The 121,711-nt window shown below is 43.3% G+C and overlaps 10 protein-coding genes across 18 annotated transcripts; 7 read left to right on the top strand and 3 right to left on the bottom strand.

The window, feature by feature from the left end:
- The first annotated feature begins 27,918 nt into the window (after window positions 1–27,918).
- On the top strand, window positions 27,919–32,232 carry sp7 (Sp7 transcription factor). 2 transcript variants are annotated; one of them, XM_062405344.1, is made up of 2 exons: window positions 27,919–27,939; window positions 29,493–32,232. In XM_062405344.1, exons 1-2 carry the CDS (start codon window positions 27,919–27,921, stop codon window positions 30,840–30,842), a joined length of 1,371 nt encoding a protein of 456 aa, XP_062261328.1. In that variant the 3' UTR covers window positions 30,843–32,232. The 2 variants fall into 2 exon arrangements, with proteins under 2 accessions (XP_062261328.1, XP_062261320.1); XM_062405336.1 differs by having other exon boundaries at window positions 27,919–27,954.
- A 6,851-nt stretch (window positions 32,233–39,083) lies between these two features.
- Window positions 39,084–44,275, top strand: tarbp2 (TAR (HIV) RNA binding protein 2). 2 transcript variants are annotated; one of them, XM_062405379.1, is made up of 7 exons: window positions 39,084–39,302; window positions 40,222–40,536; window positions 40,623–40,692; window positions 40,867–40,984; window positions 41,278–41,423; window positions 42,121–42,316; window positions 42,977–44,275. In XM_062405379.1, the coding sequence occupies exons 1-7, from the start codon at window positions 39,250–39,252 to the stop codon at window positions 43,132–43,134; spliced, it is 1,056 nt and encodes a 351-aa protein (XP_062261363.1). In that variant the 5' UTR covers window positions 39,084–39,249; the 3' UTR covers window positions 43,135–44,275. The 2 variants fall into 2 exon arrangements, with proteins under 2 accessions (XP_062261363.1, XP_062261367.1); XM_062405383.1 differs by having other exon boundaries at window positions 39,086–39,302; window positions 41,296–41,423.
- LOC133969015 (protein ITPRID2-like) lies at window positions 43,994–51,006 on the bottom strand. Its single transcript, XM_062405323.1, has 10 exons — window positions 50,969–51,006; window positions 50,047–50,075; window positions 49,744–49,797; window positions 49,123–49,162; window positions 48,753–48,803; window positions 48,465–48,554; window positions 47,629–47,837; window positions 46,404–47,503; window positions 45,687–45,774; window positions 43,994–45,271 (listed from the first exon to the last, which is right to left on the bottom strand). Exons 3-10 carry the CDS (start codon window positions 49,790–49,792, stop codon window positions 45,180–45,182), a joined length of 1,719 nt encoding a protein of 572 aa, XP_062261307.1. The 5' UTR covers window positions 49,793–49,797; window positions 50,047–50,075; window positions 50,969–51,006; the 3' UTR covers window positions 43,994–45,179.
- Window positions 51,007–55,580: 4,574 nt separating this feature from the next.
- sp1 (sp1 transcription factor) lies at window positions 55,581–63,438 on the top strand. 3 transcript variants are annotated; one of them, XM_062405304.1, is made up of 6 exons: window positions 55,581–55,660; window positions 56,275–56,348; window positions 57,544–58,948; window positions 59,994–60,135; window positions 60,308–60,498; window positions 61,773–63,438. In XM_062405304.1, the coding sequence occupies exons 1-6, from the start codon at window positions 55,654–55,656 to the stop codon at window positions 62,078–62,080; spliced, it is 2,127 nt and encodes a 708-aa protein (XP_062261288.1). In that variant the 5' UTR covers window positions 55,581–55,653; the 3' UTR covers window positions 62,081–63,438. The 3 variants fall into 3 exon arrangements, with proteins under 3 accessions (XP_062261288.1, XP_062261281.1, XP_062261295.1); XM_062405297.1 differs by having other exon boundaries at window positions 60,305–60,498; XM_062405311.1 differs by lacking the exon at window positions 55,581–55,660 and adding an exon at window positions 55,686–55,704 and having other exon boundaries at window positions 60,305–60,498.
- A 282-nt stretch (window positions 63,439–63,720) lies between these two features.
- Window positions 63,721–67,918, bottom strand: LOC133969038 (cell division cycle-associated protein 7-like). 2 transcript variants are annotated; one of them, XM_062405368.1, is made up of 9 exons: window positions 67,779–67,918; window positions 67,619–67,699; window positions 66,707–67,072; window positions 66,210–66,305; window positions 65,975–66,127; window positions 65,562–65,705; window positions 65,241–65,390; window positions 64,164–64,300; window positions 63,721–63,898 (listed from the first exon to the last, which is right to left on the bottom strand). In XM_062405368.1, the coding sequence occupies exons 1-9, from the start codon at window positions 67,779–67,781 to the stop codon at window positions 63,853–63,855; spliced, it is 1,176 nt and encodes a 391-aa protein (XP_062261352.1). In that variant the 5' UTR covers window positions 67,782–67,918; the 3' UTR covers window positions 63,721–63,852. The 2 variants fall into 2 exon arrangements, with proteins under 2 accessions (XP_062261352.1, XP_062261341.1); XM_062405357.1 differs by lacking the exon at window positions 67,779–67,918 and having other exon boundaries at window positions 67,619–67,763.
- Window positions 67,919–68,794: 876 nt separating this feature from the next.
- LOC133968979 (anti-Muellerian hormone type-2 receptor-like) lies at window positions 68,795–74,004 on the top strand. Its single transcript, XM_062405263.1, has 11 exons — window positions 68,795–69,145; window positions 69,484–69,690; window positions 69,924–70,082; window positions 70,374–70,472; window positions 70,987–71,087; window positions 71,172–71,393; window positions 71,989–72,103; window positions 72,387–72,541; window positions 72,645–72,801; window positions 73,180–73,316; window positions 73,422–74,004. Exons 1-11 carry the CDS (start codon window positions 69,109–69,111, stop codon window positions 73,545–73,547), a joined length of 1,515 nt encoding a protein of 504 aa, XP_062261247.1. The 5' UTR covers window positions 68,795–69,108; the 3' UTR covers window positions 73,548–74,004.
- A 420-nt stretch (window positions 74,005–74,424) lies between these two features.
- LOC133968983 (proline-rich protein 13-like) lies at window positions 74,425–77,060 on the top strand. 2 transcript variants are annotated; one of them, XM_062405287.1, is made up of 4 exons: window positions 74,425–74,497; window positions 75,150–75,198; window positions 75,310–75,777; window positions 76,080–77,060. In XM_062405287.1, exons 3-4 carry the CDS (start codon window positions 75,454–75,456, stop codon window positions 76,110–76,112), a joined length of 357 nt encoding a protein of 118 aa, XP_062261271.1. In that variant the 5' UTR covers window positions 74,425–74,497; window positions 75,150–75,198; window positions 75,310–75,453; the 3' UTR covers window positions 76,113–77,060. The 2 variants fall into 2 exon arrangements, with proteins under 2 accessions (XP_062261271.1, XP_062261261.1); XM_062405277.1 differs by having other exon boundaries at window positions 75,310–75,917.
- Window positions 77,061–77,630: 570 nt separating this feature from the next.
- Window positions 77,631–81,106, top strand: LOC133968973 (proline-rich protein 13-like). Its single transcript, XM_062405252.1, has 4 exons — window positions 77,631–77,738; window positions 78,812–78,874; window positions 78,994–79,517; window positions 80,284–81,106. Exons 2-4 carry the CDS (start codon window positions 78,859–78,861, stop codon window positions 80,326–80,328), a joined length of 585 nt encoding a protein of 194 aa, XP_062261236.1. The 5' UTR covers window positions 77,631–77,738; window positions 78,812–78,858; the 3' UTR covers window positions 80,329–81,106.
- Window positions 81,107–81,508: 402 nt separating this feature from the next.
- On the top strand, window positions 81,509–91,829 carry LOC133968952 (poly(rC)-binding protein 2). Of its 3 annotated transcripts, XM_062405235.1 has the most exons (14): window positions 81,509–81,690; window positions 82,726–82,862; window positions 82,940–83,066; window positions 83,696–83,719; window positions 83,827–83,859; window positions 84,003–84,119; window positions 84,202–84,333; window positions 84,507–84,635; window positions 85,216–85,290; window positions 85,899–85,940; window positions 87,025–87,124; window positions 88,210–88,262; window positions 88,433–88,602; window positions 90,634–91,829. In XM_062405235.1, the coding sequence occupies exons 3-14, from the start codon at window positions 82,998–83,000 to the stop codon at window positions 90,668–90,670; spliced, it is 981 nt and encodes a 326-aa protein (XP_062261219.1). In that variant the 5' UTR covers window positions 81,509–81,690; window positions 82,726–82,862; window positions 82,940–82,997; the 3' UTR covers window positions 90,671–91,829. The 3 variants fall into 3 exon arrangements, with proteins under 3 accessions (XP_062261219.1, XP_062261225.1, XP_062261210.1); XM_062405241.1 differs by lacking the exon at window positions 82,726–82,862 and having other exon boundaries at window positions 81,510–81,690; window positions 87,052–87,124; XM_062405226.1 differs by lacking the exon at window positions 82,726–82,862 and having other exon boundaries at window positions 81,510–81,690.
- Window positions 91,830–94,045: 2,216 nt separating this feature from the next.
- Window positions 94,046–110,595, bottom strand: LOC133968944 (mitogen-activated protein kinase kinase kinase 12-like). Its single transcript, XM_062405213.1, has 14 exons — window positions 110,313–110,595; window positions 107,726–108,262; window positions 104,939–105,122; window positions 104,605–104,796; window positions 103,719–103,877; window positions 101,825–101,983; window positions 101,136–101,244; window positions 98,411–98,520; window positions 98,173–98,289; window positions 97,687–97,824; window positions 96,345–97,056; window positions 95,973–96,040; window positions 95,326–95,620; window positions 94,046–94,367 (listed from the first exon to the last, which is right to left on the bottom strand). The coding sequence occupies exons 2-14, from the start codon at window positions 108,219–108,221 to the stop codon at window positions 94,281–94,283; spliced, it is 2,826 nt and encodes a 941-aa protein (XP_062261197.1). The 5' UTR covers window positions 108,222–108,262; window positions 110,313–110,595; the 3' UTR covers window positions 94,046–94,280.
- Window positions 110,596–121,711: the final 11,116 nt, after the last annotated feature.

Raw genomic sequence — 121,711 nt, 5'->3', positions numbered from 1 at the left:
CCCCCAGCAACCCTCCAAGGATAATCGGTATAGATAATAATGGATGAATGGAGTTTCATGATGTGAATCTAGTTTGATCTATATAGAACCAGAAGGGCACCCAGACAGTGCATATGAATGTAAGGCCCAGCAGTCTCCTTACATTCCATGAAGCGGCACCAACGTTCACACACTCATAGAGCTCCTTTGCATAAAACATTCAATATTAATTTTAATATAATTCACTCAAAAATGAAGAGCGCTAAAAGGGGAAGAGTATATCTCATCATCTCATCGTCATCCGCTTATCCGGGGTCGGGTCGCGGGGGGAGCAGCTCAAGCAGGGGGCCCCAGACTTCCCTTTCCCGGGCCACATTGACCAGCTCTGACGGGGGGATCCCGAGGCGTTCCCAGGCCAGTGTTGAGATATAATCTCTCCACCTAGTCCTGGGTCTTCCCCGAGGTCTCCTCCCCACTGGACGTGCCTGAAACACCTCCCAAGGGAGGCGCCCAGTGGGCATCCTTACCAGATGCCCGAACCACCTCAGCTGACTCCTTTCTAAGTAAAGGAGCAGCGGCTCTAATCCGAGTCCCTCACGGATGACTGAGCTTCTCACCCTATCCCTAAGGGAGACGCCAGCCACCCTTCTGAGAAAACTCATCTCGGCCGCTTGTACCCGCGATCTCGTCCTTTCGGTCATCACCCAGCCCTCATGACCATAGGTGAGGATAGGAACGAAGATCGACCGGTAGATCGAGAGCTTTGCCTTGCGGCTCAGCTCTCTTTTCGTTACAACGGTGCGGTAAAGCGAACGCAATACCGCCCCCGCTGCTCCGATTCTCCGGCCAATCTCACGCTCCATAGTACCCTCACTCGCGAACAAGACCCCGAGGTACTTGAACTCCTTCACTTGGGCTAAGGACTCATTTCCTACCCGGAGTAAGCAATCCATCGGTTTCCTGCTAAGAGTCATGGCCTCAGATTTAGCGGTGCTGATCCTCATCCCAGCCGCTTCACACTCGGCCGCCAGCCGATCCAGTGAGTGCTGAAGGTCACAAGCCGATGATCCAATGAGGACCACATCATCCGCAAAAAGCAGTGACGAGATCCTCAGACCACCGAACTGCAACCCCTCCCCACCACGACTACGCCTCGATATCCTGTCCATGTATATCACAAACAGGATTGGTGACAAGGCGCAGCCCTGGCGGAGACCAGCACCCACTGAGAACGAAACTGACTGGCTGCCGAGGACCCGAACACAGCTCTCGCTTTGGGAGTAGAGAGATTGGATGGCCCTGAGGAGAGACCCCCTTACCCCATACTCCCGCAGCACCTCCCACAGTTTCTCCCGGGGGACCCGGTCATACGCCTTCTCCAGATCCACAAAACACAAGTGGACCGGATGGGCATACTCCCAGGCCCCCTCCAGGATCCTTGCGAGAGTGAAGAGCTGGTCCGTAGTTCCACGTCCGGGGCGAAAACCGCATTGTTCCTCTTCAATCTGAGGTTCGACGATCGGCCGAACCCTCCTTTCCAGCACCTTGGAGTAGACTTTACCAGGGAGGCTGAGGAGTGTGATACCCCGATAATTGGTACACACTCTCTGGTCCCCCTTTTTGAACAGGGGAACCACCACCCCGGTTTGCCACTCCTTTGGCACTGTACCCGACTCCCACGCGATGTTGAATAGGCGTGTCAACCATGACAGCCCCTCAACACCCAGAGCCTTTAGCATTTCTGGCTGGATCTCATCAATCCCTGGGGCTTTGCCACTGCGGAGATGTTTGACTACCTCAGTGACCTCCACCAGGGAAATTGACGACGAAACACCATCAACCTCGAGCTCTGCCTCCAACATAGAGGGCGTGTTATTCGGATTCAGGAGTTCCTCAAAGTGTTCCTTCCAACGTCCGACGACCTCCTCAGTTGAGGTCAACAGAGTCCCATCCTTACTGTACACAGCTTGGATGGTTCCCCGCTTCCCCCTCCTGAGGTGCCGGATAGTCTTCCAGAAACACTTTGGTGCCGACCGAAAGTCCTTCTCCATGACCTCTCCGAACTTCTCCCACACCCGCTGCTTAGCCTCCGACACGGCAGCAGCTGCAGCCCTTCGGGCCTGTCGGTACCCTGCAACCGAGTCAGGAGTCCTCCAGGATATCATATCCCGGAAGGCCTCCTTCTTCAATCGGACGGCTTCCCTGACCACCGGTGTCCACCACGGTGTCCGAGGGTTACCGCCCCTTGAGGAACCTAAGACCCTGAGGCCACAGCTAGCCGCCGCAGCTTCAGCAATGGAGGCTTTGAACACTGCCCACTCCGGCTCAATGTCCCCAACCTCCACAGGAATGCCAGAAAAACTCCGCCGGAGGTGTGAGTTGAAGATACCTAGGACGGGGGCCTCCTCCAGACGTTCCCAGTTCACCCGCACTACTCGTTTGGGCTTACCAGGTCTATCCGGAAATTTCCCCCATTCCCTGATCCAACTCACAACCAGATGGTGGTCGGTTGACAGTTCCGCCCCTCTCTTTACCCGAGTGTCCAAAACATGCGGCCGCAGATCAGATGACACGATCACAAAATCGATCATTGATCTTCGGCCTAGGGTACTCTGGTACCAGGTACACTTATGAGCACCCTTATGTTCGAACATGGTGTTTGTTATGGATAATCCATGACTAGCACAGAAGTCCAATAACAAACGACCGCTCGGGTTCAGATCAGGGAGGCCGTTCCTCCCCACCACGCCTCTCCAGGTATCTCCATCGTTGCCCACGTGGGCGTTGAAGTCACCCAGCAGAACTACGGAGTCCCCTACTGGAGCCCCATACAGGACTCCATTCAGGGTCTCCAAGAAAGCCGAGTACTCTGAGCTGCTGTTTGGTGCATACGCACAAACAACAGTCAGAGTTTTCCCCCCTACAACCCTTAGGCGCAGGGAGGCGACCCTCTCGTCTACCGGGGTAAACTCCAACACCGCGGCGCTCAGCCGGGGATTTATGAGTATCCCCACACCCGCCCGGCGCCTCACGCCCTTGGCAACTCCGGAGAAGAATAGAGTCCAACCCTTATCCAGGAGTACGGTACCAGAGCCGAGACTGTGCGTGGAGGTAAGCCCCACCAGATCTAACTGGTAGCGCTCCACCTCCCTCACAAGCTCCGGCTCCTTTCCCCACAGCGAGGTGACGTTCCACGTCCCCAGAGCCAGCTTCTGCCGCCCGGGTCTGGTCCGTCGAGACCCCTGACCTTCGCTGCCACCCATGTGGCTGCGCACCCGACCCCAACGGGTCTTCCCACAGGTGGTGGGCCCATGAGATGAAGAGAGGGGGGGTGCCACGTAGTTTCTTCGGGCTGTGCCCGACCGGGCTCCGTGGCAAACCCGGCCACCAGGCGCTCGCCATCGAGCCCTCCGTCTGGGCCTAGCTCCAGACGGGGGCCCCGGGCTTCCTCCGGGCCGGGTCACATCTCCTCTTCCGTCGATATTCATTGAGGCTTTTTTGAACCATTCTTAGTCTGGCCCCTCACCTGAGACCACTCTGCCATGAGAGACCCTACCAGGAGCACAAGGCTCCAGACAACACAGCCCTCAGGTTCACAGGGACACGCAAACCTCTCCACCACGATAAGGTGACGGTTCCAGGAGAGGTGGGAAGAGTATAGTGCTTCATAAATATTCAAGCGAAGTATTGCCTGGTGACAGGGAAGTTGTTTTTATTACTTCATACTGTGGATCAATATTACAGTGGCATCACTTTATCAACAGGCATCAGGAGAAGAAAAGGATTCATTCCTTTTTTAGATTTTTTATAGAGTCTGAAGTTTAGATCCTATTTTAAAGTAAATATTTAGATAATCTGTAGCAGTTTCAATTTGTTATACTTTCTTTTTATCACAACAGGAGCCCCAGCTGTTAAACTTCTTCTCATTGGAGATATTTCAGAGGGGAATCACTCACTCATCGTTCTCACTTTACCTAGTCCTATCTTTAACCCGGTCTTATCTATATATCTATATCTATACTGTTCTATCTCACTGTAATGTGATACTTCCATGTCACACAGTATATACCGTCATTTCTAAGAGTCGCCATGGGAAATGCATTTCCATTTTTTTGACACATTAGATTTGCCTGTGCACGCACGGTGGGAGTGCTTGTACGTGCACTGACCCACACATCTGACACAACAGGTCTTTTTTCCAGATTTTGACACGTCACAACAAGACAATCTAAGGTGGAAGCGATAGGATGACTGTGCCATTGTTGGTTCTCTGTCACACTGTTGTGCCTCAGTAGAATACTAATACTGATACCAATACTTATACTACTACAGATATTGATAATAATGGTACTTTTCCAACTATGACAATCAAACTATCTGCTTTGGAAAAAAGTATATTGATGGGTTACTTTGGTGCATGTGACCCATAGAGATTACTTTGGTGCATGTGACTCATGACTGAGCATGCTGCAAGCTGCAGCATGCTCAGTCACTTATCACATCAAGTCTTTTTAAACCTGATGTCCTTTGAATGTCGAAATAATTTTTTATTTAATTCATATTGTTGTATTATAATTAATTTTACTATTATCATCATCATTTACTAGCATTTGCTCACAGTTAGGTGTCATGCACGATTCAGTGCATTGAGGTAGGGGCTGTTCTGTTCAACCACCAGGTGGCGACATTCAATTGCCATAGTGAACGCTCCACGCTTTTACATCATGTTCACGGACCCTAAATGTGCCCCCACAAAGAAAGCTTCAAAATAATGAAGATAAAAAGAGAATTCAACCAATACATTATAAATGATTCATGTATTTCTTTTCTGGTGGTGATATCTTTTGATCACAGTTAATGAAATGTGTTTGTCCTGCATGTGACTATATTGATAGTTAACTTTAAAACCTGAATCCTTCATACATGAGCTTTTTAGCAATAATTTCCATGAGCCGACAGTGATGTAAAACAGTGATAAAACCAAGCTGACATTTCTGTGGCCTGTAGCAGCAGCGCTGCTCCACTCCCGCCTTCTCTGTCTCGATTTTATTTGCATTTCTCTCAGAGGAAGAGCAATAAATGACTCTAATCACTTATTTAACTATTTTTCCACCCTTGCAGTGGAGTCAGGAGAAATATTAGAGCATAGATAGTAAATGGAGCAACATTACAGCCGACGAGGGCAGGATATGGTTCTATATGTGGTTCGGAGTGTATGTTCATCTATAGTGGACGCAGCCATTCAGATACTTCGCCCTCTGGAGAGATGTATGTCATCGGAGCACACCTCATTAGTGGTGCCAGTTTGTCTTTAGTTTCCTTTCCTTTCCAGTGGTCCTCAGCCTGTTTTAGTTTCCTTTCCTCTCCAGTTGTCCTACAATCCTGTCTTAAGTTTCCCTTCCTTTCCTCTCCAGTGGTCCTACAGCCTGTCTTTAGTTTCCTTCCCTTTTTCTTTTCAGTGGCCCTCAGCTTGTCTGTAGTTTCCTTTCCTTTTTCTTTTCAGTGGCCCTCAGCTTGTCTGTAGTTTCCTTTCCTTTCCAGTGGCCCTCAGCCTGCCTATAGTTTCCTCTCCTTTCCTTTCCAGTGATATTCATCTTGTCTGTAGTTCTCTTTCCTTTCCAGTGGCCCTCAGCCTGCCTATAGTTTCCTCTCCTTTCCTTTCCAGTGATATTCATCTTGTCTGTAGTTCTCTTTCCTTTCCAGTGGTCCTAGCCTTTGTATAGTTTCCTTTCCTTTCCAGGGGCCCTCCAGCCTGTCTCCTTTCCTTTCCTTGCCTTTTACTCCAGCCTGTTTCCTTTCCTTTCATTTACAATGGTATTGCAGCCAGTTCCTATTGTTCGGTTCCATTTCCTTTCCTTTCCTTTCCTTTCCTTTCCTTTCCTTTCCTTTCCTTTCCTTTCCTTTCCTTTCCTTTCCAGTGGACCAGTGGCTGTCCAGCCTGTTTCCTTTCCTCCTCTCCTCGCTTTAGGCTACATGGAAACATGGATGACTTCACAGTGTGGCTTGACAGTCAGAGAGGGGAAGTCATTTAGGTATTCTGGGTTAACAAGGCGGCAGGCAGGATATGCAGACATCAGCAGGAGCCTCCACCAGCGCTGAGGGATGGCACACATGCAGAGTAAACTTCCTCACTCGTACGGCTTCCAATGTATTGCAGTTATTAACTGAGTTGGACAGTTGGTGAACGACGTAGCCTGATCCACATCCAGGGAAAAACACTTCTGCAAAGCTGCATTGATCTGTCTGTGTATTACTCGTGACAGGCGATCTGAAAATCTTAAAATCTTTAGGTTTGTATTCTCTAATTGTTAATGGCTTGTTAACTATGCCAAAGAGGTCATGTGTTCACCCGTGTATGTTTATTAATTTGTTAGATTATGCAAGAACAACTAGTTTCATGGAGGAACGGAGCCATGGAAGAACCCTTTTAGGTTTGGGCAGTACTTTCTTTATATGTTTTAGGGCAGCACGGTGGTGTAGGTGTCAGCCATGTCGTCTGCCTGTTGGCCCCAGGACACTGCAACCCACACTGAGGTGATGACCAGGCCTTTACAGTGGCTGCCCCTAATCTCTGTAACAGTTCACCTCTTGATAACACAACCGCTCAGACCAAAAGTTTAAATCACTGCTAAAGACCCACTATGCGGATTTTCGATCAGAACTAGACAATCATGTGTCGTGCTGACCCGGTGGCGTGCGCAGAATGTAATTCCTCTCCACGATGAAGCGTCTCTTTTCCCCTCTTCTTTCATTTCCCTATCCGTCTTTCTTCTCACCTTCTTCTTTGTGCGCTCACTCCCACTCTGTCTCTTTCAAGGCCACTACAGACTAAACTGTGACCTATACTGGAGATGGTCTCTAATTACTTTGTACTACAGTTACTACAGCCAGGCAAACAGTGCAGTCCTCACCATGCCTGTCAGAGAGGATCCTCTCACTCTGGGTGGCATCGCTTCATATTGTACATACAAGCCTAGTCTGACAACTTGGGTTCACTCATTTGGTCCATGTTGCTCTAAGAGTATTTTCATTGGCACACACACACTACATTTCTCTCTCTCTGTGTTTGTTTCTTTCTCCACGTCACCATCCTTCCACCATTTCTCATGTTAACCTCAGTCTAAATACTTCCTCGGTTTATGTCTATCACATATAGATACAGTGCATCAAGAAGCATGGCCTGGTACTGACCATACATGTCATCCTTCCACATGTACGCATGTGTATATATATATATATATATATATATATATGGGCTCCATTTGTTCTGCGTTCCTGTCAGCAGTTTTATCACCGTGCCGTCTCAGTCTGGCCGCTGCGGGGGGGACACGCTCAGCCAGCAGCGGTGTAAGGACCACTGCTAGACAAAACAAAGAGAAGGAGGAGGGGGCATGTACACGTACAGCTAACTTACTGCTGACAGGATATTAATAACTTTCTCTCAGAGGGCCTCTGGTTTTGTAGGTTTCCTCTCTTTATTACAGACTGCAATAACAATGTTTAGCTTAGCATTGGACCGCATCGTTTGATTTCTTTTGGTCACTGTCTTGGGCTTGAAATGTGTTAACTTGATCAGTCGGTTTTTCTCTTGGAACAAAGGAGTTTTTTCAGTTTTACCAATGACCCTTAAAAGAGATGTTTAAAAAAAGCATCAACAACTTTCATGTACGTATTGTCGGGTAAACCAAGATGTTTAATCGGCCCTTGATGAACTATATTTTTACAGCTTTATTTTCAGCTGCATGATGGACAATCATCAAACTTTCCACAAAAGTTAAAACTCTTTGTATGAGAGCCACTCATAGCTATTCTTCAAACAGACTACAAGAAAGTATCGACCAGAAACAATGTGTGCTGAATGTATGGATGGAAAACTGTGAGTGTGTGTGTGTGTGTGTGTGTGTGTGTGTGTGTGTGTGTGTGTGTGTGTGTCATTAAATCTTAAGGCAGGTTTTTTCAGGTTAGGTTTAGGTAAAGGTTAAGTTTAGGTGATGGTTAAATTAAGGGTAGGGATAATAAGGTTAGTTTACAGTTGAAATAAAGGTTGGATTTAAGTTAGATTAAAGTTAAGGTGAGATTTAGGTTAAAGTTGAATTAAGGTTTAAGTTAGTGTCAGGGTTAGGGAACGATGATTAACAGTTAAGTTAGACAAGGTATTCAATGATTGTCAATGTAATGTCCTCTGAAGTATGGAGGATACTGTGTGTGTGTGTGTGTGTGTGTGTGTTTGTGTGTGTGTGTGTGTGTGTGTGTGTCTAAATTGTCAGAAGTGGTCTCCCATGGTGTAATTGGCATGAACTGGAGGATGATCTTAGCCAGCCGCCACGCCGCAGGCAGGCGGGCAGATCGACAAATATTAAGTCTAATGGGCAATTTGGTGGAGAGGAGGGAGACAGGCACACGCAAGACGAGAGGAGAGGAGAGATGCAAGGGTAGACGGAGGCCAGAAGCGGCGAAGGTCTACAAGGGGGAATTGGAAACACATGCAGTGGTCTGACTGCTGGTCTTCCCCCCTCCGCCCTCATCCAGACGACCGCACACAACAAAGACGGGAGATGGGCCAGAGATGGTGTGAGGCTGAGTGCGAAGGTGATGATACACGGGTACTGACTGGCAGTGTTTTATGGGAGAAAGATGGCGACCAGCAAACGCTAAACAAATGCAGATGACACAAAATGCCACAAGTAGCATTTCAAAGTTGGAATGACTGTGGGTATAAACATGGAGAGTGCAAGCGTGTCATGTATACAGCAGAACAAATGCATATGGCAACAGAGGGGAATTGTTAGTAGTTGTATATTGGAGTGTGGGGTTGTGTAACTGCTTTAACAAGTTTGAAAAATATTAAGTAAATAATCCATAACCCCCAGATTGCCTATTTCTCATTGGTGCCACTTCATCTGCTGCTAATTAACTCGATGATTTGGCCAAATTACAAAAAAGGAGCTGTGTGCTGTCATTGGTCAAATAAGCTCCCCCTGCTGATGTTGGTGCCACATCAAGATGATTCCCTGAAGAAACATTCACCAGATTGGACAGTGAGTCCTTTCTGCCCCAAACCAAAGTGGCGAGTCAGAGGCCTTTCTCTGCAGCAACAATGGAACCGCAGCTGAGACTGAAAATGACACAACACATTTTCATTTGGTTGGATGCGGCTCATCGTTCCAGGCATCGTTATGGTGAACAGGCCTCGGAAAGTTTCGGTGGCCACCAGTTAGGTAGTCACCAGGTCGTATCCTGAGGTTTTCGGAATTATTTTAATCTTGATACAGGGAATTTGACACATGAATAGAGAAAGGATCAAGTTTTAACAAAATGGATTAAAGCAGGACAAACGCAGATCATCAAAACCATAAACTGCAACTCATATACAACACAAGCACATATGGTCCATATTCAAATGTGGACTCTTCGGAAAAACAAAACCACTATTCTCTTGTTTCTTTTAAAAGAAAAAGATTGACGGACAAATGGACGTATATTTCTGGCCACAACAGCCCCAGTTTGTTCCTGATTCCCCCCCAATCTCCCCCCGGCCGTCCCCCATTGTGTTTTAATGAGAGTTTGGTTTTATATTGTGCAAAGCTTCAAGTCACATTTCTGCTGTGGCAGTGTGAGCCTGCATGTGTCCCCAAAGGTTTGGTATAGTTTGTGTCCGATGCATCAAAATATTGTTTGTCTGATTGAAAGTAAGTTTTAGTGAGTTCACTTCATGTTTTGTGTGTGTTTTATAATTTATATTGTAAGTATAGCTTTACATTGAACGCAGTACAACTTTCAATGGCTTAATCATAAATTAAAATATAAAAATCATAAAATGCACGTAAAAATAACATATTATCATCATGCTGTTACAGTGAGTGTCAACAAAACGTATTGGTGATTGAACCTGCATTTATCTACTGAAATGTAATATTTTGTACCATAGTTTCTTTTCTCTGGCAGCATTTTGCAAATATAAGATCTCCTGCAACAAATGTGAGACTCATTTTCCATCTTTTCCATCTTTCTTTCCAGTGAAAAATGCTTTCCTTTTTTTAAATTACCTTATGATTTAATAAGTCTTGTGTATCAACCCTTCATTTATCAGTTTTTATTCACTCACTTGTTTCTCTCACGTCTCCAGCAGCTGCGATTGAAATAGTATCCAACAAGACGGCTTGTACCATCTTTTCACTGGTTTCCTGTGATGTTTAGAAGCAGTTGTTTGAATTTCAATGACCAAAACCAAGTTACCATCTGGAAAAGAAACAAACGTGGTTCCTTTGTACCACTGACTTCTCGAATTCATGCAAATTATTGTGCTGTTTTTTCTTGCTTCAGAAAAAGTATCACAGATCCCAGTGCGGAAACGATAAATTATTCATATGTGCTTAAACGAAATGATGTCAGTCTGTGTGTGTGTGTGTGTGTTTACAAAGACATGTGCATGAATTTCTAGCTCACAAGTTGCCCACCTGTGTATAGTTGTGTGTGTGCGCACAGTTTGTGCACTTGCACAAGTGGGGCTGGAGTGTGCCTGAGTGTGTGCAGTGATTAAAGTCAGGGTCTGCAGCGAGAGAGAGAGTGCGAGAGTGTATGTATCATCAGTGCGGTGATGGTGGTGGTGGTTAGAGGAGGAGGAGGAGGAGGGGGTCAGACACAGAGAGACAGACGCCAGCCTTGGTTTGGAGCTGAGCCTGAGGAGGGACTTTGGCTGAGAGAGAGAGCGGAGCGACTGGGGGAAGAGGGGAGAGACGAATGAGGAGAGAATCCGGGGATATAGAAATGCTGAAATCTAGATAAATTATGGAGGACAGCAGGAAGCTGCGTTGGCAACGAATGAGCTGAAAGAGCGGAAAGAGGCAGCGGCGAGAAAGGACGAGAGATGTGTTATATGAGAGCACTGAAGTGTGGAGAGGCTGGGGGAAGGAGGAAGGAAGGAGGAGAAAAAGGAAAAAGAGAAGGAAGGGGGGGAAGGTTGTATCGTATGAGCTTTGCCGCTGGAGGTATGCCGGGGCTGGGGAGGGGGCTGAGGAAGAAGAGAGGGAGGAGGAAGGGGGGAGAGGAGGCTCATTAACCAGTGCGAGATTGGAGCCTCAGTGGCTTGCTCGCATTCAACCACACTCGGCCTTTGATGAGGGCTGGATCCTCAAGCTCAATCAGTCCCACATGAGTCCAACTGCGAGGGAGAGGCAGACAGAGAGGCCAGAGAGACGGAGAGAGGGAGACAGAAGGGGTGGCAGGGATGGAGAGAGTAGCTCGAGGGAGGGATGGAGGACAGGAAGAGAGACAGGAAACGGAAGATGTATAGAGCAGGAGGAGGGACAGCCCAGAGGAAAACGTCAGGATACAGCTAAACAGTCTGAGAGCCACAGAGAGCTACAGAAACCAACTAGTGTCTGGAGTGACATTGTTCTTATAGAACAAAAATGTTTGAGCGGATCCATGATTCATTGTGAGGGAGGATTCAGGAACGGAAAACACACCGGGATGTTTGTGACTCTGCATATATTTGCATCTTCCTGAACTGCATCCCTGACTACTTGGTGTCTTCAATAGTATTTCTCCGTCTGTGAGTTCAACTCAGTTCAAGTTTAGCTCTTTTGTTCGAATTAATTTGTGGATGAAAAACTTTCCTTGAGTCTGGTATCTGCAATTTAATGTCAAGAATCTGACATTTTTAATTGGTGAAAGCATTTTATGCCCCCCCCCCCCCCCCCCCCCTCTAGACAGACGGCCGGAGACATTTTGCTTTTGTGTGTCTGTCTGTCCCATTCTTGTGAACACAACGTCGCATCGAGGAAATGTTGTTCTATTGAACTCACACATAAACAGATTGGCTGGTCAAAGGCCATGCTCATTGCGACATATGACATATGAACATATTTCAAATAGGTCCTAGTCACAGTGACCTCATATGGTGACAAAAGGGAATGTAGATTGAAACTGCACTCGTTGGCAGAGGCATACAACTACAGGGTGGGGATTGTAGTTTACTTTTGTTTGCATGTGTGTATTAAGTTCTCTTTGCCACGGTATACATGAGAGATGCAGCCTACTTTGTGTGTGTCTGAGTGTGTGTGTTGGAGCATGCACATGTGAGTGCTTGCCTGATCATGTGACTGGCGTGTGCCACTGACTGCTGCTGTGGACGAATGTGGCAGTATTTAGTGGTTCTCCTGAAGCTCAGGTCTCCACATCAGCACCAGAGGGACACACAATCATTACCCCATAACTGTGTCTCTACCAGGGGCAGCATTCAGCTTAGAGCCCCATCTGCCTGCTCTCCTTTTCCTTTCTAAACTACAGCCGTCTGCAGGAACCAATTAATGGCAGCAGCCATGAGGGCGGCAATTAGTAAGTGTTAAACTGAATCAAAACATGTCCCTCTCTCATGTCTGGAATGTAAAAGATTTTCTGTGCAAAATAAAGAACTTTTGAATCATGTCCAACTTAAAGATATAATATGCAACTTCTAAAAACAATTAGATTTATATTGTATATTTAGTTGACTTGTGTTCTTACATTATCCAGCATCTTAGCAACAATGTTTAAATCCACTGTTGTGATCCCACGCTGCTTCGCGACATCATCAAAGGTCTTTAGTTATTGTTTTGACCCCGAACAGCTCAAGTTCCAAACAGCAGGTTTAACTTTGTCTGTGTTTGCATTTGTATTTTATTTATTATATCCTGACTTGTTAGTGTTTCTGTTTATTGTCTCAGCTGCATCATAAATCAGGACAGTATAATAAAAGATAAAAACAAAGCATGTCCCTTTCACTGCTGCACTCTTATCTGTCAGTGTATTTAAATATGGACTCACATGAACTCTTAAAATAAGGCTATTGAGATGACTCAATAAGTTCATCTAGCAACATTTTAGATAACAAAGAAATTAAATCAACAAGTAACGAGCTCGTCCCAAGTGAAAAAAGAGAAGTGACGTTAAAACATCTGCTAAATACCCCGTCGTGCTTCTGTTCAGGCAGAGAGGAGAGTGCAGCAGCGGAGGAGAAGCGGCATCGATGGTATAAAACTGGATGATGTTATCTGGATGATAACCTACAGGCTGGTGTGTAACTCCATACTCTCCAGTTGAATCCCCTCTACCACTTGGCAGACGTATAGAACTGAGGTCGCTTTATTGGTTTCCCTAATTGGTGCCAGTTTCCATTTTCATTTCCAGAAATTACAGTGGCGTAGCGTTCTGTTCATTCTGCCCACATCCATACGCTCTGTGTGTGTCTGTGTGTGTCTTTGTGTGTGTGTGTGTGTGTGTGTGTGTGTGTGTGTGCCGAGCGAGAGACACTGAGGGTGAAGGAGGGGGAGGGCGAGAGAGAGAGACGCTGCTGCGCTGCACGTGTAAACGTATGCTGTAACTCTGTGATGACTGTTTGTGCTTTGTTCTGTTTATGTGTGTATAATGAGTCATCAGTGATTGGCCGAGTTGATGTGGTCAGCGATGGAGGCAGGGGGAACACTTTACAGTAAGCGCATCGATGGAAAAGAGCCTCTCTGGGAGGGAGGGAGGTGGGAGGGGGGGAGGGGGGCGGGGGGTCCGGGCAGAGCAAGGGGAGCACATCATTCCTCCAATTGTAGGAGTAAATTACACAAAAATACACAAAGCTCACCACAGCTGAGCACAAAAGCCATCGTGACGGAGGGAGCAGAGCGAGAAAATAAAAGAACCCCGTCTACTTCAGAGTTGGGTAAACACACGTGCAGGGGGCTGGAGGCAAAGTAAACAGGGCAAAGAAATGTTTGGCCCGGGCCGAGGGCATCGCTGGAGACGGCGAGGGGGTTGAGGCGGAGGGAAGGTGAAGCTGCGTCCTCCGATGGACAGACCGTATCTGCTACAGGAGGGAAAGGCGAACCCGAGTCCCAATGTGATCTGGTCCAGAGGAAACGTGTAATTGCCGCTCACTGTTCAAACATTAGTTCATCATATGATTAGGAACAGACTAGCCTTGAAAGATAAATCAGATGTTTCCAGGTTTCTCTCTCTAACAAAAAAAAGCAAACACACACACACACACACACACACACACACACACACAAACACACAAGCAGGGCGGGGCTGAGTGAGGGAGGGTGAATTGCCGCCCTACACCCGTTTTGACCCATTATTCAGCGGCTCTTCCCCGTAAATGTGATAATTATATGCTTGCCCATTCACAGAACAGCACAAATATACAAACCATGCTGCTCCTGTTTATTCTCCCCGTAATTCCTCCTTTATTTCCCCCAACACTTAGTAAGTCCATTATAAACCGATATTGTTACATCATTAAGTCGTTTCCACCGTGCACTGTTATATATATCAAGACTATGGAGCTCTTAGCTAATGTGAAGTACAACAGATATATATACTGGCTTATGTACATGTGTGCATCTGGGCTTGCATACTAACAAGGGTTTGTGTTCAAGTATGCATAGCACGCTCGTGTGTGTGTGTGTGGGTGCATGTGCGTGCATCCACGTGTGTCTCAATTTTTGTGTGTGCGCTGGCAGGCCGAAGCGCCATTGTGAGGCGGCGACCACAGCGCCTCCTTCCCCCCCGACCTGCCACAACAAAGGGCAATTAAACACCGCTGCCTTGCCAGCTGAGGAGCCAACCGCCGGCCACACTTCCACAAACAGGCAGATCTGTTTAAAACCAAAGGGGAGAAGCAATAAAAGCCGACCTACCGAGAGCAGCCCCCCCCCCCCATCCCCTTCCGCTGATTCAAACCAGAAGGTGACTGGCTGGCTTCACCCTATCACTCACTATCACAGTTCAGGCCATATTACCGTCACATGTGCCGTTTTACACATACAACCTAACCCGTGCAGGGATGTCTTACACATGGTTAGTGCACATCAGCTGTATGGTCACGGTTAATAGGGCACCTTTAACCGTGACCATACACCTCCTCCATTATGCTCACCAAACGTGAAGCACATTCCAGGTTGTGTTACTCCTGTGACTACAGTTGCTGTGTCGTACCTGTTGTGGAAACGAAAGCAGCTGAGAGCTGTCGTGCTCGGCCCACAGATCTGCGTCACTGTGTGTTCACACCAAACGCAAAGTCAGTGCAAAGACTCAAATAGACACAACCACACGTCACTCGCATCCGGGGATGCTCACAGCATGATTTAAATCACACACCATTTGCATTATGCAATGGAATTATTTCAGGATCTTGAAGAAAAACATCGGGCACATTTAGGGAACTGATATCTGTAATGTGTGTCACTTGGTGAGTTGAATTTTAGGGGACCCTTGGGTGTTGGCAGAATTTCAATGTTGTTTAAAATGTACACATATAGGTTTATTACTACATTACATTTTTTTTATGATTTTCTAAATACAACCCTGTTGATAGTTGAATGACAGTGAACTAAAACACTGAATTAAGTGGAAAAAGTCATGACAAACAAATGCAGTAGTTTTTACTAAAATTCTGCCATCACCAAATGACTGTATATAATATATATGTGATGGAAAAAAAGGACAATGATAATAGATCCCTTTTAAAAAACAACACAATATGAAATGTTACAACTCTCAAAATGTTTTGAAGCCATGAGGCTGTTCAGCTCTTCCAACACTTGTCCGTGTGTCACAGAGCTTCAAGATGTGAAGTCTGAGTGCAGACGATCTGTGTTCACTGCTGTATGTTTCTCTCAATGACAGGCTACACTTCCACAGGATACATACATGGAATCGCTCTGTGTTTGTTTGACCTGCCAGGGATCCTTTTCAAGGATTAAAGCCTTCTCCTCACCACATTAAAACAGTAGAAATGGCAGCACATGACATACCAGCTCATTTCATTGTCTTGGCGCCAGTCTCTGCCAGGCACCTACTACTGTCTGTTATGGTTCTACTGCATTGGAAGAACTTGTAATCAGATTCGTTGGTCTTGTTTAAAGTGATACCGCTGTTAAAAGACATAGTCCTACAGTAGATTCAATATTACTACAAGTATTGAAGGAAAAATACAACAAATAACACAATAAAGGTCCTCAATGTTAGTCTCATCAGAGTTATCATTATTTATTGACTTATTATTGCCACATTCATTTCAAGCAGATTTTTACCGTTGTCTACAGTCAAGCAACTATATGCTGATTTTACTTATAGCAACACATTATATCATATAAACCCATCAAAAAATATGTGCAAATCTTTCGTTTCCAAATTAACTGATCATTATTTCTGCCAGATTAATGTAGCGTGACACTATTTCCCTCTAAATGTAATGGAGTAGTAGTAAGTGTATTGAAGTATAAGATGAAAATACTAGTACCATGTATATTAATTGTGCGTAATACAGAATGAGTAAAAGTGCCTTTTATAAGTTTGTGACAAGTTACATTGAATTTTATGTTTTCTCCTTTTCAATATTCATTTTTATCAATCATTCATTTACTTTTATTTTATTTGGAATATTTCATTCAATATGTGTTCCTTTATTTATTTTCAATAAAAAGTTAAATAGATCGATGACATGTAACTTGTAGCATGAAAAAAACACATTATAAAACAAATCATATAACAACATATCTAATTGTTTTGTCAAAATGTTCCTTAGTGGAGCAACAAGGCCGCGATGGCCAATCCTGTCCTTTTTCACACATATTTCTGTGTTGTCCTCTGTGACCCCAGCAGAGGGCAGGAGCGCAGGAACCTGGCGTGAAGCGGCTGTGCAGCCTGTCCTGGTCCTAGCCGGGCCCAGCCCACTCTAGCCCGGCTCGGCCTGGGTTCAGCGTGGGCCGCATCGCGGTGTCTCTGGTCAGGCAGCCTGGAGCCCTTGGGCGCTGGCAAGGGGTGCGGGCGTCCGGGAGGGGCCCCCTCAAAAGCCATCTACGAGGGGCCACACCCACACGGCCATTACGGTGGAGGCTGTTCTGGGCTTCTCCCGAGGCCGCCCGCCTGCCATTTTTAGAGCAGCAACAGAGTAGACCACATGCTGTGGCTTCAGGCAAGTGGGGGGAAGGAAGGTTTCTTCTTTATTTCCGTCAAAGTGCCATGAGCTTTGAGAGAATTCCTACATTTGCACTCCAGTAGCCTCAGTCAGTTTGGACAAATTGTTTATCTCATGGATGGAAAAGAAAAGGAAATCCCATCTTACGTTTTTCATCAAACTTTTCAGCAACGTGGAACTTTTCATTCAAATCAAATTACGCTCCACATCCCGATACCTTGCTCCGTCTGTTTAACTTGTGCGGTTTGGTGTTTCTCCCGTCAATAAAAGAATAGATTAACTGAAAGTAATAAACTTAGTTCCAAGATCTTGTGAAATATGTGAAGCCTGGTTGATTTAGACCTGCGCAGGCTCAGTGTTTTTCAGGAGTGTGTGTGGGTAAAGCGTTGGGTGGTCTAAAGGAGAGAAGACTCGAGCTTCCTCTTGCACACACATGGTGCGGCTTGGCCTTTTTGTTTTGATTTTAGGGGTTTTACGTTATAAGTAATAAAGTCCCCTTTAGGTATGACCTGCTTATTTTACCTACCTATAATGTCCTTCTATTTTTGTATTATACGCCCTACCCTGTCCGCTCACCATTTCTCTCAGTGCTTGCAGCCTTTTTCCAGCTTAGGCCTCCCGCAAATCCAAAATCTGGACTTTTCGCTACATTTCCAGCTCTAGTTTTGACCATTTCAAATCCTGCTTTAATGAACAACTCCTGTCTTTCTAGCCTTGCTTCTCCTCGTCCCGACCCCCCCTCTCCCGTCTTGATCTGAATCACCAGGAAGCCCCCACATCAGCCTCCTCTCCAGAAGAGGAAAGACAAGTCAAAAACACTCCACTTCTGTTCCACACAATCACTCAATAGACAGGGACACATGATACTCTTGGTCACCCGTCTAGAACACGGACGCGAGCGCACTCGTTTGACCCACTTGAAGACATTATCCCTCTCCTGCCGTGCGATATGTCTTTCATAAATAAACGATAGTTCCAGTCCTCAAAACCACATCGTTACAGCACTAAGGCATCAAATGTACGGCTTTGAACGATCTTCTGCTGGGAGGAAAAGAGATGGAGGCTTTGACTTGAGAGTGGTGGACCACAGAGCTGAAGCAGATCAGGGTTAAAGTTACATTATAGGGTCCTTTCAGTGTGTTAGTTTGAATTTTATAAGATTCATCGAGTCGAAAGTATAATATTGTAAAAGTTGTGTCTGACTTCTGTTTCAATGTAAAAGAATAAGTATGAAAAACCCAGGAAAAAAGTATTTCTAACAGGAAACACTTTAAAAACTGGGATGGACTTAGGGACATGCAGAGTAGAATACTGGTTATTTTAGTACAATAAGAACATCCATGAGGAGAGTTCATTAGATCAAGAGGAACATAAGTTATTTCCAGGGCGAGGGTACGAGAGAGGACTGCTGGTGGTACACACACACACAAACACACACACACACACAGACCCACACACACGACACATGGAACAGATCACACAATGCATGGAGTTGGATGTGCCGTACGAAATAAAGTAACCCAAAAAAAGAAAACCTCAACTTACTCCCTTTAAAAAACCCTCCCCTCTTTTTTGGCCGGGCTCCGCCAGGGAGTAATGAGCTCCCACCCAAACCTCAGCACCAGCTGCTGTCAGAGTCTGGGGGCACTGACTAAATATGTACAAACCGGCAGGGGGAGAGGGGAGGGTGTCGGTCGGCCCTCGGGGGGTACAGTACAGCTCAGCAGGCGCTGACATGACACGGTTAAAATAAATCACTAGGAGTTCAAATACAAGAGAAAAAAAAGTTAAATTGATCAGAGGAATCACAGCAAGAAAATAACTTGATAACTGCATCCAAATACACACACATGTCACAGCTAATTCCTAACCCGAGACTATATCATAAAACTAAATATCACCCTAACTAATTAAAACCGGATTGTGACCTGAACCTTAAAACCAATTCTTAATCCTTCAAAAGACACCGGGTCCTAGGATTAAGTCTTACGTATCCGTAGCATGGATAAGTTTGTATAAAAAGTCATCAGAAGGCTAAATTGTTTATAGCTGTTATTATCATTCAAATGATAAACATATTCAATCTTTTCTCGAGGATATTCATGGTGTTACACATTTTCATACACAAGAAAAGTCGCACAAGTTGCATGCATCTTTTTCACATGTTTCATATTCACACACTGTGTCCTTAAAGGAGACTTGTGTAATTTTGTGATGTCTCTCACCTACATCTCCAGCACGGCCCGCTTGGACCGACCAACCTTTCAGGATTTGGTTTCTCTTGGTGTTCACCTGAAATCTGATTTATGTTCATTTGAGCTTTATTAAGAACTCGAATTGATGCTTGATTCCTCTAACAATTTTTTTTGGGCGATCAATTCCTTTCAAAACTCCACCCAGCCGGATGCTGACAGAAAGGTGGACTGGTCCGTCTGCTTCTAATCCACTCGCCATATTCCATTCTTCGCCATTTCCCAGCTGCCTGCACTCCTACTTCCTGATGGTCTCATGTTCTGTGGCCACACACGTTTCCCTGGCAGGCCGAGATGCACACTGGCACTGTACCGGTCTACCCTGAGGTCCGTAGTAGTAGCTGAGGAGAGTGAGCTGGAGGTAGTGGCCTGTAATACAGAGACTCACACTTAAGACGCCATGACCCAGAAGTTTGCACCAGAAACATGACCAGGCTGTGATGTTTGTTCCAGAGACCACCATGAGAGAGAGAGGAGAAATAAAACTACATTACAATTAGGTATATTTTCTTATGGATTATAGGCCTGGTTTCAGAAATTATGACAATTATCTTAATGTCCAACGTGAGAAAACACAGCCTTCTCACTTATTTGAATGGAGAGAGGAAGTCAATGCAGAGGTCTCCACCCACCGAAGCAACACGGGGTCGTCTGGCAAAATAGTCGAACCATTTTCAACTTTGGAGACAACGCAACATGATATCATCCGGCAAGGTGCTGCACTGGCAAGTCGCATACAGGCAAGTTGGCTTGTAGCATGGGCCAAAGGTATTTCTGATGTTTACATTGCAATCGTCAAAGCAGTGTTTTGGCATCGGAGAAGGCTTCAGATTCTCAGATCTTTTCCTCTAACGGGACTTCCTGGATGGAATTGAATGCCTCACCAGTGCCTAGAGCAACACACCCCCAGCCCCGCTGCCCCCCTGCACTGCTCTAACACAGGGCTGTTTTCGGTCAAAACGTCCGCTCAGATGTTTGTTTGATGATCTGACAAGTTCCTCACTGTGACCTTTAAGTCCTTCAAGGCAAATCCAAGTCCTCCAAATCAGATTACGAGTCCCAGTGTCTTTCAGGTCTCAACACTGACCATGGTTATATCACACAACATTTAATGAGTTTTTTTTTCAAAGCTTTGTTGATTATGACTTTAACTTGAAAACAGTTAAACAAAGGTCAACAATTCCATATTTAACTGAAACTCAATGCAAAATCTGCTCGATGCTTTCTTTTAACTTTTTATTTTTGTTGGTTTTGACCAGGTCAAAGCCAGGCTGAATGTTTTTGGTTTCAAGCCTCAAGTCTAATTAACATTTTATGGGGCCTGAAGACTTCATTGTGACCCAGGTTTGACTCGAGTTAAACGGTCAAGTACACGGCACTGCCGTAAAATAAACTCAAACGCAACACACAGGATGATATTTTTACCTTTCTGACAAGGGGGTTGTGTTTTCACCCCTCTCCATTATCGTTAGTTGTTTTGTTTTTAAGGAAGATTACACAAGAACGTCTGGTCGCATTTCCACGAAACTTGGTGGAGGGATGTGGTGGCGACCAAGACAAAACACATTTCATTTTGGTACAGATCTGGATTAGGGCGTTGATTCAAGGATATTTGTTTTACTTGCTATAACATTGTGCATTTTCCAACATTTCCTTCATTAGCCAAGCGAATAATTCATGGATCTTGATTTAAAAAAAATCAGGCACATTTGGGGAACTAATATCTATAAGTCTGTGTGATTTGATGCAGCTTAATTGAATTTAAGAGGAACACAAAGCCTTGGCAGAGGTAATGCATTCCTCTGAGTGCTATTCAATCTAAATTTGAATTTCCAGATCAAATCAGTTTGATAAAAGGCGTAATGTGGATGAGGCTAACCATCCAGATATATTTTTTTTATGTAATTTAATTTGAATGCATGACATTATTGTTGCAACAGAGGGTTTCTTGAGCTATTAAGACCCATCCAGCCCCGCCACACTGCATGTAGTGTCGCTTTAACCTGCAGTGTCCAGTCAGAGGCACAGTAATCCTCTAAGTCCCTCTCATTTCACAAAGTATGTATAAAGAAATATTGAAAGAGACTGTCATTGCTGCCATTGCGCCATCCTGAGCAATTGCATGCATGACGCCTGTTGGGGTCATTAGGTGGCCACAGGGCTCCTCGACAGACGGCGAGATTACAGGCCAGATGTCAGCTTGTATACAGCGAGAAGGCGGTGGACTGGGATTTGTTTGGGAGTAGATGGACTTCTGTGTTCCTCGAGCTGATACTTGAACGTAATACCCTGTATGCCAAACAGCACATTCAGCGTCGTACACAACATTTTGTGCTTCCAGCTCGGGATAATCACTCATTCTACAAACAGTCAGAAGGTTTTTCATCGAGGAAAACAATTAATGTCTCCCCAGCGCCATGTGGGATTATTTCTGACGTGTGGTCACCAAGATATCACAGCGAGACGGAGAGCGAATGAGACTTTGATGGTGGGGGGGGGGGGGGACGACGTTGCACTGAAATAATCATTCAGAAGCAATCTTCGCAATTCTAACCATTGGGAAACATCTCGCCCATTTTGTACTCGTGTTTGGACAAAAAGACGGCAGGTGAAAAGGAAAAATCATCACATAGGGAAAGGATTACTTTCTCCTGATTACCACCATGTCTGATGACTGGACACGTTCTGTCCGCTGGTTGAAATGCAGCCTGTTGGCGGTTGGATTACTCAGAACCACCAGCATGCTCCAAATAGAGGCCGACCACATGAGCCGGGCAGGTCATTTAATCTAAAGCGTGCTGTCTCTTCTGGGTTTTTTTTTTCATGGCCCGGCTCGAGTGACGGCCCAAGTGACGAATATCTGACGCTACAATCAGCAGCATCCACAGCCTTTGTAATGTACATGCTATTCACTGGTACATTGTTTACCCTATTCCTCTCTCGCAGTCTCTCTGTCTATATGTTCCCCTCTTTCTCTCTTCCCCTCTTTTCTCGCTCTCTCATTTTCCGTTGACAAGCTCTCTGAATCTTTGACCACACAGCCTGGAAAAATAGCACCGAGTCATGCTGCAAGGCAAGTCTATCCCTGACCCTGATTCCCTCTCACCGCATTTCCATCAGCAGCAAAGTAAAACACATCTAATCATTTCAATTTTCCCCCTCCGTCGCAGTATTATTAACATTGTTAATTTTCTGAGGGCTGCAGCCCAGAGGGGAATGTCAAGGGAAATGCATTATGGCGAGATATTCCATTGATCCGCCATTATATACACTTATTCGGTCACCGTAATGGCCTAATGTGACCAAGAGGCCAATTTAAAACAAATGTAGAAAACAGAAGGCCATTCAGCCCCGAAAAGAAAGAAGCACTTAAAACCAAGTGTGTGATGTCAATGTATAGACATGGTCTAACATCCAAATGGTCCCAGGGCTTTGTTTCATGCTTGTTTGTGCCGCTGCCGTGCTTTCGGGTTAACACCAAGAGGAACTATCTGGCAAAACCATCACTGCTATATCACGAGAGCTGCCTGCTGGAGAAACTTGCTTGTACATAATGAAGCTAACGGATGTGCTCAATGCATGCAGGGCTTGAAAGGTTTTTCATTTTTAAAAAGGTTCAAAGAAATTACCTAGCAAATAAGTAGTAGGTTAATTTGACTGTACTATTTTGAAAGTAAAATTAAATTTACTAAGATGCTAAATGGAAATGAAGACATCATCAGTAGAGAGGAAAATCTGAAAATACAGAAACTCCAGCTCCCATCGGACATGCACTGAAGTCCGAACATTTTCCAGAAATTCTTGGGAGGGGCTGTATATGAGAACGCAAATGTCCAAGTCAGTTGCTCCAGACATTTTCCGGGAAACTTTTCCTTCCAGTCGCCATGTTAAATGTCCGGAAAATGTCATTCACATAGAAGTTGCTGAGGGAGATGTCCACTTGGAAAGACGAGGAGATTCGACCTTTTGGCAATAAAGGCAGACGCCAGTGTCAATGTACTGTTAAATAAAATGCATGATTTCCGCAGAGGAATTTATACATTATGTCCTGCCGCCTGCATGCTCTTCTTAGGCGCCCCACCTCGCATTAATGTTCTAGACATTTTCCTGTTTCTGTGAACGCAGTCTGACCCAGTCAAAATCCTGCTGCGTTCCTCATATGTGAACTCGGAATGTCCGAATTATCCCAAACATGTTTCTGAGTGCAAAGAATATAAACTAAACATTTTGTATGAGTAAAAGTTTAAATCCCTCTGTCAATTATCTATCACCACTTCGCAGGGTAGCCAGAGCCACTCCCAGCAGACACTGGGAAAGAGGCGTGGTACCCCCTGGGTCACCAGGGCTGACATACAGAGACAAACAACCATTCACGCTTATATTCACATGGACAATTTAAAAGCTCCAATTTACCTAACCCTAGTGTGGGAGGAAGCCGGAGTACCCGGAGAAAACCCACACAGACATGGGAAGAACATGCAAGCTCCACACAGGCTGGTGACAGTGGTAACCACTATACACCAGTAAATATATACTGTTAACCAGGCAGGTGGATTTTATTTCAAATGCATTTTGTTACAGATCAACTGTTATCTGGACATCTGATCTGATTCAATAAACATGTCCAAGAAACATTTAAAAAAAGTATTTAGATTCAATATCACTAGTTATTTAACCTTCCTATGCCTTTCCGTTTTATGTCTCACCACCTGTCCACTTCTGTAAACACAACGTGAAGCATCGTGCAGCCTGAAGGAGAAGATTCAGAAGCAAACAAAGCGCACACTCACTCACTGCCATCACCTCAAGGCGGTTTCTCCTTCTCTGGAGCAGAGCAACCAGAGGAGGATTCGCCAAAGAGACACGGCTCCACAACAACGTTTAGCACGGAAAAGTTGACCACTGGTGAAGGAGACAGTCTGTTGCAGACAGACTTATTGCTTCCTGTTTTTTACCAAAGTGAAATAATGTCAGGTTGAGTAACACACCCTAATTAAAAACTACAGGAATTAAGGTATCACAATACACTGAATTAAAGTTGTGTCTCTTTTTGATGGTTGGGAGAACTGGGAGAGGCTGGTGTATGATACAGTGTGTCTGGTAACTATAGTAGACTGCAGGCACAGTAATGAAATGAAATGGGATCATCCTGAACCAGCTTCACTGTTACTTTGTCTAATGGAATGACAATAAGGATAACTGTTTGATTCCTTGAGTAAAGAATGTTTACTAATCAAGAAGGTATCTTCATAATATTTGCTTTGCTAACACTCATTTTGAAACGGATAAATTAAAACGTTTAAAAAGGTGGTTTCAGGCGAATGGTGGAGAAAGTGACAAGATCAATCTCAGGCCTGAGTTGTATTGAAAAGGGGCCGTTGAAAATTTTAGAAAATGTTGTCACATCGTCACGTAGCATTGTTTTGCTCAATTTAATTATTTTTTTCCTTTGTCAGCAGGATAATGTAAAACCTACCGAACAGATTGCGTACAAAGAGGCGGATCGAGAATTAGTTTTCTCTTTCTATAACGTTGCAGTTTTTTTACATTATCATAAATTTCCCAGAAGTCCACGCTGGGATCTTGATGAAAGACAATCACACATATTTAGTAGATTGGTATCAATGAATTTGTGTAATTTGTTTCAGCTTGATTGGATTTAAGGAGACTACTTGGTCTTCTCTGACGTATGCACACTATTGAGTTCCGAAGTCTAAATAAAAATCAAGACGGGTTCAATGTTATAAATTCAGATCACTCATGAACACACACACACACACACATACACACACACTGGTCAAGTCAAAACCAGAGTACTGGTATATTTTCTTAATTTAGATCCAAGCGGGGAGAGACAACCTTTGGAAAGCTGATGTCTTGGGGTCTTTATCCAGAAAGTATCTGCCTGCTCAGCCAGAAAAGTTCCAATCATTCATGTTTGCCATTAATTGCCTTTAGTTGAAGTAGTATCACACCAGGTCTATTTGATTTACATATAGTTTTCAAAGCAGCAATCACTATGCCACTTGTTGCATTTAAAGGGGCCAAACCTACAAGAACCTGTAACTACTAATAGATGTGATAGCAGTCATATGGACAACTCTCCGTACCAAACGTATAATCAGCCCTGGGTAGCATAATCGTGCCCACCCAACGCCGAGAGGTTCATCAGGCTCGCCGTGCCTACTGTACGTACCCAAAAGTCTAAACCACACAGGGCAGAAAATAGTAAATAGAGCAGAGAAAGCTTTTTGAAGAGGCTGTTAAGAGCTTAACGCATTCCCTAATTATAGATCTCACTTGCTCCCTTTTGAAGAGAACTGTAAATGGGCACACGCCAAAGTTTCAGATCAGTACAAGTCTTATAAAAATGAGGAGAAACAGCCCCTTGCGGACCACTTTTCAGAAATATAAGAGCATTTTTTTTTAACCTCCCCTCTCATTTCACCTAAATGTAAAAAAATAAAGCATTAACGAACGCTAAGAAGAAAAAGGAACACTTCACTTACAGACGCACTTCAGTGACTGAACATGTGTCAAATGAGAGGGGAAGGAAATCCCTCAGAAAGTGTGATAAGGCTGCCACGTACAACACACGTATCTGTGAGGATTTGACGCGATATAACAGGCCCACAGGAGACGTTATTGATTATATTGCTTATAGATTTCACATCTATACGCAGCAGGTGTTGTCAGCGTCGGCCTCCTGTGGCACCATGCCCTCAGTTCCAGTTGAGGTCCACAGGTTTGTGTGACTGCGAGCGCAGGAGTGTGCGACCATGTAAACTGTCGCATGTCGCAAGCCTTTGTTCTCCTGCTCTCACACCCCTCCTGGAATAAGAAAAATAAAGCAATGAAGGTCAGTTGGAGAACAGACTGCCAAATATAGCTGCTGTGTTCATGTGAGGGCCAGACTCTCCAGAACGACAAGCCCAGCTCTGACCATGCCCTGTAATTGAGGAGAAAATAAGGACAGAAATTATATGTTTATTTTTGACAACAATTTTAATCTTCTGTGCTCTCCTTCAGAAAACGAGACGCCCACAAAAAGGCTGAGAATCTGTGTCGCCTGAGAATGAAAGTTGAGCTTTGTTTTTTTTTGTTTAACCGAAAAATTAAATCAATGAAATGCAGCAAAAGAAAACAGATTCATAAGAATCTCAAGTTTTCGCTTGACATGAATCTTCAGCGTTGATACATCAAAGATAAAGAAGAGCATGGAAATAACATTACGACAAACTAATGACATTAAAAGCTTATTTTACTTGTTAAATTTATGTTAAACTATACAAACAACCTCATAAGATTATCTTTTTAAATAAATATAAGGATAGCGATGCTTTTTCTATTGTACACGCTGTTGTATATGATTCAATGAATAGTTTCATAACCTTTGTATGTAATGTATCTGGACATTTACTTACTCATTTCTACTATGATGAGCATGAATAATTGTGTCATGTAAATTTGTGCTATAAAAAAATTGTCATTCAAAAAGAGTTTGGTCTCAGCATTGGTGGGTTTGTTAGTGTGCAACTCTGAATTAAAAGGTTTCTGAATACAAGTAAAAGATGATTCATTATCTAGATTCTTAAAGTTTCAAGTGAATTCATTGAAAATGGTGATGTATGTCAATATTATATTCAATATTTTTAAAACAATGTGTACAAGGTTTAACAGGCAGAGGGGTGAATGGCCTTAGTTTACGTACATGTAAGTTATGAGCATATTTAAATAAGTAAAATAAGAACAAATACATTGCTTTTGATTTAAAAAAAAAAAAGCATTATTCCAGAACCAAACATTATTCATGATCACAGAAAGATATTTGGAGGATTCTGAAATAACACGTTGCCACCGTCTCTGACAGTACCTCGCACTCTCAAACTTTCAGCCTTCACATGTTCCTCTTTTTTCTCTTGTTTTACTCATCGTGTCTTCCTCGAGGAAACCATCCTGCGAGTCGGGCTTTTCCTCCCTCGTCAGTACGCGGTGCTTGAATTTCATTTTATTTGACGCGATAATCTCTTCTTTATTTTATTTAACGACTCGCTCCTTTCCCTGTGCGCTTGTCTGCGCAGCTCGGGCTCTTTAACCATCACAATTAACGTCGAGAAAAGGGCCCGTAAAAGCGCGTTTGAGAATATTAGAAACAGAGAGAGGCTTGAAACCCAGAATAATAAAATCTCGGATGGAAACCACAGACTTTTTTTTTAAATATATTTATGTGGCTTCGGGTTCTTTTGTTATTTTTCCTCTCACACAGAGAACATGGAGCTTTAGTCCAACTTTTTTTTTTGTATTTACACTTCTGCAGTGACGTCGCATGAATAAAACGCATCTATGGAGATGTTTTGAAGTGTTAATTCTCCGGCTCCACTGGATTAATCCCAGTGGAAATGATCCCAGTCTAATTGAAATAATATCCACATGGTGATTGATGAGTAACCCACTCGTGCGTTTATCTTTAAAAAAAAAATCTGGAATCGGGGAGGTGGGATGTCCCCCCTCTCAGAGTTCTCCACCAATCCCCGCGCGTCTTGCTCCAGCTCTGGTTTTTTATTGCTTCTCTGCAGAGTCTTCAAAGAGGCTGCAATTAGGGGGCGGGCTCCCTGCGCCTCAAAACACTTCCCCGCGTTACTGCCTGACTTCTTCCGAACTGTCCCGGGACCCTGAGCTGCGCTTCTCCCTGCTCCCCTCCCTCAGCTTCCTATAGGATTTAGTTTCTCAGGGATGGCCGCATCTATTCTGGAGGTAGGGAATGTTATTGTAAGTAGATTTTTCACTTCTTCTTCTTCTTCTTCTTCATACAAGTACAACTTTTTGTGATGTGATTATTGTGGAGGTTTCAGGTCGAACTTATTGTGAAGTCATGCATATTGTGCGTTTGTTTGAGGAAAGTTAACCCTGGAGTTTAATTTGAATGTTATCGGCATCTGACAGGCACAACCTGACTGATATACACTTGTTCTGTAGAGGATGATGAAAATGATATGAAGAAATATCTGAGTTGTGGTGTTTAGTGATTGAAAGCAACTCACATTTCAGGTTGTGTTGCTGACATCTGCCCAGCACCATGAAAGTCACATGTTACTCTCTGATCATTATTGTCTATATGCCTTTTTATTCCCATTTCCTCTGTGCACATCCTCTCACTCGTAGCTTAATGAGGTGTTATCTCACGTGGCCACATGAAGCTTTACAGTTTCCAGCAGTGAGTGAAACCGTGACCAAGGCAGAGACGGTTTAATTAGAAACAAAGTTCAAAAGATCAACAGGATTCAAAGAGCTCATGTCAGGGCTTGTTGGTAAAGAGACAATAAAGTCAAAGTTATGTGCTAGAAATAAGAAAGAGCCTTAGTGCGCTCAAGCAGTTAAAGCACATTTAGTTTTAAAATATAGATACTTTTATAGATTATAATAAGTACTACAGTGATACTGCAGCAGATAGACGATGACCGCAAAGTCAGAATAAACTATTGCATATTATTGCATTATTATTGCATATTGTAGAAGCAACCACACAGTGATGTTGCATAGAATAACAATACAAGCAATATTTTAGTGATTTTGCTTTAGTTGTATCCATATGTACAGCTAGTAGTAACAGTAGAAACGTGCCTCTCACATCGTTGCCACGCGGAGAGAAGTAGAAGAATCACATGAAATTGTTTTTCTAAGAAAAGTGAAGTTTCCTCAGTGTTTGATTTCTGCTCCGCTTTTCTTTTCTGTTCACTTTAAAAGTTTTTTTTTATTCCAAAACAGCTAATGAATATGGATGTTTACAGGAAACACCATGGCATACATGTACAATCAACTTGATTATGATAGATGATGGTTACATTTAAATCTGTAACGCTATACAACAGGACCAGAGTGAGACCAGTGGGACACTTTGGACCATGAGCTTGTCTAATCAATGTCACAATGAGCGATAGGGGGACAAAAACATGTTTGACAAGTTACAGTTAATAGTGCAGGGCTTAGATACACGCATACACGGTTTTATAAAGCCTAAAAGCAAACATGCATGCGAAATTGAGAATAGCTTGTAGACAGCGGTTTAAGTGAAACAAAAGAGCGAGGGAATTCCGCCTTCGCTGAGCAGAGCAGCATAACAAGCATAAACATTCACTGCTTTAAATTGCCCTGACCACTTTGAAAACAGAGGGAGAGCAGAGAGAGCCAGCGGTGGCAGTCAGACATACGTTTTTTATTAGAGTTGACACTGACAGAAGCAGCGGCAGCGAGCAGCCATTTCCTGCAGACAGACAGTCTCATTTTCTCCCCTGTCTCCTCCTCCCCAGGAAGACGCACGCTATGGCTCCAGTCCTCTGGCTATGTTAACTGCTACCTGTAACAAGTTCGGCAGCACCAGCCCCATCAGGGATTCAGCTACACCCAGCAAGAGCGGCAGCGCAACTCCAGTAAAGAAGCACTACATGATGACCTCTGACCTTCAGACAGTGAAGAATGGCCGGACCGCAGACGGCAGTGGCCTGGCGGACTCCTACACTGGCTCCTTCACCACAGCTGGAGGAGGGGGAGGAGGTGGTGGGCTGCTTACACCCACTGGAAGCCCCCCTCCTTCAGCCGGAGGCTACACTACAGAGTATAACCCTTTCTCCCACTCCTTCCAGACCTCTGTCTCCCAGGATCCGTCTCTTTTAGTGTCCAAGACCCACGCTACGGCCGATTGCCTCACCAGTGTCTACACCTCACTGGATATGTCACACCCCTATGGCTCTTGGTATAAGGCCGGTATCCACCCTGGCATCACTGCTAACCCATCTAATGCCACATCCTCCTGGTGGGATGTCCATCCGAACTCCAACTGGCTGTCAGCAACGCAGCCCCAGGCGGACGGAGGCCTCCAGGCCTCCCTGCAGCCTGTAGCACCACAAGCATCCCTGAGCCCCCAGATATCCAGTTACGGCACCGACTTTACGCAACTCAACTCGGCACCTTACCCTTCTGTGGGCCTGGGATCCTCCTCTCACCTCCTACAGCCTTCCCAGCACATGCTGCCCCAGGACATGTACAAGCCCAAGCCTGTGCAGAGCTCAGGGCTGATGGAGAGTCCCATGGGCCTAAAGCCTGCCAGGGGATCAGGGGGCTACAGTGGCGGGGCACCCACTAGGTCCTCATGTGACTGCCCCAACTGCCAGGAGCTGGAAAGGCTGGGAGCCTCTGCTGCGTCCCTGAGGAAGAAGCCGGTCCACAGCTGCCACATCCCGGGCTGTGGGAAGGTGTACGGCAAGGCCTCTCACCTCAAAGCCCACTTGCGCTGGCACACCGGCGAGCGTCCCTTTGTTTGCAACTGGCTGTTCTGCGGGAAGCGTTTCACCCGCTCGGACGAACTGGAGAGGCACGTGCGCACCCACACTCGGGAGAAGAAGTTCACCTGTCTACTGTGCAACAAGCGTTTCACACGCAGCGACCACCTCTCCAAGCACCAGAAGACCCACGCAGATTCTGCCATGCAGGGGAAAGCTGTAGCTGGGGAGGGAGAGGCAGATCCTCGGGGTGAGGAGACTGCAGAGCTCAACACCAGCGCTGTGCCCAACAATCCTGGTGCTGACCAAATCTCCAACGGAGAAGAGAAGACTGGCACAGCGAACGGAGTGGAGAACAGCAGCGGACTGTTGGAGATCTGACTTCAGTGAATCGTCTGTTCAGTGCTTCTTTTGAGACATGGTGGACTTGTTTTTTTAATGGTGACAAAAAACACCATTTAAATAAATGAGTATTTTGTTTTATGACATGAAAGGACATCAGATTAAAAAAAGACTTGATATGATAAATGACTGAGCATGTTGCAGGTAGCAATGGCTTAATTTACTGTGGACCACACACACACACACACACACACACACACACACACGATTAACAAGCACACAACATGAGCAAAGCCTGCAAACAGAGACCAGTGCACAAATATATGCAGGCACACACAAATATGACCAACTAAACCAGGCTGTACGTGAACACAAATATATCATGCGTGTTGCATGAGCACATGCACATGCACAGCGATAACTATTAACAAATGTGCAAGCATATATAATGCATACATATAAGCGCACACACAAACCTGTGTCTGCACACACATGAACACATACAAGTAAACATGCTCGTGCACAGACTTTCTGCCTTTCAAATGAGACAAACCACTGGGGAAATTGAATCTGCATAAGCTGAAGGAAAAGAGCTCTGAAGCCGCAAAAGGAAAGTCCTTTTACAACAAGACTTATGGGCGGGATGATGGAGTTGATGGAGCGTTGCATGCCTAGAGAAAGAAATCCGATTTACAGCTGTACTTTGATACTTATTCATTATTACTGAAACAATCAGAGGACAGTCCTACATACTGCTTCCTGTTGCTAAAGACGTTTGGTCTCGCAATTTACTTTTTGTTTGCTGTTTGCTTCTTACTATGTCTAATTTAATTTCATATTTACATAAATAATCTAATTTATGTCTTAAATTATACACATGGAAGATTATCTTGCGCCCTGTATGAAACAGAATGCCTGTAACACATGCAAGATGGTTGAAGCTGGCCAAAAAAGAAATTAAAATGCATTAAATTAATACTTTTTCTCTTATTTATTAGTTATAATGTGGAGTTTAGTGTTTTTAAAGATTTATTTATAGATCTTGAAGTTAGATGTGTGTGTAAACTATTTCTCTATAATCTTTCAATTGTGAAGTCTTCCACACCTGACAATGTAATAATAATAAGGGCTTCCCCTTGTTTGTACATACTATATATTTACAACAATATATGGATAATGTTAGGTGTGTTATTTTTCTACTTTTTTTTATGTATTTTCTACATTTTGTGTAACTTCCATGATGAGAACGATGCCTGTGTTGCTTCACTTAAAAGACACGTAAACCTAAGAGCTTGATTTGTCGATTTGGAACTACAGGTGTTTGCAGGTCTGTTGTGATATTTGTGTTTAAGAGACTGTAAATAGTGATAAGCATGAACCCTGGTGAAGGTGCACATGTCGTTATGAGTTGTGGTGTGGAATCATGACTGTTTTGGTGCTTTCTAAAAGTAAAGAAATTTCAAACGCATTTCTCCGCTAGTGTTATTCTTTTGACTCGAGGACGTCTTGACTTTGAGAAGAAAATAAAAAGGTGTTCCTCCCTGAGCACGAACACTCTCCTCCACCCTTCCCCTCTCCTTCTCACTCACTGTCCCTCTTTTCATATCTTACCATATTTCCATCTCGCCGTGGCCAAGCGAATACTTTCATTATCTTTTGCAGCACAAACAAAGCCATCCACTGAGGTGAGGTCTTGGCTCCACACAATGACCCCCTTTCAGAGAGCCACTGTAGTTACACTCAAAGACAATTGCTCCACTCTCCAGCTCGAGAGGGGTAATTACTCAGAGCGATGCTCCGGCGGAGTGGGGACAGGGGAGGGGCGGGGATAAGGGGACAGGGGAGCTGCACTTGTATTGTTTGTTGAAGAAGGTGGTCAAACAAAGGACCCCAATTAAGACAGGAAGTGGGAGCAAAGACGCAGAGAAGACACTGGACCAATTACATTTCTCGGTGTGTCAAAAACACTCCAATTTGGGATCCTGCTATCGCACCGTGCACATGGTGTTGTTTTCTTGAGTGTGAGCGACAGTTAAAGCCACTTGCTCTCTGTCCAGTTATCTGCCGGGGTCCTTCGGGCCACATTGCAGACTAATAAAAATATTTGAGGCGGGTGGACTCGCCCTCTGTATCAAAGGAGCGATAGCCTCAGGAAAGAGTAAACGAAGCCTGCAACAGATGTGTTCTGCTCTGTACTGGTGTCAAACAAAGAGTTATGGAAGGGGATCGTGTTTATGACCCGCTACTGGTAACAGGTGACATTTTAAAAGAATGATAACCACATGAAACTAGTTTAGAGACAGGAGGAAACACTTCCCCACTCTGGTATAAAAAAACTGATTTGCATAAGTCATGAGAAACAAATGGGGTAAGCAAATAGAATACAAACATTTGTGACATAAAAGTTGAGGATCTTCGTGAAGACCTGTATCGGGAGAACCCCCCATGATACTGCCGACTCTCCTGTTGTAACATTTACACTTCCCCGGCTGCATGGTTCCAATTTAGGGCTTCTAATGAGCTGTAGTTGAGGTCAATTTATATAAAACGTCCCGGGGCCGACTCTGTCATCAGGGGCCGACATGTTTATGGTGGTCTGAAGTGGGCGCACGGTCGAATCCACAGCATAAAAGGCAAACAGGGAGAACAAGGGTATGGGCAGGGTGTGTCCGACCAGTGAGTGAGGGTGGGGGGGGGGTTAAGAAGACGGTCAGTGGGTTTTAAAACCTCCGCTGCTACTGTTTTTTTTTTAAACTCACTCCCTGGGCAGTGGTGGCGGCGGCAGCGTACTGTAGCCTTAACTTTATTTTTACTTCTTTTATTTAGAAAGCCAGGAAACATTAAGTGTTACTTCAAATAAGGTCATAAAAAGAAAAGTATACATGCAGTGACACATGAGGACGGCCAATCGGTTCCATATGGTTTGCCCACTCATGCCCCTGCACTCCATTCAACAAAATCAAATCACTGCAGGCTTTAATAGGACTACAAAGGCTGTTCCAGGGGATCAGACACACCTGTTTAAGCCATCACGCAGACCATTTCCGACCGAGCTCACACAAAGACGGAACTGCTAAACATTCACTCAAGCAGTGCTTAGTGTTAAGTCCTTGATGAGTTAGACAAACTTACACTTAGTGAATTACTCCAGAGGCTCTCGGCTTTCTGAGACTCCGATTCCAGCTCCTTAAAATGAGACAACAGCTCCTCATGATCTGCTGAACAAAATGCTAATGACTCCTTTTCTCTCCATTATCTGGTCCTAAGTGAGTGGTCACGAAGAACAATGGCCTGTGCTTTGGCATAGCCACAGGCACGGGTTCCTGCTACCACCTACCTGTGTGCGCAGGGCAGCGGGAGGAAGGGGGCTGCGGGGGGGGGGGGGGGGGGGCATGAGGCAGGACAAAAGCACAGGTGTCTGCAGGTGTGGCTGGGTCTCTGTGACGGAGCGGGGGTAGAATGGGGGGGAAAGAATGTCAGCACGCCCAGAGGCTCAGCGGTCAGGCCATGAGTAAAAACAAGATAAGGCTGTTATGGCGAGGGGGGAAAGGAATAGTGACCTGAGTGAACCACAACATGACCCGGAGAGGAGAAGAGGTCAGGCTACTATAAAACAGAGGAAACATACCAGAGGTAAAAAGGTCAGGCTATCTCGGAGATGCCGTGCTTATCACTTACATATCAGGAGAGGAAGTAGCGCCATGTTACAAATAAGTAAAAAAAAAGAAAGATTTGTGCATTCCCTCATTGATGCAGCCAATTCAGTTGCCATTGTGGTAACATGCGTCTGAGTCCAGCTGATGCAACAACGCTGCATCTTGCTGCACTACGTCCCGTCTGCTCCGTGCATCATTGTCACGCTGGTGACGGAGGCGAGACCACCCTCACGTTTCACTTCACAACACAAACAGCAGCCCGCGCTGTGTGCGCCTTGCATCATCAAACCAGGAGTGCCTTTCACATTTCCTGCTCTAATCGCACAAATGTCGCAGCCTCTCCGAGCCTAAGAGCCGCCTTTAAAGTTTAAAAGGGAGTCCTCCCTTGCTGCCCAATGCACCAAATGTACCACTAACTGAGGCCATTTTGTTTATAGGAAGTGTGGGAGAGTTGTGGGTGAGTCTGTGCCCCTTTAAAAAGATAATATCCTCCCCATTTAATGGCCTCCGGATGACAAATTGCTTCCAGGGGAAGATTTAGTTAACAAAATTGCAAGTGTGACACATCCACTCTACTTAAGAGTTTGACATCCATAATTCAATTGTGCTCAGCAGTGGGTGCAGTAGATTGCCTGAGTAAAGTAGCACTAGATAACTGATCTTGATGCAGCATTAATACAGATGTGTAATTATGACTAATGATTAATTTTACTGACAGATTTCAAATTCAGGATCATTTAGGGAGATCTACTGTAAGAGCTCATATATTAGAGGAGGAACGGTTTACTTGGTTTTGACCTCAGCGGAAAGTTTTTTTCATTGACAAGAGGAAAAGCCCCATATCTCTTGGAGCTGGTTGGAAAAACACTTAGAAAAAGTGATGGCTCATTATAACCTAATACTTTTACAAATATCTAGAACACCCATAAACTGTTCTTTCCTTTTTCAAAACGCTCACGATCTTGATGGTATTCTGACTGACATACAGCCCAAACCATTCGTGTTTGCTTTTTTTTAGCCACTAAATACTTCCTTGGAACATTTAAAATGTGGGGATTTAAGCAGAGACAGTGCAGAGGAGGATGGGTGGATGTGTAAAAAACACAAAACCCTAAGGAGAGAAAGGTAGAGACACCATCAGACAGACCTGCCATCAAAAGTATAGCGGTAAGTGAGAAAGGACACCACAGCCAAACAGCAAATGGATCTGGATTCGGATCAACTGAGAGAGAGAGAGAGAGAGAGAGAGAGAGAGAGAGAGAGAGAGAGAGAGAGAGATGTGGATTGGAAGCGGGAGCAGGAGCCAGGGTTGGCAGGGATCTGGTGGAGGAGTGTGGTGGTTCAGAAGTCCTCCAGCGCGAGGCGCCAGTGTGTCCGGCGGGGGCCCTGACCATGAGCTGCCTCACCCCCCCAGAGCCACGGCCACAAACCCCCTCTCCCCCCTTCACCACCAGCACCGCCACCCATCCAACCCGAAACCCACTGGCAGGCAGCGCTTCACTGGAGCTGCTGCTGCTGCTGCTGCATGTTTATTTAATATTCTGAAGAAATTGAAATATCTTTGTGGGTTAACTCACATACATACACGATTACACATCACACACACACACACACACACACACACACACAAACACACACAGTAAATGCATGCACGCATACATTCACATACACACACACACTCCCACCACAATATATAAATAAATAAAGTAGAGTAATAATGTTCTCTTGATCTGTGGCCAAGAATAGAGTCGTGGAGAAAAATCTTTTTTCGAATGGTGTTTGGAGACGCGCAGAGGGAGGAGCGTGCATGTCTGACACTGCACGTCGCACGAGCACGTCTCCCGCTGACTCCCACCGAGGAGAGAGAGAGCGTTAACAAAGTGGTTGACAAACAAGACACAGTTCCCATGGGACGAGAGGACACAAGTTGTGAGAAGCAAACAAAGAAACATGTTTAAATTTGTAAATCAAATAATGTAATTCATCACATGTGGATGTAAATGTTTAAATTTCACATTATACAATATTGGGCGACTCTTGATTGTGTAGCCCTGTGAATGACAAGATGTAAATGAGGTGTTTGTGAAGTGTTACATGTAGAAGTGCACAGTGCCAGAGCGCTCTCTGCGTGCGTGTGGGTGCGTGCGTGCGTGTGCGTGTGCGTGTTCGCGTTTGAGAGCACGGCACATCCATATGAAACTCTCTGATCATTACAGAGCAATTCCCTCAGACAGAAATCCCTTAAACAGCCTCGGTTTTTTGGGCTTCACGCTACCCCCCCCCCCCCTTCTGTCTCCTCTCTCCTCAACAGCCACCAACCACTGCTGCTGCCAAAAATAACACAGGAGCGCCACTCGAGCCCGCGCCTCGCCGCAGCGCCGCTCGGCCGCAAGAGAGGGATCAAAACACACACAAAAAAGGAAACCCATCATATCGTGGAAGGAGGGGAAAAAGAGCATTCATACAGCGCCATGCCTGAAGATATCCACTGATGATTTTGGCAAGCGGGGAACCACACATACTAATGCGCCATGGGCCAAAACGGGGGAAAGCGGAAAAGTGTGTTTGTGGATTGTGTGCATACATTTCGGATGAAGTATATCCTCGCAGCTACACAATTTCCCTCCCGATCCCCCACTCACTCAGTGATTTGAACCGCTTGCTCAATACAAAAACACGAACACAATCAGGTTATAGGTCAATAAATGAGGGCCAAACGAAGCCCCCCCCCCCAGGCAAACAAGGCCAATCACCGCTGAGGGTGTACTAACGATGAGTAGGAGTGGTGTCCTCTGATGTCAGATAAATCCCGGTGCTCTGGTTGTAGGTTTTGGGAGTTCAAACGCGAGACAACTTCTACTCATTGTCATGGCCGATTCGCTTTTGTGTTGCGTTTGGCCAAACCGTGCTCCTCTCCGCTGACAGACGGAGGCCAGCGAGTGAAGCCATTAGAACCCAGGCTCTGTTTCAACCGCGGCCAGGAAGGGGTTTATGAGCAAACCATCACGGAATTAATCGTCCAGCCGCAGCAATAAATGAAATGATGGAAAGGTGGAAAATGTAGTGAAATGTTTTATGGAAGTGCTGCTACGTTAGTTTGGGCAGAAGGTTCTGAAATTTGAGGGTCAGACCGATTAAAAGCGTCGGCTGGATTGCTCTGAGTATACTCAGCAGGGAAAAGGATTCTAACTGAACTGAGAGACACAAATTAGAATCAGTTGTTATTGTTTGATCATTGATTTTATGGCCATTCCTTTAGGCTGGCCTGATTTATAGTATAAGGCAATCTTCCTTGCCTTCTTAACACAAAAACAGGGCCTTCTTCAACTATCATGTTCATATCCGACCCACTTAGACCCTAGAACCATTCAAATCAAAGATAAATTGCTCAAAACCCAATTGTTGTCAACGGCTTTCAACTCAAGCTGAGTTTGAGACCTTGATTGAATCTGTTTCTGTGCAATTCTCAATTATTTATGATGTTAAACTTTGTATTGCTCATGAATTTTCTATGTATTCCGCGGTTTCTTCTAAACATCTTTTTATTTTAAGCCTGAAAGCACTTCGGGCATCAGGGATAGTTCTAAACCTGCTATGTAAATAATCTTTGACCTGACTTGACTGGATATGATTTATCAAAATGTTATCTGAAGAAATAGTTTTTACTATAATTTTTTTGCCATTGTTCTTATGCTGCTCTGAACCATTTTGACATGTAAAAGCATGTTGCTTGGACCAGGGACTTTCTATTTCATTGTTTTGTACTTTAAAATATATTGACGATTAAAATTTAGCAGCAAAAAGATCCCAGGTAAAGCACATTTTAAGTTAGTCCTAAATGGGTCCTATAAGTAAACTGTGATATTTATTAGAGAGAAGTATCTGTGTAAGTTGAGCCACTGCAGCATACCTGGATGAATGGTCTGTGTACTATAGAGGAGACAGGTGCCAGAATCCCAGGAGCTCAAAGCATCAAGCCACAGAGACGTTCATCATTTAGACTCATTAGTGACTGACTGTCGCCCTCTTCTGGCTCTTTGTATTCATAACGGATGATTACAGAGGAGCAACCACCCACATCAGGAACAATTAACCTTATGATTATCGATAAATTCCTTCCTAAACTTTAAACATTAACCTCTAACCAAAAATACAAAAATAGAACTATTTCAGATAATTGAATGTCTACTGATGCATCTTGAAACGATTTAATTCTTTGCTTTGGGTTTTTAAGCTATATTAGAATGAAGGTGTAAACAGAGACAGTTTGTCTGTTTGAGTATTCAACATGGGCGAGGAAAGGAGGCGGACCGCTTTTTGCGGCGCTTATAGCTCTTGTGCTCCAGGGGTTAGAGGCTGATGGTGTGACGTTAATGTACTTTTAATGTATTTTACATTGCATGTGTCAGTCGTGATAAATCAGTCTCTTGTGCCGCCCTCTCAGGCAACCGCCTGTGTCGCCTGTACCAGGAGCCGCCCCTGTCCCCAGGAATATTCACCTGGTGTCTACTGAGAAGAAACGATCGCACTTCATATACCGCTCCTCCTCCTCGGTGCCTCCCGGTGTACAAATCGAAGTCATCCACAGCTCTTTATGACCAATGAGAGCTGGACTTCCGGCCGGAGGCGTGCTACGTCACATTGTTGTGTCGGAGCGGAGGGCGCCTCTTCTGCTCTTCACATGTCTCCTGCCCGTGGAACCGCCGTCTGCTGAGAAGCGGGGTGTCCGTCCTGCTTTGGGGGGATTCGTGGATCCGAAACCGACCGGCACCGTCTGCGGGAAATAGGGAATGAACGACGAGACAGCACCGGACAGCTGGAAGAATAACTCCGGGTGCTCCAGGTGAAGCTGCACGCATGCTAAGCTAACCTAGCACTGAGCATCACATGCTTTTCATCTACTGGTTTTCTGTACTGGTTCCACTATTAAACTAATATTACTGTCGTTTGTTACTGTTTGTTGATTCATGGACCTGTTGATTACGATGTGATTACTAAATTAGTGAATCCAGATGTGTCCCAAAAGTGCTATTAGACATCTATAGCTTATATATAACGTTTTGATAACCATTAAAAACGTCCTCAGTCCTCACTCTTAGAAATCAACTGCCCTGATGATAGGTTCTCAGTCTGCACGGGTTCGACTCTACAGATGTTCGTGCACACCACACATACCGGGGCATCCTGCGTTACCAGTTGTTTAATAGAGAAACGAGTCTAAGAGGCTAACTCTGGCACATCTTTATGAACCATTTTGCTCATATTAATGTATGAACACTGTCCCTAAAACAAATACAAGTTAAAGTTATCCTTGTAGGATTGTTTCTTCACATTTATTTACTTTTGTAAATATATCTGTTTTTTAATTTCACATCCGCTGTTGAAAGTTCTGTTTCCACAATACAAAGTAGATGTGCAATTGTAGCATTTATCTATTCTCTGGAGTTAAGTGTATGTCTGAAACCGGCTGGATTGGAGAATGGTTCAACTCCATAGTAAGGTTTTCTGGATTTGTGTGACCAAATTGATAATATATAAATGGGGTATAATAGGAAATGTGTGCGTGAAATTCTGACTTACACTGCAAAGCAATTTGATTGGTTAATAAGGCTGGTAAAGTTCAATATAAATATCCATTCCATGAATAGAGAGACACTTGTGTAATTTAGGCGAGTGTAGTGAGTGCGCACAATTTATCCTTATTGAAATATGTAAGAAGGACAATCCTTTCATCTGACTCTGTGTCTGACTCCTCCATTCAGTATTGAGCAAATGCTGGCTGTGAATCCCGGAAAGACGCCGATCAGTCTGCTGCAGGAGTATGGAACGCGGATAGGCAAGACCCCAGTGTATGACCTGCTGAAGGCCGAGGGACAGGCCCACCAGCCCAACTTCACGTTCCGTGTCTCAGTTGGAGAGATCAGCTGCACCGGCCAAGGGCCCAGCAAGAAGGCAGCCAAGCACAAAGCAGCCGAGGCTGCTCTGAAGATGCTACAAGAGGAACTCGAGGGTCCCACTGTTGTCGGTGTTGGAGTAGAAGGTATTATTGCGGTTCAAGTGTCTACTGATGGAGACAGGTCAGTTTAGTCCGTTTCCCCTTGAATTGAGGTCTGTGTGGCTTGATCACTGATCGTTGAGTTGTTTTATCTCATCTTCTGTGCAGCTGCAAGACAGAGATGAAGACCTCAAGCAGTTCTCAGCAGTCCGAATGTAACCCCGTGGGGGCTCTGCAGGTGAGTCATCTAAGAAAACGACTGTGCTCAGAGTTGAATTATGTCCTTTGTTTTTCTCAAATAACATTTTATCACAATTTCCCAGTTTGTGTCACGATAGTTGTTAGTTTCATGCCTTTTTGGTTTGTTTCTTTATTTTGTGATTCAACACTTGTCCGTGTTCTTCTCTGTCAGGAGCTGGTGGTGCAGAAAGGATGGCGTTTGCCAGAATACACGGTCACTCAAGAGTCTGGTCCTGCACATCGAAAAGAGTTCACCATGACCTGCAGAGTCGAGAGATTTGTGGAAATCGGTAAAATGCAGAATGTTTCATCCAGTGAACATGTGTGTACGTTTGTGTGCGATGTGTTTATCCTCATGCACATCAAGGAATTTGGCCATGTTTTGAGAAGTGTCTGACCTTCACTGACTCTTCACGCATGAATAGCAGGATCAATGATTTCTCTCTGTCACCATTTACAGTTGCCTATGATAGACAGAAATATCAATGTCCCATTTAAAAGATTTACTAGCTTACTCTGCAAATGATGGTTGCTGAATAACAATCAACAAGTCAGACCAGATGTGGTCATACCTAACCCACAGTCTCCGGTTCATCTCCAGGAAGTGGAACGTCCAAGAAACTAGCCAAGAGAAACGCAGCAGCTAAGATGTTATCGCGTATCCACGATGTTCCGGTGGACCTGAGGACCCCCCACGAGCCAGATGTGGAGGATGATACGTTCACCGTGGTGAGAAACAAACCTTCTCTGTACATATGTGCACCAGTAGCGGTAAATTATTCGGCCTGATGCACAGCGCTGCAGGAGATATTATATAATAAGATAATCCTGTATCAGTCCCACAATGGGGACATTTGCAATATTACAGCAGAAAGAGTCAAAACAATAATAAGTAACATGTAGTCCTTGCGTGTAAGGAAAACAAAAAAAGAATATAAACAGTGCCAGAAAAAGTAAAGTGTGTGAGAATGGGTGTGTGACCGGAGATGAAGAGACGTTTTCTACTATCATTTGCACACACGTTTAACTTTGCACACCCAGTTCATCCTGACTTGACCACTGGTAGCCGCCGCATCCTGCTCCATGTGTTTGAACTGATAAGAAGGCCCATCCCGACTCTGCATTAACTCATGATACAGCTTCTCTATAAATATTGTAATTATTCTGATCGGGTCAGTTTGTTGTAATAAGCTCATTCAAACCCACAAGTCGCATTTTCGGTCAGTTCTTATGTCGGTTATCGACACCACGAGACGGGCAAATAATCTATTATCTTTACATAGTGGCTAAACAGGTCTGTTACATTCAGTTGTCTTTCAGAAATGCACCTGACAGCCAATTACCCCTTTTCTTACTCCTAAGTCCTGCTGGCTGATAATAAGAGTTAATTAACTGCTGTGAATTTCCCTCTCTCCTACCCACACAGCACATGGGGAACAAAGTTGACTCGGGTAAAAGTAAAAGCTTCAGCTGCACATGGGACTCTCTGCGTAACTCAGCTGGAGAGCAGATCCTCCAGCTCCGCAGCCATCCTCTGGGAATGCCCTCCGACTCGGACTTCTGCTCCCTCCTGAGTGACCTGTCCGTCGAACAGAGCTTTGACGTCAGCTACTTGGATCTGGGTGAGTTCCCAAACTGCAGCGTTGACATTAACTACAGTTCCATTCACCTCTGCTGACAGTTCGACTAACTTAAAGTTGAGTTAAAGAGGAGTTAGACTTTGAACGGACAATAACTGATGATACTCTACAGCTACATGCATGAAGAGATGCATTTCAGTTCATGTGAATATGAATTGAACCTTCTTATCTGGTTTTTAACACCTACGCAAACTAAGTTGAAGAGCATCATGGGTTCATTTTGGTGAGAGCATTCCACGAATTATATGTAAAAAAAAAAACCATGTGGTTACTTTAACTCACATCAGATATGATGCAGCTGCATGTCACAGTTCCGTGCAGCTGAAACCCTTTCATCTGACGTCAGCACTTCACAGATGCACAGGACTGTTAAGTTGTGTCACCACATGGGACTAATACACTGCAGTTTTTATTTTGTTAAAATGTTTGTGCATGAAAAACCGGTTTACTCTTTTACACTCTCAAAACATCGATTCATCAGAAATGTCATTCCACGGATCCAATTAAAATATTAAAATAACGGATTCATTCGATAATAACTAGTTTATGTAGACGCGTCGCCATCTGTCCTCTACAGAAGCAGTGATGCAAGAAAATATCCGACTCAATGTTTTCCAACTTCCTCGTTCTCTCTTGTTTCAGAGGGGCCCAGTCTGAGCGGCGTGTGCCAGTGTCTCGTGGAGCTGTCCACGCAACCAGCCACAGTGTGCCACGGCTCCGCCCCGAGCAAAGACGCCGCTCGTGCCATCGCAGCCCACAATGCACTGCACTACCTCAAAATCATGGCTGGAGGGAAATGATGTCCAGTCGTGTTCCCACTCGCAGACTCGAACTCGCAAAACTGCACATTGCCAGGATGAATTTCCACTCTGGCCGACAGAGGGAACCTTCGTGATGAGTTCAAAAACCGTGAATTACCTCAAATTTGGAGAAACAAAACTTTTCATGTCCCCCAAGTTTAAGCCCTGGAGCCCGATTTGGCCACTTTGATTTCTAAACGTCGCAAGTGAACATTAAGTTGCCCAAAAATTCATGAACACTCCTCTTCTTGCAAATTATTTAAAAATGTCCCTTTCAGTCACTTTCATATTTGCTTTTCAGTACATACAGAGCTCATTTCTTTTGTACCTCAAATCAAAAATTTACAAAAAGTCTGTATCTGGAATTTTAAATGGTGCTTTTGTCAAAAACTGGAGACGAATTCTGGTGCAACGCAAAAAGAAATTGGACAATGGAATCACCGATATCATGGATGGACTCGAAAAGAATGAACAGCCATGCTACTGAAACATGGAGGAAGAGACTCTGCTGAACAAATATCAGAGGAGAATGGTTTTAAAGAAACTGACCTTTTTACACTTGAGCTTGTGTGAATCTTTTTTTTTTTTTGTTGTCTTGTATGTTAATTTGATCCCCTGAAGCTCAAACAGTTTGTCGCTGTGATGCCTGAAGGTTCAGCCTGAAGGATCTGAGTTTCTTCTGACAAACTTCCCCTGCCGTTTTTAAAACTCAGATGAAATTAACTCTTTGATTTCTGTCCAGCACATATTGGGTTTGTTTGAAATGTAACCCTCTCTAATAATGTTACACTCTGATATTTACTGTCGTGTCAATCAATCAAATTTAGTAGAATTCTAAGGAGACATCAGAGAGCTTGAGTGATACCATTTTTTTTTATTGATTTCCCATGTTTAGAGTCCCCTGGAAGATGTACACTATCAGAGCGTTTTAGGAATGCTCACAGTGATCATGAGAACTCTACAAAAGAAAACAGTGAGCATAATTTAGAATCTCCTTATTGGTTCAGTTCACACACAAATTGTCACATTTGGGAGTAAATCAAGACAACACAAAATGTGATTGTAGCAAATATTTCCCAGTTTCTCTATTCACTATGCAGTCAGACCAATAAATAATAAATTAACTTCTGTGTGAATCAAAGAGCTGAAAAAATAACTGGGAGTTGTTGTTGTTATCAGTAGAACATTAGACAAAACGATTTGATTTTTGTTTGTTTTTTGAGTCATCCCTCAAAAAAATAATGTCTTTGTGCCGTTTCAAAGATATGAACTAACGATTGTTTTCCTCTTTATAATTCACACCCCTGTGATTTACGTTTCTCTGTTCTCCGTCAATGTGACTGATTCCTGTGACATTATTTGAAAGAGCCGTTGACACCTGCGTCTGGGTGTGAACTCTCATCACCGCCTCAGTTACTGCAGTAGCTAATCTGTCAATACAATTCATTGCACTCTGCTGAAATAAGTATTGGAAAAGAGTTGGAAACAGTTTGCACTAGTTGAGAAGATAAAGTCCTTTGCACAGATGCAGGCTGAACATGTCCGAGTGCAGCGGGTTTGACGCAACACTGACCTCATTTTGTCTGAAACGGCAGATCTGCATTTTGTTATTCTGAGATAAGGAAGTTATCTCCTGGTTTTAGTGAATTTTATGTGCTGACATTATTCAATTTGAGACAGTTCTTTGTCATAGTTAAATTGTTGCCCAGTTTAAAATAAATAAAGTGTGAGCTCCATGTGAAATTGACTTGTTGTCGTGGTGTAATGTGTTGTTCATGCTGTAATTCCAGATTGACTCGTTACTGTTCAAATGCGATGATCCCCCGCAGTCTTTCATTGTCTTTATGTTTATTCATTTACAGTAATTGTATTGAGGATGAGCGCCGGGAAAAACCTTTTGATAAACTTGACTTCTTCTGTGTAGATCCTCTGAAAAGTTTCAAAGGGGACCAAGTCATTTTGAACGCACAAATCCCGAGTCGCACAAACTCAAATCCTCAGTGCAAATGTGTGAAGATAGACCGATGGAGTGCCGTGTCCTTGTGTCATCTGGCGTGTCTGTCCGACGAGGGGCTGACTTCTTCGTCTGCGTAGCCGCTGCTGTCTGACTGCACGCTGTCGCCCCGGACCACTTCACCTGGACCAGGACACAAACACGGTCAGACAACCACTCCCTGCACCGTCCACCACCGCACAGACGGAGCTGCACTCCCGCCCGAATGGAGGCACGTTCAATCTCAAACACATTTTTCAACATATATCTGTCTGAAATATTCAACTCTTAAATGTTTTCAAGTTTACCAGGAAGTTTCATGCAGAAATGAGTTTGTCCATTTCTACTAACATCCACGTGCTTTGACAAAGTGCTGCACAGTGGCTGCTGAGCCACAAACCGACCACATGCGTTACTTCCCTTCGAAACAGGGTCAGTATTTATTGCGCAGCAGTTTGTTGGATGATGAGTCATGTTCCTGTATATCCTGACCACATTGTACCAAGGCAACATGTAAAGAATGTTCCTCAAACACAAATAAAACATGAATATACTGTACCTTTGTGCTGGCCCTGCGTGCACACTGGTGAGTTTGTGGCCCTTGTAGTATTTGACTGTCCAAACTCTTCCTCCCCTGCGCTGTGCACCTATTGACACGAAGCATACATTGTTCACTGTTAGTCTGATTTGACTATTGAGTAGCTAGATAACAATGTGAAGCACGTCTAAATGGAGCCGAACAATGTGAACATTCAGATCCGGGGGCAGATCCTTAACATTTTTAACGTTGGACGTTTTACAACATGTACACATCTTTTCTGGGGAATCATTTATGGATATTTATTTTTTTTAAATCAGGCAAATATAGGGAACTGATAAGTGTGGAGCTGGTTTGGATTCAGGGCGACTGTTGGGCCTTGGGGGAGGTATGTGCTCAGCTCGTTCTTTTTCTGGGAACTAGTGGAAGATAAACGGTCTCTCTATCTGATGAAGGGTGTTAGTTTTGTTTTCTGGTTTTTGCAAATCGCGCTTTGCCTGCTTCACGGATGACCAATCGCAATCATTCGGAGAACTTAACAAAGGTAAATAAAATAAAAAAGGGATTTAATCAAATATATTGTGGAGAAATAAAATGACTGTGTCGGGGCAATATGAGGCAACCCGTGTAATAATAAGGTAATAGTGCCTGAACATGTCAGAGTGTCAACATGTTGATGGGGATTGTGAGCCCGGTGTGAGACTTGCCCTCAGACATGTGAGTGTCACAGCACCGTACCTCCTCCAGCTCAAACGAGTTCACCGGTTTCACGTTGGTCTTGGAGAATTTCCTCAGGCCCTGATGAGTCGGAGGATTCAGGTACCGGGTCTTCCCGCCTTCTAACGACCCCGCACGCGTCCGGACAGGCAGGACATTTGAAGCACGACAGGAATGTGGCGCACTGGAGGAGGACGAGGGACCACCCCCCTCCAAGCCGGTCACAGTGATGCAGTAATCTGTATGGCTGCCGGCGGGGGCCAGGACAGGAAGTGAGCTGGATGCACCCACCGGCCCGACCCCTCCAGAAGACGTAACGTCCCCTGTGGAGGATGAGTCCTCACCAGGAGCAGATACAGGGGCTTGTATGTCAGGTGCATGTGGTTTATCAGTGCCTTGTGTCCCAGTGTGTGTTTTGGGACAGGGTGTGTGTTGGCAGCAGAAGGGTGCGTGGTGTACGCTCTCCACTATCTGCGGGCAGATTAGATCACGTGTAGCCATGGCCGCCTGCTCTGCCTGAGGTGAGAGACCCAGACGATCGAGTTCTCCTGATAATGTGGAAAGAGGTGTTTCTATATTCAGAGTCTTTCTGTCATCGTCTGCTGGTCGGACGACGTTGTCATCAGCATCGAAATGATCTGTTTGTTTATTGCTTGTCTCCTTATGATGGATTTTTTTCCCGACAATGTCTGTGTCCATGTGTCCACTCCTACAGGATGTATCCTCATCTATGAGCCCGACATCCACAGATGAACAACTCCTGCTACATTCCCCCAAATCCAGTTTCTTGGTCACCTCCGTCTTGACTTTAACCAGGACCATATCCACCACGTCAGGGAGGCTGGACCTTTTCCTGGGTGACGGCTGCGGAGAGGTGGAGACCGAGCCCCGAGGGGAGCCCGTGTAGAGGCACATCTTGGAGACGGTGTCCTTCAGCCTCTCCACCGGAGAGCGCGGCTCACTGCGAACGCTGCTCCGGAAGCGGTCGATCTTCTCCATGGGAGACGAGAGGCATAACTCTGGTGGGACCAGTTTCTGGACCGGGGTGCGGGACACGTGGGAGTAGAGGGAGTAAAAGACGTTGGCCATCGCTGTGAGCGTTTGGACTTGTCTGAAGCGACCTGGGGAGAGAATACAATACAGATCTCATTTGCTATATCCCGGGAATTATGTCGTTATTAATACATACCAATAAGTTCACAAAGGTGACCGATGGCAGAGTGATTGTATCAATCCACAGTCTTACTAGCAAGAGAGAGGCTGGGGTCCTCCTCTCGTATCCGCCGCAGCTGTGCGTCCAGGAAGAGGCGGAAGCTGATGCCCTGAGCCTGAGACGGGAAGGTGAAGAAACGAGGAGGGATGCGCACCGTGGCCTGTGGCTCATCGTTGCCAAAACCCAACTCGTACAGCGTCTCCTCGGCATCTTCCGAATACATATCCAGGACCTCAGATACACTGGTGTAGGTATGAAGGAGAGAAAGGGGGAGTAAGTGTTTTGTTCAAGCATGAAGAGCATTAATAAAACAAAGCTGCAAAGTGCTTTACAGTGGCCCTCAGTCGAGCACATACCTCCACCAATGCAGTGAACAGTTTCCTGAAATTCAATCAAGCTGTGCCAAATTTCACACACTCATAGATATCAGTTCCCTAAATGTGCCTAGTTGTTTTCATCAAGATCGATTAATTGTTCCCTGGTAAATGGTGAAAATTAAAAAAAATATTTTGTATTGTGAGGTTAAATAGTGTGAAAAGACGTTCTTGGATTTGCCCCAAAATGTAATGAGTTCCTCCCTGGCACATACAACATCCTTCCACCAAGTTTCACGGAAATCTGTTCAGTTGTTTGTGTGTAATCTTGCGTAAAATCCAACCAAGCATTTAACAAGTGGACATAACGTGAATGAAAGCACGGGAATAAGATCAAAATGCTGTGTATCCTGTTATCCAGGTAAAAGCCCAAAATGTTAAAGAGGAAAAGTGATTTATAAATTGGGAGAATCGTCTCGAAGGTCGTTCAACAGCCTGGTTATCAGCCTGCTGACCTGCAGGATGAAGAGGCCTTCGAAGGTGTAGCTGTCTCACCTTGACGTGGTTTTACAGGTGTAGGAGGAGGAGGGACAGCTGGAGGTCATACTGTGCCCCAGGTGAAACGAAGGAGGGCATAGTCCCGCTCTGCTGTGGGAAAGAAATGTGAAAAGTCACATCACACAAATGTTTAAACATTTAGGAATTACAGCCCAAAATCTATAGCCACGGCAGGTGAAAGACCTCACTGTAGTTGTTTTAATTCATTTCCAATGTAACAAATAGAAAAAAAAGCCTTTACAAAGAGGTGGATATCAGTACAGCTTAAGGATCTTGGTGACAGACCTGCTGGTGAGTCGGCCTCGTCGAAGTATCGAGGACGGATGCTGTGCGGGACTTCTCGGTCATAGTGAGAAAAAGAGGAGAGATAACAACAGTTCATTTCTATGAAAATGGAGCGTATTTCACACGAGCATCAACTGACAAATGAGGGTCATGTCCTTCACACTTCTTTTCACTTCACTAGAAACACCCTCAGTGGGCAGGGGTGTAAACTCAGTGAAGAGACTCTTTATACGCTGAAGCATTAGAAATATCCACACTTCCTTTATCACATATAAAGAACTTTGTTCAAAACTACAGAATGGCCTCCTGGTAACATGGATTATTATTAACTTATATTCACTAATTCAGTGTCATTACAGATGCTACTCACCCAGCTTCACATGGAGTGATTCCTCCGTTTAACACAGAGGCTGAAACCAAGAGTAAAAGAGGAGAATGTTGAAATGCATCTGTGTGCACGGTTAAATGGCAAATCCCTTAAATCTGTGCCTGACTGTTTGTGATGGGTGGGCTAATCTAATATTAACTAAAGTAAAGATATCTTTAAGTTAAATAAAGCATTTAACGCTTCTTTACCTCGCTGTTACACACAAATATATTCACCTTAACCTGACAACAAGTACAGAGCGGTTCCCTACTATGGCTTTAAGCGTGTAGTGTGTCCCTACATGTTATATTAAAAAAACTGAAATTAGAGGATTAGAATCACTTTTGAGGCATCTATAAATAAAACTTTCAACCAAAACTTTTCCTTCCTCTGAGAAGTACGGGAACACTGTGCAGCACCTGACAGGGTTCTTTGTGTGCGTCAACTATTACGAGCACAACAAACAAAAGCTTGAGTAGAGAATAGAATCCATTCATGACGATCACCTAATTTCCCTCTATGAACATTTCCTGCTTGGTTAGTTCCCTTTCAGAGAGTCTGTGTGTGTGTGTGTGTGTGTGTGTGTGTGTCTGTGTGTGAGTGTGTGTGTCGGTGTGCACTTACCATCAGCACCAAGACTCAGGTCATCATCAAAGTTGTTGGCTTTGACCATAGACTCTAAAGAGAGGACAAGGAAGCCATTGATTTCTAGTAACTAGGTAAACACGTCACATAACTTGCTTTTACTCAGAGTTGTAGAATGAGCTTGTGAAAGATGGAGCGCCGTTATCGCATTAATAGACTGTTATAGTTTAAACTACTCAACTGATTCAATTTCCTGATTAAAAATAACTGATATTATCATTTTAAGTACAACACCAAACCGGAAAATGTAAGTGTGAATGCTTTATTTCAGGTCCCACTCACCAAGGCTCAGCTGGCGGGGGTTGTTTGACCTGTACACCCACACAAACACACACACACACACACACACACACACACACACACAAGCACACATTAGTGATACCGGCCTATACAGTCCAATGCTTCAGAGAATCCCTCAGATCTACTTTCTCCGAGCGGCTGAAGTCTGTCCACTTCCTCTTGCAGCAATGTTCACCACCAAGCAGAACTATGGTCAACACCTTCCAACCGAGCTGCTCATTTTCCTGCTGGTTATCGGAAGCTGTGACCAGCCCACGCCTGGTTCCACTGCACTAAAGTCAAGATATCTTTAGGCCATTTAGTCGCTGAACACACCGTGTGTTTGGTTTCCCTCACTGATTAGCTTCCTTTTCAAAGATGTATATGACACACATAACCTCCTTCCTTCTGTCACTTTCACAACATGAAAAAATAACTGTTACTTCCTTGTGTCATATAATTGTTTTACTCTTAAAAACCACTACAATTGCTCGAAAAGGTCAAAGGGCGCAGGATGTATGATTCTAACGGGGAAACAGCCTCAGGCCTGAATGACTGAAATGTTTGAGATGTTTGCACCTGAGCCCTGACAGAAACAACCTGCCTGTGAGACCGCTCTGCAAGTTCGGGTCAATCAGCTCGGAAAGTTTTATTGAGAGATACAAGAAGCGTATATATTTTTTCCAGTGGAATCGTTTAAAAACGCGTCATCACATCAACAACAAACGCCGCGGCTTCAGAGCATGTGACCTCAGAGAGTTTCCAGTCTCCGCTTGCTGTTGTTTGTTTCACCAGTTTCCAGCGACTGTCACTTTCACCTTCAGAGGCTGCGAGAGGCTGACGTCAAACCAAATATAACTTAACGTTCATTTGACACAAATGAAAAAAAAAACACAGCACAGCAGAGCAGAGCAAAGTGACTCACCCACAACCCTGCAGCCAGTCCTCGATCTTTCCTGTGAAGCATCCTGTGGAAATCAGACACGTATCTTAGCTTCATGACTAATCCTCATTCATACAGAGCTGCAGGTGCTTCTCGTCTGTTTAACCACTTCTAGAGGTTATGACAACTTATAGGACTTAAAAGTGGGACATCGGAATATGTTCAGATAATCCTGTGAAAATGTATTTTAGAATATCTGCAATAGGAGAAATTAGATTGTTGATACACTGGTTAAAAAATTTGCCTAATTAAACATTTCAAACGTAAACTGTCCAATTTGTTATTGGATCCCTGACTTTTTTTTGATTGATCTATTATTTATTTAAGCCTCGGAAAACACATTGAGGAATAAGACCCTCATTTACAATGGTGCAGAGGGAACAACGAAGAGTTAATACATTGAAAGAAAAAAAAAGAAAAAAACAATGGAATAAATACGCATATATATATATACACAGTAATACAAGGGAAAAGGTCAAAGGTCATAAACAATCATTTTTGACGATTCAATAAAATACTATGGTCAAGTCAGCTAACAGCTACAATCACTGCAGGAGAAGTCAGTTGTACATGAGATAAGATTCGAAGAATACTTGCCATCAGAGAAGACGTCGTCATCTGTGATGGAGGCCGAGGGGAGGCTGCCCAGCCGCCTCTCGGGGTCGGGCTCCTCCAGGGTGGAGCGCCGCCGGCTGCTGTTGATCCAGGCTCGCCGCCTCACTGTGGAGGACGGGCTGTCCATCGCCTCAGTCTACAGACAGCAGGGGGACATGGAGGGACTGAAGCTACAGGGACACGAGGGCCCGGCCTGAGAATATAAACACAGACAATAGTTCATATCACTGACGTATGCTTGGAAAAGACAATATGATTGTTACACTGAAATCCCCTGTAGTATTTTGTGTTTTGTTTCTTATGACATTGAAGTTGATAACTAGTGAACTGTGTTTCCTGATCAACTTTAATATTTGACATGTGAATGTCAGTGTGTTGCATGGACCAGACATTTCACAACATGACTTTACAACTCATAAACAGACATGTTACAACGGGAGGCCTTCACCAACAGAGTTCTATTGAATCCCCAGAATTTTGTGTATCAAACTGACTAAACTGTTTATAGAGGTGAATGACTAACAGAGTACACAGCAGTGTAACATTAAACAAGATATATACAGGAGTGGCTGGACGAGGTGAATTGAGAAGACACACTTCAGGCACACAGCGTGACCGACACGTTCATTTGAATGCAATTCTTGCCGAGGATAAATATAACATGATTTTAAATATCATTTTAATATCTCAGTGAAGGTCCTGAGCACTGCACTACACAAGTGCAACTGTAGTATGGCACAATGGCTATTTCTGAATTTAAAATATGTCATATAAATGATCTAGTGAAGATATGATTGTCAAGAAGATAGAAATAAACAATTCCTGGGTTCAAAGGATGTTGTGCCGTTTTCGTTAGATTATTAAGACTTCCATTAATCTAATCCAAATGAGGAATAAAAACATGTTGGATTAACAGATGAAGGTTTCAGGTGAGTAAAGTCGTGTTCGGATGTTCTCCTCTGAAAAATCGAAATAACAGTCGAAAGAAGAAAAGCAGCTTTACCTTCACTGGCGCGGGTTTCACTTGTGTGCTGGTGCCGCTGGTTTCCTGTTGCAGCAGGTTGGAGTTGGCTTGTGTGCAACTTTGCTGCAGCTTTGGGCAAAAACTCTGAAACTCCCTCCAGCTGCATCCAGTCAGCGGCTGATGCACGACGAGGAGTTCACGCCACAACTTGCTCTGAAGCCAGGCGCCTCCTCACGAGCGATGGAGTCCTCGCAGTTCAGAGGATCCTCATCGCGCCCAACGTCACCGCGAGCAGCAGCGGACTGAAGTGAAGGAAGTGGCTCCTCGTGTCATCTGAACCGTTTCTGTGCGTGGGTCGAGGCTGCGACACATCCTGCACGCGCTCAAACACCCCACGGCTAATGTCAGCAGATCAGAATAACAATAACAACAACAATCACATCAACATCAACATTAACAATAATAATACAAATGATCATTTCTATACCAAAACTGTATTCACCTGCAGTATTTTAAGTGAGTGGAATTAAGCGTAAACAATTATCACATGCCTCGTACTGCTGTCTATCCATAAGGGACAAGATGAGTAGTATAAATAAATACAGAAATAAAAAAGTTATAGAAATAAATGTCAAATGTCTTGTGATGAGAGAGGCTTTATCGCTATTTCTACTTTTATTTATTGATTCATACTTGACAGTTATTGTCTATCTGATGCCGGGCTCGTGAACGCTTTCCATAACATAATCCAGTTGTAACTTGTGAAAACACAAAGTGTGCGGGTCTTCAAATGGAGGACAAATCAGCAGAGTTTGGGGAAACACAAATGTCCTTTTCTATAAACAACCTCATGTCCCCCCTGTTTTTATACAAGCTGTCAAAAAATATCTCAAATGTTCACAACTGAAAAATTACTATATTTATACACTCTCTTTGCGAGTATACAGGCACTGAGATTCCAGATGTTCCACTTGTGTCCTCAATTTTGTGTTTCCTGTGTGTGTGTTTGTGTGTGTGTGTGTGTGTATGTGTGTTTGTTGTTGCCAACGGCTCAGTCTTTTTGTTATTGTGTTGATGTCATCATGATTTATGATATCCCTTATTGTTTGTTAAATATATGAATTAGGATTAAAAAGAAAAGAAAACCGCAGGGCAATAGCTGTCCTGAGGAGGTTTCAATCTAATTATGAGCAATTATACTTTGGATTACATTAATATTACATAGCCTGCAGTGACATTATCAATGCAGAACATTGTAACACTGTTACTCAATACTTAGAACGCCAAGTATTACAAATGACAAAATACCCATTTGCTTTAAGGATCATGACTAACTACATATATCACAATCTTCTGATACTAGTCCTTTGAATCTGATAAGCACAATAAAAAGAAACATTAAGTTTATAAATAAATGTGTGGTACAACATATACTACACTGAGATCTATGCCCTGTGTACAGCATCAACCTGTGTAATGGCTCTGACTGTGGAGGGGTGAGATATAAGAGGTGGAGCACACGCCGATTTGAGATTCCTTTTATCACACTGGTGACACACAAACACACACACACACACACACACACAGTTGGGTGGATGCAGGCCTGGGGGAGGATGGATGGACTCCACCCTCCCTCCTGTTTACATGGACACATGTGCTGCTCCACTGACAGCCCCCTCGCCCGTCCCGATAATCACAAGCCCTCCCACATCAGAGACATGTTCTCCTCCCCGCGCGGCCGCAGCCAGTGTGTGAGTGTGATGGGGTCCCTGCTCCTCCACCCGGGCTCCCTCCTCCCGCCTCCTCGCTGTTTCCCAACCCACAGGACGCCACCAGGGAGTGGCCACTGGCCACGGAGGCAAGACTTGAACTCCCCGCACGCCTTCCTCCTTGCTCAGCCCCGCGAGCCGAGCAGGGATCGAGCCCGCGGATCGTGTCACCACCGGAGGATGAGACAGCACCACAGATGGATCGAGAGCGAAGATCCCTGTGATAGTGGAGACATGGACACATGGCGTCTTAAAGGCGGAAAACAGATAACCCAACGTCAATCATACTCAGAACGACAACCTAGCCTGATCAGTCCCGCCCCGCTCTCCGCCTTTGGCCCAATCACATTGGCTGGTAGATAGTCGTCGGCAGAAACAGCCTTTTCTATTGGAGGAGAGCAGCAATCCTTCACAAGTAGCTCCCAGAGGGATGCGTTCGTTTTAGTGACAGGGACAGTGCGGTGTCACAGGCATCAGGCGCCAAAAGTTGTTTATGACGAGTTAAAATATAACACACTGTGCCATCTTTTAACAGCCTTGTAAAATTGAATGTGATAATGATTAAAGCTTATTCAAGTGATCCGCTTGTTGGTTACTGTGACTTGCACTGGAGTTTGATTTCACCTTTGAACAAATAAGCTCAAGTGTAATAGTCAACATGAGAAAAAAACAATCCACTACTTTGACTATTGAATACTTTTACTTCTAAGGATTGTTTTTGACTGTTGGACAAAACAGGACGTTTGAGGAAATAATTATAATCAGTTAATTCTAATAATTTAAATTCCAAATATGATTAATTTACAATCTACTATGATTAGATTGTTTATCAAATTTCAGAATAAAACGAATAATTACATGAGTTTAGAGTATGGTATTCGGCCAGTTCCTTGTATTAACGTCAAATTGAGATCTATGAGAATTGTTAAAAATGTTAAATAAACAAATTAATTTAGACTTTTCCTAATTAGTGTGAATGTAAAGCAAGCTCTTTAATATTTAACTTATGACCTAATTCAGTGCATCCTTACATAATTACAATATAACATTTAATCCGCTGGTGAGGAATATAAGATGCTGTGGAAACTTAGTGGATGATTGATTTTTCATTTGTAAATCTTATACTATCAACGTTTTCAGTGTCATTTGAATGAAATATCCAGGTTCGTGCGGTGCGGAGTTGGCGGGCCGCGCGGGTGCATAAATCGCACGCCCCGTGTTTGTCTCCTTCATAGCGGGCGGTCAGTCAAGTTAGTGTGAAGTTGCGAAAAGTTGTCAACCCGAGAAAAGCGCAGAGAAACTCCTCCCGTCTTCAAATTATGAGCAGTAAGTGAACTTTTCAAAGTCGGCGGCGCGTCGCGAACCCAACGGTAACTTCACGCTTCGAGGACAAATCCGAGTTCAGCGCGTTAACTTTCTCCCACTGTCGTAATTGCGACGTTTTCACGTTTTCTAGCTAGCGTCCGAAGCAGTTTGAAAGTACCAGCTACTTATCTGCTAATTGTCGGTACTTAGCCAACTACATGTAGTGAAGCAGGCTAACGTCAACCTAACTTCTGCTGGGCGGTGACACGGCCAGTTTACACCGCAGTTTAACTTCGTCTAATTCCCCCCAGCTCGCCGAGTAGATGCATTTAATGGCGCAGGTGAAACTCTTTAGCTAGTGCTTAGCACTTTTCTCCAGTGCTACTTGTTGTGGTGACTTCACGCTAGCTTAGCTAACAGGCTAGCTGGCCCTTCCGAGCACTTGTGGCATGGATTTCCTTGCGGGATTTCTGCGCGTTAACTACACGGAAGTTCGGTTAATTCACCGAGGCCGATGCTGGTGCTGTGTGTGCGGGGGGGTTTCCCCTCCTGGATGCAACATTAACTCGGTGTCACGGTCTGTTAGTTCAGATCCACTTCGCTGAGGACTGATCTCACAAACTCTTCTTCCGCAGATCAGCAGCAGGGTGAAATGGCCGCTGTGGGGAGCGGTGGAGGCTTCAGTCAAAAGCGAAACACAAACTCTCAAGTAGGTCCACTCCTCTCGTCTGTTGTGTGTCTTGTTTCATTTATTTTTTGTATTGCCAAATCAGATGATCCGTCTTGTGATCCTCCCCGGTCATACTCCCTCTCAACCCGCTACCTATCGCTGCTCGATGGGCTCTAAGTCATCTGGGATCGGGTTGTTGATTTTTCTCGCCGGAGCACATGTCACCGGGGTGGGGAATGGGCAGGTAAATTTCGCCCACACGGGGTGTTCCCGTCAAACCCCGGCACGGAGTGTGCGGCTCGCTCGGCCCATTTGGCTGGCTTTGGAGGGGGTGGCTAGCGGACTGTGTCAGTTTATAGGGCAAGAATAAAGTGTGGGAGGGAGATGGGTGGGTTTGGGGGGAGGGGAAGCCGAGCCCGCCGCTGCTCCGGGGAAAGATGCGGTCCCTCCCTCCCGCACTCTCCTACCCTGCCGCCCCCTGGGCTCCACACTCAAGCCCCGCTAACTGTGGATGAATGGCCTGATGGAAATAGTGGCTTTATTTGTTATTGATAACATCATTACTAATAGGAAGCCAGGAGCTTTGCATTATAACACACTCTCAACATGTCACATGACTTGCATTTTACAAATTAATGGAGTGTGTCATTATCTAATTTATTCAGAACCATCAGCTCAAAGCTGATTAAATTCCCAAAACCCTTTTATGTCTTCTCCTGGTTTCATTAGGCACTTTTTCATTCATGTCTACGTTACTGTAACTGTCCTTGCTTTTTAATTTTTTTCATAAATTGTCTTATCTCTCCTTATTTAGCCCAGTTATATTTTATTTTAGTAGTTTATGTCTCTTATGTTTCATAGATGGTAGTTAACACGTCTAAATTAGTATCTTTTATATTCTTTAGAATACAGATTTGAACCACTTTGGTAAGTGTAAACCAGAATATGAATATTTGACAGCCATTTATACATATGGTTCCTACTACAGCATTAGGACTTTGTCCAGAGTTGAAGTAGGAAGTACACAGGAGTCAGGGCCTGGGTCAGACACATTCACAACAACAGGGAAAATACACGGATCATTCAGGTGAGGGTTGATGTCTGGATCAGAGAACATGGCATATAAATCCCTGCTGCTGAAGACACATGGTTTATTAACAGGTATCTGACCTCATCGCCTCCAGTAAAGTGTTTTTTTTTTTTATATTGTCTTTTCCTTTCATTTATTGTCTAGGACTCACAGCAGCCGTCTCCGCTGGCCTTGTTGGCAGCCACATGCAGTCGAATTGACACCCCAGGAGAGAACGATTCGCCCAACGACCACCAACAACAACAAAACCAGCAGCAACAGCTGGACCTCAACCAGGGTGTTTTCACCTCCAGTGCCAACGGCTGGCAGGTTGTCCCTCTCAGTGTGCAAACATCCTCAGGCACCAACACGGTCACCGACACTCAAGTAGTGATGACAGATTGCAAGAGCAGACAGGTGCTGTCACAATCAGTGGCTGCTGTATGCACTCAGGGACAGCAGCAGCAGCAGCCACAGCAATATGTACTTGCTCAGGCTCCATCAATGCAGGGTCAGCAGTTGCTCACCACCTTATCTGGTGTGATGCCCAACATCCAGTACCAAGTGATTCCCCAGTTTCAGACTGCAGATGGCCAGGCCCTGCAGTTTGCACATGCTCAGCAGGACTCTGGAGTATCTGCAGGTGGACATGGGCAACAGTTTCAGATAGTGTCCTCTCCAAATGGCCAGCAGATCATAACCACATCCAACAGAGTTGGAGCAGGAGGAAACATCATAACAATGCCCGGTCTCCTACAGGGAGCCATCCCCATACAAAATATTAGCTTAGGTAATGGCGTGTTACAAAACCAGCCCCAGTTTCTGGCAAATATGCCTGTGTCACTGAATGGAAACATCACTTTGTTGCCTGTCAGTACTGGAGCAAGTGCAGGGGGGGATGCTAATGGTGGAGGGGATACAGGGGGAGGCCAGCTTGTACAACAGCAGTCACAACAGCCCGTGTCTACCAACAGTGGTGTAAGTTACATGACAAGTGCGACTACTGTCAACGCACAGACCTCGTCTTATGGAATGACTCAAACGCACAACAGCAATGGAGTCGTGACGGGGACGTACCAGCATAACACAGCATCTCTGGGTGTGCCGATACAACCGGACAACAGAGATGGGCAGCAGCCACAGCAGATCCTTCTCCAGCCTCAGCATGTTCTCCAAGGTGGAACTCAACTCCAGACCATCCAGGCTGGTGCTCTCACAACAGCAGGCGGTCAGGTATTTGCTGCTCCGACGCTCAGCCAGGAAGGGCTTCAAAATCTTCAAATTATGCCAAACACAGGCCCCATCCTCCTGCGCACCGTGGGCCCAAACGGCCAGGTGAGCTGGCAGACCATTCAGATCCAGAGTCCAGCCGGAGCACAGATCACACTGGCCCCAATGCAGTCTCTCCCTCAGCTCGGTCACACTCAGGGATCTGGTGGAGCTGGAGGGGTGTCCGTCAACACAGTGCAGATCCCAGGCATCCAGACCATAAATCTAAACACACTCGGAGGCTCTGGGCTGCAGATGCACCAGCTGCAGGGTGTTCCCATCACCATCGCCAGCTCAGCAGGTCAGTGAACCAGGAATAATCCATATTTGGTGTAAAAATTATAAATGATGTTAAACATTTAAAAAATCTTTGCGTAATTTTTTGGGATGGAAATAACAGAGGCTTAGATCTTCTTGTTTCATTTTTTCTTATTTAAGACGAGAGGGTTTGGTTCATCTATTAAAGTTTCCCAAGGACTTTTTGCTCTGAAATCCAAGCTATCTTGAATCTCTGGTTTGGATCTCTTTGCTCTTTGTGTGAACTATTTGTTTTCAAGATACTGGTTCAACCAGCTTAGCTGGTCTGGACTTTCCCTAAGCTGTTCATTGCACTGCATGTGTCTGTGTGCATGTTTGAATGTTTTTTCTTCTTCTTTACTTGGCCTCTCATCAGATGTTGTTCACAGTATAGTTCTGAGTAAAGTAAAGCCAACACGTCTTCCTTGTCTTTTAGGAACCTTTATCACGTCCGAACCCTTCTTTATTTCATTCATTGGCAGTTCCTCCCATCAGTCCTGAGGGCTCAGGCTATCTTAAATTTGACTGTATATTCATGTATTACTAAACTCAAAGTGTACATCTTACCAGTTTTTATGCAGGAAGTCAAACCTTGTTTTTTACTCTTTTTTTTTTTTAGTTTATCTTCTTATAATTTCTTACACCTTGGAGTACTGTTCAGTTGACACTTGAGCAACGTTGAACAAATGTATTAATACCCTGTAATGAGTAATTGTATGAAAGTAATGAGCCATTTTCCTCACTGTTGTTACTGGTAATGACTTAGTGACTAAGATCCTTAAGTTGCGAACATCAGGCAAAGTACAGTTGAGGCTAAGAAACTTATAGTTATGCTGCTAACACAAGGTCAGAAATTAAAGGTATTAAAGCATTTGACTGTTTTCACATGTTAATAGGTTCTTAAATACAAGCAAGCTGTGGTCTTGATCTTCCTTGTGGAACCCTAGATTAACGTGTTTTGAACATTTTAAATAAAACGTGTATAAACCTTAAATATTGTTAGTACATTCTGATAATTATCTTTCACTTTGATATTCCCATCACTGTAGGAGATCAGGCGTTGCAGGCGGGCGGAGACAGTTTGGATGATAGCACAGCTATGGATGATGAGGATATAAGCCCTCAACCTCAAGGACGACGTAACAGAAGGGAAGCCTGTACCTGCCCCTTCTGCAAGGACGGGGAAGGAAGGTATGTCACAGAGCCATATTATCAATGCTTGTTATGCATAGTCATTTGAGTTAGTTGATAATATTTACTGGAAAAATGCAGCATTTTCATTTCACCTGATTTGATTGCACATGGCTTTATCACAGGGAAAGATCACAGTCTAACTTTGATGTATGATTCTGACACCAAGCAGGGACCCAACTAAAAAGAAACAGCACATTTGTCACATCGGTGGCTGCGGGAAGATCTACGGCAAGACGTCCCACCTGAGGGCCCACCTCCGCTGGCACACAGGAGAACGACCATTCGTCTGCGGCTGGTCGTTCTGCGGAAAACGATTCACACGTTCAGATGAGCTTCAGCGTCACAAGAGAACACACACAGGTACGAGGAGGACTTTATTTATGTTGTATGTATTTTTAAATAATTCTAGAGCTTTGCAACTGTCATTGCTTACTGGGAAAGTTGTATAGAGTAGAGCTATTATTAGTGTAGGTAACAACTACAAGTAGGGTCGGGTATTGTTGGGTCATCTGATACCAGTTTCTAAATTGATAACTTTTAAAGGTTGATTGTGATCTTTTGAGACATCTAATTGTGAAGTTGAATACCCCTCACCTCACCCTCTCCTTCCAAACATGAGAGGGAACCTATGGTAGCTTTCAGTTGGCATTAAATCTCAAAAGGTGTTTAGTTTTTCCATTTGGGACTAATGTTAAAAAACGTGGCAGTCTCCCAAAGTAAACATAAAGTATTCAGATATAAATGGCCTGTTCTAGGGTAAAGACAACAACAATTCATACACTTTAGATGATCACACACTAGTGGAAACGTCACCAGGATTATTTTATGTTCAATTTCTGCCAAAAGATCCCTTTCACCTAAATCGTACACAATGAACCTTTTTAAAAGGTTACAGGTGTGTAAACAGTGACAGAACCAATTTTTACATCCAAAACAATGGTTGACCATAAGAACGTTTTTCTTTTTTGTTCTGGCAAATTGTAGTTTGTAAACAGTTTAAACTACACTAATTTTAAATATACAAATATAAATAAGTTCTAAGCTATTAACAAATTCACATAATAATCCATCTACTATAATTGAACACTAAATAACAGTTTCAGTGGTTTATAAAGCAAAATACTCTGAGTTCCCAACTTTTGTCTCCCCACTGCCGGGGCCAGGGACGCCCACACTGCTGCCTGATGTGCTCGGAATGGGCTCATGCAAACTATCAAACCTGGAGCATCCTTTCTGTTTTCACATGTATCCTCTTTTTCGCCAGGTGCTTCATTAAGTTTGTAAAATTTGTCCTTTTTTTATATGGAACAGTTTTCAAACATTTGCTGCAAATCCCCGCGTTGGGATTCTTTCCCGTGAAATACAGCCACACTACATGTCAATAGAGAACTTGGGCTCTGAGTTGAGGCACTTAAATGTGTGTCTTTGAACCAGGGCCAGTTCTCAGTACCCAACCCTTTCTTTGAATTTATCAATCACCCTTACATAATGTTAATTTTTTTAAAGTGCAGCGCAGTTAACTACTTCTTCATTAATGGAACATTTTAATTGGTGTAACACCAGGTCTGTCAAAGGCTGAGCCAACGCTAGCTGCTGTTATCTTAATCTGACTTTTGTTTCTCCCTCCTTTTCAGGTGAGAAAAAGTTTATTTGCTCGGAGTGTCCCAAACGCTTCATGCGCAGCGATCACCTCTCAAAGCACATCAAGACCCATTTGAACAAGAAGGCAGTTGTCGCCACCACCAGCAACTCCTCGCTGTCAGCAGACGCCGGTTCCCCTGCGGCGGGAACAGAAGCCGGCTCCGGAGCAGTGTCGGCAAACGACCAGCACACCATTGTCACCATGGAAACCTTATCTGCAGAGAGCATAGCTCGATTGGCCAGCAGCGGAATCAACATGATGCAGGTGGACCTCCACCAGATCAATGGCAACAGCTTCTAATGGCGGTGGAGGAGCCGGACGATGGCCTCGAAGATGATGCTAACAGACACTTGGGGTTGAAAAGGGCACATCTGACTGTTCATGCAAATCCTTTCAAAGGCTTCTGATGCAACACAACAGACACTATTTAAAAACTGGGGCAGGAACGTGTTTCCATCATGTGGTTAGAAACCAGTCGCATTTAAGAGTCAGAGGTGGATGAGATGAGTTGAAATGGTTCAAAGAGCCAATCCAACTCGATCGTGGGATTGGAACAAAACAACACAGACAGCACATTTGATGTTGAATTGGTAGCAAGTAGTATTCTCTCTCTCTACAAGCTTCTTCAGGAGAGATGACACTACTAAGCCACATTCTCACACTTGTGTCCTGGGCTGTGAGATTCACCACAGGTCTGTACTCTCAAATTGCAGATCGGCCCTCATCAGCCCATAACGCTTAATGCTTCCCTTCCCCTTAAAACAGATTTTAATGATCTGCAGCAAGGAATATTTGCTTGTCAGATTTCATTTTTTTTGGGGGGAGAGCTGGATGTGTTTGCAAACCAGCCACCCCAGTACCATAGGAATAATACGCCCAGTGTTTTAGGGTGGATGTTGAGTAGAAGGTGGGAACACTTGGTCACGACCAGGTCAGAGCCAAAAGAAGGTGGATGTGTCAGTGCAAAGAAATCCTGAGTAACTCTTAAACCTCTTGTGTAGGTACACAAATTTAAGCCATCATGCCCTGATATGTTTATCATGGCAAAAACATTTGGATTTTTTTTTTTTATGTGTACATATATATAAATATATAATTTTTCTTTTGTTTTTGGTAAAGGCTGCAAAACTCAATAGCATAGGTTGGATCATCTTACATGATTGCAAGAGAATGCCTTTCAGTTGTATGAACCTCATGCACAATCAATCTTAATCTTATGTTATTACTTTTATATATATATATATTTGTGTAGATGAAATGTGTTAACTTGAGAGCCTTTCTGTCATAGAATGATGTGTTCTATACAGTCCAGATCTTCCTAGTACTTCTCTTTTTTTCTGTGGTCTACTCATCCTCCGCGACATGTCTGTTTTCTGTTTCTGTGAATAACCATTTATTGTTTAGGGATTTCTGGTCATAGTTAAGTATTTTGTAGTCATGTCCAGACAGCATAAACATTGTTAAGCTCAAAACCAAAGGTTCATATGCGTTTTATAAAAATGAAAAACTAGGAAATCTTTCTTTAGTCCGCAAACACTCTAATAATTTTTACTTGTGGTATGCATGTTGAAGTTGTGGAACTGGAAAAGGTCCAGCTTGAGGCAAACCTCGGACACACATCCCTTTTGTTGTTGTTCAAATAAATAAGTTGCAAAATATATTAAGGTGACCAATTGGTTGCATCATCTTTTCCATTTCTTGCTTCAAGATTCTGCTTGATTTGACTTAACAAATTTGTAACTTTTATAGAATGTTTAAAACTATCCTTTGAGATCGACTCTGTTCATCAAACAAGTGCTCTTACTTCTTTTGTTGCCCCCGTTTAAATAAGGGATTTTATATTTTGTGTATACAACTACTGCAAATGCCTGCTGGATTAAAATTATGAATTTATTTTGATTCATTGCTATGTCATTTGTCAGATTGAGACCAGTTGGCAATGAGTTTACTAAAATATACTTTATTTGTTTAAAACCACATGTTGTCTTTGTTTCGATAGAACTCAGACAAAGACTCAAACCTTAAAATGGAGATAAAAACATTTTGAACAGTTGATCCATGTTTGATAAAGATCACGTCTCCACGTCGTCATCCTCACTCTTGAGTTTGCTGCGTAGGCTGTAAGGAGAGAGATCACAAATGTCACATTCTAAAACTAAAGCCCTGTTTAAGCCAGGAATCTGATACAGCTCATTATAAAGTCCAATCCCAGGAGTGAATGAGAGTATGACAGCACTACAACATCCTTTCTGCTGGGACATAGTGGTCTTACTTTCTAACACCTGGACATATTAGATATTTTAAATGGCAGGAATTCAGATTCCACGTTCCTGTTGAAATCTGAACACTTTACATGATGGATTAAATGTTCACAGGACTCTACCTGCTGAGGTAGGAGTGGACATCAGAGAAGCCGTGATATTGAGCGAGTGGGAACAGGATGCCCGTCGGGCAGCGGCCGTCACGCTGACGGCAGAAGCTGCAGTTGCAAATACCTCGACAGGGGGGGCACTTCCACTCCTGAAAGGAAAAGACCACATGGTTACATTGGGTGTTTCTGTAGAGTTCAAAATTAATACAGAAAAAGGGTCATTCTATACGTTTTTCACATTGGTTAGTGAATGAAAAACAATAAGAGTATAACATATGTACAAGGAAAATTTAAATTTTTAAACACGTCTTAGTACCTCCCATCTGTACGACAGGCCTGGACCCATGTGTAGATTACTGAGTCTGTATGGAGTGAATTTGTTGTTTAAAAGTTATAGAGCTCATTTAAAAAGTAATCAAACACAAAACTACCTCAAAGAGACACACAATGACCACAGGGAGTTGTACAGTGACCATAAAAGACAACTGTCAGTTTGGGTGTATCTCCCAGAACTGTGCCCCGACAGTAGGTGGCGCTAATGCACCTTGAAGAAGAAGGGTTTCCTATTTAGAAGGGGACTTGTACTTATACATATGCTCAGGGGCTGCTTGTATCATAATCCAGACAGGCATTCACTTAAATGAGGCAGAGAATTGTTGGATGATTTACCAATTAAATTTCAGAAAATAGTATTTGTTAAGTTAAAAGGTTTGTGACTTAATATCTCATCTTACTGCCAACAGATAAGAAAAGATATTCACAACATTTGTTAATAAATCTACATTTTTAATACATTCTAAAGAAAATTTTATTTGGTAACTTCATTTGCTAAATAAGTTTGGATCCCATAAGACCCAAGTCTCAAACTGCATGAATAGAAGAAGTGAACTGAGGACATTATTACATGTTTTTATCTGACCTTTAAATAAAGATCAATTGTAACCTGATCCCCTAAAATCTCTCCAATCACTTTGTTGATAAACTGTGAAAATCTTCACACGTATCAAGTGTAAATACAAACACAACGAGTAGATCCGCATGTGTGTAGGGTGTGTGTGTGCGTGTGTGCTGGTGTACGAGCAGCCTGACCGGATCCAGCAGCGCCTTCCTGACGTCCTCTCCGTATCTGTTCCTCAGGCACGGCCCACAGAACTGACCGTGGATCCCCCGGCAGCCTTCATCGCGACAACACGTCTTGGTGTCGGTGGTTTTCTGACGGCACTGATGACACGTGGAGCCCTGACAACACAAAGAGAGACGTCAACAACAGAGGTGTGCTGCTACGGGTGCTGCTACAGACTCATCAAGGGAGAGTCAGTGCCACCGAGCAGCTGCCACAGGGATTTACCTTAAAAGGAACAGATCACTACAGCATATCACACTGCAGCTGGAGTGGGGCTATGAACTCACTGAGACGCTGTTGTAAACTTTCACGGTCATGTTGTCCGCGACCAGCAGGAGCTCGTCCTCTGTGATGTCCTCCACAGGACGGATGAGATGAGGTTTGGACTGGCTGGGCCGCGGGGTGCCACGCCGCTGAGGGGCTCGGCGAACCTGGAACAAATAGGAATGTTTTTCTTATTAGTTTAACTCAAAGTTTTACACAGAAACTGACGATATACAATCAACACAATGATACAACACATCGTAGTTCAGTTTTCAGAGATCAGTTTTCAAAGCTCGATGAAAAAATAAAAAAAAAGTTTAATTTTTATTGTTGTATCTTTAATAAACCTGTCAACATTTTGGACACAGAGTGCCGAAGGGGTCCTTATCCACCAAACTAAATGTGTATCAGGTCCTTGATAAACAGCAGGACCCACCTCCAGCAGCTCCTCCTCCAAGCTGAGCTCAAGTTCTTCCTCCTTAGGGGCTGAAGATTCCTCCTTCACCCCCATCGAGCGGGTCCGTCTGCGGGACGCCCGGTCCGGGTTCCTCCTGGACTCCGGTCCAGCTGCACCAGAGCGTGGTGGGCGCTGCGGGGAAGGTCCGATAAGAATCACTACACGTTCATTGACTAGGAGGAGAACGAGAAGGATTTGACCTGATTCCACTCACAGAGCTTCTCTCTTTCGTCTTCTGCTTGCTGACTTGTTTTGTCAGAAGCCCTCCGACCCCTGGCATTTTGTGCAGGTCCGCCATCAGCTGAGCCAGCTGTCAGAAAACAACAACAGCATTAAAGACACAAACAACACGAGTCACTGGAGAAGAACTAACTTCAGAGAACTTGAAACGAAAAAAAATCTTGCATTACAGCTATATCACAATTTCCTGAAGTCTCCAATGCCCTGATTTGAACTCTTAGCTCTCCACAGCAGTCTTTATAGATTCACTTTATGTCAAAAGGTAAAAAGCAAGTGAAGTTATGAACCACCGGAGATATATTCAACTCATCATCTAGTATTCATATTGTCAAGTCAAATCTTAAGTCACTTAAGGGACGGAAGCAAAACTTTCTCAAGCAAAGGAGCTGAGTGAGTAATAGTTGTCTCTGTGTAGCGAAATGTAATGAATGTACAGTGAGTACTGTGTGTAGTTGGGTGTTTCTGGTTCACCATTGCTTTGTTGGCCTTGATGTTCTGCTCCCTCTTCGCCAGGAAAACATCCAACACCTCTTCTCCTGAATCACAGTCAGCCTCCACACTCTTCGGCCGAGCCACTGCCGTCTCCTCGTCTTCGAATTTAACACGTCTCTTCTTCCACGCCGGACCGGTTCCTCCTGCCCGTTTCTTCTTCCCCCTCTTTTCTTTCTCCTCTTCCGCCTCCTCCTCCTTACCATCATCATCATCATCATCAGTGGTCTTCTGGGTGGAGGGAGTGGAGCGGAGGGCCACCCTCAGCCTGAAGGCAGGTGGTTTAGATGTGGCCTTCTGCTTCTCGGGTGAAAGGTCAAGCTGAGCTTCATCTTCAATACTTAGATTCTGGAGGATAAAAATAGTGGTCGTTACTTTAGCTTGGGCCATAAAACAATAGTAGTGCAGTCGTTCTCTGCTCATAAGAAGAGTTTGAAAGCTTTCACTCAGGAGATTTAAATAAAAAGAAATATTAATATGACATTCATCAATATTGACTGATTGAATTTCATCCTGGGAAATCAGAGAAAATGTCACTAAAAAAAAAAAGAGTTCCATCTCACAACGTTAAAAAGACAGATTCCAAAATCAAACATCCCTGAATCCAGACCAACATGTAGTGGGTTCTTCTCTGACCCGTAAAATTAATCCTTCATATTTCTGCAAATTCTTGCTTACAAACAAACAAACAAAGGAACCTCTGACAGGGGGGGAAACAAACTCCCTCAGTTGCATTCCAGTGACTGGACGAGGACGCTGAACACTAGAATTCTTCATTTTGGTCTTTTAACACAACACTACACGTCCATTCAACATGTACACACGTCTCATTGTTGCATTGTTGTCGTCTCTGGGGACTCGAGGGCCTCGACCGACGCCCAACAACCAACGTACCTTGAGTTCAGTCTCAGAGAAGCCATGAAATGTCCCCTCGCTGTCCGAGTCCTCCACGAAGACAGCAGGTAAGACTCCTGCCTGAGGACACATGTCAACAAGATGGAGTTAGCTTCTCTCCACTGGGACATTCGTAGCCCGTAAAAATAAAATACTTTACCATTTTGATCAAGGCCGACGTGAACAGCAGATAACTTTGAATTTTAGCCCCGCCCACACGCAGGTACCGGTCCAATTAATGTGATTGAAAAGGGGACGCGCTTGTTTTGTGCGTCAGGGGAAACGCATCAGCCTGCGTCGTTATAAACTCCGCCCCCCCAGGCACCTATGCCCATATCTATGCCTATGCCCCCAGGGCCGAGCTGAATCACCGAACAGACAGGATATGAAAGCACAAAATAAAACGCATTATATTTTATTTCCAGGTTAATTTTGGAAACACGTGGATTGAAGAGTGTGTTATTATATCCAGGAAGTTTATTTTAGTTCAATATTAACTTTGCTGTAACCCTTTAGGACGATTTTTATCGTTACCACATGAGTTTATTAAAGCAGTTGAGGCTGATGCTGCTCATGTCAGTATTGAGCATAAAAAAAAAAAACTTTTGACCTGATGATGGCGCTAGAATTAAAGTCTACTGTAGGTTTCAGTTTCAGCTTTTGGAAAATAAACACTTTGTGATCCATCCAGCTGCTCATATGACCAACCTTTTTAAAATGTTACTGGGTAGAATAAAATGTTGACTTACTAATTCACAACTTTGCCTAAACATCTTTTTTTCTATCTAGAATTTTATAAATATGACTCAATAAGTCGTAATTCAAAGTGATAATATTGATTTAGTAACTCTTGACTGTCAATTTAGCATGCTTTTACTTGGTTAACCAAAATTATGCTTTAATTTACCTTAGAGGTTGATTTATATTGCCATTCCTAACATAAGTAGCACCTATCACAATGAAAATAATAATAATAATAATAGTAATAATAATAATAATTGATAACTTTATTATAGCACTTATCTAAACAAGGTTACTAAATGTTTTACAAAAATCCATGACAAAAAATGAATTAAGTAAACCCAACAGTTCCCACAATGAGCAAACACTTTGGTGACTGTGGAAATCTTGCTCAATAACTGGAAGAAACCTGCGGCGGAACCAGACTCAGTCAATTCCTTATATGGTTTGACCCACCACAATAAAATGGCAAAGGCCCCATGGGAGTTTACTGAAAGGTCTGTGCTGCTGTTGGTTTAACCTGTGGGCAAGGAGCACTGACACGTCTGTACTCAACTCGACTGCAGGTAATATTTCTAAACAACAGGAGACGATGATGATGAACGTGGTTTATTCCCACAGACTGTTATTTGACCCACAGTTCAGCAAATGCAGGTGGGTTGCAGTGGGAGTGATTCTGGGAAACGTGGGAACCTCTTATCTCATTCCCAGCACCCTCCCTGCTCGGCCACTCGGGTCTCAGAGGAACAATGATCCTGCAACAGTGGTGGTTGGGTTTCGCTGCTGGTGAGTGAACTCTATTCTAACTTAATTTAGAGTGTACATTATTTGATTAATGGATTCTAATTGGCAGTTAAATCGTTAATGTGCTTTATAGTGTAATAGTAAAACGGCAGCTTAGTAAGAGTACGACTGTCGTGACTCCTAAACTGGATCGTCAGCTCATCACAAAACTTTATTAAATGATGGTAAATATTTCAGTTTTTTTGTGACAAACAGATAGCCATACAATGATAATAATTGTAATAATATAAGGAGTGATTATCTCCCCTAAACCCTCTTAATTATAAAACAATCCCCAAATGCACTTTACAGAAGCTCTTTGTCTTTCTTCCTCGTTCCAGAATTCATCTTCATATGCATCTCCAGCCAGTTTTCACTGAAGAAGAGACAATGTGTCTACCATGTGAACAGCAAAGCAAACACTGAACAGAATCACAAATACACCACTGCTGGTAATGTGAGTGGGTCAGTGCAGGAGTGTGAGAGCACCCACTGCTGTGTGGGATACTTCCTGGTCAGTGAAGGCCGGACGGTGGTCGACCTCCTCGGTATGAAATCCTGAAAACTGAGGTGAACTGGACCAGTTTCTATGAGCTGGACTGGACCACATTCTGGATCATTGTTGTGCCATTAGAGAAAGAATCATGACATTTTTATATACATATAATGGTCATCTATTATAATGTGTATGATGTATTTCAAGTATATGCATAGGTAAGTCTATTGTTTCCTATTCTGTTATTTAATTATCAAATACCTGTTCCTGATTTCTGTGTTGCAGCTTGTGATGTGGCTGAAAAGTCTTGCCCGGATGCAACCTGCAAGACACAACCACGGTTTAACAGTAGCGTTAAATGTGTGTGTAACACAGACCTCTGCAACGGCAACATCACTTGGACACACTCAGAACAGCCTCGGATCACCTACTCTTATTTTGTGGGTAAGATAAAAACAAGTTTGCTACCAGTCACTGAATATCACTTGTAGCCCACATCATGATAAACTGCTACTCTGATGAAACAATATACATGACAATCTTTCCCTTTTAAAGTCATGACATGAGGAATATTATATTGAAAAGAATTAAACTAAAGTTACTGCAGTGTTTCCTCTCATCTTATTATTAACGTGCTAAATCATTTCCTATTTGAATCTTTAATTAGTAAACTGATTGAATTCAAATTGATTATATTCCTCAAAACATATTAACTGCCTTTATTTTTCTTCTCAGATGAAGTCATGAAAGTTGTTGTGATTGTGATCGGTATCTTGCTCGTCCTGTGCCTCATGATCGCCGCTGCCAAGTGGAGAAACCTCTTCAAAGACAAACGTAAGATAGGAACAAACACGCTCATTATTTCAACTTGAACACAAGTTTCAGTTTTAAGTTTAAGAGTGTTAACTAAGCACAGCTGGGAGTAATGTTTAGCACTTTTCAATACAAGTAACAAAGTTCTTCAAAATAAACAATATACAATTCACAAACAATTAAATAAATAACAACAATAAAGATAAAAAGAAAAAACACTGTTAAACACTCTTTATGTAGCTGTTTCCATTCTAAAGGGAAACCACATGGTTTTGTATGAAATTCTCCCTCAAAGGGAAAAACATTCCGTCCACATTTTCTAAGCTCACACTATGTTCCCATGAAGTCTTAGTTTGACCTTGGAACTGTTTCATTCTCTCCGCTGAACCGACCTGGACCTTTTATCTCTGTTATGATACTCCCTCTTACCTACGTCCTCTCTTTGTCACTCTCCCATCACATCTTTGCTGCGTTGTGTTTTTACCTTCAGTGAGTGTGTGAATGACAAAGTGTGTCTATTTTCATTTTATTTTAGAGAGGAATTTACAAGCTGTTGATGGTTGTGTGTCCCCTCCGTGTTCCTGCCAAATAACAAAAACCTCTGAGATTGACATAGCAGACATTGAACTACAGCAGGTAACACCGAGTGGATTTACAATTTACGATATAGGTTAGGTGCTAAATTTGCTCTTTTACCATTTTGTTCAATTTCTTTTTCAGATGTTGGGCCATGGCTATTTTGCGACTGTCTGGCAGGGGAAATACCGAGGATCCACGGTGGCGGTGAAAGTTTTCCCTGCAGGTGGGAGACAAACATTTGCCACAGAGAAGGAGGTGTATGAGCTTCCACTGATGAAGCATGCTGGGATTCTCCCCTTCCTGGGCACTGGGAGGAAGGCGGGCGACAGCAGTTGGTTCATTGTTCTGCAGTTTGCTGAATATGTGAGTGGCAACAATTCATTAATAAAGAAAGGATTAAGAGTCAACTTTCCCAAAGAAAAGGAACGAGGAAAGCAGTTTAATTGTAAGGAATGAAAGAAACTGCATTTTATATGAGTTTTAAAACAAAGTAAATGCTTAACCTTAAATGCTTAGTGTTAAAATTGTGTTGAATAACATTTATCTGAATGTAAGTGATTTGAATTCCCCTTTTAGAAACTTCTTATATGAATTTCAAGTAGTACATTTTCAAAAACCTGATGATTAGTATTAATGTTAATTATTTTCAAGCAGCACAGATTCGTCCTGTTTCACATTTACAGTTGATTGACAACATTAAATACATAAATTGCACAAATTGGGATGGTTGTTTCTCATTAATATTTTAGATGAATACATTTTTTCTTTCGATTCCACATTAGGATCACAAACCCCACATATTTGTTGATTTGCTGTTTCCCACTCCACCATGTTGTTCTGTCTTCAAAGCCCAGAGAAAACCAGCGGATACAATACGTACCAGACAACATTTTGAACCTCGCTCATCACTTCCTCACATTAATAACTGAATGTCCCTTTGTCGTCTCTTTGATTTCAGGGCTCTCTTCATTCCTTTCTGTGTAAACACACCACCAGCTGGATGCTGTCACTGAAGCTGTGCCAGTCGTTATCGCAGGGGCTTTCCTATCTCCACTCCGACCTTCGCAGATATTGTATTGGCCAGAATATTACCCTGAACAAATGTGTGCCTGTGTGTTAGAGCCAACCTGTGTAGAAAGCGTGGATGCAATTTAAAACGTTTCAACATTTTTTTACTTTTCCATTAATTTTGGAGGGAATAGTGCAGGGATAAATCAAGCACAATTAGTGGGCTGATGATTAGGATTTAAAACTGCATATTTTCCAATTCCTTCAAATACTTTTTTCCAGATCTGTTATTTATAGAAACGTTGGCCTGTCTACTTAACACATTTTGACACGTGTCTTCTCTGGCAGATGTGCACAAACCTCCCGTGGCCCACAGAGACCTCAGCAGCTCCAACGTGCTCGTGAAAGCAGATGGTACCTGCGCCCTGTGTGATTTTGGATGCTCCGCCATCTTGCGTTCATGTTCAGGACATCACAGATGGCAGAGCCACACCGCACACAAGGTGAGGACAACACAGGTCGGCCCGCAGCTCTCTATTATAATAATGATAATAACAATAGGGAATAAGGGAACTGTCAGCTCACAGAAGAAATGTCCATCTTCAGGGTTACCGTCAGCTGGGCACGCTGCGCTACATGGCCCCTGAGATCCTGGAGGGCGCAGTGAACCTGAACAGAAGGTGGTGTCTCATGCAGACGGACATCTATGCCTTGGGACTGCTGCTGTGGGAGATCCTGATGCGCTGCTCAGATTTATATGAAGGTAAACTTCATCATGTCACTCCTCTGAGCAGGTGTCAAATAATCGTGGAAACCCATCAAGTTACAGATTATTTCCGTCCAACATTTAACATTTTCAAAGAAGTGCTAATCCAGTGTTATGAGTAAGAACACCATTTATTATAAGAAACAATCAAATTAATATTCCATAAACTATCAATTCAAAAAAATACAGCAGAATGAAGGTGCCTCAGTTTGTTATATCCTTTTGATGGTCCTAGGTCGTGCAAGGAGAGTTTGTTAGAACCCTTTCCTGGAGCATAATGGTTCTGACATGAGTCTGAACTGACAGATTTCTCAATTTCTGTCTTCCCTTTCTGCTTGGGAATGTCAAACGTCATACAAGTGTCTCCACCTACAGGCAGTACACTTCCACCACATCTGTTGCCTTATGAATCTGAGCTGGGAGCCAATGTGACGCTGAGGAGCCTCGTCACGTTTGTGTTAAACCTGGACAAGAGGCCCTCCATTCCTAAACACTGGGAGCTGCTGCCACAGGTATCTTTACACATGAGCTCATTACTGAGACTTGTGTTTCTTATGTTGGCTCTGTAGTGAGCTGGGTCTATAACGTGTATTTACTTTATTTCTTTACACTTTCAGGGAGCTGCTCTGCAGGAGCTCCTGACCGACTGTTGGGATTTCGACCCGGACGCTCGGCTGACCGCTCAGTGTGTCGCAGACAGATTAGTCTCTTTTCAGTCCTGTTTCTCTGACAGCAGCCCATGACTCTGACCTGCTGTTGCACTGTTCTCGTTTCAGAGGTTTTTAATCAGGTTCAAATCTACACGTGAAACCCATTGACTTGAATACGTTTCAATAAGTATTATTATTGATAAATTACTACATTTTAATCCAGGTACATTATAAAGGAAATATCCATGTTGCCATGGTTATTGAGAAAAAAAAAACATCACTTATGGGGGAAATTGAAATGTTGTTCCACAACCTCAGTGTGCAGCTTGGTATTCTGTGCCTTCCTCTTCCTTATTGTCTTTAAAATTTCTCTTCAAGACATGTATTTTAATTGTGCGCTTTCACCTCGTTATCATCTTATCATCTATTTTAATCATTTTATCGTGTATTATCTTATTTTTGTATTTTCCTCATCTGTAAAAATCTGTATCTCTGCTCTAATTCTGTGTGATCTTCAAATTGTTTTGTATTAATTAAACTGTTTCCTATTTTTTGCGTTCAATTTTTCATTTGAACTTGAAACGTACCTTGTAGCTGTGTTTTGAAAGGTGCTATGCGAATTATAAAGATTATTATTAGTATCTAACTGTTATAGATAGTTTTGGTTCACAAATTTATATCAGGTACATTAAGTGTTTTTAGTTTTAAACTTTTATTCCAACCAACAAATTTAGTAAGGCGACAGAAAATAAATTGTCATAGGACTCAATGTTGGTCAATAATGGAATGGAAACATGTGTGACTCTGACTCACAAGGGTTAACAATGATTTCAACTAAGGTGTGTGAGTGTGTGTGTATGTGTGAGTGAGTGTGTGTGTGTGTGTGTCACAGAAACTAGATGATACGGGAATGTTGCCATTGCGTAGCCTTCAGCAGGGGGCGTGGCTTTCTGCTACGTCCTCTCTGTCAGTGAAACGCGGAAGTGTCAGAAGTCAAATTAGCACGGAGCAAATCTCACACGGACCCGAGGAGAGTTTCTACGGTAAGACTGAATCCAGATTATTATAATAAGGGAATTATAATTATATGTAACGTAAACAACCTAAAACTCCAGCTTTCACAGGAGGAAATGGAGATGTAGTGTTTACAGGTTCAGGTGGTTGTTGACTATTATGGTGTTATGACGTCATGGCCTGTCCCAAATGGTTGAAAAAAGGAAGTATATTTTGTGATTTGGTTATTTGATTAATTGTTGGAAAGTTTTGTAAATTGTTAAGTTTTGAATTACCCGTAGCAGACCTACACTTGATGCTCCAGTGTATACGATCCACTGATAGAACAAGCATTCAGATCTTTTACTTGAATTTGAAATAGCATAAACAACAATGTGAAAATAGTGTGTTACACGTGACATTTACTTGAACTCTTACTAAGTCACAATATCGTCAGAAAAATACAGTTAAAGTATCAAAAGTACCCGACAGGAGGCAGGTCCTGGGAGAGGACCGACAGAATTGCCTTTTGTCTCCTGTTAGTCTTAGAAAAAGGTTTTCCTCACATTATTTGAAGGTTAAGGATAGAGGATGTTGACTGTGTACAGATAGGTAAGCAAAAGGAAAATGTGATTTGTGAATATATGGTTTATACAAATAAAATGACTGATTAATATTTTATTTCAATTAATTGTTTACCAGGTTAACTGAAGCGTCAGGTCAAAACACCTAACCATGTGGCCAAATCAAGGTAGGATTACCCACATAAGCAGCATACACTATGTTATACTTTACTTTAGACAACTTTTATAATAAAGATGTTTTGAAAAATTAATTGTGTGTGTGCTTTTATGTGTATCAGGACCTCCCCCTCCAGTGTACTCATCAAATCCTGCCTTCCCTCCTGGGTACAACCCTTCGTATCCTGCTGGACCTCGTCCAGGAGTCTTCCCTCAGCCTCCAAACCCAGCGTACCCAGCTGTTATGAGCCCAGCTGTAGCACCAAATGCACCTCCAGGACCTCATCCTTATGGACATCCAGGACATCATCCTTATGGACCTCCAGGACCCCATCCGTATGGACCTCCAGGACCCCATCCTTATGGACATCCGGCTCCTCATCCTTATGGACATCCAGTACCTCATCCGTATGGACCTCCAGGACCCAATCCGTATGGATCTCCAGGACCTCAGCCCTATCCTATGGCTCCAGGTGGCTATCAAGTGGTCCCTCCTGCAGGTGTTTACCCATGTCCATACCAACAATCTCCACAATGGGGTACCCACAAAGGCCACCACAGAAGCCCCCAGCATGGCTATCATCATGGAGGTAGGAATCACTTGAATGGAGCATTAGCTGGAGGATTAACGTCCATGTTAGTGGGGGGAGTTGGACTAAAAGCCAACAAAAAGATGAGAAAGAGGATGAAGAAAGCAAATAAGAGGCACAAGCATGGACACTGTGGCAAGGTGAGATTCTGTTTAGTGAAAGGTTTAGAATGACCCCTATTGCACAAAGGGTAGTTAGAATATGGGAAATTGTTGAACATAGTTGAGCCTAATCACTGACAGTTACCCTGGTTAGAATTTAAATGAAGTTAAATATGTGTAATTTTCTCTCCTTCTCCACAGTCTTCCAGTAGCAGCAGCAGCAGCAGTGACTAAGACCGAGCTCAACCCTTCAAGACACGGCCCTAACAGAAACTCTTATAGTCGTACAATTTATCATAAATGAACTGTTTTTCTATTCTGATTTCTGGGAAAGACATTTTGTAAAATCTAGTTTGGGCTATTTATAACACTAGAAATGTATTTTTTTTGTGTGTGTGTGTTTATGTCAAACATTCTGTAGTTACATAAACTACTGTGGAAACATACTGAAATATTCTGAAGAGGGATTGCAGCTAGGAACACAATCCTTTATTTTCAACAATCTGGGATTTTGTACTAACGTTGTACTTACATTTTCTCAGGAAGATCAACAAATAGGTGGAGATGAGAATGGTTTTTGCCTCATTCCGAGTTTCACTGAACTTTTTGATAGAAAAGTGACACACGGAGCTAAAACTGTTAATGTTCACTGTTACATTTGCATTACATCTGTGACATTAGTTGGTTTGGTTACGTAGCTGAAACTAAACCCAGTTTGGAGTTATTCTTGGCTGCAACTTAGTTTTTTTGTTAAGATGAAACAATAAAAGCAATAAACAACGATGTTAACACAAGGCCATTACTTGAACACTGTGAGCCTTTTCAGTAAGGACAGCTCAAGTTTAAATAATATAAGTATTGAGGTATAATTCCATCGTACTACTGTTGAGCAGCGTCATCACTTCCTGGGGCACATCAACATTTTTAAAGCAACATTAAATTACAACTTTTACCATCTTCATAGAAACAGCTGTGTCTGTCCTGCTGTTACCAGACATAGGGTCTGTTCTGCTGTCTAAAGACATTCACCTGAGCCCTGGAACTTACACGAATACTGTTGTCATTATTTTGGATTGATGCAATGGTTTTCCTTGTCATGACTTGTATTTATATTTTAATGTTGCACAATGATTGGTTGGGCTGCGTAGCTGAACCTAAATAAACCTGAGTTTCGAGTAATAACTGGCTATGTGTGGTTTTGTGTTGAAACAAGATGAACCTATTAAAGCAATAGGACATAATGTGTGGTAAGTGTTTATGCAACTGTTCATCTATGATGTAATTGCATGTGTGTGTACTCGCTTCTGTTGTGGGACAATTTCCAGCATTAAACCAGTAAACCTCACAGGGATCAAGCTCAGCCCTTAATCGGTCACTTCTGAGCTCCTGGTTAAATTTGAATTGTGGTTAGGTCACGGTTGGGGTTAGGCATCATTAAGTCATAGTTAAGGTGAGAAATAAGGTTTTAAGTGGGCAGCCCACAATGAATTGAAGGCAGTGGAAAGTTCCTCTGTGTGTGTGTGTGTGTGTGTGTGCGTGTGTTCTCCGTTTAGCACTGATTATATGTGTTCACCCTCAGCTCGTGTTTACTGGGTTTTGTCCCATAGAAACCAGTAGATCAGGACCGCTGTCATTGTGGAAATAATGAGTGTAACCTGGGGCGTGGGTCCATGTAGTTGATAATACACAACCGTGCACGTCAACGCACCTCAAAAGAGAAAAGAAAAAAAAGAAGACGTTCACGCACTTTGAACTTCCTGAAAGTGCGCGGACTGGGCGTGGCCTCTTGCATTCTCGCTCATATAAATGCGGAAGTGAGACACTGACAATCTTATACACACCCGAGGAGAGAAAACTAAGGTAAGACTGAATCTGCACGTCGACAACTACCGATCATAGTTAACCAACAAAACTACCTGAAACCACAGCTGCCTCAGGGTGTAGACGCCTCGCAGTTAGTTATGTCGTATTACACTTGTTATACAGATTTAAATGCGGAAGGTGTTTCAGGTGGTTATTGTTGACACAGACCACAGTTTAACGTCATGACGTCACGGACGAGCTGTCACAAGATTTCTAAACAAGAAGTTCGTTTTGTGATTCGAGTATTTTGTTGGTTGTAATAAAGTTTTATAACTACGCCTCTAACTTAGTTTATAGATGCACCTCGCTAAACATAATAAAGTGCAGTACACTCATGTTGCCTTTATCCAGCGGTGGAAGAAGCCTTCAGATCTTTCACTTAAGTAAAACAATACAGAAAAGACAACAAGTCAAAGTTACTTTAAGTATTTTATTTGTATTATTTAAGCAAAATACAAGTTAAATGAACAAAATAAAAGTGTTCATTATTGAATATAATAATAAAATGATAATGCTATTTGGGTTATTATTTCTGATACATTATTGTGCCAATATCACGTAATGGTTAAACAAAACAAATCTACTTCATGTACTATATGTTTCGTTAACTGATAATGGACATGAATTAATTAATAAATTAGATAGAGTGTGTATATATATATGTATATATATATATATATATACAATGTATTTGTGTTTCGTAGTAAAGTTATCATCTGATATAAGTAACCCCTGGACTGATTTGTTTGGAGAGAAAAAAATATGTATGTGGATTAAATCAGAAATTGAGACACTAAATTAGATGTATTGTATGTAATATATTATAAGATACAGTCTGGTTAAACCTTGAGATATTTCCCACTTTCAGTGTTTTATTTAAACTTTTGATTTGCAAAAGAAGATATATTTGTAGTTTGTTGACCAAAAACAGTTAACAGATTTTAACCTACTGCTGTAGCTTGGTAAAACTCACAGGTTAATGCAAATGACAATTGTCAGACACAAGGACAGATGCTCCAATTCTGATTATTTGAGTATTCATTCAATTTAATTCCGTAATGTTTCTCCAGGTTTCCTTCTGAAGGGCTTGACTTATCGGGTCAAAAAGAATATCACCATGTGGCCAAATCAAGGTAGGCAATCTCACATAGCCAGCGTATAGTTGTACTCTTTTATTATTTGTTTTATACCTGTTTTATAATACTGGTTATGTGCAAAAAAAAATTCATGTATGTGCTTTTATGTGTATCAGGACCTCCCGCTCCAATGGGCCCACAAAACCCGGCCTACCCTCCTGGCTACAACCCGGCCATCCCTGCTGGACCTCCTGGAGGTCTCTTCCCCCAGGCTCCTAACCAAGCATTCCCACCATACCAGTACCCAGCTGGTAATACCCATGGTCTGGTCCCAAATGCACCTTATGGAGCCCCAGGACCTTATCCTATGGCTCCAGGTGGATATCCAGGGTGCCCTCCTGCAGGTGGTCACCCAGGTCCATACCCAGGTGGTCACCCAGGTCCGTACCCACACTCCCCTAAAGCGGGCCACCACAAAGGCCATGACAAAGGCCACCACAAAGGCCATGACAAAGGCCACCACAAAGGCCATCACAAAGATCATCATGGAGGGATGAATCCCATGGCTGGAGCATATCCTGGAGGAGTGGCAGGAATGGGAATGGGAATGGGAATGGCTGGTGACAAATGCCACAAAAAGGGGAAGAAGATGAAGAAAGCAAAGAAAGGAGACAAGCATGGGCACAAAAAACACGGCAAGGTGAGATTGAGTTTAAAGTTTTAAAATGGCCCCTACTGCAGGTGAAGCATTAACACCAATACTAGATAAAAACTTGAACCTTACTACGCCCTTCAATTTATATGCAACCAGAAAGGGATTGGCTGTGCTCAGGAGATACAGCGGGTCGCACCACATATAGAAGCTCTGTAAATATTTGAATGAAAGTCATAGTGTAAAGTGCATTGAAGGGGTGTTAAGACTAGGAAATCAACCATACAAATGCACACTATTTACATATTCTAATTAGATGTTATTATAATTTAAGTTAACTGTCACTGGATTTTATTTTGAAAGTAGAAGGAGAAGTATGAAAAAGTAAAAGCACCATGAAACTCAATCAGATCATGACAAGTGTAACTTATGGAGAATTTTTTGATTGCAGCCAAGCCAACCACCAACCATCGAGTTAGTGGATAACCCTCACTATCTCCTGAGCAACAGCCACCTATGGCGAGGCTAATAATTCTTAATACATTGTGACACCCTATGGAAGCACATATGCATTTGTCAGTTTTTCAAAACATCTGTGCCATAAGAGCGAGCAAACTGCAAGTTGTGAGATTTAGATTTTGTTCCGGTCGAGTACACATGCTACACTTTTTTTTCTAGGGCAGGAATTCCTTCCATTTGACCATTTCAGGACTTTCATAACACTGTCTTCTTTGTTAGTACTAGCTATTTTGGCATTTTGTAAAATGCAGCTTGAATGAAGTTAAATGTGTATATTTTTCTCTTTTCTCCACAGTCCTCCTCCAGCAGCAGCAGCAGCAGTAGCAGCAGCAGTGACTAAGACAGCCGCGAAACATCTTCCGCAGAAATGCTGCTTCTCAAACGGATGACCTAACACTTAATCATACACACACACAAGTCCTTCTTATCACTTTTAACAGGATTTCTGTGAAGTACTTACTATTTCATCATATCTAGTATGGGCTATTTATATGCATGTATGTATGTATACATATGGTGTAAACATCTCCACAGCATCTGTCTGTATGGATGTTTTGTCATAAATCTAACCCTTACCCCTTTCCTTTTTTGTGGTGTTCATGTTAAACATTCTGTAGTTACAGTAAAAATACTTAAATACTACTTTGCCAACATATAAAAGTATTCTGACGAGAGATTGTATAATTGTTAACACTAACCAAGTGTACATAGGCGACTGGACTCGAATTATTTAAGAAATGTGAACCTACAAGTTGCTCTAAGAAGTTCTGTCACCTATGTACACATATAGAACTCCTGAGGATAACATTCCCTGGATAACCCAGAATCTTCTCATATATGTTAATGTGCACAGATCTTTCTTAATTTACAGTCTAATGTGTGGGTTCTTGGAGAAAATATAACACTGTGATTAAATTAAAACAAGTTTCTTCCTCTGGCAGATTAACCTAGAGGTGACCCACACATTGATTGTCTTTATCTAACTGCCTGATTTTGTTCTTTGTGATTTTATCTCTGCTACTGTGAATGACGGCAGCAAATAAACCTTTGTATCGCGATTGTAATCTCACATAAAGAACCTTGATATAGTTCTGCCAAATAAACAGATGGAAGTAAAAGTTGTGATGTGTCCTTTAGATGTGTGCACGGTTGCAGTACATCTCACGTCCGCTAGTGGCCCTACAGCATTTTACTGAAGTTGGTAAATAGGAACATGTTAAACTCTTGTAAAGCGTCTGTTTGATTATTAATGTCTGAATACGTGAAATATAACAATTACATGCATCTAGTTTTAAATCCGTATAGTCGATCATCGCTGTTTAAAACCAGAGATTTCTACCACCAACTCTGATGTTTTAACGCTATTCTTGAATTTAACGTTGAGCTGCTACTGTAACTTTCTTTATTTTTGTTATACAAGTGGGGTGTTTTGAGGAGGGTCCTCGGGTCACCGCCGGGGCTGGAGGGGGCGGATGGACGGATGCACCGATGCAGGGGGGGTTGGGTGAAAGGCGAAAGTTCAGTGGTGATGCTTCTTGTTGTCTTTGTGTGAAGGAGTGGAGCGCGATCTCACATCACTCTTCCCTCTTCCCCGAGCCCTCTCGAAACTCTCCCCCGGGTTTCTACCCTCCCGAACCTCTCCCCTTCTACCCTCTCAACCCCAACCCTCCCCCCGGGTCTCTCCGCCAGCACCAGCACTCAGGTGAGTTTGGGTCTGTCGCTCGCTTCGTGTGTGGTTCTGTTTTAAAATGGATTTGTTGTTGTGCTCCGAAGTGGCAGAAAGCAGGAATCGCGCCCAGCGGCTAGCGGCGGCTGCTCGTCCCCAGCGTGCTAACAAGGCCGCGCGGCGATGAGCACGCAGTCTCAACACGGGGGAAGTTTGGCTGTAATGTCGCCTCTGAATCCCCCTCGCTGCTCTTAAACACCCCCCCTACGTGACAACAATATGTCACAGCCATTAAACGAAGGGCCCATGTAGCAAACCAGCTAATATCACCGTTTAGTAATTAGCCCGAAGTTAGCTAGCTTTGCTAAGTAGCGCACGCATGCTCCATTCATTTCCCCCTCCAGAACGGCGAGCGAGCAGGGATGCTAAGCGGCTAGCGCACTCACTCCAAGCGTTTAATAGTTAAATGGACTCACTTTAAACCGGGAAACACGAGCGTACTCGGGGGGGCTTAGTGTTGTTGTCCCGTCGTAGCCAACTGACTCGAGGTGGTGTTCAACCAATTTCACCTTAAAGTGCGCTAACGAGGAGGTAACTGTGCGCATGTTTGTTGATAAACTTGATTCATGGCTAGCGAGCGAGGCATCGTTAGCTCACCCGACCATATGTTTCTATAGCACCGAGCTGGACCAGGCGCTAAGTCGCGTGTTTGGAGTCGGGGAAGTTTCATCCGGATGTTTGATAATAAAACTGCCGCATGTAGTGGTCAGAATAAAAGTGAGCCCACAGCCATTTTAGCATGTTTCGTTGTAGCACGCATCAGTTTTTCGTTTGCATTGTCGCTAGCTTGGGCTGTGACACACATCTACTATGTTCCTCTTCAATGGGTTTATAAACACTCCCCTGGAAGAGATTCGTCTCATGTAAAACAAACATGTATCACAGACTTTACCTTATTCCTGCGTCTATCAACTTTGCCCTTTTAGCTTGAACATGTGACCTAGGGCTTTTATGAATGAGCACCTTCTTAATGCTCTGTAGTTTATCTAACCTAATGTCTGTGTTCTCAAGATTTCTGAAAACCTAATGGTCAGTCGGGCCCGTTGGAGCCGGTGGTAGGATGTTCTAATGGACTCATCATGGGTGTGAATGCTGCTGTAACTTTATGCTGCAGATACAGACCATCACTGTTCACCCCTTTATCATATGTAAGTCAGTGTTAATATTAATGTCACGTGATCATCCTTGATGTGTAACATCTTGTCCACTATGTCTGTCCCTTTAGATCCATCTTGGAGACCAACAACCCCAGTTTCAAGCAGACGGACGAATAGGTTGCAGTCATGGACTCCGGTGTGATTGAAGGAGGGCTCAATGTCACCCTTACCATTAGGCTGCTCATGCACGGCAAGGTGAGGTCACATATCAGCGGCCTGTTTCTGCACTGTAAGACCCGGTGATATTATATTCATGGAAATGAAATCCTTTGGGGGAGCGTTAAAGGGCAGGCTTGATGTGATGAGTCAGGGTATTGACCTGGTGATGGGATCCCGGGTCTCAAAGCAGAGCAGAATTGGGTTTTTGGCTGAAAATCGGACTGGCTCACGCTGTCATGAAACCAAGCTGTGAGCTTGCTGATCTCGCCCATACCATCTTAAACAAACCCCAGCTTGTGGCTTTACATTAGCAGCCTACAGATGGATCCTGTTCACTCTTGACTCTCAAAGTGTAATTTTAAGATTGTATGGGATCAGAGAGACACAGAGTGTCAGTGGCGGAGATCTTGGGAACTCACGATGAATCATTAACTTCAGGCATTGTCCTCAACCTAAAACAATTGTCTAATCATCTGTTATAGCTGTCGTCCTGTTTTTATCAGCTGAGCAATATCTAAAGAATGCACACTTTTGACAAACTATATAGTTCTGTGTATACTTTGTCCAAAATACAATAAAATGTGTCTGAGCTCTGGTAGTGAAATTAGATGTGAAAAGATGAATCAGCCTAACAGAATGGTCTCTCATTTTTCCTGTTTTTTCAGGAAGTTGGAAGTATTATTGGAAAGGTAAGATGATGCTTTGTATAATTGCAATTTAGATTTACTATCATATTTCACCATCTGTGTTTTTAAGTGATGATTAATCTGACTTGTGTGTGATCCTCTGCCAACAGAAAGGGGAATCTGTGAAGAAGATGAGAGAAGAGGTGAGTTCTCATCTTCCTTGTCTTTACTATAGTTATGTCACATTACATTGAACTGTAATGTAATAATAAACACATGGGCACAGATGGCCAATGCACAGTTTCAATTTCTTCTTTCAATCCCTTGCTTTTTTCTTTGTGTGTAGAGTGGGGCTCGCATCAACATCTCTGAGGGAAATTGTCCCGAGAGGATCATTACATTGGCAGGTCCAACCACAGCCATCTTTAAAGCATTCTCCATGATCATTGAAAAGCTGGAAGAGGTAGGTAGCAATTTGCACTGACAAATTATTCAAAGTTCAGCAGGAAACATGATTTAACCTGCATCTCCACATTTGTTGACAGGACATAAGCAGCTCTATGACCAACAGCACAGCCACCAGCAAGCCCCCAGTGACCCTACGCATTGTGGTGCCTGCGAGCCAGTGCGGCTCCCTCATCGGGAAAGGTGGCTGCAAAATCAAGGAAATTCGAGAGGTATGAAGAGAGAAGAACATGTCAAACCAAACCTATAAAACACATTGAGCTCCGATCCCCTCAGCATTAACAGACCATCACCTTTCCACCTGTGTAATTTGGGATATCACACTCTTTATTATAAACCGAGGGATTGAATTCGTACCTAATTTCCCTTCATTTGTGTGCTTCAGTCAACCGGTGCTCAGGTACAAGTGGCAGGAGACATGCTCCCCAACTCAACGGAGCGGGCCATCACCATCGCTGGCACTCCCCAGTCAATAATTGAGTGTGTGAAGCAGATCTGTGTTGTCATGCTTGAGGTAAGTGGACTCATGCAAGCAATGAAGTAAATGAAGTGGCAGCTGTTGGCCTGTAAAGTAATGATGTGAAATACTGTGATCTCTGGGCTTGTGGCTCCTGCGTGTTGGGTTTGGATCAGGGACATCTTTAGCTGAGCTACAGGTTTAGGGTGGTTGCTGTAATGTTTATACGATAATCGAAAAAAACGTTTGAGGGCATTATACAAAATACTACAGGTAATTTTAGATGTTACTTCAGTTGAGATGTTGGGTAGTGAATATACTGTATTGCTTGTCTTATTATTATTTTTCCACCATCGTTAAACAATTCAGCTTTGTTATGTTGGAAAAATAAACATTCGATTAAGACAGAAGCTCAGGGAACGAGGCAAAAGTAAATCAGGAGATCGACCCCTTGATAATTTTAAGTTGCAATGTTTTTTGCTATAACTTTAATATTACAAGTAAAGCTTGTAGTGTGACATCTTTTCAGTGTAAAAACCACTGAAACATGGATTAATTTAGAATCCTTTCCAGTGCTTCAATATTGAACATAAGCTGGGTGGAAACTGTAATGACACATGCTTTGTCTACTGTGCAGTCTCCCCCTAAGGGGGTCACTATCCCCTACCGACCCAAGCCTTCAGGATCCCCCGTCATCTTTGCAGGCGGACAGGTATGTTCAAACTTAAGAGGGACACAGACTTCTACCATGATGTTTTTGGGGGTGTCTTTATTGCTGCAGTATTCTGACATTTGGGTTTCTATGAGTGGGAAGCTTGTTTGTTTAGAATATTGGATAACTGGGAATCTTGAAAGGCTTAGAATATACAGAACCCAACCTAAGTTTTGGGAACAGATGCAACCCGAGTGGCCTGTGTTTGAAAAGTGAATTACAAAACATTTACTTTGTTACAGAGCCTTCCATTTGTGCAGAGTGTTATATTGTTTTAAACTCTAGGTTTTAAAAGAGTGATGTGGGCTGTTTTCTGCTAATGTTGTTTTTGCCTAACATTAGAGTCTTTTATCCTACTAAAAACCTTTTATATTCTGTGGGTGAAAACTCTCCTTTTGGTTTTTCCTTGTTTCCCCTTTCCCAGATGTGAGGAGACTTTGAAAAAGACATGCATGTCAATGTTCTTAAATGTTATGTGTTATTTTTAAGATTTAGAACAGCTTTGATGAGTATATGAAGAGATATTTAGACTAAAGTATGGAGCAGTAACATGTGCGACAAAATCCATTGTGAGCAATCCATGACAGCTTTGTTTCCCTTTGTTTCAGGCATATGCTGTACAAGGACAGCACGCGATTCCACAGCCAGATGTAAGTGCAGTAGACATTTTTCCATCACCCCACCATCACTCCCACCCATAATTACAGCTTTCCTCTTCCAAATTGTACACCCACCCACACCTCATTTTACAGCGTTTAACTATAGATACATTCGCCCCGTAATTTTATTTAATTCTTCCTACTTTTGATCCCGTATCAGATTTTGGTTACCATTTAACAGAGCAGCACTGTCTGTACTTAACATTTCTACAGTTGACTGGCAGTCAGTTGTCAATTAATCTGACATTTGTTGTTTGTGTCCGACAAGACTTGCCAGTGTTCCATGAATAATGATTTGTTCCTGCTGCTCACTCTTTTGTGTAATTTTTTCTTTTTTGTTCTGTCCTGTTTTACATGTTTTGCTCATTAGTCTGCCCCAAATAAACAGGTCCCCCCCCCCCCATATAACCCTTAAGTATTAATATGTGCTCTGCCCAACTTTTCCTCCTTACTCGGTCAATCTTCCTCTTTTTTTTAATGAGCTCCCTTCAGTAGTGATCGTCATTGTTAGTCCTGCCTGCTACTAAATATCAGCAGAATATAGGTTACATATCACATTAGTCTGATATGCAAACATCCATGACTATCCTACTTAATATATATAAATATAATTTGTTTAAAAAAAGAGGTAACGACTTCATCTCTGCCTTCGAACATGTCTTCCATCTGTAGTGGTGATAACTGAGTTGAAACTATCTCAGTTCATGTTTGGCTCCTTTATTGGTGTTGGTTAGATAATCTCCTGCACATTCAATCCCCCCACATCATCCCATGTGTATTGGGACTTTCTCTTGAAGGCTGCGGGAAAGCATCACAAGATGCAGCCCCCATTCTTGAGGAATACTTATGGGGTACCCCAAATAGACAAGTCATAAAACCCACTGCTTATCAGACTCCAGTTCCAAAGAATAAGATCTGCCAACACGCAACTATGTTAATGAATGTGTGTGGGAGAAATGTTTTTTTGTTCCTTCGTGGTCCTTTGTGTTTCTGTTTGTACTGACTGTGGATTTTGTTTTGTTTTTTTATCTGTTTTTTCCCCTCCTCCTCTCCCTACCTCCTCTCTTACCCTCAGTCTTCCTCTGCTGCTATCTCTCCACAGCTCACCAAGCTTCACCAGCTGGCTATGCAGCAGGGCCCCTTCCCCATCGCACCAAGCAACCAGGGATTCACTGGTACGCAGTGCGGTGTGACCCACTGCCCCCCGTCGCAATCTTTTCTTTCTCCTCCGAAAGATTTGAATAAAAGAAATAACATTGATTTATTTTAACTATTGATCATGCATCATTTTAGAAATGTGCCTTAACTATTTTCTAAAAGCCTTTCTACACTGGAAGGCAAGCCAATGATGAAATCAAATTTGGTTTTTGCCACAACACACAGAGGGTAAATTATATAAATCTTAAAACTTGAGCTTTGACCACATTATAGAAGTTTAATGAGTAAGTCTCACTGAAATACATTAGATATTTGAGTACCCCATGTATTGATAATATCTTGTCCTTTCATTCTTATATACAACACAGTTAAATGTTGAACTTACATGTTGTGCTGACTATGTTGTCACTAAATGCATAGCAAACCCATATCGAGGTTTTCTGATGGAGATTGTTGTTCCTTTTGAGTTGTATTTAACTGAATCAGTTACCAATAATAATATCTAATGCTTTATCATCCAAGTGACACACATTTGCACATTTTGACAAATATTCTATGGTCCCCTCCTCTGCTCCCTTCACTAGTTACCATTGGCTGCCCGTGTCCGTTTCAAAACATTAGTACTTGTGTACCATGCTGCGAATGGATTGGGTCCAGTGTACTTCGTGGACAGTCAAACTTTACTCTCCAGCCTGTTCACTCTGCATCTGCCAATTGGCTTGTTGCTCCCTCACTGTGAGCTAAACACTCAACAATATCACGACTGTTTGCCGTCCTGGCTCCTAAATGGTGGAATGAGCTTAGACATCAGGACAGCAGAGGAAAGTCTATATATCTTCCACCACAAACTAAAAACACATCTCTACCGACTATACCTTGAATAAAATAAAAAAAACGTTAGTTCAAACAAAAAGTTTAGTAGCACATAAAGGGCACTTACCTATAGCACTTTGTAGTTTGGCTTTCATGATTCTTTTTGTTCTGGGTTTGTATCCTCATGGTTAAATGCACTTATTGAAAGTCGCTTTGGATAAAAGCGACATGTAAATGAAATGTAATGTTATTAAATTTCTTATTTATCATTATCTTGTGTAATTTTCAGGGATTGATGCTTCAGCTCAGACCAGTTCCCATGAGATGACCATTCCAAATGATGTGAGGACAAGATACAGTTTTCTATCACTGTTATACAGAGTTAATGAGTGTTGTCACATGTACTTGGATAAGTTGGAGAACTTAACATGAGACCTGTGTTGTCATGACTTGTATGTCATTCACGGTCGCTCTTTATTGTTACTTAACCCTCCCACCTTTCCCCTCTGTAGCTTATTGGGTGCATCATTGGCCGCCAAGGAGCAAAGATCAATGAGATCAGGCAAATGTCGGGCGCCCAGATCAAGATTGCGAATCCAGTTGACGGATCAACTGACCGCCAGGTCACCATCACAGGCTCGCCCGCCAGCATTAGTCTGGCGGAGTACCTCATCAACGCCAGGTGAGATAATCACTTAAGTAGTTTTAGATCAGGTTCATGCAGGCCCAGAAAATCCAAATGTTGCATTTCGGTTTTACTTAAATTTAGATAAAGCAACGTGGCCCTGCCTGATACTCAATACAACAGAAATCCCCGTTGTGTGCCTAACATCATGTGCTAATTCATACCTGGCCTACTTCCTTACGTGTGCAAAGCATTAACATTTCTCGACTTCACATTCATTACTGAAGATGTCTTTTCTTTTTTTAAACTGTATCTGATCCGTTAAATTCTAACGAAGCTTTTTGTCCTGTGTTTGATCACATCCCTGAGTGATTCCCCCACACCCCACCTCTCCTCCTACCCTCTTACCTGTAACCCCTCCCCCCCACCCACCCATTTCTCACCAGCCTGCCCTGTGACCCATCCCGACTGTGTTGTCCCTCTCTCCTTGTCTCTCTTTCTACAGTGTAGAGTCCTCTAAACCTCCTCCCTCCTCCTCCTCCTTGAACCCTGAACAGACCAGCCTGTGCTCTCCCTCCACCTCTACTACTACTACCACCACCACCTCCTCTGCTGCTACCTCCTCCTTCTCTTCCTCCTCCTCCTCTTCCTCCTGTGTGGTGCCCCCCTCAGCCTCCATCCCACTGTCCTTGTTGGCTCCAGGGCCACCTCCCTCCTCCTCCTCCTCTTCCTCCTCCTCTACTGATTCCCTGCTACCCAGCTCTCCTGCCTGTGTGTCAAGTCTCCTCAGTCTCAAGCCCCTCCCTCTCCTGGCCCTCCATGTTGTCAGCGGGGCCAGTAACCCTGCACACCCAATCCCCACTGAGCCAAAAATTGCCCCAGAGCTCGGCTCAAAGTCTAAAAGGCGAAGGCTCTCCCCTTACTAACGAAGGAATCTACTACTACAGTACTGACAGTGCTCGTTGTTGTCTGTACCTGCACTTGCTTTTGTATCTGGCTGTGCCATGCCACGCTTACAACAGAAAACAAATGCACACAAATACGTGATCTTCAGCCAGAACAGGTGGTTGCTGCCATATTTATAAGATAGGTATCTTAAGCTTGATTTGGCCTGTCTCTTTAAGAAAAGACTTGTTCAGTGCATTATATTTTTAAATAACTATACAATTTAGCATGTACAGTGACTAATTTCACTGGTTTACTGAAGCATTTCTCTCTTTGTGTAAGCTCTGCTCAGGTAGCGGCTCTCTTTAAGATGTCAAACTGTATTTATGGGTATAGTTTCCCCTGTAGTGAATTTTAAGTGACTAATGTCGGCTGTTAAAATGGAGACAATATGTAATCACTTCATGTATGAAAAAATTGTAATTTCAATTCTAACTAAATCTGCCCTCAGGTATCTAAGGCACCAAATCATCCTTTTAGATAATGTTGATATAAATTAGACCAGTTTAGCTTCAAAAGTTTGACATTTTGGGGAAATCGTCTTACTTAGTTTCCTTGCAAAGTTTAAAATGTCACTGGCATGTCTGTATAGTAAAATGAAGCTAGTTAGCTTAGTGTATAGACTGGAAATGTCTATACACAGGAAATGTCTATACAAATGCTGCATAACGGTCAAAATCCACCCACCACCCATAATGTTATTATGCATTTGTTTAAGCAGATTTTTTTTTTTATACGGAAAAACGAATTTATCCGGTAAAAAGCTATGTCATACACATAGAGGACACTGGTGAAGAGAGCAGGCTGCGGTGTAGGGTGCTGTAAACAATATTCCAGTTTATGCTAAGCTAACCCACAGCTGACTGTAGATTCATATTTAGTTAATATAAGTAAGAAACTATTAAGAGTTCTGATTTATCAGACACCAGGAGCAGCCAACCTGGACACCTAATGTTCTTTTTTTCTATATCAACACATGCCTTTCCCATTCAGCAATTCTAGCTGAACTCCTGATACAGTATTTTATTGTAATAATGTAATGTACAGTTAATGAGGTTGACAATTATCTCGTCTGTCTGATTGCATGCCTTGTGCTCTCTCTCCCTCCCTGGTCTCCGGGTGTCTCTCTGTCTGTCTCTCCAGGCTTTCCTCTGAGGCCACAGGACTGGCAGCCAACTGATAAGACACTGCATCTGCACTAAATCTCACTTTTTATATCATCGGCTATCATAAAGCAGTCAAATGCAACTACCCAACTTAATGAGAGAGACTTAATGTCAACCGCCACCGATTTGACCCGCTGACGTCATTATTTATTTTCTTTCATTTTGGTTTTAGTCAAAAAAAGAAAACGATTAGGTTTTTAATTCCCCTTTTTGAGTGGAGTTGGAGGTTTTAATGATTTACTAGACTTTATCTTGCTTGGGTCCCTCACTCTCTCCCCCCTTTGTTTCTTTGCCATCACAGAGTAGAGTTGGTAAACTCTGAATAGTCATATAGATTTAGTTCTGTACATTGAGACAAAAAGGAAAAATGAACATAAGTATCAGAAAAAAGAATAGAGTGACTGTTTTATTCCATATACACCTCCCTCTTTTCCTCACCCAGTTCCACAAGTCGGTCTGTTTCACATCCACCCTCACTTTAAATAATGCAGCATTCTCCCCCTTTGTCACCCTTTTCAATTGAAGTGCTTGTAACTATGATCATGCTTGTGTCACTGAGAAAAAGTAGCTGTACATGCACTGTCACCGATTTATATTTGGTTATGATGACAAACCTAACACTCAGATGAATTTATCCAGATAATTTAAAATTTGTTTTACTACGCACGTCAGTTTTCCCCCACTCTACATGTCATTCCTGTCTCCCCCCCCACTTTCCTGGTCCTGAGATGTGTGGATATTTTGCTGGGATTGGGAGGTTTTTGGGGTTTGGGCTCGGCTCAAGGGATCTGAAGCAGAGGGTTCTCCTCGCTTTTTTGTAAAGACTGATATATACTTAAAATAATGTTGAAATATTTGTTTTAAAATGGAGGAAATATTTTTTTTTAACTACCAAAGGGGGATTAAACTCCTGAACACTGACTGATCTGTCAATTCAATGTGATGAGGCTGAGAAGTGAAACCAGTGATGCTCTGGAACTAGACAAAGCAAGGGTTGTGAGTTAACACTAGTTTCCTGCTCTTTCCTTTGCTAAGGTCGGAATTTATTTTATTTTTTATTTGCAGGAAAGAAAAAGAAAAAACTTTTGTGCACGTTTTTGAGACTGTAGACCTGGGTGCCACAACATTGATAAAAAAAATGGAAATAAAGATATGAAATGCTCAAACCACAAATTGCTCTGAGTCTTCTGTCACTGTTAAAGAAATGAGATACTATAAGATAAACTTGATCCCATGCAGGAGAAATTCACTTGTTGTAGCAGCAGCTTGTCAAGAGAGAGATGGACAAGAGAACGGTAGGTTAAAAGTTGGAAGAAAACATAGACAAATTTATTAATATGGAATATATGTTCATAATAAGCACCTGTTAGTACAGATGGAAATATAATTTTTATAACAGGACGGTTGTATGAGGCTGTACAATGAATTTGTTTATGTATCAAGATATTAAAGGAAGTACGAATCCTAATCTATATAGTTATAAATGAATATACAGGTAGTGCATGCAGGATTCATCAATTTATAGTATACTATATTAAGAAATGACTATATAGATTTATATACACATAAAATGATAGAAAGATTGTAAGTGTATCTTTACATATTACTAGGTATAATTTTATAAGAATACAGTAACTGATTTAGATATGGAATAAGAAAAGTGTTGAAAGTGGACTGACACACCAGTTGAGTTTTTACAGGCTTGATTTTATTTTTAAATCGTTTCTTAAATATATTTATTGTACAGTTACAATAATGCAGTATAAAAAGCAAACGTTTCAGTTCCTACCGGGTTGTTTCAATCAGCATCGGAGGGGGGGGGGGGGGGGAAATGAGACACTAGAGGGCAGTAGTTTTGCTTTTTGGCAACATTCTCCTGCACATGGATTTTTTTTCCCCCCCCGCTTTGAACGTTGGGGATCATATAGTTTAAAAACACCAGGAAAATAAACAGAAGCTGCCATTTCTAGCTTATTGATTTTGACCTGATCAGTCATAGATTAGTGGAACAGGATGTCATGCGCTGTTGTACAGTCAGATCGAATCAAATGCACATTAAGAAGGCCTGTCGGGGGACACAAGTACACCAGAACCACAGTTGTAGGATACTAGTTACTATGAAGGAGGATTGGTCTTTCTCTAAACTGATGACCCACACTGGGCTTTTGTGGTCATCTCCTGTGTTAGAGGTAGGCAATAGAGGGATAAACAGTGGGGTCACAGGTCATTTTTAGGTGTACACAGAGTTTTTGAGAGAACATTTACCAATTCTCTCTGATTTATGAGATAAAACGTTAAAACCCACAGTGAAAATGAGCCACATCGTTACATCTCCCCACAAGACACCAACTCCTCAATCGGAAAACAGTGAAGGAGTGAGTGTAATAATGTGTTTTCAGTCATTCTGAGGTTTCTGTATCCCCGTCATCCAAATGCCTTCAGTCATTTACACTTGTTTTTAAATACCTGCCATGAATTGTTTTTTCTTCTCTGGACAGGTCAAATTTTCCATTTTCTTAACAAACAGTGACTGATTCATTCCTTAATATCCAATGCGCTTCTCACAAGCGTGCCTTTTTTGATGATACATACACGCATTTCTCTTAACCAGAAATGTGTTTTAATACAATAAAACACTGCAATACTAGTATAAAAAAGCCTGTCTGCCCTGAGTGGACCCACATGTTGTACGGTGATACTGTATCAGAGCAGACATATTGCTTTTTCTCTTCCCTCGTTCACACGTTCCTTCTCTTTTCCCTTGTGATTCGATGCTCGGACATGAACAGCAGCTACAGTACATTCTACTACCATAAGCTTCTTGAGGTTCCAAAAGAGTATAGCTCCTAATTAGAAACATCAGCACCTTTAAATTATACAATCTCACGTTTAAAAAATTTGTTCATTGTACAGAGTCACATATTTACATCCATATTAAACCGCAAGAGTAGAAAATGGCAACATAATCCGACTTACAAATACAAAATAAATAAGAAAATAAATGTAAACAACACATGGAAAAAATGTAAACTTCTCCTTTGAAAACAACACAAACTAAATGGATTCACTGTAAATGAAGAATAAATTAGTCAGTGCATATAACGTTATGAGAGGATGTGACACGATGATCACGGAACATTTCATAAATGAAGTGCAAGTTGCAACATCAGTGGACGTCGAGTAACGGTAGAATATAACAGAAGAAGCCCTGGTAGGGTTTCATAAACGTGTGGTGATATGACGCCTGGTCTCATAACGGAGACAGAAATACAAATTAACGTGGAAGATGAGAAGGGACGCCGGGTGGTTGTGGCTGATGTCGACAACCTCTTTTGACTGAGGAGGACAGAGCTGCCCCGATTCACTTTCACGTCCCTGCGGTGCATTCATCTCAAACAGAAGAGTGTGTTTCAGCTTCCAGTGTCTCAGAGGGTTTTGATCTCACCCACACATTCTTCCAGTGGATTTGTTCGGAGTCGCGGCTCGTGGACGAATCCTCACCTCCCGACTCTCTGCGGCGTCCCTGATCCCGACTCAAGCGTTCTCGGAGGGAGGGCGATCGAGGCCTTCAGAGGTCCGACCTGCCTGAGTCTGATGAGCGGGCGGAGGCGTTGGGTCCTTTTCTCACCAGTTGGCTGGAGGCTGGCTGGGCTCGGCGCTGCCTGAGTGGTCCAGCTCTGCACTGTCACAGTCGGAGTCGTCGTACAGACCCTGGTCGTGAATAGTTTGAGTTAGAACTGCAACAGGTTCTTTTCTCTACTCTTCTCATCTCATCATATACCAACCCACTGTCCATCCCTTTACTGGCTATACTAGCCCCATGCACAGACTTTTACCTTTTACCACTTACATATATTTATTTTTATATATACATTTGTTGTTTTTATATTTATATATATATATATCTTTTTGTACTATCCACTCCAGCAGCACAAGAACACTTTCATACTAGAAACTGACACAATCACATCATGGCATTCTGTACCATAGGGTCAGACCCATTCATGTACCTGTATCTGCAATGTTCTACCTATGTATATGTGTTTATGTATGTATGTCGGTTAAGTGTATAAGTGTATAAGCTACTGGATGACCTAAATTTCCCACAGGATTAATAAGGTATCTATCTATCTATCTATCCATCTATCCATCTATCCATCTATCTATCTATCTATCTATCTATCTATCCATCTATCCATCTATCTATCTATCTATCTATCTATCTATCTATCTATCAACATGGATCCACAATATCAGATTATTGAAGGTTGAAGTATCCGTCTGTGCTTAAGTAGCCATCAGCAGTCTGTTAGCTGAATCTGCATGCATTTACTCTTACCTCAACCAAAGAGGGTATTCACGTTAGATTTTAGGAGGATTGAGCAAAAATTACTGAAACGATTTTATCTTGAAACTCGGTGGAAGGAAGCGGTTTTCCCAAACCGCTTCCAAGAAAGAATCCATTAACTTTTGGCACAGATCCCGACAAAAGGGTGGATCCAGGAGTATTGATTTCCCAGGGAATAATTTCGGGATCTTATTGAAACAAATCTAGTATATTTATGGGACTGAGGTGATATCTATGTGTGTAATGTGAGTCAAGCTCTAGTGCTCTAGTGGGTGCCATTCTAGTACTGTATATTTGGATAGTAAATGTCACTTCACCTACCTCATAGTTATGGTCGTTGGAGGCGAGCTGGGTCTTGACTTGTCGCAGTATGGCTTCCTTCTCAGACAGCCCGTCGGAGCCCAGCTGGTCAGACGGGTCAGCGGGAATCTCTGAGCCCTGGGACAGCAGGTCATCGCTCTTGTCGTCCAGACGCTCGTCGGTATTGGTGCTGACCACGTCCGGCGTACCGCTGTGGGAGTGGTCACTGGTGTTTCCCTCCTCGCCGTCCGACACCGACAAGTTCTCCGAGCTAAACGTGGACAGGGACTGGCACTTGGTCATGCTCACGGGACGCCTGAGGGGGGGGGAACAGGAGAGAGGCGGCACATTCATGAAACATTCCTACATAGTAAGTGGATTAACAAGTTCTTCACAATAAAGGGACAAAGAGCCACAAGCATATTAAAACCCAGTATTCTGCAGTTAAGTGAATGTGAAGTTGGAAGAAGCTAAACTGGGAATTATTGTAACAGAGGTCACCAAACATTCTTTAACTCTATAAAAGTAGACGTTTTACAACATTCACTGATTTCTCCAGGAATAGTTTGTTTGTTCAATTTGCTGCAGATGTAAAATAAAAATCAGGAACTAGTGAATTTAATGAGGTTTCATGTGGGGACTGTCATTCTGGTTCTATTAAATCTTACCGTCTTCTCGGCAGCTCCACCTCACTGTCCACTTCTCCTTCTTCTTCCTCTGACGACACGCCACGTCTCTGTGGAGATAATTTACAGTCAGTTAGAAATCCAGCGTTTACCTGCTTCACACCAACACGACCCCAATGGCATTCTGGGGCCTGTAATAAAACAAATGCAGCCTTTGCACGCTTTGAGAATAATTAATCTATCCTTCATTAATAAATCTTTTTAAAATGCTCGACACTGCACGTTTCTTAACTGGCAACAAATCAAATTGTTTCTAAAAGCTTCTCCGTGCTTAATTTGCTCCTTTTTATGGACACAAGTCAAAATGATTTTGTGAACATGTGTTGCAGAAATCCTTCTGCCGCTGAGTCTCACCTGACTGCGTGTCACGGCTGCCCTGTAGAGCAGCGCTGCAGGCGTGAGCCGCTGACTCCTGGGCGAGCGCGTGATCACCGTTCCCTCCTCCTTCTCCTCGCTGTCGTGGGGAACGCGGGCGCACCCGAGTACAGACGTCCTCCCCGCGGCGGCTCCCCGGCCGCACGGCGAGTCGGGGCTGCTGGAGAACGGAATAGAAGCTGCATCTTCGCTGGGCGTGTCACTTCGCGGAGGTGTTCCCGCCTGGTCGTCGGGCCCTCCGCCTACATTCGTCCCCTCCTCTGCCCCATCAGTCCTTCTGCTCTCCCCCAGACCGGCTGAGGCGCTCTGGCTGCCCACTCTGTCCAGCCCGGGCCTCACCTGCCCCTTCCTCCGGCCCTCGGCCTCCAGGGTGGTGGAGATGAGGTCGGGGCTTGAGGAGGACATCTTCTTGAGCAGCAGGTCATGCTGCAGGCCCCTGAGGGCCGCACTGGGGTCTAGATGGTGCTTGCTGCTGGGAACGGATGACGTGACATTGACCATTGCCAAAGACGAAGAGAGGGTGGCTTTCAGCTGGGCCAAATCCCCACTGCTGCCTTTTCCAGCCTTCCTGTAGCGGGGCTTTCCTCTGCGTGAGCGGCCAGGGGAGGTAGAGCCTTTGCTGGGTATCGTGACCTGGGTCATGGAGGAGTCCAGTTTTGGGAGGATGACCTCTGACTTTAGCAAGTCCGGCCTGGAAAAGACAGGGACAGAATTAATTCCAAATATCTATTTGATGTCTATCATCTAAATCCAGAAGATCTCTGTTTGTATACGGCTTGCATATCTCCAGAACTGTCCATCTTATCGGCTTCACACCTAGCATGGGCACTGTTAAGGGCCCACGGAAGTGCAGTGTCGAATTAGGTATAATCTGACATGTGATAACATGTGATTAAACAGGCAGCGCTCTGTAGCAGAGGAGGCTGGGAATCATTGAGGGATATCGATCACGACAACAGCAACAGGAACTGATTCCCCCGTTGAGGCTCTGTGCACTGAAAAAAGATTTACTTCACTTTGAATGAACAGGTGAGCAGCTCTTTGTGCAGCAGCTGCAGCTCCAGGGTTCAGTGGGATTGATTCCTGCACTCTGCCTTTATTTACCACGTCTCAATTACTGCAGGTCACATTTACAGTTTTGGAAAGAAAGCTGCATCACCACAGGCGAAGCAAACTATCCATGCCATACAGGCGTCTCTAGAACAATCACTGCACTGGTAGATTCAATTATTCAATACTTGTGTGACTTATTTTCTGTTACATTTCCCCCTGTGTCACTTTGCGTTGCCTTGTGTCGGTGCACGAGCCCCGGTTCTCTCACCTCTTGCTGTATGAGGGCAGTTTCTGAGGTACGTTGCGTCTCTTCAGCAGTTTCTCCATGGAGTTGGAGGAGGCTGACTGTCTGGAGCTGGGGTGCTTGAAGCAGCCTGGGTACTTCTTATCCAGTGAATGCTCCCTCCTGACGTGTAAACACAAAGCCGATATTCATTTAATGGACGTCGTTGGATACTCAGCACGGCAAAGGAGGGCACTTTGTTACATGTACTGGCCCTGTGTGACCGGATGTAATGGCCCTTTGCCTCACAGATGAACTTATGTGTTTTCATAACAAATACGCTGCTTAACCAAAGTTCACAGATCAAAAGCTGTTAGTCCAAAGTATTTGAATAATTAAAAACCCTACTTTTCCTAATGTCAGGGCTGTAATGCTTAATTTTCTCGAGACTCTAGAACCATAAACTGCTCAAGGCCTCTGATAGATTTGACTATTACTTTGAAAATCCTTTAAATCCCAGTGTTTTCATACTTGAGCAGTTCTTTCTCTTTGATTTCCAGCTGCAGCATGATGGCATTAAGCTCCATGTAGAGATTGTTGGCTCTCTCCAGCTTCCTCTCGTAGTGCTCCCGGATGTCCAGTGCATGTCTGTGTGGAGCCAGGCAGAGAACAGAGGGACATAAGAACACAGACGCACACACTCAATAGCCGTATCGCCAGGATCTCCGTCCTCTTTGCGTGCCCCTTGTTCCCCCGTTTCTGGGCTCACCTCAGTTCTTCTCTGCGTCGTTTGATCAGCTCCTCGTCCAGCCGGTGGATACACGTCCCCTCGGATTTGAGCTGCTCAAAGTGGAGCCTCACCTCGTCTCTCCACTCCACCTGGTGAGACAAATAAAAAAACATGTCCATCAGACAAAGGTTGAATATTCCACTATGTTACAGTTGGTAATATAAAGAAACATACCACTACTACAATCTACTACCGATGCTTTCCTGGGATTAATTGTCCACTGTTTATGCCTCCTCTGTCCCTGCCAGTAAAACAGTACAATAACCAGAGCCAGCCAGAAAACAATAGACTGCACTTATGTGATGCAAAGGATCATCGTGGTGGGTGCTTCTCTGTGCAGCTGAGGAGAGTGTGCCAACGGGTCGAGCCGGTTTCGGACAAAAATGTTAAAATAATATCCGGGTTTGGCTGAGCTGTCTTCTTGATTTCTTACACTGCAGGTCACAATAATCTGATAAACATCAGGCTCGGGTCAGATTAGAAAATAAAAACAGAATGCTTTGGTTCGGGCTGGGCTTGGTTAGTTTTATCTCAGGGCTCTGATGGGTCTGGACAGGAAATTGCGGCCCTAGCTGGAAATGTAGGATCAATACAGGACTTTCATCCGTTCCTGTATCTTTTAATAAGGAGGATATATGCACATATGCCATATTGTAGATTTGTACCTTTATTTGATATATCATAATAAGTTTTGTATTTTTCTGTTTTCTTTTAGTCAATTTCTTTGTTATGTGCCAAACACTAAAGCAAATTCCTGCCAGGTTGAAAACCTACGTGGCAATAAATGTCACGATATGAACAACTAAAGATATTTTTCATTGAGATTAAATTTCCTTGCACGTCAGCGTATTAAAAAAAAAGCTCTCAATTTGCAGAATGAGGTTCGTGTGTATCCTTGGGACTAAAAGCCATTAAGCCGTCAGATAGTAATCAATACACAGGGAACAATACTAAACATGGACTGACATGACAAGAACACACGCACACACACACAAAAAATGCAGTGTGGGCATTTTCTTGTTCACGATGAGGCGCGACAGCTGTTATCTGATACCCGTCATATCGGGACAGAGGAAGCCAGATATATGAGTGTGTGCACGTACATGTGTGTGTGTGTGTGTGTGTGCACGAGGGAGGCTTTTCTTATTAAGCTAATGGACTCTGTGCACTCTCCTACGTCTCCAGTCCGTTTTTTCTCCCTCCCTCTCTCTCTCTCTTCCTCTCTCTTTGCTCTCTGCTCCCGACCATTAAAGCAATCAATACACTCTGGCAGAAAAGACTTCTTTCCAACGTCACAAGAAAAATCCATTATGGGGCAGAGAGGAGAGGAACCAGGGAGGACAGCGGGGGGGGGGGGGGGGGGGGAGGGGGACAGGGAGAAAGAAAGGATCAAGGATAAGTGGATGGAGAGAAAGAGGTTTGTGTTTTGCATCATGCACCAAAAAAAACGGGGGAAAAAACCTGAGGAGGAGGCGGCTGCAGCTGAGACCAAACAAAATCCCATTTATTTTGTGTGTTTGTGTGCCATTTGTGTCTCATGGTTGGGCATGCGTTAGACATATCTGTGGTTTTATCTACCACTCAATTATACTTTTCTCAGTCTCTCGTCCTTCATCTGTTTATTTTTTGCACTTGTCTTCCACATTTGCCATGGGGCCCCATCCCCCACCCAATCACAGAGAGACACGCCCTCCCACCCCGCCGCTCAGTCCTTCTCATTTTTCGATGTGATGGAGGTTTGAGAAAGGTCCTTGCTTCGACCACAAATCAGCACTCGTGTGTGACGCGGAACAAAGAGCAAGGAGCCAACAATAATTTGTTGTGATCGAAATGACAGGTATTATTATTATTGGGCCCCCGAGAGGCCTGGGGCCCCCCCGAGCAAGCTGCGCGCTCTGCACAGCCTGAAACCACCGCGGCGGACTGGTAACAAATGGCAGCGTCTTGACAACAAAATGACTATTACAGATACTGGATGTTGTTGACAGGAGGTTGTCTAGTAGAGAAACACACAGAGGTCAGTTCTAACCTCGTCTGTTGTCCATTTATCTGTTTAAATGGCAGCGACTATGACGTTAGAGGTGATTGATCTCAATTTAATTGAAGTATATTGAGCATATACAATATTGAATATGTGCAGTGTTGTATATAAATCAAATCAAATTTTGGTAATATAAAAATATACTGGTAAATGAAAACAATTTTAAAAGGAAAAATATCATTAAACAATTTTCACAAATTTCACACACTCATAAATATCAATCCACTACATATGCTGGATTATTTTCATCAAGATCCATGGATTATTCAAAATTGTTGAGAAACACCCAATCTCACAATGTTGCAGAAAAATGAGACAAAGAGAAATCAGCAACCTGATCGGATCTGAACTTGGTAATTAAGATAATTTAGAAATAAAAAGACGTGTTCACATTTTTTTTATATTGACATGTACATTCATATGAAATGGTTATTTCCTGCTCTATTTGTTCTCGCATAAATACATTTGGACACACATTCTTAAAGTTTATGTGAAGCTAATATAAAACCAGACACCCCTTAAGTTAAATTGATGTTTAAAGTGATTTCAGTGCAACATTTTCACTTTGTGTTTCCTGCGCTCTTCTTTTCCTCACTGACACAAAGACAATCTCTCACAGTTGACTTGTTGAGGCGCAGACGTTGAGGGACGGATGGAGCTTACCTGAGTCTGGAAGTACGTTTCCTGTGGAGTACATAAAATATCTGCTGAGGCGATGTCCAGGTGTAGGAGGATCTGTCGGAAAGACGGCCTGTTTCTTGGTTTGCAGTTCCTGTGAATAGATTAAATCCTATTTTAACCAGAGACACTGAAATAATGTAATCTCTCATTTTCTTATCATTTATTTGATAGGGATAGTGCTCATTAAACTGAATTAGTTAAATGAATAGGCTCATTTTCATCTATAGCCACTAACCTGAAATACGACAAAATGACCCATCTTATCTGATTACAGTTATCCGTGGAGGATTCATGTGAATTAGAAAAAACGTCCAAACTAACTGTACAACAGGCCAAACATGATTGGCTGATAAAAACATGCGAATAACCCGTGATTATGATACTACACCAGATAATAAAACACAAACAGATAACCCACGATGAAAATTCTGAACCCGACAGAAAGAGGGAGAAAAAAACAACATACAAAGTGTTCCCTCTTTATGAAATTCTGATTCTGATTCTGATTCTGATTCTGATGAAATATCCCTTTCACCCTCTCACCCCTCATTCTATTAAATTATCTTACAGATGAGGCCTCAACTTTCTGTGTCCACCTCACTTTTCTTCCCTCCATCTCTCTCCTCTCCTCTGTCCCTCCCTTCTCTCCTCCTCCCTCCCATCCTCCTCACCAGCACTGACGCAGGAGCAGCTTGAAGCTCTCTGGACAGCTTTCAGGCACAGGCAGCTGCAGACTGTTGTTGCCCACCCCCCAGATGATGGCGGATGAGTCCACGTCCTTGTAGGGCACCTCTCCGGTCAGCATCTCCCACAGCACCACGCCGAACGACCTGCAGGGAGACGTGTGGCACATTGCACTTTCAGACACGCTGATAAAGATGTGAAGTGAACCGATGAGAGACAGCGGGGCCGGTAATGTTTGGTGGAAGAAAACTGTTTATCTATTTAAAGATATTTATCTTCGAAGATAAAAGTATTTGATGCTTACGCCTTGAGTAGTTTATTCAGTTTATAATCAGTATTATTGTAAGTTGCTCACTGGTATCAATATTCTGCAACTGTTGATTCTAGAGTTACACTCATAACAGCTCAAAGGATATATAAATACTAGTGATGTGCCAATTGAGTATATGTACGTATTTACAAATATCTGTTATCTGCTGTAACCTAGTGATAAATACATCCCAGCTCCAGGAAACCTTATTTTGATTCCCAAACTTTTCCAAAGTGCGGTGTCTCATTGATGAAACACTGAACTGTTTTGCAGGGGAGCGGGGGGGGGGGGGGGGGAGGTCCATCGGGACGGTAACTAAGGAAAGTCTGTTGTTGCTGACTCTCAGTGTTGCCATGGTGATCATGTGCCATATCCAAGGTGCCAGCAGCATCACATGAAGCTCGGGTGGTTCGTGTGATGTTGTGTTTAAAGGTTTATTTTTAGATGCTCTCCATTTCCTTGTTTATGATTTATCATAATATGAGTACAAAATAAGAATAAATATATTTTTAGTTTAGAACCAGATTGAGTACCTAGTGTTTTTCTATACAGTATGTTATCATTTTGAAATCTAATTAATTCAGTGTGTTATCTTAAAGTAAGAATACATCAATATGAAAATACTAAATAGTTGGATGGATGGATGGATGGATAGATTTTATTGAAAAGTCAGTAAATCTAACATTACTGACTTTTCGTAAGACTTTAAGATTTTGTAAATTAAATACTACATCACTAGTATTTATATATCCTTTGAGCTGTTATGAGTGTAACTCTAGAATCAACAGTTACAGAATATTGATACCAGTGAGCAACTTACAATAATACTGATTATAAACTGAATAAACTACTCAAGGCGTAAGCATCAAATACTTTTATCTTTGAAGATAAATATCTTTAAATAGATAAACAGTTTACTGTTTATCTAGTCAGTAAATCTAACATTACTGACTTTTCGTAAGACTTTAAGATTTTGTAAATTATATACATTTGTCACCTGAATGTGCTCATGTTAAACTCCATCTCCACTTTGCTCCAGCACAGCCGACTACAAATTGATTCGCACAATTTTAAACAAAACTGCGCAGTATACACCCATGCGTAGCTTGCTTTCTACATCAAAAGCTTTTTAATCCCATTTTCACTTCCCTGCTAATGCACTGCTGGCCCTGGGCCAAACCATCCGCAGGGCCGGACGGTTATTCCAGCCTCTCCTGAGCACTGCAGCATCTGGCAAATCAATTATTAAATTAGCCGGCGTTCCTTTCAGGACGGAGAGCGAGAGTGATGGAGGGATGCAGGATGGGGAGAGGGAGCGAGCGAGAATGTGCTGGGGGAGATCAGGGCCTCACCCAGGGCAACCCATCAGATATGGCAGAGACCCTACAGAATTTCATGTAATGAGATATTGTACATAATACTGAAAAGATTTTCTGGAAACATGATCCTGTGCTCTACACTGCCGCCGACTGTACCTAATGAGATTCTGTGTGGATTCAGCCACAGATAAGACAAATCACGGGAGCTGACCAATCCGACCAGGGCAGTCATAAAGGAAGCAGGACACCTACCAAATGTCCACCTTCTCCGAGACAGGCTCGTTGCGGATGACCTCGGGAGCCATCCAGGCCACCGTCCCAGCGAAGGACATCTTGGTGCTCTTGTCGCTGAGCTCTTTGGACGTGCCGAAGTCCGAGATCTTCACTGAGTCGTCGTAGGTGATCAGCATGCTGGAGAAACATTGGAGGACGTTCATCAAGTTTCAGTTTATCTGATTGACCTCATACATGTCTAAAAATGAAGGGTTAGGGTTAGGGTTAGGGTTAGCTGAATTCAGAAATTGAATAACCATCCCTCCATTGTTAATAAACACCTCAGTAGTGTAGCAGTTAGGGGTTTATGGGGGGATAGAAATGTGCACATTAATCATAGCATCTAAATTTGACCAATCAGTGAATCAATCTTAATCCGATCCACGGATGGTCGTCAGATAAATCTTAGAGGGATGTGGCGTTGGCCAGGGAAGATCCCATTAACTTATGATTCAGATCCGGTTACAGGGATCCAGGATCTCAGTGTTTCCTTTTTGTTTAAGATATTTTCTGGGCATTTCTGCCTTTGCGTGATATGACGTGCAGCAAAGGTCCATGTGGGAACCAAACTATGTGTGTAGGACTCAAGCATCAGTACATGTGTCACCCACCAAACCAGTTGAGCTGTGAATCACCACTTTAACATCGTTATCAATTTCTAAGGAAATAATGTTCTTCCAACATGTTTCTGGTGCTGACATCAATGAGTTTAGTCAAGTCGGTGGAGATGATCAAAAACTGTATCTTTTTTCTTTTTTTTTTCTATCATAAGAGCTGCACAGACTATTAAGAGGATTGTTTTGGTCGAGGTGAATTTATGCATCCCACTGGTTCCTTCTATCCCCATCAGGTCTTCAGAACTTACTTTGGTGACTTGAGGTCTCTGTGGATGATCTTGTGGAGGTGGAGGTAGTTCATGCCCCCGGCGATCCCCATGGCCCAGTCCATGAGCAGGGAGGGAGTGATCTTCCTGCCTGCTCTCAGCACCTCGTACAGCTGTCCCTGAGCACAGTACTCCATGAGGATGCAGTAACATGGAGCCTGGGTACAAATACCTCTGAGAGTGGAGGCAAATGTGTACAGTAGGTTAGGATTAAAAAGCCTTCAGAGATTTGACGCTATAACGTGAAGAAATGGTTACAGCCACTCACAGTAGCTTTATAAAGCTTCTTAGGTAGACAGCTATTCTTTCTACTAACCTGAAGGTGATGATGTTGGGGTGTTTGAGCTTACGCAGGTGCTTGATGTCAGTCTCCTTGATGTTTCTCACTTTCTTGACAGCCACTTCCTGTCCGTACAGTTTGCCCAGGAAGACGGCGCCCTGAGCTCCGCTGCCGACCCACTGCAGGTCGGATATCTCCTCGAATGGGACCTCCCACGCCTCTGGGATGGGGGAAGGAGATACAGACAAAGTGGTGGGTGAGGTTATCGGCGTAGTAACATATTGATTCACGTTATCGAACAAAGGGAGGATTGTGTAAACTGATCACATGTCAATTTTGCCAATTAAAAAAATCAATCAAAATCATCATCTTAAGAGCAGGAGATGATTATTACTGCTATTAGGCTGAACATCTTTAGTTAGCAACAGAAATGCGTCTTCAGATGTTACTTTATTCACTTTAAACATTTCGACATTTACACATACACCATACAACTAGTGTGTACCAGCTTTCATTGTCTCCAGAGGATTTATCCTATAATGGTCCTTCGACATCTCTAGCAGCATCATGAGGATGACATCTCTGGTGGAGAGTTGAATGTCTTGACAGCTATAAAATATATTCAAGGTCCCAAGAAAAAAATAAACCTGAAGGTCAAATTTTTTATTTGACAAATACTTTGGTTTACGGACGTTCGACCGCAGCTGTACTTTGTGTTTACAGCTAATTTGCAAAAGAAAGGATGATCACTTGATAACTTAACATTATGACTGAACACTAGCATGGTAGTGTTGTTATTGTGAGGATGTTTACCTTGCTAGTTTTGGTTATAGATTCTTGGTCTTGGTTCAGATTTTCAATTTCCAAAATTGATGTTGTAATAATTTCTTCTATATCACCTCTGCCAAGAAGGGTATGTTTCTGATCATTTCATTTGGTTTGGTTGTATGTTAACTGAATAAGAGAGACATACATTTCTTCTCATACTTTCTGCTGAAATGAAAAAGAAAGACTTCATAACTAAACATCAGATATAAAGCACCATCACATAAAAGCTGTCATATCTTTACATCATGTGACAATAAGACCTGTTGTAAGCCTCGAAATCTGAGCCGGAGTGGAAATCTTGTTCTGTCGTTGAACCTCACCTTAACCTAAGACTCAGGGTTTGCAGGCGGACAGACAGGGAGCTCTAATCTCCTGTGGGTAAGCCTCCTCAGCCTCCTAAATCCTGCTTAGTGCCATTGTGGTGCTGAGGCAAAACAGGGGTCCAACGCACAGGAGGGGGTTGGAGGAGGGAGGGGACTTAAGGGCCTAATGTGGAAGTACGGTGAATAGAGAGGTGGAGGGGAGGTGATGGTGGTGGCCGGTGTGTGTGTGTGTGTGTGTGTGTGTGTGTGTGTGTGTGTGTGTGTGTGTGTGTGTGTGTGTGAGAGAGAGATGAGATGGGAGGCGGATTCCCCACGGGTTGGGGGGGTCCATGTGGCCAAAGACAGACTGTTAATACAGGGAATATTTACAGCCTGCTCTGCTGCTGTTCTAAACCAGGAGGAAGACGACTCAGACTCATTTATCACATTAATAAGAATGATATGAATGATTAATGGCCATCAGTAATTGATGGCTCTGCATCTAATGAGTCCTTCAAATCTCCTACAGTAAAGACCAGATCTGTTAACACCAGAATTTACTTCTTATCCGCTTTGTTTGATTGGAAAAATTGAAGGGAATTTACCATATCACCCCCCCCAAACCCCCCAGAATTAATAAATACGAGACCCTTTCCTTGCTTTTAACTGTGCTACTACATTGTTCCTTCCAATCAACGCTTAATAATAGGGCATTGTCACATGTTAGGCAGCCAGTCAGCTGATATACCCCTATTTATTTCACTTTCATAATATCCGTTTTTGGCTCTCCTTAGCGCGTGCGACTCCCTGTGATGCTGCACAGAGGAGGGGAGCAGAAAGGTGCAGATGGGCTGGGAGTGATAAGAGCGAAGGATGAAAAGGAGAGGAAAGGAGACAATGAGATGTGGAAGGAGGAGGGGAGCGGAGGGGAGATGTGGATGTCAAACGGGGCGATAAAATATCAGAAAGCTGTAAAGACGAGGAGAGAAATAAAACTGCCACCTTCATTCGTCTGACGCGGAATTTATTTTATCAAGTTTGTGTTTTGGCCTCTTATATGACTTAACTTGTTAATATAAAGTGTTTCTATTTGAGGAGATGTGGATGTATGTGTGTGTGTGTGTGTTCATCCTTGGGCACATGCTCACGTGTGTGTGAGTGTGTGTCAGGTTTTTGCGTTAATAGAGATGAGAGGCGCAGGGTCAGAGCGTGGCCATGCATAATTCATGAGGCAGATTTGGCAGAGGAGTCCCGGGGGAGCTCTGCACTATTGTAGTGGCAGCAGACATAAACAACACAGCGTCACGGGGAGCTAGTTTCATCGGGGGGGTGGTAGTCGTGGGAGGGAGCTGGCGTCGGCACAGGCAGGAGAAAAAATGAGGGGAGGGGGCCATCAGGGGAAAATAAGCCCTTTGCAGCTTTGATGGAGTCTCTCTCTCGCCGGCTGCAGCTCGTTCGTGTCAAAGAAAGTGTTTGTTTACAACGTGGCCTTTGTGGGAGTCATTTTTCTCCCAACTAGTTAATGTAATTAAACTGCAGGATAAGAGCATTTCATTAGCATATCAAAGCCTCGGACTGGATTTAAACGAGAGCTAGTGGCTGCTTTTATTGGAACATTAGACACAACCACTGATCCCAGTGTGAATTCAGTGTTTGTATTGTGTGCTGAAATAAATTTGAGTGCCGTACTTACCATCCAGGTTGTGTTTGTGCTCTGTTGAGTACGCTTTGCCGATCATAGTCCAGACAGGACGCAGACATCCAAACAACCCCTCCAGAAACCCTCCGCTTCCTCCGCTGGGTTGGCACTGGAGCCTGGCGGCGTCCGCCTGGCACCTGAGGGCGCCGCCATCCGCCTCCTGCCCCTCGCCCTCTGTCCTCCCTGGACACCCATCGTGCTCATGGAGCTTCAGGACACTGTTGGCAAAGTGCTCTTGTTGCTCATCGCCCGGTGTCTGGTTGTGCCCGCCAGCAGTCTGACCCTCTCCTCCACCGCCCACAGGCTCCACCTCGCACCCGGTGTTAATGGAGAGGACGTTGCGCAGGACGCACTGAGTCGGGGTCAATTCCATTTCCGGGGTGCATGGTGTTTCCGCACTGAACCGCCGGAAGGACGGAGGATCAGAGAGGGGAGAGTTGAAGCCAGAGAGGGAAGGAGAGGGGGCACGAGATTCTAGAACGAGCGCCATGACGGGACTATGGTCCTCCGAAGAACAAGAGAACTGGAGGCCTTGTCGAGACAAAACAGAAAGAGAGGGAGAGAATAAAAAAGAGGATGGAAATCATTATAAATCACAGCAGAGTCATGAAGGTCGATTAAGCTGAATTGTGGGCCTGTAGATTGATGTCATCTCTGGAAGATGATTATTTAGGCCTCCTAGAAATAGAAGCTTTAGCTAAAACTTACTGAGAAATGGCAGATACACTCACTGGAGGGATTGTTCTGTACCATTAACATCAAATGCACATTCAGACTTTGTAGCTCCTCTGATTGAGGGTATTTTTTTTGTTTCGCTGTATCAGTCAAATTGCTGTGTAGTGTTCTGGGACTTGACCGTGGTCTGTAGTGAAGGGAAGCATTTCAGTGAGTATGAAGCTCTGTGGAAAAGATAACTCCAAGCATAACATGCCAAACGTCACGGAACAAAGATCAAATAAAAACATTTTCAGCATTTCTAACTATTCTAAAGTATTAAGGTATATCTTCCTTCACCACAGGCATAGTGAGTAAAGTGGTTATATCCTGTATGTGTTTATCATGTGTGAGCTGACAACCAAAGAATCATGATATATCTGATATTAAATCAATAATAGAACATGAGACATGATTCAGAATGTGGATAAAGGACAAAAGAGACGGTTCCGGCCTGGACCATAAATCTTAGAATGCTTCGCTTCCCTTACTGCCTCCGATGAAGCGCACGGTAAATGAAATGAGACCCTGCTCCTGAGCTAACCATATATAAGTGTCACAGCATACAAGTACATTCATGTAATAATTCTACATCTCATACTAGGACTATAATTGTATCGCTGTGTTAAATGACAAGTCCCTGCTGCAGAACGGGGCCACATCTGGTGATTAACATTCCACATTGGAGCAATATCCCTGCTGCATTAAAATGGATGAGCTCAGATGATGGATGCATCATGTTGAGAGACGACTGCGAGGCTCTTTACGGCTCGCCGTTTCTCCAAGGACGACAGCGTCTCCACGCTGAGCGGAGAATGAAGCCGACGTTTCCTTTCAGAGCGTTTTGACGAACCGCTCGTCCTCTGACGAGCAGGACGAAGACCTGGCATGTTTCTAACCTGCTCGGTGAAATAATGACACAAATCCAATCCACAGTATAGCTGCAGAGCAAGAAACCCAAATCCCAAACATGGGGCTCCTCAGTTTCCTGATCATCTGGTGATTGTGAGGGTTTTACTTCATCTCTTGTTGATGTCCTACTCAGTTTGGAGGTCAATATGAATTAGATTACTCATCCTAAATGCATCTGCATGCTATTACAGACTATTCTATTGACTTTCCTTCAGTGACAATACCTCTGATTACAGTCACTCTGCTGGCATCTGATGGATGGGCTATTAGCCGACGATGCCATGATACCACTATACTTGTGGTTTGATATTCTTCCTTATGTTCGGTCCCATGAGATATTATATGATGGTTTTTGCCACTATACAAATACAATGAAAGTGAATTAAACCTCATGCTGTGATACATCTGTACATCTATAGATGCAGAGAACTGCACGACCATCTGCAATGAATGTACAGGATGAGAACAAATCCTCCAGGAAAGACACAGCCAGGATGATTCATTAGCACAGCCACAACCCTAAACCCAGTGAAAAGGGATAAAATCCTCCTCCTGGTTTCCTGCACCGACAGAAACCCAACCACTGAGACACATCTGGTGTCTGCAATCTGGAATAATCACACATCATCCACGTCCCACTGATCCTGTCTCCTACAATGGTGCTGCTCTCACTCCATCTATTCGGGAGGTATCAGCTGCAGGAGCTGCAGGAGCAGGCTCCGCTCCGTTGCAGGCCAGTGCATTGTGGATGTAGTAGCTTGTGCTTATGCGCATCGTCGCGTCTCCCCCGGACCTCCCGCGGTTAAAGAGCATCAGTGGCGCAAAAACACACCATTGCGGCATGTTATTTCATTCTACGCTTAAAAATAAAAAATGAAGAGGACGCAGCGTAATTCTAGCCGCTGCCATGTCTCATGTCTCTACCTGCGTATCACGCCAATGAAACGGTTCCTACCTTCAATGCAGGTCCATCGCTGGTGAATGTAAAAAGCTTATTCCACTTTGGTTTATTCTAACAACAGCCACCTAATGACAATTCCTTTTCTGGTTTTGTCGGTAAAATCAGCATCCACACCATCCTCTTCCTCCTTCATCCAGCCGTGGAGCACCGTGTTGAAGTCTTCTCTCCCGCGGACTGTAAACACGCACACAGCTCCCTTGGTTTTTTTCTTCTCTTTCCTATAACACCTCCTCCTTTTCCATTCTCCTCTGAGGATGCAATGTGCGCACACTCAGGAGTTTATACGGCCACCTCACCTATAGTAAACACCCCAGCGGAGAGAGAAGAAGCAGAGAGAGAGAGAGCGAGGGAGAGATGGGAGGACGAGAGGATGGAGGAGAGGATGGGAGGGGGTGGCCAAGTGCCGGCGTCCAACCAATCGGAGGAGAGATGTGCCGTGACGCGCGCAGACACGGGGCAGCCGCAGGTAAACGTGTTTGTGTGACAGTGAGGCTACACTGAGAGAGAGAGGAGGGTGAGGATGAAGGGATGAAGGGATGAAGGGGTGAGGGGCTGAGGTTGGTCAGCCGTGAGTGAGCTGATCAAAATGATGTCATCCACAAAGCACGAAGCCACTTGACTGGACAGCGCCACGAAAATCCCCTCAAACCCTATTAAGGCCCTATGGAGTGTGATTGGTGCATAATCTGTGAGCGGCACAGTCTGCCACAGAGAGGGAAGGACACTTTTCTATTATCATCTTCATCTTCATCTTCTCCAATCTATGCTGACCCACTTCTCTGAGACAGGAGAGAGATTAGGACTCATTGGCACATGCGAGCAGCTAAATGGGACTTTTCCTAAGGCGTGATTTGTTTCCCTCAGCGACTGTCATTAACCTGAATGAATCTAAACTTTAACTCGTGTCTCGTGATGTGTGGGAAGTTTTGTTTTTTCGGAATAATCTAGAATATTCCTGAATAGAGTGGATAACTCCACCAAAGCCTGACAGCCCCCGAACGTTTAATCAAGTTGCACCAAAATTCAGACACTTATAGGTTTCAGTTCCCTTAATACTACAGGGGTAAAAATCATTACCTCCTCGGTGGAGGTAACAATACAGTAAATATTTACATTAATGTTTATGTTAGGCTCTAAAAACGGTAAGTATTCTTAATTCGAGTTCTATACATATGGGCGTGTTTTATTTGTATTTATTTTGTTATTTCTGATAAAACTTAAACTGTGACAAGTCAAGTCTCAACTTCATTACAACTACACATAGTGGAGTAGTGTGAGGAATCATTGCCAATACTTTTTTAAGTATATGAATCTGCTGATATATAAAAAAACATATAGCCCCCCAAAACTCCATATTGTCGAGCTCTGACTACAACCTAGTCTTTAAAACCCCCTTTATTATTCAGGGACTAGTACTAAGACTGATTATACACACAATGAGTCAATAACGTTGTTATCACTACACCACAGTCATATATGGCAGATTCACACAGGAAGCCCCCCCCCCCCCCCAAATCAATCACATTCGCATTTCCAGATCAATGTGTCAGTTCAGAAACCACTGATAGAACATCTGCTGCACGACACGGGGGAGGTCAGAAAGAATGTTAAATAAATATTCAATAATTTCTTTCTTTACAAGCTTTTAAGACTAAATTGAAAAACCATTCCTATCATATTGAACATTTCTGGTTCTTTTTTTGGCATTTCAAGAGAAAATGGACACTCAAATCATGCCCATTAGCCAATGGACGACACAAAAGAAACAGGCTGCCCCGAATCACCCGGCTCACATATTCAAGTCAGGGCAATCCTGCAGGATGGTGACGGATGGAGAGTTTGGCTCTGCAGGCCCACTGGGAGGTCATCAAATCACTGCAAACATGAGAGAATCTCCCGAGAGCCAAAACATTTGGCTGACAACACAGGAAGATGTGCGTTTTGTGGAACAGCTGGCGATCCCGCGTCTGAGCCGTGTATTTACAGAGAATCGAGATGGTTGTAGCGACATGACCCTTTATGAGTGCTAAATCCAAATCCAGCCCTTAACTCCCAGATTAAGCTCATGTTTAAGCCTGTAACGATGACCTCATCGCGCCGCTTGTAGACAGCAGGGGAAACCCCAACTATGGTGCATGGACAAACTGAGAGACCTGCAAGCACGCAAGCACTCACAGCTCCCCCCCCCTTCTTTTCTGTCTTTGCTTTGCTTTATGAAATCCTGTTGAAAACAGATCTGAGTTAGATACCTCAGGTGAAATCACCAGAAAAATAGATTGCTTCTGTTTTGATGTTTTCATTTTGAGTCATCCTCACGCCATCTGCTTCCACATGAATCCGTGCCAAGAATATACAAAAGATATTTCCCTTTTTAATCAAGTGTTTGGTGGTCCATGGAGTAACACAGGAAAAAGGCTCAACCATAGCAATTATCATGGATTAAGGTCTCATTCGCTGCATTGGTTAATATTTAATTGAATTATGCATTTAATTCCTACGTTTATTTTTGACATTATCAAATTCTTGAGCCAAAATATGATTCATTAAAATTTCATGTAGGTTTTAGCATAGAATTCAAAAATAATGTGGGAAATGAAACCAGCAGCTTTTCTCATCCTGACTATTTTACACGACTCCTCTCCCTGTACTCTGTCTTTAGGCAGTTTGAATGGAGCCACACGTCCTCTGTTCTATTTCCATCTTTTTTCTTAAAAAACTTTCTCCATGATTTATTTATCGGTGCTCGTAGCTGCAGCTCCTCATCATGGATGTTCAGGCCTCCGAGGATCTGCCTCTGATGTCCACCAGCGCAGCTTCTGTTCCTTCGTCTGTTGTGGTTACTCCAGCAGAATGAACGCCGCAGGGTACCACTCCTTATCAGATACAAACTACCAATCTACAAAGTGACAGCTTTTTCAAAAAATGGTATTCAGTGGGACTCACATTGATTTAAAAAAAAAAATAATACTGCACAGTGGATTCTGATTGAGCTATGTGCGTTTTACTGTCAAAACTAGAGGTGCAAAGCTTTAATCTGAAGACAGCAGACACACACAGAGGTCCGCGTGTAAATGGCTGATGTAAAATGCTGCATTGTTTGGCCACAAGCCTCGTTTCTGTAGGAGGGGATTTAACGGAAGCCTGCAGTGAGGGATGTGGAGAAGAATGTCATGTGTACCTGCCTCTGAGTATGGGTGTACAGTATGTTGTGTGCGGCCCAGTGCCAAGCGGTCACAGATTGTCCCAGTAGGATTGAGGTGGGAGAGGGTAGAGAGCAGGTGTGTGTGCGTGTATGTGTGTGTGTGTGTGTGCGTGTGTGTGTGCGGTTGGGTGCAGACTACGGAGACTGAGGGGGAGGGCGGCTCCTGGCTCTGTGGAGAGCCTATTTATGGATCCTCATTGAGAGCCCCTTGTGTTACTCATTGTCACTTTCCCTCGCACTGTGGTGAATAGGCGGCCAATCATCAAATCCACTCGACTCTGTTCCTGAAGGGAACGTGCACAAAGATAATTGGCCCTCTCACCCGACACCATGTTGACTGAAAACCAACAGCGGAGATATTCCTTTAGATTTCTGATTAAAGAAGCAACGTGAGTGTGTGTTAGTGTGTGTGTACTAATGTGCACCAACATCGAGTGAGCCCTTCCTGCCTGTGTGTGTGCATGTGTGTGTGTGTGTGTGTGTGTGTGTGTGTGTGTGTGGGGGGGGGGTGCTGATATGAGACAGTGTTGTCATCCATCAGGTTGCCACTGCTGTGTTTTCATCCATACAGTCAACTGATGGGATTCGTTAAGATTGGCGCCACCCATGTATTACGGATACGGCGGTGAGGGGAGGTGTTGTGAGTGGATGTGTGTGTGTTTCGGGGGGGGGGGGGGGGGGGGGGGGTCTCCATTTCAACAAGATGATCTCACCTCCTGTCTGCAGCTCAGGAAGAGGAGTTTCCATTCATAAAGTTCACCCATTCAAACACGCACACACACACACACACGCACACACACGCACACACAAACACACACACACACACACACGCACACACACGCACACACAAACACACACACACACACACACCCACACACACACACACACACACACACCTCCCATTGGGACGCTCAAGCCAATGAGGCAACACTCAGGTGAGATCACCGCCGGACGCCAAGATCCGTCTGCCTGTTTCAAAAGTCCACAAAGGATGAGTGTTTATTGCCTCTCATCATTTTGACCTTCTGTGGATTACAGCACCACAGACTCAGCAGCGGGAAGAAGACGTCATGTATAAAACTGACTGACACTTATTCGACAACAGAGATAAACATTCTTTAGTCTATAGACATAAACTACACAACAAGTGACGAACACTAACATTAAACATTTTCAGACATGAACTGCTAAATAACAATCTGGTCAAATGTGTCAAGACATATTCCAGAGTTTGCATTTTCCTTTATGAAGAACACAGCTCCAGATTGTCAAGGTCAACGAGTTTACAGCAGCAGGAAAATGTCCAGAGCGGGGGGGGGGGTCAGGAGGATGATGACATGATGAATACATTCTGGTGAATTTGTTCACAGCACATTAAACGTCATCAACACGCCCACTCACTCACTGTGAAGATCTTGGACATGTCCCTGCTGTATTGACACATGGGCTCACAACCGATTCAGACATTTGAATTCTCACACACTCCACCTCCGGAAAATTTCTGGAAAAATGTCTACAAGAAAGTTATAACGTGTGTCAGCTTTAAAGATGTTAACAGGGTGAATGTGTTAGTATATACAGCAGGGCCGCCCAATTTAATGACTTCATTCTCCTCTTATTCTGAAAGTACTGGAAAATCCTCAATGTAATGACTCCACAATACACATTTTGTGCAGCTATTAAGAACACAACCAGTGTGCCAGTGGGAGTATTCACCATCACTGGCACATGTCCCGTCCGAAGTCATGCAGTTAGGGTAATTGAAGACTCGAAAGCTGCTTTCAGACGGCACTGAAGTCCTCAGACATTCTCCGTTTCTGTGGACTTTTTTTCCATCCAGCCCCTTAAAGTAAAGAGGGAAAACTCCACAGAAAATCCAAAAGAGCCAAGAACACAGAGGACAGCTAGTGTGTAAAAATGAAAAAGAATACAATAATGAGGTGATAAGGGTCGATGTGCTCCATATGTGGAAGGTATCTTAATCTGAATGTAAACCCCCAGAGAAACAGAAAGTCCGGACCCAATTCTGTCACTCCTCAGCACTAACGGGTTTAAAAAGCCCGTAAGTGTTAATGTGATTGTGTATGGATGTTTGTCTCTACTTGTCAGCTCGGCAAAATAAATGAAATATCGAAGAGTCCACCTCTCGCTCAATAAAGATTGGCCCCAGCTCCACATGACCCTCAAGGGATGAGCGGTATAGACGATGGCTGAATAAATATTTACTACATTTTGATGTGAAGTGAGCTGATGAATAAAATCCTGGCACCCTTTTCTGAAAAGCATCTTCCCTTTACTGTCAATGTTTAAAACTTTGTCCCTGCGGATGGAGAGTGAACCAGAATGAGTCATTCTGCCGTGTTCTAAAATATGCTAATCCAACATTTAGATCAAGCACTGCTTTGATCTTCCAGGGAGAGTTGAGATGCATCTGATTTCCCTTTGAAAACCTCGGAGGGGCGATAAGCCAGCCAGGCAGCCTGCTGCGTGCGGGGAGCCGCCGGCAGCAGCCCGGCCGGCACAGGGTTAATACCAATAAAGGGGAGGATGGAGAAGCCTTACCGAAAGTCACATGGTCTGTGTCGGGAAGGGGCGGAGGAGGGGGTTAGAGGAGGAGATGGAGAGAGGGAGGGAGGGATGGAGGCTGGCGGGGAGGGGACGGGGAGGAGTCGGGAGCGTGTTGCCGTAGAAACAGAACCCTCAGTTGGCCGGTGTGAAGTCAGAGCCGTAATACCAGGCGGGGACTGCAGTGAGATAATGCTGGTGGTGTGAGGTGGGTGGGTGGGAGGGGAAGGAGGGGGGTGGTGAGTCACACGGGAGGACGCGCTCTGCATTCTAATGGATGGACGGACACACACACACACACACACACGCACACACACAACACAAACACCTTGGCTACGTAACCTAAACCTTCACCCCTCCGTGCCTTCCTCGTCGTATAAACTCATGTATCTCTCCACTGCTGTTATACACAGAGCCGTGGCTCAGCATTATCCTGCTGCTTTAAAACATATAATTAATTAATTATGCCGAAGGAAAAACCACTAGGTTGCGTCTTGGTGGCGTCAATTGCATGTGCTGCGGATGGAGGGCATCTATTAGAGGGAACCAAACGCTTAGACGGGCCAGTAAACTATAGCCATGTAATTGGTGACGGTATAATTGCACAGCACACGTGGCAATTAAAGCGATAATATGTGTAAACCACGCTGAAGATTATCATTGGATTAACTACACTTCCCAAATGCCCTTGAGTGTAGAGGCTCGGCAGCTGTTACAGGGGAAGTGTTAATAATTATGTTGACGATTTTTTTTTTTTTCAGGCTGTTGTTTTGTGGGTCTTCTTATTTTTTCGGGGGGGCTGCAGGGAAGTTAGTTTGTATCTCATTAGGTTGAGCTGTGGAGAAACTGCTTGTGTTAATGAACTTTTCCTCTCCGGGTGCAGGACGAAGACGCAGCAGCTCGACTAAACTGATATTTTGTCAAGCGCACAATTCCAAATCATAACAATTAAAAATAAGAAGGTATGTGAGATTTGTTTTGCTTCGGGGTTGACAAGAGCGATTCGTTTTTCACAACTATTGGACTCGGCTAATGTTTCAACCAAATGTGTATAATCCCTAATTAGACCTATGGATTCTGGTGTATATTGAAAAATGTCACATATGCCTACAATATACAGAAATAGACAAACAGGATCAATAAAGACCTGGTCACTAAATATTGTTATTTTGAATGTTCTTTGTAAGTTGACACCATCTTATTATTTAGGTTGTACTCTTAGTTAAGTCTAATGATTAAACCTGTAAGAAAACCTATTTGTCATTAACATAATCAATAGCAACTGGAGATAAGTAATCTACAGCTCCTGCACAATGTAAGAGGCTTTGTGTATTGAACGGACTACATAGTGTTGATTTTAAAATATTGTATACATAAATGTTCCCTGTGTTTCTTCTTCAGGTCCCTATCTGCCCTCTCCAGTCAGGGCAACATACAGTAGATCCAGCGGTTGAAGAGCAGCCACTGCAGTGTTATAACTCAGGGGGCTGTGACGTACACTTGCCTCATAGAGAATAATCACTTTCTGACCGAGCGCTGCCTCGCACTTCCTTTTAAGGGAAGCAGGGGCAGCCTCATTTCCCAACAATGCTGTGTGTAAACCTGGAAGCAGCGGGGAAGATCAAAAGTGTCGTGACGCTCTCTCTGTCACCGCCCACATCTGTATCTCACGGTTTGTGAGCCAATGGGGGAGCAGGCTCACTGGCCGGTCAGCGATGTGGGAGGCTGGTGTTTGGACCTTATCTCAGAGCTTCTTTATTACCGCTGTGCCTGTGACTGTGACTCATTCGATTTTTGGGAAAAAGGAGCAGCTACAGTTCACCCTGAGGCAAAATCGACTGTTTACCCCCCTGAATCTTCATGCTTCAGATTCTCAGTGCATTTGTCTTTCTCCTACTCAGACTGTTTGATTTACATTTACACATCTGAATGGAAGTTTGTGTATTTCATAAGAGTAACAAAGACGAGAGAAAAATCGCAAATAATAAACTAATTGTGTGTGACAGAACACACCAGAATAGGTACTTGCCCAAGTGGTACACAAGTCCAAACAAAGAACAAGGAGATTTTTAAAGCTATAAGGATTCATAAAACAGTATTCATTCTGAAACCAGATTATATTTTGTGTGACATCAGCCACAGTATCCTCATATAACTGGAAAAGCAAAGAAAAAGGGTTTTTATAAGCCATCAACAATAAAGCAAGCTGACATTTAAGGGCACAAACTGCACGGTACCGCTCCACCTGAGGCCGACCTGACCTCTGATTGCATCACATCGTATTGCAGTGGTACAGAGGAAGCACAAGGAAAAGGAAAATCAAATGGGCACTAAAGATTTACAGTTTTTACAATATTTTTAAACTAGGACTTTGGCTCCTTCCCCATCATTTTGTCATTACGGTCAAATAAATGAATCATTAAATGTAAATGAGACGTCTTGTCGTAGAATGTTCCTCCTTTGTTTAACCAATTTATGTATACTTGACGTCTGTTCTGTTATGACTGTGCTCTATATTTAGCTTGGACTCCATCCACCAGGCCTTTAGTATATACATCAGAGACCTTTTCTTTATTTCCCATTTTTAATCAAACAATCTTCTTGTGTCATCTCACATTTATGTTTAAATCTGAATGGGACGTTTGGCAGAGACACGTTTAACAAAACCGTGTCATCACCCATCACACTGAACATATGACCTAATATATGCAGAATAATAAAGAGGCATTGTTTCCACATTTGTATTCTGGAGGAATAGCAGTCGGAGATTATACAGAGTTATGCTAATCACCCACTTGACTGGATCCCATATTAAGAGTCATTAATTCGGCTGAAGTAAAGAGGCTAATTAGTGTTTGTGACAAAACAGTGATGGTAGTGATGGCACGTCAATAATGGCAGGATGAGAAAGATCATTGTTCAGAAGAACGAATGGCTAAAGTAAAAGAAACATCCTTTGTGTGAAATGAGGGGGGAAGTTCAGAGTGTTGTGTCGGTGCAGTGCGCTGTCCATGGTGCTGATCAGGAGCTGAAAAGCCTGCTGGCTCCTGCAGGTTTCAACAAGTTACATTCTAAGACCTTTTAAGGATGGAGTTTAAAACCCATGTCAAGTACGACAGATATGAAGGGATAGTGGAGACCCAGAATCACTATTATTGAAGAAGACTTGTGGTTTCCAAGTGGAGCATCGACTCCAAACTACAGGTTGAGACAGTAGGTATCAATAATCTCACAGTCAAGCCGAGTGTGCGGAGATAAATTCTGACCAGTGTGTCAGTAATTAGATTATAATATTTTTCTTCTTATAATATTGTTATATTTACATACTACCCACAGCAACACAACCCGGAACCACACATTTTAAAGCATGACTGAAGTAAAGTTTGATGAATATTAACATACCTGAGACCACACATAATATTTTAACATGACAGATGAGAGAAGTTAAAAATATTTTTTTTTTATTACCTGTGAACTTGAATAGGACATTATGAAAATGTCCATACCAATGTAATCAAATATTCCTTCACTCATGTGGCCTTGTCTCAAAATAGTTCATTAATAATTGAAACAGTGAATAATAGCAATAAAGTTAATAAGCATTTTTTTTTTTTTTTATCAGCAAATCAGATTGTGAGTGATATATTATCGCCCTATTAACGTTTGTATCTTATTTACTCTAAAAGGATTCTGTTTTGTTTGTGGTCAGTTTCTTCACTGTGCACCTCAGTGAAAACCCTCACACTTTTAAAAACAATCGGTTACTATCAACAGAAGGGGCTGGATCCGTGTCCATCGACCGCGAAGCACCCCATCTCCACATGCATGATGGACTGGTTATACTGTCTGATGTTATGGGTGATTTCCTGGCTGATCAACGACCCAGCAGCTCAGTTGAATTACTGAACCACAGCGCCACCTGGCTGCAGTTCACCTAACCTGCGTCTGCACCACACATTCGACTCCATAGATTGAAATCTAATAGCAATAAAGTGACCACCCCATTTCCCCCCCAAATACAGACATTTTAAATTTCGTCTCATGCTGCCTGTCTGTGCAGCCGCATTGTTACTGGTGCATCACAAACATGCAACATCATACTGGTGCATTCCCACTGATTCCCGCTGAGCACTGTCAGAACGAATGAATCCCTCCTGTCATTAGTCTGGTAGAAGACATACCTCTCTCAGACTCGGTGTTGATGAACGACGTGAACAGACTGTTTGTTTTCCACTGGTGAGTCTGTTTACCACCGAGCTGTTTATCCAGACGACCACGGGGATCCCATCTGGATCATTTACCTTGGCAATAGGTGATATCGCGAGAACGAGAGTTGGAAGGTTGAGTCGAATCTGACCTCCGACCCCCCCACCCTCCCCACCCCAATTATATCCTATTTCATCTCATCCTTTGGAAGAAATCCCCTCGGAAGAAATCCTTCAAAATTATAAATAACACCAAGCCAACAAATGAAAACTTCACTACAGTTTATTATGATAACAACAACTCCAAAAACATATTAAAATCTAAAATGTTAAAAAATCTTCAGAAAACCACAGAAAACCTTTTCAGGCCCCTGTACGTTTGGGACTATTAGGTAGTTACTTCTAATACTACTACCTATAGTCACAATAATAATTATTATTATAATAAATACTGCAAAAACTACTAATTATAGTAGTAGTAATAATTATAATAATGATAACAACATCAAAATAATGATAATAATATATGGAATATGTAACTAAATTTACTTTTGTCAGGGATTTAAATTAGCTTAAATAAATAAACACATTTAATCTACATATTCCCGTTTAAATCACCTTGTAGAAAATATGTAGTGACTCAGTTCACTTAAGTTGTGCTAATGTTGCCATTACTATAATAAAATATACGTTTTAAAAACGTATTAAAAATTCAAAGTGGAATGAAATGTTTCTAGAATATCTAAATCGTTGACAGGTAATTTTCTGTTTGTCGACTCATCAATTAATTTATTAAAAGCTAATTTTCCCCTGCTACTTACATTGTATATATTGGTTTATTTTTGTCCCGACTGATTGCTGGTTGTACATTAAATTGCCCTTGAAGGAGAATAAAGATTTTCTTTAAAGCAGTCACAAGCTAAAGCAGTCACAAGCTGCACAAACACAAGCTGCACAAACCAAGCAAGAGCAGCAGAGGAACCCAGCAGCCAGCAGGGGGCAGCCTCAGGACGTCACATGGAAACAAGCAGCAGCAGACTGATTGTTGTTGTTGTAAATTCGTGCAGTAGTGAGGCCTCACCTGGTCTGTGCATGAAGTGGAAGTCAACCTGAGAAGCTAAACCTGAATGATGACATCTAGAGGGGGACAGAGAGAAAGCTCACCTTCAAAGTAAAAGTTCAGGAGGTTGGAGGTTTGATTTGATTCATGAGTAATGAGTGACCCTTACTCCTTGTGCTAGTTGACGGGAGCAATATGTCATTTATTTGATCACCGAATATAAACTAGAAGGTTTTGCACACATTTTCAGAATTATATTAAGTTAAATGTGTCCCACACTATGATTCTTGCAAGGCGTCAGAGGCCAAGGTTGGAAACTACTCATTTATTCTCTAACAATAGGTTTTTAAAGCATGTTAAA

This window comes from Platichthys flesus, chromosome 2 (genome assembly GCF_949316205.1).
Source record: "Platichthys flesus chromosome 2, fPlaFle2.1, whole genome shotgun sequence".
Taxonomy (NCBI): domain Eukaryota; kingdom Metazoa; phylum Chordata; class Actinopteri; order Pleuronectiformes; family Pleuronectidae; genus Platichthys; species Platichthys flesus.
The sequence above is the reverse complement of the archived record's forward strand: the minus strand, read 5'-3'. Positions and strand labels throughout refer to the sequence as shown.

Excerpts from the sequence above, each read along its gene's own strand:
- LOC133968952 (XM_062405235.1), top strand. The coding sequence starts at position 82,998 with ATGGACTCCGGTGTGATTGAAGGAGGGCTCAATGTCACCCTTACCATT. Across the intron at positions 84,334-84,506 it reads AAATCAAGGAAATTCGAGAG|TCAACCGGTGCTCAGGTACA; the intron begins GTATGAAGAGAG and ends TGTGTGCTTCAG. Across the intron at positions 88,263-88,432 it reads AGATGACCATTCCAAATGAT|CTTATTGGGTGCATCATTGG; the intron begins GTGAGGACAAGA and ends TCCCCTCTGTAG.
- LOC133969015 (XM_062405323.1), bottom strand. The coding sequence starts at position 49,792 with ATGGTCAAAGCCAACAACTTTGATGATGACCTGAGTCTTGGTGCTGAT. Across the intron at positions 48,555-48,752 it reads CGAGGCCGACTCACCAGCAG|AGCGGGACTATGCCCTCCTT; the intron begins GTCTGTCACCAA and ends TTCCCACAGCAG. Across the intron at positions 45,272-45,686 it reads CACGCAGGGCCAGCACAAAG|GTGAAGTGGTCCGGGGCGAC; the intron begins GTACAGTATATT and ends GTCCTGGTCCAG.
- LOC133968979 (XM_062405263.1), top strand. The coding sequence starts at position 69,109 with ATGATCCTGCAACAGTGGTGGTTGGGTTTCGCTGCTG. Across the intron at positions 72,542-72,644 it reads AGAGCCACACCGCACACAAG|GGTTACCGTCAGCTGGGCAC; the intron begins GTGAGGACAACA and ends GTCCATCTTCAG. Across the intron at positions 72,802-73,179 it reads CTGCTCAGATTTATATGAAG|GCAGTACACTTCCACCACAT; the intron begins GTAAACTTCATC and ends CTCCACCTACAG.
- tarbp2 (XM_062405379.1), top strand. The coding sequence starts at position 39,250 with ATGAACGACGAGACAGCACCGGACAGCTGGAAGAATAACTCCGGGTGC. Across the intron at positions 40,693-40,866 it reads ACCCCGTGGGGGCTCTGCAG|GAGCTGGTGGTGCAGAAAGG; the intron begins GTGAGTCATCTA and ends CTTCTCTGTCAG. Across the intron at positions 40,985-41,277 it reads CGAGAGATTTGTGGAAATCG|TCTCCGGTTCATCTCCAGGA; the intron begins GTAAAATGCAGA and ends CCTAACCCACAG.
- LOC133969038 (XM_062405357.1), bottom strand. The coding sequence starts at position 67,711 with ATGTGTCCTCAGGCAGGAGTCTTACCTGCTGTCTTCGTGGAGGACTCG. Across the intron at positions 67,073-67,618 it reads TCTCTGAGACTGAACTCAAG|AATCTAAGTATTGAAGATGA; the intron begins GTACGTTGGTTG and ends TTTATCCTCCAG. Across the intron at positions 63,899-64,163 it reads GTCCACTCCTACCTCAGCAG|CCTACGCAGCAAACTCAAGA; the intron begins GTAGAGTCCTGT and ends CTCTCCTTACAG.
- LOC133968983 (XM_062405277.1), top strand. Across the intron at positions 75,918-76,079 it reads AGCATGGACACTGTGGCAAG|TCTTCCAGTAGCAGCAGCAG; the intron begins GTGAGATTCTGT and ends CCTTCTCCACAG.
- sp7 (XM_062405336.1), top strand. The coding sequence starts at position 27,919 with ATGGCCGCATCTATTCTGGAGGTAGGGAATGTTATT. Across the intron at positions 27,955-29,492 it reads TGGAGGTAGGGAATGTTATT|GAAGACGCACGCTATGGCTC; the intron begins GTAAGTAGATTT and ends CCTCCTCCCCAG.
- LOC133968944 (XM_062405213.1), bottom strand. The coding sequence starts at position 108,221 with ATGGCGCTCGTTCTAGAATCTCGTGCCCCCTCTCCTTCCCTCTCTGGC. Across the intron at positions 104,797-104,938 it reads CCCAACATCATCACCTTCAG|AGGTATTTGTACCCAGGCTC; the intron begins GTTAGTAGAAAG and ends CTCCACTCTCAG. Across the intron at positions 101,984-103,718 it reads TCGGAGAAGGTGGACATTTG|GTCGTTCGGCGTGGTGCTGT; the intron begins GTAGGTGTCCTG and ends GTCTCCCTGCAG.
- LOC133968973 (XM_062405252.1), top strand. Across the intron at positions 79,518-80,283 it reads GGCACAAAAAACACGGCAAG|TCCTCCTCCAGCAGCAGCAG; the intron begins GTGAGATTGAGT and ends TTTTCTCCACAG.
- sp1 (XM_062405297.1), top strand. Across the intron at positions 56,349-57,543 it reads AGCGAAACACAAACTCTCAA|GACTCACAGCAGCCGTCTCC; the intron begins GTAGGTCCACTC and ends TTTATTGTCTAG. Across the intron at positions 58,949-59,993 it reads CACCATCGCCAGCTCAGCAG|GAGATCAGGCGTTGCAGGCG; the intron begins GTCAGTGAACCA and ends CCATCACTGTAG.